Source organism: Lytechinus variegatus, chromosome 2 (genome assembly GCF_018143015.1).
Source record: "Lytechinus variegatus isolate NC3 chromosome 2, Lvar_3.0, whole genome shotgun sequence".
Lineage (NCBI taxonomy): Eukaryota > Metazoa > Echinodermata > Echinoidea > Temnopleuroida > Toxopneustidae > Lytechinus > Lytechinus variegatus.
In genome coordinates this window covers 14,632,660-14,747,722 of record NC_054741.1, presented here as the reverse complement: position 1 = coordinate 14,747,722, position 115,063 = coordinate 14,632,660, and the positions used below count along the sequence as shown (strand labels likewise).

At 36.4% G+C, this 115,063-nt stretch overlaps 2 protein-coding genes and 1 long non-coding RNA gene across 5 annotated transcripts; 2 read left to right on the top strand and 1 right to left on the bottom strand.

The window, feature by feature from the left end:
* Positions 1-12,213: 12,213 nt before the first annotated feature.
* LOC121407400 (apoptotic chromatin condensation inducer in the nucleus-like) lies at positions 12,214-48,247 on the top strand. Of its 2 annotated transcripts, none has more exons than XM_041598456.1 (14): positions 12,214-12,391; positions 19,444-19,503; positions 19,964-20,048; positions 23,396-24,590; positions 30,840-31,062; positions 34,701-34,779; positions 35,811-35,968; positions 37,736-37,933; positions 38,308-38,608; positions 40,859-41,091; positions 41,559-41,666; positions 43,373-43,646; positions 45,209-45,324; positions 46,099-48,247. In XM_041598456.1, the coding sequence occupies exons 1-14, from the start codon at positions 12,248-12,250 to the stop codon at positions 46,300-46,302; spliced, it is 3,378 nt and encodes a 1,125-aa protein (XP_041454390.1). In that variant the 5' UTR covers positions 12,214-12,247; the 3' UTR covers positions 46,303-48,247. The 2 variants fall into 2 exon arrangements, with proteins under 2 accessions (XP_041454390.1, XP_041454389.1); XM_041598455.1 differs by having other exon boundaries at positions 40,853-41,091.
* Positions 14,894-17,221, bottom strand: LOC121407401. Its single transcript, XR_005968915.1, has 3 exons — positions 17,182-17,221; positions 15,610-15,734; positions 14,894-15,121 (listed from the first exon to the last, which is right to left on the bottom strand). It is a non-coding gene; the product is annotated as an uncharacterized LOC121407401 (long non-coding RNA).
* A 4,077-nt stretch (positions 48,248-52,324) lies between the features above and the next one.
* LOC121407399 (sodium-dependent noradrenaline transporter-like) lies at positions 52,325-102,371 on the top strand. 2 transcript variants are annotated; one of them, XM_041598453.1, is made up of 14 exons: positions 52,325-53,389; positions 70,255-70,761; positions 75,684-75,815; positions 90,678-90,924; positions 91,653-91,791; positions 92,203-92,337; positions 93,159-93,262; positions 93,872-93,996; positions 94,509-94,621; positions 95,460-95,691; positions 97,747-97,847; positions 98,494-98,664; positions 100,014-100,088; positions 100,880-102,371. In XM_041598453.1, the coding sequence occupies exons 1-14, from the start codon at positions 53,284-53,286 to the stop codon at positions 100,901-100,903; spliced, it is 2,211 nt and encodes a 736-aa protein (XP_041454387.1). In that variant the 5' UTR covers positions 52,325-53,283; the 3' UTR covers positions 100,904-102,371. The 2 variants fall into 2 exon arrangements, with proteins under 2 accessions (XP_041454387.1, XP_041454388.1); XM_041598454.1 differs by lacking the exon at positions 52,325-53,389 and adding an exon at positions 60,022-60,274.
* Positions 102,372-115,063: the final 12,692 nt, after the last annotated feature.

The following is a 115,063-nucleotide window of genomic DNA, read 5'->3' as shown; positions in this document are numbered from 1 at the left end:
ATAGCAATCAAATTCAAATTACAACTGAAAGACATGAAGATGTGACAAATGACTTGCAACTAATTGCAAGTTTCTTGCATGTATTTCAGAGAAAATATGCAAAGACTCAGTAGATGAGAAATATCAAGGAGACAGTAAAGAGAGATTTGAATAGGTAGGCCTGCATATAAATGTATGATCTTATTTCACAGATTTTTATTTTCATACATATAGCTAGAGAGCTTATTTCCAAAGGGGACTAAAGTTACTTGTATTTGTATATTTACTCTATCAATGATAATAATAATTCTTGTTTACCCCAAGCTAGCCACTTCAGCTACACTAGCTACATCTTTAACTTAACTTTTTTTTTAAAATGATAACTCAGAACCCCTCCCCACAAGAATTCCTTGCTACGGCCCTGAAAACTGACATTTGAACAAGGGCGTAGGCTAGGCATGCTGGGGCGCACCATCCCGCTGAGGCAGAGGAGTTCCGACACTGGCAATCAAACAATTTGGTACCCCTTCTACTTTCAACAGATTTTTCTTAATTTCAGTTCCACTTCCCCTAGATGTGCACCCCCCATAATTGTTCCACCTCCCCAGGATGTGTACCTCCTCATGCTCAAACCAGCCTACGCCAATGTTGAAAGAATAGTAAATGTACGGTATATGTTTATATTATTCATAATGGTTACTTAGCCACCTTGGTCGTTGTAGTAATCAACCATGGGTCAAGCACAAAACATTTTCTGCAAATCCCAAGAAAATGGGATGACGATTGGAGAAGGAAGGAAAAGAAAGACAAACACAAGGAGAAAGGGTGGAAAGAAGAGGAGAAAATGAAAGATTTTAATTCGCCTTTCTCCTTTTCATTTCTTTTTTCATCGACGACACCAGTGCGGCGGTAGCACTGGCGTACCTAGGATTTTCCAAAAGAGGGGCAAATTTTTTTGCCCCCCTCTTCAACCAAAAATCACGGATTTTTTACCAGAAAAAAATTGACAATAAAAAAAAGGTCTTTTCATTGCATTTCATTTTTACATTACATATTATTAATTTGGCTTCTCAAGGGTGGGGGGCACATCCCCTGGATCAGTTGTGATTTGTCAGGGGGGCAGGGATACATCCCCTGCATGAGTTGTGACTCGTCCCATTAAGTATGCTAGTAGTTTGCTTGTCATTTTTTTTCCTGCGACCCCCCTATAATTTGTGGTTGATAACTTTTTTTTTTTTGCTTGTCAAAAAATTGTGTGGTGGTCCCCCCTTAAATTTTTGGCTTCCGCCAACAATGCCGACAACAATCGCACTTTACCGACAACAATCGCACGCATTTTTTTAAGGGATCACATTCATTATTTTAAATGCTGTTTAAAATGCCCCTTTTTCATGTAATATGATATAAATACCATGTGAGTAAACAAAATTGACACATCACAAATCCCCCACATTTTATGAACGTAAAGTCAATTATATAACATACATGTATATGGCTAGAAAAGATATCTTCTCCCCAAGGGCCATGGACGGAAATCTCTCCTTGAAGGTAGGGGGGGCGGGGGCACAATTGAGTTTTCAATTTTTATGTTCTACAGAATTACTAACTCAAACACACGCACACACACACACATATATATTTCGAAGAGGGGAGGTATTCCTAACTAAAGATGAAAGGCCTCAATAAATAATGCGAGCGCGAAGTGCGAGCCCAAATATGTTGATATTTCATAATTTGGGACCTGGAAATTGAACATTCTGAACTTTTTTTGTGTAATCATGAACTAGATTCGAACCTACATTAACCATTGATGCGAGCGCGAAGCGCGAGCTGAAAGTTTTTGATTTTCCAACCTATAAATACCAGACATTCTTTTTTATAGTACTTAAAAATGTGAACAGGATAGGAATCTAAACAATTAAAGGGATGGTCCGGGCTGAAAGTATTTATAGCTTAATAAATAGAGTAGACTTCACTGAGCAAAATGCCGAAAATTTCATCAAAATCGGATAACAAAAAACAAAGTTATTGAATTTTAAAGTTTAGCAATATTTTATGAAAACATTCGTCATGAATATTCATTACTTGGGCTGATGATGTCACATCCCCACTTGTTTATTTGTATTTAATTATATGAAATTAGGTTTATTCAAAAGTTTTCCTCCAAGAACTAGAAAAATTTGATTGACTACTGATTTAGTGCATTAGATATTTATTGCAGCAACTTATATAAGGGAGACATTATTTACATAAGTATGAAATAATTAAAAAATAATGATTTTATGTAATAACATAAGAAAACGCAAAGTGGGGATGGGACATCATCAGCCCACCTAATGAATATTCATGACGACTGTTTTCACAAAATATTGCTTCAATAACTTTATAATTTGTTATCCGATATTCCGATTTTTATGAAATTTTCGGCATTTTGCTCAGTAAATTCTACTCTGTGTATATATTAATAGAAATATTTTCAGCCTGGACCATCCCTTTAATGCGAGCGCGAAGCAGGAGGTGAAAGATTTTTTTTACAACCTAATTACTGGACATCCTTAGTACATTATGAACAGGATAGGAATCTAAACAATTTATTAATTCGAGCTCGAAGCGCGAGCTGAAAGTTTTGTATTTTCCAACCTAAAAACTGGACAATCGTAACACTTTTTCAAATCATGAAAAAAAAAAGATTCATAGGAATCTTACTAAACAATATTAGATTCGAGCGCGTGCTGAAGATATGTCATTTCCGGCCTAAAAATTGGTATCATTAGCATATTTTAAAATGAAGGACAGGGTAGCTATCTAAGAAGATTTTAAAGGAAACCAAAACCCAAGAAGAGAAACAATCTTATTGGAAAGAGTAAAATGAGAGGAACAATTTAAAAAAGTTTCATCAAAATCGGTTATGAAATAAGCAAGTTATGGACGATTAAAAAGTCTTGTTGTACTTACTATGTGGATCCTCAAATTGGCAAACGTGCTTGAAAATGGCTGATTTTGTGGACAACTCTCCATTTGTTTTGTACACATATTTTCAGATTTTCCCCTTTATTTTACATGTTTCACAATATCTCCTCCTGACCTTGACATATATGGTGTGGATTATATTTTCCCATGACATATGTTGTGCTCAGAAGGAGGCAACATGCAATTTGAAAGATAATGAGGAAAATCTGAAAATTTGTGTACAAAACAAATGGAGAGTTGTCCACAAAATCAGCCATTTTGAAGCACGTTTGCCAATTCGAGGATGCCCATAGAAAGTACAACAAGAGTTTCAAACTCCCATAACTTGCTTATTTCATAACCGATTTTGATGAAACTTTTTTTGAATTGTTCCTCTCATTTTACTCTTTCCAATAAGATTACTTCTCTTCTTAGGTTTTGGTTTCCTTTAATTGATGTAAGCGCAAAGCGTATCCTGATTTTTTTTTTATTTTTCGACCCAAAAGTCATCTTCTTTTCACCTTATAGCAATAAACAAGATATTATCTGACTCAACCATATAACTGATGCGAGTGCGAAATGTTTTTTTTTAATTCAGATATGAAACTAGATCTTTCAAGCACTTTTGAAATAAAGAACAAACATTTTATCTCAAACAATGCTAGCGCAAAGCGTGAGTTAATTTTTTTTTAAAAGATTTAAACCTACAAATTATGAAAAAGATAGATATCTTCCTAAATAAATGATTTGATTTTGTATATTTCGATCTAAAAAGTGAAAAGTTTTAAGCACGTTTTGAAGTAACGAGATGGCCCGGGGGCCACTTTCATTGACGAGTGGATACCATGCGCGACCAAGGGGTCTCGAAAAGCACCCAGACACGTATTTTCCATTTTCTGGAAATGCACCCCTTAATAAGTATTGGCATGTGAAAACCTACCCTTAAGAAGTATTGGAAACAAAACGACACTCTTGGCTAATATTCCCTGAAATGACCCCTAAACAAGGACAGGAATATTTTATTGTTATGCCACGGGTCCTTCGGTCGTCGGTTTTACCTTTACACATCATTTGGTTTAGTACGACCCCATCTTCCACACCTCGCGCAAATTGGACTCTAACACGTAGTGTTGGGGCAAAAAGGACATCCTTTATTATGAAACATCTTAATTTAATTTTATCATCGCCGCAAATTTGGCCCTAAACACGTAACTTTCCTAGCGAAATAGATACCCTTTTTTCATTATTTTTGTGTTTTGGACACCCTTATCACGTTACGTACGTAACGTGCCCTGTTTTGAAAAAGATATCATTTTTACGTGTCTTTTTGGTCGCGCATGGTATCCACTCTTCAACGTAAGTGTCCCCCCCCCGGGCGAGAAGAATGTGTATTAATGCAAAGCGCGAGCGATTTTTTATTTTTATACAATGACCTGAAAGTTTTCTTTTTCCAATTATTCTTCTTCGTCCTATCTTTCTTCTTATTTTTCTCCTCACCTTCCTATTTTGCCAAAATAGGAACAATGGGGGGGGGGCGCCGCTTCGCCCCCCTTGACTTCCCTATGATGACCTCTCCAACGGCAGGAATTTTGTGTAAAAATGGAATATAAAAGTCTCGTTAATAGAGTATTTAAAAACAAATTTTGGGGGATTAAACATAGTTAAAATTCACGGCGAAAGATTAGTCGTAACTCATGAAAACTATATTCTTCTTACTGAGTACGCGAACAATGAAAATATTCTTATATTCCAATTAAAGAAGGGAAATTGAATTGGTTTAACAAAGGTATGTTTTTATGGGGTATGGAACGTTCAGGTCTACCATCTGCACTCAATATTTACTTATAAGTATCCAGGGGCGATTTTCTTTTTCGTCATTTTGATTAGTTATGAAATTGACAATGAGCATCGATACCATCAATGTCATCACTCTTTGACTGGCATATAGGGCTTGATGCGAGTTCGAGAATAGTCAGACCGGTATGCATTTTCTTTTCCTATCCAAGTTCTTAACAAAAACTAACTGTTTTATATATATTTTGAAATTCGAGGATCCATGTGTATTATTTCGATTTTGAATTATGTATTTTTTCCATAATAAAAGACCATAGTAAAAGGGGGGACTTTTTATATTATGCCCCCCTTTCCAAAATGGTAGGGGGACACGTTCCCCCTGGGATTTCCGCACATGACAAGGGTGGAAATTTTTCCCCAAAGGTAGGGGGACCAGGAGCTGGAAAATTTGACGAGCAAAAAAAAAATGGTTATCACCACAAATGAAGAAGAAAAAAATTGAGAAAAAAGTAAGGTCACCTCGGTACAAAATACTTTGTTTAAAATGTTTTATTTCGAATTTGAAGGATGTATTTCTTTCCATCATAAAAGACAAAAAATAGCAGGGGGACATTTGATATTGTGTCCCCCTGGGATTTCTGCCCATGCTTCTCCCAAATAATCGGATACCAAATTTATGGGTTATTTTGATGATAGCTGGGAGGTATTCTTTGCGGTGATGTAAATTATGATTTGCGCCAAAGAAAGGCATGAATGCAATAAAATGAGCCACAGATGCCAATGATTTTAAAATTTTACATGAGTTAGTAAACATAATTTGCAAATCTCTTTACAATGAAATTAACTTGAGAATTGATGCCAAAAAGTACTTGACGAAAATTACTAAAAGTTTATTTTAATGCAACTCTACACGTGTCGACAGTTTTCTTGGTGTGCCCAGCCGTGCCCAGCCCAGCGATGGCATGCTAGCAGGCCCCCGAAGCTACCGCCATTTTGTTTAATCCATTAGAAGCTAAAATAAGCCCCCATTAATATTAATTTCGTACGATGCTCCCTCGTCAACTGTGGTTTTGTACGTGTATTAGACAATACGCACACCAGCGCAATGACAAAGGTCAACTTGGCAAATTTATTAATGTATTCATTTTGTTACGCGCTCGTGACGCGAATGATTCAGCGAATCAAGCAAGCGCAAATCTGAGACGATACGTTGCGCTTTATAAAGTATCGATATCACAAGCGATATCACTTAAAAACAAAACAATGTTTGTATTGCGTCTTATAGGCCTATGCTAATTCTAAAAGGGAAGATGAAAAGAGTAGATAAAGTCGCGATTAGGTAAAAAGGTGGAGGTGGGGGGGGGGGGAATCATGGTTATTACAATGATGGTATTCATTTTCACTGGTTGAGTATGAATACTGAAAAAAATAACTTTCACCACTAACAGAGTCATTTCTTGTTAATTTGGAGAAGTAAAAAAAAAATCTTCATGGATCCCCGTGCCTGCTTTCTTCTGGCGTCCGTTTTATAATGAATTACACAGCTATTTAAACATCGCTATTATTGTGATAACCGTGGGAACCTTGATTATGATTGGTATTCGTAGTTACCATACTTGTAACTCATGATGAAACGGGCCCCAGTTTATCATGCTCAATATGTTTCCTGTCCCCTTTATTCTCCAGCATTTCTTACTCTGTTTTTTTTTCCATTTAATCATTTTCCCACTCATGTTCTTTTGTGCCGCCCTTCTCCTACATATGAAGAGCTCACTTTTAAAAGGGGTTAGGTCCATTTTTAATCAAATTTGATTTTTATGTCTTAATTGATTTTTAGTAGCTCTATAAGATGATACCATAGAAAAAGAAAATTCACTTTTCAAAAGGGGTTAGGTCCATTCATAATTTTTCTGGAAAAAAATATCTTTAAAAAATATGAAGATAAGTAGATTTCTCTTATACCCAATTTTGAATTTCTAATGGTAGGGTATCATGAAAATTCATTTTCGCATAAGAATATTGCAATATGGGAGAATAAAAAAAAATAATTTTCTTGGAGTGGCCCTAGCCCCTTTTGCAACTTAACTTTTCATATATTTCCTTCTTATTTTCCCACTTGTTATCTGTCTCCTGGTTTCCAAAAATCTCGTCTTATTTCTCTTCCACCCCATTTGTTCCTACTTCCAACACCAGCTCTCTCACCACCCCCTCTAAATTATCTCTTCATAATTATGTGCCCCTCCATTTCTTTCTCATCTCTTTTCAACCCACTTCTCATCACTCTTTCCCTCTCTCTCTCGATCTCCGTCTCACTTTGAATTTTGCTAATTCCAAATCCCTTTCATTTTAGCTCGGTACAAATACTATATGAACACAAATGAAAGACATGAAGGAATTTTCTGGTTAGTGGTGAATTTTATTAATTATCCAGAAAAAAAATCACATTATCAGAGGATTAAGCTTTACCTTTTTCTTAAGCGTATGTTAATAGTTTGAACCAAAATAAATATGTTTTTGTATGCTGGGGGGAGGGGAACAATTCCCCCTACTTTTTGAAGCACTGAAAAGTGCCTTTTTATGCAAGAAAATGCCCCCTCACGAACGTGTACTGTGTCCCTTTCACCTGATGAGAACCTGTTTTAGGTAATACCAATTAGTGCTCTTCCTTATATGCAATTTTTCACCCAAAAATGCCCCACACGTGTTCTGTGCCCTTCCATCTGAGAGCCCGTTTCATGTAATACAAAGTGCCCCCTCGCCTTCTTGAAAGTGCCCTTTCTTGAATCACTGCCCCCTTTTACCCAAGAAGAGCGCTTCTAAAGAATTTGTTCTGTGCCCCTTTCACTTGAGAAGGATCTGTTTTATGGTCACCATAACGAGTGCCCTTTGAAACAAGAAAACAATATTTTCATTTCTATAATATACTTCTGAAGGAAATCCTGTGTGCAATAAGTTTAATAATTCATGTGAGTGGGGTATATAAGCAGGTTCGTACAGATGGAGGGGGGGGGGGCTTGAAGGACTCTTGCCCATAGGCGGTGGAAGCGGTGGGATAGGGGGACCTGTCCCCCCTAAATTTGAGGTGGGGGACAGTCCCCCCTCCTAAATTTTTTGTTCAGAATCTTTTTTTTTTTTGCTCGTCAATTTTTTTTCCTGCGTCCCCCCTAAATTCAGGTAGACCCCCCCTTAAAATTGTTGTGCCCCCCTAAAATTGTGGTTGACAACCTTTTTTTTTTGCTGGAAATTTTTGTGGTCCCTTCTAAGATTTAGGTGGATAAATTCAGGTGGACCACCCTAAATTTTTTGCCTTCCGCCGCCAATGCTCTTGCCCCCCCCCCAAAAAAAAAAAATCACGACCAAGGGGAAAAAAGAAAAAGGAAAGCAAAGGGTGAAATATATCATTTTGAATATTTTGTCGAAATCTATCACAAAATTGGATATTTGTTTTTAAAATGTCAAAATTTTGCTTGCTCGCAACTTTTTAAAAATTTCACATAAAACAGCATTTTCCCTGTGCCCCCCCCCCCCACTTTCAAGCAACTTCAATCCGCTGCTCCTATTTGTATGTTTATAGCTTCTCTTTTTGCAACCAATTTTAATGAAAATCAATAAGAAATTTCATACGTCATGAATTTGGGGTGTGATAATAATTTTTTTTTTAATTGGACTTGGAAAAAAAAAACCTTTTCCATCTTCATCACGTGGTTCCTAAGTCTTCAATGTTGAATAGTTGGATTTCTTGAATGAAAACATCTGTTACACCAGTCCTGCAGATTGAAAAAAATAAAGAAAATCAATTAAATTGTCATGATTTATAAAAAAATGTTTTAAGAAAAGTGAGACTATGCATAGGTATATATGTTTCTTCAACACATACCATAGGAAATCTTACTTCTAATTATAAAGTTGTACTTCTATAAAGCATATCACTTAAACATGTTCTCTGCAGTTTACATACCACTCTCCATTCTAACTACTGCACTCAACCCAGGTGAGATGAATGGGTACCCGGTAGGAAGAAATTCCTTGAATGCTTTGAGCGCCTAGGCAGCCCAGCTAAAGCTGGGGTAATAATAATAGCAGGGCCCGCTGGGAGAACAGTTTTCGGAACTGAAGCGGCTTCCCTGGGTAAATATACCTATATTATTATTATTATTATAACTACATGTACTCTTCGAAAAAATGACAGAAATTTCTTGTAAATATGAATATATAAATTAACATATGTAAATTATATGAATAGTCAGAATTAAAGTTGATATGTTTTGTTGCACAGAATATTTTGATCTGTAATTAAAAACGACATTAACTATAATCTAGAAACAAAATTGAAATGGGTTTTTCAAAGGCAGGTCTATTTTTGCCAAAAAAATGTGAACAACCTCCATTATCAAAAATAATCACTAACTAACTCACTCACTCATATAACTGCTGTAGTTTGTATTTCTCTCTGTGTTCCAGGCACTGTTCTATTAGGCCTACTTCACCAATTATTTATCATCATCAATCACCTCCATGGAAATTGTCAAATTGCATCATCCTATTAGACAAAATGTAAAACCCCCCCAAAAAAATAGTAAATCTACAAATATGAAATATGAATATCACACTAAAGCATGAATAAAATGAATTTTATAAAATATAACTCATGAAAAATGAATATTGCTTTGTTTATAAACAAATAGGAAATAAAAAGGCAATTTAATTACTAGTAGATCAAGGACATGTCCTAATTTTATAAATTTGCCCAAAGTACATCTTTTGACATTGGTTCTACTTTAGACTCGACAGCCTGTATATTTAAGAAGTGTATGTTCCGTACAGATCCTACCTCTTTGTGGCTCAGGTTATTTTTATTTAATGTAAACATGGTTAACATTCAATGCATGTAATGTATCTGTAATTTTGAATGGGTTAGTTTAACTTTTATACCTGGATGAGAATCTGCAAAATGATGCATGCACTTATGATCATCATCTTGAACCATATAGGTAGACCTCTATACCGTTTTTCTTGTCCTTCAAACTCAACCTGTTTTTCTTTTTCTTCAAACTCAACCTTTTTTTCTTTTTCTTCAAACTCAACCTGTTTGTGAAAGAAAAGAGAGTACAATAATAAGAAGTGATATTTTTCATGGCCGTTTGTATAGGGGAGGGATTTGGGTAAGAGCTGAAATGTGAAAACCTTCATCAAAAAAAGAATTGCATGACATCCTTCAATTTTATTTTAGAAAATGCACAAAACGGCCATAGGTAATATTGGTTACTTCTGGCCCTCGCTTTCTGAATTTTAGGTTTCTATAAATTTTTTCAAATGTCTGCCCCCCCCAAAAAAAAAAAAATCTGCATCTTTTTATTTCAGTTGACTTTAACATAATTTCATCTCATGCACTGGGTCTAGATCTATTTGTAAGAAAGTATAGATCTAGTCCAAGACTCAGAGCTGTGCAACAGCATTCGCGTATCTAAATTACTCGTAGGTCTAGATCTAGATAGTTAGTAACGATGGACTCTCGATCTATCTAGACCTAGAAAGTAAAGCTTTGGTTCTAAACTGAGATCTAGGCCTATATGGATAAGGATTTGATGTCTGACTTTTATTCCTGGCTAAAAGTTTAAACTTCATTGCCATTATTGACCAAGATTAGACCTAGGGCCTAGTCCTTGGTCCACTGACAGACATACTCGTACATGTAAATGGAGTCGTTTAGGCCTAGACCTAGATCTAGGCCTAAATTACAGACCTAGATCATAAGCCCTGGGCCTGAGAAAGTGTCGCGGGTTGGGAAAGTATAATTTAGATGACTAGATTTGAATTAGGTTGGCCTAGAATTAGAAAGCATCGATGAATAAAAGTAAAGTACCGTACAGTAGATCTAAGTCTAAAATAATAAGAAGCAACACTAGTTGCTGGTTTCTAACCAAGTTAGAAATTAGATCTAACGTTAGGCCTATCTAGATCTAGGTCCTAGATCTATCCTATTGATAATAAGACAAACATGCAGAGCAGCATATTATTTCTTATAGACCTCTACAGGAATAACCGTCGTTTCTGGGGATTTATTCAACAATTTCTGACATTAACTACCGCTGAACTGTACATGTATTCGTGAGTGAGCCAACACAGTTCAGCGGAACAACCAAAATAGAGACTGAAGCTTTTGGTCTAGTTATTTCTAAGACAGAGTCTAACTATAGACCCTATTTATAAATAACAATAAGTTAAAATGGGTGGGGGCTAACATTGGCGGCGGAAGGAAAAAAAAAATTTGGGGTGTATACCTGAAATTTTGGGATGGACACATGTAAAAAATTGGACAAGTGCTCCAAAAAATTTTGACAAGCAAAAAAAAAAAAAAAAAGGTAATCAACCTAAATTTTAGGGGGGGTTACAACACACGTTTCAACGGGGGTCCACGTGAATTTAGGGGGGACGCAAGGAAAAAAATTGACAAGCAAAAAAAAAAAAAAAGGGTAGCAAAAAAAAATTAGGGGGGGGGGACACGTCCCCCCCGCATACGGGGGCTAAATGCAGAAGCCTGAAGTTATGCAAAATAAATTTGATATCTGAAACTGAGTGAAAGTGAGGATTGACACAATGACAGGCAATATATCTTCATCCACACTCCACTTCACAGTTTATTCCTGACTGGGTTTCGATCTACTGAAGATAGATGCAGATCTCCCTCCATCTCCCTCTAGATCTAACGTTACAGTATACAAAAAGAAGCTTCATTCTTCTTGATTTAATCAATCATGGGTTGGTCCTTGTTAATTGGAAATGAACCAAACCGGTCCGAAATTCTCTCGATGACCAATCGGCTAGGAGCCCATACAAACTGTGGTTAACACAGCGGCATAACCGCAACACTGCAAGCAACATTACAGGCTGCACTGGGCGACGATGACAATCTAACTTCAATTTCAAAGACCAAATTCTGCTTTCCTTTACCAGAAGAATGATAGCAAACTCTCTAATTTGGTAGAGAAATAACCTGAGATCACAAAATATTGTGTGAAATTTGTAAATAGTCCACTGAATTCATGTGATTATATCAATTTATACGTACTCACCGGAGTGTTCGTAGGTCCATTTTTGTGTGGAAAGAAAAGTTTCAGATTCGGGTTCAGAATGAATAAATTAGATGACGTAATGAGGTCAAATGAATAATTACTTCTGTAACACGATACCACTAGTATCGATGACAAAGAATCGGGGAAATCGCGTATTAATGACGCTCTTAACCAATGAAAAGGGCGGAATATGAATATATTTACGCTCATGAATGTCAATGGGGGCTTATTTTTGTCTTCAAATGATCGCGGTAGGCGGAGCCTAATCTCATTTGTTTTGTGCTGAACGCGCGCGCAGCTTTCGGTCTAGTAATATATTATAAGGTCTTTGCATGCTAGGATAGGCCGCGCGCGCCCGGCCGTACGTACGCATAGAGATGTATATTATTGACATCTCTATGGCCGTACCGTACGTTGATCGCGCGCCTCCACTTTGCCGCTGTGTTTCCAAAATGGCCGATCAGAAGAGAGTTAGAACGCTCCCCGACGGCAGGTCGATTGAGCAACTTCGAGTTGTTGATCTGAAGCAAGAACTGAAGAAGTATGGCGTTTCGCAAATTGGTAGCAAGAGTCAGCTCGCGGAACGTCTTAAAGCGGTAAGAAAGTTTCGCAGAAAAGGGGCTTCTCACGATAAAAGTCGAGGGACATTGAAAATTACCTTCTCGCGTGGGCCATTTCCAGCGTCCCTCCCGGGCTCAGAACTCCGTGCCCATTGCCAGGGCGTCCAACTCGCGGATTTGTGCCTTGGCTTTTATACCGGGCCATGGCTGCAGCCGGCCGCAGCGGCGCTAATGCAGTTTCGCACCAGGGGGTGGAAACTCCGCTTCTGCATCCGGTCAGACATGGGGAAATTTTGGAAGGTCAAAAGTGCACACTGCTCCCATTTTTCGCGTACAAGGCTATGGACACCGCAACTTCATGGCACACCAGCGAAACAGAGGCGTGGTCATAAATTGGCCTGCGCGCACAGCGTAAAAATATGCAAATAAGCAAATTGTCACAAATTAGCATAATACGCGACGTGATTGAATATGAAATGTATAGAGCTGCGTCTTTGGTAAATTCATCTCATTGATCATTCCCCCCCTCAAGGTATTCAGTTGTTTATTCATCTTTTCTTGTTTACATATTTTTAATTCTTTCGCGATTATTACTACATCAATTAAGATATTTCCCTGGAAGACATTTTGGAAGCTTACAAGAGATCCATTAGTAGGATTGAACTTAGGGGTCTGCTTGCTCTATTCATCAGGTGTTCATCACTGCCCATTATTTTCATTACACATCATGAATAGCCACAAATATTTGTTTATTATTTTTTGGGGGTGGGGTACATACTTAAAATGATCTGAGCAAGAGAGCAATCAGGTCATTTTGTCTTTATTTAGATATTGAAATGAACAATCTGGTGCAAATCTTGTGAAGATTTTTTTTAAAGTCTGAGTTTGGAATGGGAGCCAAAGAGAGCCCAGTACCCCCCCCCATGTATTTGCTCTCATCAACGCTTAAAGATCACTTCCAAATAAAATAAAAATTTTGTACCTGCCCACCCCCTATATTTCTCTATCAATTCCACCCCCCTCTCTCTCTCTTCCACACACACACATTCCACATAGACATGCGAGCAAACAATTATTCTCATTTCATTTTTATTATTTGTATCCCACTTTTAAATCAAACTCATTCATGTCTTTAATTCGGCTGCACCTGAATGTCACAGTATGCCATGTTGCAATGGCTTTTATGGGCTACTTGCCACGCATGTTATTTTGATACTAAATACCTGTTGTACTAGTATTATACCCATGGATACCCGACATACAGAATCAATCAATCAGTAGCACCATCATATTCCAGTCATATAGAAGTGATCTTCAGTGCCATTTCATCACAACACAGTTTGGTAGCAATAACATCATCATCACATATCTTTCACGCAATATAAATTGGTGGATTAAGTAAATCACGAATATCAAGATTAGAAAGTAATATTTCAAATTAAAATGTTTATTAGTTAATAAATTTTTGAATACATGATAAAAATATTTTTTTCTCACCAAAGCATCAAATTACATCAGCAAAATGCCTATAATGAGTGCAACAGAAATTGCAAGGATATTACAAGAGAGGGGATGTATTTTTTTGGTAAAATCTAGAGAAAAAAATATGAAAAAAATAAGTATGTATATTCACTTACATAGTTATTGATAAGCCTTACATAGTCAATATAAGGGGGCATCAAGGATGCCATTAATAAAAAGATTATCAATATACCTCTCTCTCAAAGTCAGTTACTAAAATATCAAATTATTTTTTCAGCATTTGCTGACAAGAAATAGCATGCTAATCTAATCGGTGACACTTCATAAAAAAGGGGAGCACATTTCTCTAAAGAGTGCCTTCCCAAATCTGCACATTGGTAAATCAGTAACAAAGTTGCTTATTGTCTATTGTTGTGAAGTGCTGCTAGAGCTGTGTTCTATTTCCAACAAATTCTTTTATTTGCAGAGCTAATCTAGTTCATTATACGGGACATCGACAATACAGTGTTACAAAAACAAAGAGATTTTTAAAAAAAATAGTGCAACTTTTCACTTCCCCCAGAAAATTAATTCAACAGCTTAATGTCCAGCAATACATACAGGTTCTTGTTTCATAAGGACTTCAATTATGGTAAATTGGCCCCAAATGTAACTAGCAACTAGCATGGGAACCCCAATGTTGATCTGTTGCTTTAATGTTTCCATGGTAATTACCAGAATGGCAAAGCTAGAATAGTGGTTGGTCTTAATGAATTGGGGTCCAGGACTGAGAGTGATTTCTTCGCCCTCTGTTCTGTCACCTTGTTTTTATTATGCACATTTTTTCAATGAAAATCCATTATTTCTTATCACCTTTTATATGTCTGTAGGCATGTATGTTACATAGCCCAGACCTCAGTAAAGGCCCATTCTGCATTGTTTAGATTACCAGAATACAACCTATCCCTTTCAAACTACTAATATTATTCAAAGTGCTTTCACTACTATAAGTACTACATGTAGATGATTAGAACATTAATAAAGGGGGGGGGGGGATAAGTGTGCCCTTTCGAAAAATATTTTAATCTTGTGTGAAACCTATGGACCTAAATATCTATACTCCAAATAATCTTTTTTTGTTCAACAGATGTGTATTTTAAGCAACATTCAATATGTATCGACACATTTATTTAAATTCATTAAATTTTTAAATCTGTAATTGCAATGAAGCAACTGCTTGTTATGAACCTGGCCTTCATATTTCTTCTTGATCTGCCCTGGTGATACTCAAACAGCCTGTGAAACCTGCATAGTAAACAAAAAGAAAAGGGAACAAAATGAGCTGCTGATATGAATTATTCTTACTCATCTAGTCCAGTTTATTTAGAAGTTTTAAACTTTTTATGAGCCCTTACTCTTCCATGCAATATTATTTAAAAATGCACATGTAGTAACTTATGTTGGCAGATAAAAATCATAGATCACTATTATAGATCATTATTCATATAACTTTTTTTTTATTAAGTGTGAAAACCCATTCAAATATATATCGAAAGATTAATCTCAATATTTTGTCCTTTTTTATTTCTGTCTTCAGAGTAACTGAGTTTTAAAGTGATTTTATGTATGATTAATATAGCTAAGATACATGGACAATAAGTATGCATTGATGATAATGGAAATACTGGTGAATCTGAATCCAAAGAATATTGTCTCATCATGGAGCTTTACTTTATGGGATATAACATGATTCAGAAAATAGGTTTTTTATATTTTTATGAAAACAAGCATACCTGGCAAGCTTTTAGATCAGATATCCTGTTACTCATCAGATTGTACCTCTTGGTGATGTGCAAATGGTATTTGACTTTGTACTTCTGAATAGGCTGGGACTGCTAAGAACTGGATCCCATTGGATCTGCAATTCAATATACATACAAATGTTTACAGTTAAAAATTTCAAAAGTGATAAACAAAATTCCTCTCTAAAAACAATTTTTCAGAGTTTCCAGCTTTCACAATTCCCAACTAGAAAAAAAGCAGGTCTTGACCAAAAACTAAATGGTTCAAGCATTCGTGGCCTACTCTAGTGGGGTCTTTTGCCAATCTTCAATATATATACACACCAAGCCAGCTTTGACAGATGTAAGATAATTATCATTTGTGTGATAATATGGCTCTCGCTCATTCATCAGTGCGAGTCAATCATTAAATTTTTTGCACTCGTCAATAAAACATGTCTGATTTGAATCTCTACGTTAAGTGAGTTCCTCTTTAAGTTTAAGTTTGATTTTTATTTTAAAAAAGGGTTAGCTCACTTGCTGGCAGGTTTAAATGACCCTTTGCCTTTCACCACAAATAACATCAAGTGAGGACAATAAAGATAAATCAATCGGATCAGCGGCTCTCTCTGCTTAGCCTTATACTTAAACAATTCAAAATAGGGCACTATAAATTTTGTCAACCCTTCCAAAAAAACAATTGAGCAGTTTGAACCCTGACATAGAAATGTTGCCCCCCCCCCCGAAAAAAAAAAGAATCATTAAACTCCTTTGTTAGGCTAATCATATTTTAGTCCAACGGTCCAGCCAGGAACTAAAATGAAATTAAAGTTAACTTAAAAAATCTTTGTAGAAAAAAAAGTCAAACCAGACAGATCTAGATTTTTTTTTTAAATCTATATCTACGATAGACCTATCCTAGGGGCTTACTTTTATTTAAAAAAGAAAAACGTTAACATCTGTCTCAAATCATTCCACGAGTGACCATGGGCATGGCAAAATCTACCAATATCAACAGATTCATCATTCAGTTCATTTAGATTTAATTTCATTTCATTTTAAATGCAGATAATCATATTGAAATAGCGGTGTCGAAAAATCAGTACTCGGCCCATGGCCTATAACTTCAAATTTCAACTCGAGCTTGTTTGACACTTAATTTCCAAAACCTAATGACCTAGCCTACATCGGCAATTTCGCAGCCGGCTGGCACCGGCGATATCAAAGTCCGCATTCCGCTCTGGCTATATATTTGGCTGAATTTTGATGCAGCTTTGCCGTTAAACAAGTCCACATCTAACCCTGATATTTGACAATAAGAATTGAAATACAGATTTAATAAGGGCGGACATGAAGCATCCCAATTAACCAACTTAGTTCTATGAAAAACTTTATTATTTTCTGACAAAATATGTCAGTCAGATTTCAGACTTATTTGGGATCAGGACAGGAAAAAGAAATGGAAATATGGAAATTGTGGTTCGCGTTGTAAACTGCACATAAAGCCATGCATGCGACGCCGAACCCCAGCAAACACATTACAATTTCAACTAAGATCAAAGTAAGGAATTGAACTTAACTTACTTTTATTCCTATGGAATGTCATTAGATTGATATCAATGTTTCCTCCAAGATTTTCTGCTCCATTGAAGTTCACTCAGAAATCATGATTTCGAACACCAATTCTAAAAACAGATAATTAGACTTGCTATTGTATTTCAAAAAGTTGAATTTCGCAGAATCAAAAAGAACGACACTTCGCACAGATATCGTAGGGAATTGTGGGACGGAAAAAAATGTTTAATGCATGACGACATGAATAAAACATTAGCGTTTTATCCAATCATACAACTGCATTATGCGTATTTTGACGTCATTACTCATGAATTAAACATTGACCTTCCAAAATCAACCTTCAAATTGGACAAATGGCAGCCATGTTTGTTATGTACAAAACCTATGGAAAATCAAAAACGCGCGAAAAGAGTTGCCTCTCTAGCTCCCTTCGGGAGCTTACGTATACGTAAGATCGTATCTCTGTGTTTCGCACCGGCTGGCTTCTAGCAAATTTCCTCACCAGAAATTTGTTCACAAATGTTGTGGCAAGTCTCTCAGTCACATTTTGCGATTAATGAATAATACGCCCACTGATTTTCCAAATATTAAATTATTGGGAACGGCTGCAAGCCATTTATTTTTCGGCTCCATCTCCAACTTCCAAGTCCAATCTCCTCTTCTCGATGATAAATTCTCAGAGTAAACGTCGATTCGCTTGGATTTTAAAGTTAACAACACGAATTGCCTGTGTCAGGTCATCCGTACGTTCGCCGCAAGTTCACAATCACATGACATGATTTGGTCGCTAACTTTATGACTTGTTTTTATGTTGACCAGTCCATATCAAAATTACCGCAAGCAAAGCCAAGGCAGCGAAGTGATGTCCATCTTACTGAGAATTGGAAAAATAATGTTGAGATCAATGCCCAACATAAAATTGCATTAGCGCCGCCCCAGGCCCAGCAGCGCAGCAATAGCATTTTGCCAACTGTCTCTGCTTCCTCTGGCTCATGCGTAACCATAAGTAGAGACAGAGTTCAGTGACATGTTAGTTGCCCAAACTGGAGCCATATTGTCGGTGTCAAATACTGTCAATAGGAAATAGCATGAAAGTGGGTCTAAATTCCTAAAATTTAATTTAATAATCATGACATAATTTCTGAGGTGACTCACCCTGTCAAACTCAACTAAAAAATATGTTGAAACTAATACTAATTATGTCTCATTCAGGCTCAATTGTATATTTAAAAAATATTTTATCTCGGACATGTACATTGACCTTATCTTGAATATCATTAATTTCTTATGTGTGTGACTGTGCGTGCTCGCTGTGTACAAAGTCAATGCCAATTGGTTATTCTCAAAATCATCTGGCACTCGAATTGGTTCGAATTAATAAACGGCCATTAACAGCCATGGCCGTACATGTAGATGCCTCTTTGTCATGCCCCCCAAAAAAGTTATACAATTTTTTTATAAATCTTTTGAAAATATACACTGATTATCGATGTTACTAAAATTGAGTATGATTTCATTATCATAACAAAATATTTGCATCAATGATGAGTTTCAATCAATATTCAATAATACAAAATACTATCCATGTACATTATAGCAAACATGAAAATAACAACTTCATTTCCTAAATTATGATATCTTGTTGTGTGTCTGGGCATATTTGCTAATAGTCATTTCTACCAATATTTGTTGAATATATGTCTATCTTTTAATTGCAGATTTCAATGTTTTATCTCAACCAACAAAAATACTTCTTAAAATTTCATAAAAATGTGAATGATTCTGTGATTCTAGCCAGGCATTTGGAAAGTTAAAACAATGGAACATAGATTTCAAAATTCAAATGTCATATTTACATGTAGACATTTGGACAGCACTTAGTCAGACAAAGTGATGTGTTGTCTGGAAGTGATGCCATCATAGAGTATTGGTAGTTTGATATACTTTAGGTACATGTCCAGTAACAATATTTCAGTTTTAGGCATTTAAGCCAAGTTTTAAGTTCCAAGTTACATGTATGTTCATCATAATAAATCCATTACAACCTTTATTCTGATTTTTGTCACGTTTTTTTCTTACATGTACCTTGCCTATATTAAAAAAGTGCATGTAGTAAGTAGTAGTAGTTTTTGATATTATTTTGAAATGTATATATTGGATATTCAAATTGTATACTGTTGCCATGATCAGCCTTGCAGATAGTGATTTACATTACATTTAGATTATTATCCTATTCACTTTTTTTTTGCTCATTTATCATTTGTGTTTTAGCAAATTTACCTTGAGGAGTTGAAGCAAGCCCCTGTTCATGATGGATTCCCCAATCAGGATGTAAGTAAAATGTTGAAGCAAGGCTAGCAAATGATTCGTAATATGCTACATGTATAGTAGTCATGTAGATTCTAATTTTTTTACTGTATTTTTTTTGTCAAATTCATTGCACCTCATATTTTCTAATGTTGAAGAAACTCTCCCTTGTCTTGCAATTTTTTATTGCAGACCTTGTAGTTATTGAGGGTAGGAAATCATTTTTTCTGCAACAAGCAATCGTTTGGTAAATGCAAATGTATCATAATTCTGCCATACTGTATGTACTGTATGTTCTTTAAGTTGTTCTTAAATATTGTTTAAAAAGATTCTCTCCCCAAAGCATTTAATTTTAAGGGTGATTCGAGTTGTGTTTAAGGCAAAACTTGTGTATCCTGGTGTAGTACAGGTATTACCTACATGTATGCTAGGCCTAGTGTATGCTGTGATTAATTTTCTGTACCCGGTACTTTTTTTGTTCCAGATTGTTGAGGATGAGTCTGTTGCATCTAATTCATTCATTCAGCAGTATCTTAAGCAACAACAGGAGCAACTGAAGCAGAGACATGGTAAATACATCTAATAATACTTTAAGAGAGTCAAAAGGGGCCTAAGCTTTCGATCCTAGCAGAATCTTCTTCGGAGGCAAATTAATACTTTGAATGATTATCATCAATGAACGTAGAGGGAAGCAAAAAACTCAGCAATGTTGCTATTAGCAAGGTCCACTTCGCTCAGATTTTGTGACCATTTACTCAAAGAACACTTTTTTTTATGGAAGATTGTAGAGTTGATTTTTTTTCATTTGTAAAATTTTACTATTTTTTATGGATTATGAAACCTCCAAGAAAATATGTTAAATAATATTAAAGTATTTTGGTATTTGAAAATATGAAATTTAATCCTGCTTTATTGAAGATCTACAAAAAATTAGGACAATAATTAAGAGATAGTTTTATTTCTAAAATGTAGTATATTATTATGAAATTGTTTATCTATTTTTGTGTTTATTTGTTTGAATCTAGTATTGTCATAATCTGTTAATTTACTTCTATTTTGCTATTGATCCCTGAGTGTTTTGAGTCTGTTCATGGTTTCGTTGGCATTCCTACCAAATTGTGTGCGCACTTCAATTGTATGAGTGTATCAAGTAGACCTTCCTAATAGCAACACAGCTGTGTGTTGCTGCCCGTTATGTTCGTTGATTATCATGAAGAAATTTAATCTATTGCTTCCAAGTGGTGGGTAGCATGTATCTAGTAAAAGGGGGCAGCTATGTGTTTACCGTTATGAGACTAATGGGGTGTTGCAAGAAACTTGCGATCAATTGGAAGTCAATTTCTGGTTTCTAATTCAATCATATGTCTTGCAGTTAATTGCAAATTAGTGATTGATTGCTAATTTGCTCCTTGAAACAAGAAGTTGAATCTGCTTTGCTACAGCTATTGTTAATCTATCAGTTGTAAAATTGCAGCAGAATATTTGCAATTGATCTGAAAATTTTCTTGCAACACCCCCTTAGACATTCATATAAGGGTAATTAAGTATCACTGATCGTCTTGCACGAGTCTTTGTATTTTTATACAAATTAACCTAGATTAAGTGCATGACTCTTCTATTCTTATGTATGACAAAATTTTGGTGGCTTTGCAAGAATCTAATCCTGTCTGTCTCATTCAAGTCCCATACGTACATACATGTATATTCAAGTTAGTATTCTAGCATCAACTGAAGAAATCCATCTTTCATGGTCATATAATGATGATATGATCATTTCATTGGTTTCCTTCAACTGAATCAAAATAAACTAGATTTTAATTCGTCATGAGGACGAATTAGGTGGTCTGTCATGATTTTTCATTCAGTGTCAGCTAATGTATGGAATGAATCATTTAGATATGATTGATAATATTGATCGTAGACATCCTAAGAATAAATTTTGACCATTGCTAAATGTGATTATTAATGTGGTGATGACAATCGTCAGACATACATATTCAAACAGATATATACAAGATAGATGATTATATATATAGATGGATGGCGCGATGGATGGATCAAGTGATGGATTGAGAGATAACTGATAGGTGGTTATATTAATAAAACATAGATATATATTGTATAATACAATATACATGTGTAGATAGATAGAGACAGATAGATTGATATAGAAAGATAGACATATTCAAATAGATATATATAAGAGAAATAGATAGATAGATCTAGATAGATAGATAGATAGATAGAAAGAAATATAGATAGATTTATAACAGATAGCGGATGGACGGATATGATTAGATAGATATAATATGAAAAAAAGGTAATCATAATCTGTTTTATTTTGCAATATTTTAGCTATTATTTATTAGAATCGTTATAATTGATCTTGCGCGATAGTTAAAAAAAAAATATCATGTGCACCCGCGGACTCGAACCCCTGCCCGCATGAATGAATGAGATGCAAGTCTGACGCCTAACCGATTGTGCTAGAATATTTCCCATAGACTTTACATGTAAGCAAATTTGAGAATTACAATTCCAATTTTGCAAGCAAAATACGGGCATGATCCCGGCATCTGATCAAAAAATGGAGGGAATATATACAAAAGCTTAGAATCTCAGCTACAACATACTATAAGCTCAGGGAAAACTGACAAGAAAAAATGGAGATATGGCTCATGAAATAGAGGAATGTCGAATCTAGTTTTGAGAAAAAGTCATGTCCCATACAGATTACACGCAAAATGAGGAAAAATGACATGCCTTTATTATTTGCAATTTTTCAGGATGATCTGTTTGTTAAAATAAAAAATAAAGGCAATAAGTCATGAAGAGTAAGACCTATCTACATCATATCGAACATTTGGCAAAAATTGACCAATATTCACGGAGTTAGAGCCTAATTTGCATAATTATTATGACGTCATAACAAGGAAAATGGATATTTTGACTTGCGACGCCATTTCGATAACGTCATCATCAATTGAGGGACAATAGTGACATGAAATCAAATCTACAACTCATACTCTATCGATATATGAAAAAAAAAATTGGGGGTCAACGGACTATTTAAAGAGCTATAGTGAATTTTCAATAGGCATGTTTTTGCCCATATATGGCCAAGAGTGAGAGCTCGCGCGCACACGTGCTGCAAACTTTAACGGGTGTTAATTTCGTTATTATTGGTCGTAGAGAGCTAAATTGGTTATTAAATTGCTCAGAATTATATTATCAATGCAATGATGTAAAAAAAAATGGTGTTTTTGCACTGCGTTAAGGCATTACGCGCTGAAACGCGTGCGCATACGTGTGCGCGCGCAAATTTTTGAAATGCTTAGAATGACTTGAAACGTACTCTAATTTGGTCAAAAAGTGATTTTGAGCAATTTAAAATTTTGACGCGCGCGTCGCGACCTCCAGGTGACCTTTGATGACATGACCTGATGACCCTTGACCTGAAGTTGATGTGATGTTAATTTGATCGATTTTTGATAATTGATAATGGAGATATGATTGATAATGTGATTTTACAAAATGGCGCCTAGATGACGTCATCATGACCTGATGACCTTGAAAAGCTTATTCTGACGTGTCCATGACAGATCCTATAAATGACATGAAATTCAATGAAATTGACCAAGTCCATTTCAAGATATACTGGCGACAAAAAAATCCTTAAAAATAAATAAATAAATAAAAATAATAATAAGAAATTTACGAAATTAAGAGGTGATCTGTCAAAGACAGACCACCTAAATATGGACGATAGATTAGCATCTCTTTGATATAAAAATGTTACATGTGGATTTTCAAACAACTTTTACTGACTTCCCCCACCCACCAATAGTTGACAAAATAAAATGTGATTTTGTATTTTATAAACCAATCATGTTTCATATTTCTTTTTGCATCATAGAGAGAGAACGAATTGTGGAAGCACCGCCAGAAGCTGAAAAGAGTGAAGACATACCTGAAGGGCTAGCAAATCAGGTTGATGAGCTGAACCAGTCTTTGAGCCGTAGCCAGTCCGAAGAAGCTGACAAAGAACCAGATGAGACAAGGAATGGGGAAGGCGTAGTGGATGAAAGGGCTGAAACTGCCCAAGAGGAACACACCACCTCCAGCAGATCTTCCAGAAGATCAAGGAGACAGAGTGCAAAGCAGGAAGAAGAGGCGGAGGTAGAGCCAGACACCAGGAGCACTAGGAGGAGGACCAGCTCCAGAGTTAAAGAACAGGAGGAGCCAGAGGAGATGCAGACACCACCTCAGGAAGTAGAGCAGATGCAGACTATCAATGAAGTTGGGAAAAGATCTGAATCTGAGGCGATGCAAGATGAGGCAACAAAGGTTGTTGAACCATCTGCACCAGAAGAGGAGATGGATGTAGCCGAAGCTGCTCCAACTGAAGATGCTGGAAATGAAGCTACAACACAGAAAGTAGAAATTGAGGAAGCAACAGAGAGTAGGGCTCAGGTTGAACAGACAGATGATGCCCAAAGAGATGGGAGTGTCCCAGAGTCTGCACCATCTGAACAGACTGAAGAGAGAGAGGAACAATCCAAAGTCATAGAAGACCCAGTTCCTACAGAGCCAGAGAGAGTAGAGCAAACCAGATCAGCAGAAAAACCTTCTGGACAGGTTGCAGCAGATGATGCAAGTGAAGACAAAGTCACCATCCAAGAACAAGTTGCACCAGAAAAAGAGGCAAGTAATGTAGAAATTGGGGATGCTTCTGAGAGCAAGGAAGAACAGCTAAGAGAAATTAAGCAGGTCTCCACTCAAAAGAGAGTGAAGCTCAACAGGTCTACTAACCTCAGTCGTGGTTTGGGATCCAAGACAGTAGATGAAGAGACGAGACCTGAGAAAGTTCAGGTCGTTGAACCAGAGGTATCTGAAAAAGGAGATGTTCAGACGAACCTGGATGAAGATAAAGATACCAGCTCAGCTCAGGAAGTGGTTGAGAAGTCTCCCAGAAAGCGGATAACGCCTCCCGATGATGAAGATGATCAGGGTCAACCTGATACCACCTCAAAACGTAGGAAGACAGAATCAGATGGTGAGGATACAGACAAGGGACCAGAAGAAAGTTCTCAACCAGTTACCAGTTCAAGGTAAAGTTATATCCTTTATTCATAGAAATTTAGGAATTTATTTGTGTGTTTTTCCTTTAAAAAATGACTTAAGAGGCTGGTCGATGGTCATAATATGATCACTTTACGCCAAAAAAACAAAGGTTGCTTTGAAATCAAGGGTTTATGCAGATATCTTGAATTATTCACCCTTAATTTGCATGCATGTAAAGAAAGGATTCAATGATGCATGGCTTTTGTCAAAGGGTGCTAGATTCTCACTTTTTGCAATTGTTTGAGTACATTGAGCATGTAGATTAATTTAGATAAATGATAAAAGTCTTATCACTCTCATGTACATGCTCAACTATATAGCAACAAGCATGAACTTTTACAAACTACATGTACATTTTGCACATGTAGATCAGACCCTGTCATTTCCCTCAGTGGAGCTACCTAATGCACATTTACTGAAATTTGCAATAATTGTGGTCTAACAGAAAAAATAATCTTAGGACAGCCTATGTGATTTCAGGTCACTACTTTATTTCCCTGCTAAGAGAACTTTAAGAAAAAGAAAAAAGTTGGATTACTAAGCTTTATGAATAAGATTTCTGAGGAGTAGCTGTTGAGAGTTTCCATTCTCAACCTCATATAATCATGTTTGAGACTAGTCCAAAGTCATCAAGGTTTTTTTCACTGGTGCCAGGTATTAATTTCAAATAAAGAAATGCATAAGAAAATTCATTGTCATCAAAGATTTTGAAAATTTACCAGTTAAAACCCTATATGTAACTTTCCTTATATAACTTGATATTGAATTTGTAATAGACCAAGTGGGTTTATGGAACTACAAGTTTATTTCCCACGATTTTCTTGAATTTATTAGCTGGTAACATTATGGTATTGTTGCATTACATTGTAATACCATGCTTTCGATCTGTGATGGGGAGCACTCAGTACGGGGAAGTCAGCAGACCGTTGCCGTACTCGAGCTTTGTTCCCATGCTGTTCTATAGCCTTTTTGTTTGCGCTATCGACAAGGGTGCATGCCCCATATATTGTTCACATGCAATTGTTCTTCGTTTATATCAAAGCGTACACTATTTTGCTCGTTGATCATCTCAAATTCGGCAGTACAGAGAGATTTTAGGAGGTTGTGCATGCACAGATCAATTTTCGGCTTAAGTTACCGTCCTAGATTTCTCCTATCACATAGCGAAAGCATGTTGATTATTGTGTACAAGTACAGTATGTACTATGTAGGTGCAGCCATATTTGTAATTAAACTGCTGGAGCTTCAGTGCCATCTTATTTAGGAAACCAATGTTTTGTATGTAGGCCACAATGGAATATTTTTTGTCTTGCCTGAATAAAGTTCGGCAGAGACCTTTTCTAAGTTGTTCTGGTAGTTTGTTACAAAAATGTTGAAATTTTGTTCAACTTGCTCTCATGTCTTTATTTCTGCATCAATTATGCTCACTCTTGGTACATTTGATCCTTGGGCATTACCACATATACATGTGTCCATGAGGATGAGTTTACTGAGGCATGGTTTATAATTTATTTTATACAAACATTATAATACAAAAAGAAGCATAAGTTCAAAAGTATAATCACTTATCACAAATTCATAATTTCATTAAAAAATAATACATTTGAACACAATGGAGAAGTGTTTCTGTAATACAAGCTCAGTTAAAAAAATTTGGATCATATGAAATCATAGAAGAATAACAAAAAATATGTGTGTAAATGGAGAAGAAGGGAAGGAGGGGAGAAGCGAATGAAGGTAAAGAAGAAGAGAGGAGAAAAATTAAAAAGGGAAAAGGAATACAATAAAGAAAAAGGAGAGATGGACAAACATGAAACTGATTCATATTCTTAATGACAGTGTTATTCTCTAATGATGAATTATATTGGTTACAGAATGTGAACTACATTATATTGCAATATTCCCCCCTTCCCAATCCAAACAAGGTACAATATTGTAAACCTATTAATTATCCCTCGCCTATAGAAACAAGTACCGCCAACACAAAAAGGCATATGTTGGACAGTGTATGTATGTATTGATATCGCTTGGAAAAAATACTTGACATTTTATGGAATTCTGTGCCTATTTTGTTCATTTCTCAGCACTTAACACATTTTTTAGAGAGCCAATTAACACATTTTTTAAAAATTTATAAATACAAATACTTGGTAGGTCATTTTATTGGATTCTGATCAAACTCATTTTGAGATTGTTACCACAACTGGTATTTATGTTTAAAGTAAATATGTACATGTATGTGTAAGGGGTACTCCTGGTAAAGAATGATTTGATTTTAAGTTTTGAACAGATGAAGTAAAATCCAAGGGTATTGTAAACCTAAATAATTGAAATCTCATCAAAATTGACAAGAAATATGACATTTAATTTTTGAAAATTATTTTAGTGAAATGGTCGGAATGCACGTCTTCATGAATGATATGCAAATGAGCAAACTTGCAGTATGATATCATTTCCCCACTTTATATACTTACAATGTATATATTTTATTGTATGAAATTTTATTTCTTTGAATTTTATCCTCCAATAATAAAAAAAAATGGATTCCCTTATGATTTGATGTGTAAAATAATCACTGATGCAACTTATTTTATTACAAGGAGTCATATACATGTACATGTCGTCAGCGCTCATCCAAACCGTTGTATCAGTCAATTTTGGTCAAAAACTCAGTTTTGAGATTATTTGCAGAAAAAGAAATGTACACATCCTATTCTATTCATAACTGAATTTCTACATGTAGGCAACAATTTATTTTAGTTTCTGAGATATGAGAGGATTTTCACGGTGATGCCATACAAATTTTTAATAAAATGCGCAAATCCCATAGGAAACGTGTACTGTAGCAGAGCGATTCAATGTTTTTATTGGTCAGCCAAACTCATATCGTCCATCTGCACTGCATTGACTTTGCACATGAAAAGCTATACTACGTTTTGACTGACCGCGCATTGAAATCGCGGTCAGGATTGTTGTATTTCCAATGGCATTTTTGTATAGGGGAAATCTAAACCGCTCAAACCGAAATTTCTTCTGCAATATTTTCTCTGATCCTTGGTTTTTTGTGTAAAAATAAGGATATCATTGTCAATCTATTGTCTTGGTCTTTCCATCCATGCATTTTTCTAGCAATGAATATGTCGTAAGGCAGGAGAACTATGTAATAATTATAGTAAACTTTGAAGTTGATTTTCTCTGAAATGGGTTTGCACCGTCGTATTTGGATACGATGGTTTTTATGACCGCCAACGATGTATCATACAGACATATTTTAAATAATCATTATTTCATGTCTATGTACACGTAATAACACCATAAGAAAAGGCAAAGTGGTGGCATGACATCATCATCATTAGGCATTTAGGACTGTTTTCACAAAATATTGGGAATTGAAATCCAGTATTATCATATTTTGATGAAACTTATTGCATTTTGCTTGGTGAACATTACTTGAGGATGTATTTATACAGATAATTATTTTCAGCCTATATTCCTTTAAGGCTACCCAACCAGTAGGGGCTGCACCGGCCTAATCACTAGTGGCAGGCCATAGATATTTATTCGAGCCAACCCATTGCTATTTTTTTTATTTTGATATGGCTGATTGACAAAGTGTATGCATATGATTGTCCATCTAACACTGATTCTATTTTTGGTATTTACTGAACTTCCTTTTCCCAAATTGGGAAGAAATATCACCAATTTTGGACTATATTTTGACTGGCGGAAGATTAGGCCTATTTTGCTGTTTGAGGTGATGAATCTGCTCCCCCCCCCCCCCCCGACGATGTCTTCAAACACGCCGATTTATTTTTAAAATAAGCCGGTCGAGGGACCCTTTTCTGGTCAGATATGGATTGCCAGATATATATCCTATCCACTGGTAGTAAACATTCGACCCCTGAATTTCATCCTTATTTTTAATAAATTTTTGAAAGTGCCAATTTAACACACGAGTCTATGGGGAATGAATTAGGCCTGTGATACCTAGGCCAATAGAGAGAAAGAAATACCCCAGGGTTCAAGGGGTACATTCAAGAAGCGGGTGCAGCCACCCCCCTCTGCCCTCCCTCCCATTGAAAGGAAAAATACCAGACAAAAAGAGAGAGGGGGAGTAGGGGATTGTTGGACTGTTGAAAAGAGAAGTCTGGGTGTTATGTATTCGTATTACCGATAAACTTTTTTTTATTAAAAGAGAAAATAATTGTCTTGTCTCTCTGTATGCTGTGCCAGCCCATCCCACCAACTCCCCCAACCCCCTCCCAACCAAAAGATAATGAAATGAAATAATTAAATTGAAAGTGAAAAATAAAACTAATACAAAAAAATGAAAAGAGATACTTTTTAAATGAAAATAATTAGAGAAGACAAAATACAAGATTCATGTAGAAAGAAAGTACAATAATACTAAAGTTATCTTGTGAAAAAGATAAAAATGAGAAATTTAGATTATAAAAAATTAATACATGCCAGGCATCGTAATGTACAATATTTGAAAATGAGCATATTTCATTTCAACTTTGCATGTGGTTGAATACAATTGCAATCAGACAATATGAACATAACACAAATTCATGTACTTTGGTCCTGCAGTCTCTTTGAATGTACCTGGGTATTATAATCATGAAGTCCATTATGCTCAATGTCTGTGTGTATGGATTCTTTTGTGTGTGTGCACCCTCTATGCACATTCACACACATGCACATGCATGGCATTTCAGCACAGCATTCCACTCCACACTGTCCTGTATGCATGCAATGAATACAGCACATGTGAAAACCAAGGTCTATTTCTGCCCTCTGCAATTTGTATTGTCCATTTGGTTTCCACATGGCTGTCTGCTGTGCTTACACTTAGGAGATTGCGTTTAATGTATGAACTACTAGTAAGGGACCTACCATTTTGGATTGTCCTCAGTTATTTTGCCAGGATATTTGTAGAAAGCAGGAAGGATGAGTCTATCCTTTTTATACTAGGAAATGTAAGCATTTGGATTTTGGAGGAACAGATCTGTGGCGTATAAGAGTGATATGATCGGAGAAGATTCTCATGACTGCGAGCTGCGTAGGCCATCAATTTACTTTCCTTTTTTAATATTTGCACGTCATTTTCTCTTTTCCTTCCCTGTATGTGTTCAGTTTTTGAAGTTTAAGAGTCTTTTGAAAAAATGTTTTTGTTGATTTAATATGTTTAATAATTTCTGAATCATGTGAATTATTTGAACTTTTTATTAGAGAACAAAAATATGAAGACAGGTGATGTACTATTAGATTCATCCTGTACATTGTATCTTGTGTACTGTACTAGGAGCATTATCATGATAAAGCTTTTAAAGGACAAGTCCACCCCAACAAAAAGGTTGATGAAGAGAAAAATCCAACAAGCACATTGAAATTTCATCAAAATCAACTTGTTTAGGGGCCAAATTGTGTAAATAAATCCTGCGAAAAACTTGTTTAGGGGGTTATTTTTCACTTAGAGAATATACTTGTTTAAAGGGTGTTTGGAAATAATTTGGTCACGCATGTGTACAGCAATACATTTGACTGCCCCCCCCCCTGGGTGTTTTCTTCCTAGTAAATGCAAATCGAATGCCAGTTACATGTTTATAATAAATTTATTAGAATGAATCAAGTTAAAGGCATATTTTGACTTTACATCTAAGGAAAATATGTTACATTAGAGAAGCTGTATTTTGCATTGCCACACTTTTGCGTTCAAGTCGTGTTCGGACAACAGTGCAAGTTGTTCAGGCTGGTGCACCTCTAAAATGAAGAAATACATTTAAAAATTCAGTGTTGCTAAAATATCTTTTGCATAGCCTGATAGCAGGTTATATTTCCCCAACAGCCTAACTGCTATAAAGTGACATTTTCATCCAAGTGAAATTATTCCCTTGTATGGCTTCATATGCCTGATGCACTCAAGTAACACAATGGACTTTACACATGATGCTGCCATCTTATTGGCTGCATTAGTATCTTCATACACAAATCTGAATTAGCCACATTAACTGTAAGACAAAATATGCATGTTAACCTTTCAAGCAGTCATCAAATTTATTTATTCTTGTAGTTCAATTCAGTGAGAAACTCCTTTATGTACCGTACATAAATTTTTTATTTATCCTCTCAGGCATGTGTGCAGTTGTTTAAAGGATATGATGAAGAATTTGGAGTTTCACTGGTTTTGAATCCATTTCTTTTGCTTTTCCATTATCTGTATTTGCGAGTAGGGAAGACGGAGTGACTGCCTCTGAAGGGAAACCGGTTGCCATGACGATGGGTACTGACGAGGGAAAGGATGATGCTGCCTCCGCCGAGACTCCAGAGACGAACGAGACAGAGGATGGAGAGATCAAAGAGGAAGGAGAGGTGAAGGAAGAGGAAGAACAAATGGAAACAGAGCAAGGAGTAGAAAGTAACAAGGAGAAAGAGATTGAACCATCTCCTCAAAAGGTAAAAAAAAAGAAAGTTGGTTGATTATTAAAAACGAAGCTGTCATGATCATATCTAAATAGACCAAAGTTTTGATAAAACATTGATTTTACTCCAGGGGCCTATTTCATAAAGACTTAAAACCATGATAACTTTGCTATTATAACGACTACCATGGTTTCAGGGCTCAGCAGCCAATCATAATCAAAGATGTTTATTGTGTGGTTACAATAATGGGAAAGTTACCATAGTTACTTGTATCCCTTTATGAAATGGGCCCATGAAGCATGATTTTGTTTATTTAGCTTGGAATTCAAATAACAACAAGAACAGAAATGCATAAACCACTGAATTTGAATGAAAATAAGGGATATTTTATTTGGCATATACTTTTTTGCACAAATATGTGCAGTGAACTCAAATTAATTTTGTGCATAAAAATGAGGAACATAGTTTTAATGCTTTCCAATTCGTCGTATCCATTTTAGAAACGACAGAGAAAGAAACATTTTAAAAATGATTAGCAATGTTCATTTTGTGTAAATATGTATGTATACCTAACTATCATCTAGCCCCGCAAGCTTAGCATCTGGCCTGTGACCTGTACAACCCGGTTAGCCCTTGGGAGAAAAGTGCCCTGACCTACATGTATGTCAAGATATATGCCAAATCCTGTGTGTTCAAGAATCCGAAGGAGTAGTGTTGTTTGTGAAAAATATAGAAGAAGGAAGCATGCTACAACTGAAGCAGAATGGTAAATTAATAAAGTCACCTTGGTCTGAGCGATGTCATGACCGAACATTGCAGTTTAGATCTCCCAGTCCAACCATTTATGCAGATGATTGTCTTCCTTAGAAGGCATCGCATCTTGGTTAAACCATCTTTGCAGAATATATCAAGCAGAAAAGCTTAGATTTACTGTCATTTCAGACTCATGACATCATGAATCAATGTAGTTTTTATCAAACTCATCGTTACTATGATCTACAGGCATCTTGAGAACACTTTGCGCTATGCTCTAAGAATCTGCTACCTACATGTAAAGACTTTCAAATCTCAGTGGACGAGACTTGGCTAATCAAAGGACCATCAACTATGGTGAAGTGAAATGTCAAAAAAAGATCTGAATTATTGTTTGACTGGAGAGAAAAGTGACCAGCGTACAAATCTGCTCCTGCGATGTGATCCGATTCTCAACCCGTCAAAAACTCTATTTTAGACAAGTCTTTGAAGAATGATACGATTGAAGACTCTGCCATCTGCCAAGGAACTCTTCTTAATAACTCATCTACCTGACCTGTTTCTATGGTATATGTGTAGTTCTGTCACTGCTACATGCATTCATCATCAGCAATTCTAATAGGCAGTGTTCACATCTAATTCCCTTCTCAAAAAAGATAACATTTTGGTTCTGTGACATAACAGGAACAATGTACAATTCATCATCAGTCATCAGAAGTCTTGCCAAAAGCACCATCAGCTTGTGGCATACTGGTTGTCATCGCACATCAAATGTCAACGTAACTCCACGTACATTGAGTTGGCAAGCACCAGGATAAACACGTATGGATCCTTTATCAAGACTAACGTCTTCTATCCCCAATAATGTTTCCATCAGACATTTTACTTTGTTTATACATGGTGACCATCTAAATGACCATCATTCTGTGGAAGATGCAGAATGTACAATGGAACATCAGAAGAACTCTTGCCAAAAGCACCATCAGCTTTTGGCATTTCAGCTGTCATCGATTACCACACCTCCAACTTCAAATGAAATCTTCATATCATTTCTTAACATAACGTTAGGAGAGCTCATATGGACCCTTCTTAAGAACTTTATTATTATTACTGGAATATGAATCGTCTGCAGTGTCTTCTACGATACATGTCTGTAATCATCATCCTTTAGGACTGAAGGATTAAATATACTTTCAAAAGCGACTCCAGGGTACAGTTCTGTTAAAAAAACTATTTGGACAGTGTCACCGACTCATCGCTGTTTCTCCAACAATTCATCCTAGTTATAAGGCCACCTTTTGGTTTTAGCTTATGAAAGGATTAGTTCCAAAGCAATATGCATTCCCCACGCTTTATTGTGATTTGTCACTCTTCAGAACTTTATTTTTGCCTTTTCACCATGGACTGTTGCTTCCCATGAGATTTTCCTTTGCATCGTGCCACATCATCAACATCCTTGTCCAGAGAATCGTCCAATCGATCGAAACTCTTATGCTGCGAGAAATTACTGAGACAAAGCGAACTGTGTTAAGCTGCTTTCGTAAACGCACTCATGCAGTCTTGATTAAAACATCCAGGGTTCCCCTTCAATGTGTTCTGTACTCCCTCCTCACATGAAGTTGCAAATAGTATTAGGCTCCAACACAGGTCGTGGCAGGTCTTGGAACAGCATACCAAACTTTGTTTTTGCAGAGCCCTGGGGGACAGAGCGAGAGAGAAAGTGGTGGCTGGGGTAATACTGATGGAGGCCGGGCCTAGAGTCTGCTGCCAGCATTATTCTGGATCATGTTTCTTGTTTCATGTTCATTGTTCCTGTTCTTTTTATGTATCTTTCTTTCTAATTATTCCTATTTTGCTCAAAAAGAAAGAGAAATTTGCATTTAATATACACAAAATTGTTGTGCTTACAGGGAGGGTGCGAAAATTTTTTACCCCCCCAAAAAAAAAAATAATAAAGGCCAAAAAAACAACAACTTGACTATTAAAGTACTAACTGCAAATTTTGAATGAGCGCAATTAAAAAAAAAGAATATCCTGAAAATCTTGCCAATCTTTAGGAAAATTAGACTTAAAAAGTTTTGTTTGTTCACATTTACTCCTCTTCCAGCAAAAACAGCTAGACGTGAATGAATTGGAATATAAATCAAGAAATGGGGCTGAAATATATGGGATAATGCAACGTACACTAACTCCCCAGAACCTTTTCTCAAGTTTACTTTTTTTTCAATCTTTTCTAATCAGAAGGTTTGTCCAATTTATCTTGGATGAGTATTTCATTCCATATCACTGAAAATTATTGGAAATGAGGCTTTAATTGTTTAAACAATAGATGTATATGAATGCACTGTAGGCATTTTAGAGAACAAACAAGTCTCCCCGATTGTCAAAGAGGCTCCCAGAAAACTTGGAAGAAAGCTTAATTTATTTGATTACCATGCAAGAAAAAGATTTCATCAACTCCTTCGTTACATACCTGTGAATATTATTGATAGCAGATGTACTGATTTCTCTTGAATCTTTTCTTCACTTTTGTTTAAATAGTACTCGAGGGATCTGCGTTGCAAATTCTGGTAATCAGTTTGAGAACCGATAGCCTCATATTTTGGGTGTTGTGGAGAATTAAATGAAATAATCATGCAAAATAAAAATTGGGGAAAAAATTACTGGACAAGCTTCCCAGCACAGGTAATGATTACACAGAACCATGTAATGAACCATCATTATTAGTTCAAAAGAAAAAGCAGAGATGAATATGGGACAAGCCTTCATTTTAATTTCTAACTCCTTTCTTTACTCTCCCTTCTTGTGCCTTGCAAGAGTTAACTTGGCATTATGGATAAATCTTCAGACTATCATTGAGCAATTAGTCTAATCTGTATATTTTGCTGTTTTGTATTTGTTTTTGCTTCTGAATCAAGGTTGAACAGAGATCCCGTTCCAGGTCGTTCAGTAACGTGTCTTCAGCTCCCGTCAAAACTAAGAGACTTTCCTTTTCGTGTAAGACAAAATTTATTTATCTACATGTATTGTCAATATAAACTGAGAACCGAAATCTGAGACAATGTTGGAGAGATTACAGAAGACCACATTACTATAACAAATCCACCTTGTACAGTGCGAGATAGTGGTTCAAACTACAACTAATTGTATCATTTTATATTCTACATGTATTTGCATACACAACCATAGGTCATGTGGAAACCCTACAGTACATCTTGTTAGTACATGTAGATATCTTTCCAGTCAATTTCATGATTGTCAGAAAGATAAAATACCCCCTTTATTATCACGCCACTACATTGTTGCAATGGGGGAGGGGAGGGGGAGCATTGACACTTACCGTGCTGATGTGACTACGCTATTTGAACCGACCATTCTCTGAAAAAGAATTTATCAGTGAAAATATATATTTTTTAAATTGGATAATAAGAACTACTGGGAAGCAGCAAATATAATCTAGCTTTAGCAGAGCAGCTGTCACACATTTCTGCATTCCTGCTAGGCTCACATTTTCCTCACCTGTATCGAGGGCAGCGTAATGTGGATGAATTCCTTCCTGAAGGAATGAGATCCAGCTTTCTAAATATATTTATTTCATGCTTCGATAAGATTTGATTAAAAAGTTACAGTTTTATGAAGTATCCATTTTGCCCCCTCATACAACCAATAGCAATCAAATTGGAATTGGAGAAGTACCGGTAACAGTGAAAGTGGCAACTCATTTCTGCAGTATATCGTATTTTTCATGCATTAAATATAATGAAATATGAAAATTTTGGTATCATTTAAAAGAGTGAAATCTTACATTTTCTTCAAATATTGTGCGCAACATACAACTTTGGAAGGTACTAGATGTATAGAAGAACTCCCAATGTTTGAAAAATAAACATTTGGTAGGATTTGGTAGAATCTTAAATAAAAAGACCCCTGCTACTATAAGAAGGAAAGTGTATTCTTGGGGATGATTCATTGGAGATTGTATATCTTGCATTGACCAACCACTATATTTTGCAAACTGAACCCCACAGCCAAGGACAAAGCCAAGGAGACCACAGGAGAGGAAGACAAACCAGAAGGCGCAGTCAACGCTCCTCAGGTTAAGAAGAGACGCTGGGGATCAACCAAGAAGACCACTGCAGATGTAGCCAAGAAGACCAATGTCAATATCAGTACACAGCTTCTCAAGGTACAGTATGCTATTTCATTGTCTAGATAATTATGCAAGTCAAGGCTCCACATTAACTTTTTGTGGTGGTGGCCCGTTCGGGCCACCAAAACCTTCAAATAATTTTTTTTGGTGGCCCATTAGTAAAGTTTGGTGGCCCGAAAAATATAAAGAAAAACATTAATTAAAAATGAATAAAACAAACTGAAATATTCTGCAGTCACTACCACGTACCACTCTTCTTTGTACATCTTGTATGTAAATTGTGCTTGCTGTTATTTTGTGGTAATATATAAATTGTTCTATCATTGTGAATATGAAATGATTGTAAATTGAAAAAAAAGAAAATGTAAGAAAAATGAATAAGACAAAATTATCAGAAAAAATGGGGAAAATTATTATTATTCATTAGAAACATGTTCTTTAATCAGGCATATTCAATGGGAAGGGGTATAAATGGTTTAATCACTGTAAAAAAAATGACAGAAAAAAAAAGAAAACGGCAATGTATCTGGAAAAAACAGTGAGAAAATTCCTTCCCTATTTTTGACAAAATGATGGAAAAAATTCACATTTCATATCAATAAAATGCCTTCCCAAGTATTTACTTCCTTAAGAGTGGTTTAAGAAGTCATTTATAAACAAGAAAGAAAGAAGCTGTCTATTCAAGACAGCTTCGAAAATAAACCAAATATCAACATACATACAAATGCACATGTGGGACTGTGATGTACTCACCTATGTGTTTTTTTGTGTATTAATGCATTTGGAAATCGGTCTTTTTGAGTCAAAACAGAGGTCATAATTCCTCCTTTTAATGCTTGCGAATTATCAGGTTTCAGTAATATGGACTGTAGAAGGGCATGTCATTGGTGTAAAATGTGACTTTGACGTAGATTTTCAAAGTTCTGGGGAAGATTTCTTAGCAGTAACATTTCGCATCGCAGCTCCCTGAGTCTGAATAGTCTGCTAGCGCACAGCCAGCTGCAGTGGTTTCACGCATGCAAAGCTCAGCCAGACAGCCGGCTGAATAATAGTTACTGTATGCTAGCGGTAGGCCTACATACTGTCATGACTGTGCAATCTTTGTGTGTGTATTTGTGTGTAGATTGACAAAAAAGGCGCATGACGAATTGACTTGCAAATTGAACTGTAGAAAGTTGATAAATGTATGCAAAATCGGGAGAAAAATTGGGCTACTTTGAAAATTATTGGTTGCCCGATTCGGGCCACCAAAACTTAACATTTTTTCAATAATGGTTGCCCGAGATGAATTTTTGGTGGCCCCGGGCCACCGCTAATGTCGAGCCTTGCATTATGGTAATAAGGATTATGTAGTTCATGAAGCTCTCATATCCGCTCTGTAGAGTGCTCAATGTGCTTTGCAATTATTCCCCTTGCTATAATCCACATACAATGTTGATTTAAATTAGGGCTCTATAATTTTATATATAAATGCCCTCTTTTACCTTGCTCAAATGGATAAATTCTCAACCATTTAACCAAGTAATATTTCACATAGGATGATGGTATGAATACCTGTGGCTAGAATGCACAGAAGAGGTTTTAAAAAATATAGTGGGGGGGTGGGTAACTTGAGTCTCTTCTCGTTTTTGACTTTTCTGAAACAAGTACGAATTCCCCATGTGCACATACCAGAAAAACAAGTTCTCTTGATGCAGTTATATCAAACTGTTCTAATACGTATCAATAAGTATCATATTTGATTTTTTTTTATTAAAAAAGAGGGAATCTTTGTAACTAGAGATCTATTTATTTCTAACATAGGATATCATTCCGGAGATCAAGGTTCCAGCTTCTGAGTTGGAACTGGACCTAGAACCAGAGGAAGGAGAAGAATCCATGGAGGTCGGTGAGGTAGGAGAGACTAAGAAAGATGAAGAGAAAGCAGAACCCATGGAAGATGAAGAGGCCTCTCAAGAACCACCCAGGAGGAAGTTTATAAGGCAAACCATCACTGCACCAGTAAGTATTCCATGATTGTCATTAGTGGTGTGTTGATGGTGGTGATAAAAAGGTCATGCTGCTTCTGCTGTCGCTCATGATCAAAAGTAATGAAAGGTAATTTATTTGGAAAAAAAATAGATTGTTGATGATGATGTCGACAATGACGATAGTGATAATAATGATGACGGTTTATAGCAACAGTGATGGTGATGATGTTGATGAAATTTGTGCTTCTGCTGTTGTTGATGATTAGAATACTGAATATATTTATTTGAAACATATAGATTTTTAATTCTATTGATCATTCGGATATTGCTTTCTTTCTTTTCTGAAGTCCTCAGACTCCTCACTATGGTTTATGATAGCAAGTAACTTATGTTAAATTTCTATAGGGTGCTCAACAAGAGGAAGAGAGCGACATCGACTACGAGGAGGATGAGGAGGATGACGTGGTAACAAGGAAGGTTCAACAAAGAGATGAGGATGAAGAGGGAGAAGAGAAAGAAGAGAAAGGAAGCGGAGATGAGGAGAGTGATAGTAGCAGTGAGGAGGAGGACGATGACAAGGAAGGGTCGGAAGATGATGGAGAGAAGGAAGGAGAGGATGGTGATAAAGAAGAGAGGAAGAAGAAAAAGAAGAAAATTGAAACACCCAAGGATGAAGGAAAGGAAAATAAACAACCAGAAGTTAAAGGTAATTATTCAGGGAACCCTTTTTTGTCAGATTTGAAAATTAATAGACTGCACTTGTATGCAAGGGACATCACTGATATTTTCCATATTCTTATTTTATGTAGAACGTATTACACAAGTTAATTTAATTCTAACACAAAACATTGATTTACGTTTTTACAAATTTTTAAAAATAAAAATAAACAAAAAGTTATTGGAAAAATGAAAATAATTATTCTGCAGTGAAATTCTTTTTATGATGATATTTAAGAGATTGTTTTGAGGACATTATGGCCAAGACTTGCTCTTCAAAATGCCCTCATAGTAGACTTGTTAAGAGGTTAAACGCTGCATTTTTGAGTGCTAGAACATTATTAAAAACTGCAGAACAATAATAATAATAATAATAACATTAATAATAATATCAATAAAGATTAATATGAAATATAGATATAAAAGTTGCTTTATTATACCAAAAACGCAATTTGCCTTGCCGGTGGCTTTTAAACACGATATTTTTTTATTTAGTGTCGAAATACAGAGAGGGGATGGAGTAAATTCGGAGGGCTCCCGTGGACGTAGGCTTAAATAAACAAAAAAAAACTATCTTCAGGAAACATGTTAACTGATGTCTCATACATCTGTCTTTTCCAAGTCGATAATACAAGTCAAACTGGTTTTGTAAAGTAGTGGGAATGCCGCGGGGGAATGCAGTTTTGCCACTTCGGGGTCTCCAAAAGATATATATTTTAACAAAGTTAATATATGGATTGAGGTGGGGTACATTCGTCATGATTCATGTGCCAGAGCTTCATTTAAGCAGTAACCTGCAAAGCAATGTCTCCTGTAAATTTTCCAAGAGAAACAAATTAGAAACAAATAAAACAAACTTAATAGTGTTTTACCGATACCGAAATGCATTTTGCCCGTATGTATCATAGATTACGGTGTGGCAGACACACCAACAAAAGCGATACGAGAAGCCGATGGAAGCTATTGTGTTGAGATTGTGTTATCTCAAATGACATACCATTGATCGCTTTATTGTCCGATTCGTGAGTGTGACTGTGACATAGAGGTTGTTTTGGTCTCGTTTTAGCGCAATATCACGTCATACATTTTGACATATTTGCCCTCTTTCTAAGCAAATTAAGGCACTAATACTGTCATGAAGCATATCGATGTTTTCGCTGATATATTCTCTTTCATGTAGAATGTTGACATTTTGTATTAATTGCTGTTATTTATAAAACAGTTCAGGATTCTTGAAAAAATACTCTGTTTTAAATTATAATTTGCATAATTTATGTAAATTAGGTAATAATAAACAAGGATATCCCAATTATTTTATGACAATTTTCTTCCCTGTCTTACCCTAAGTCTTTATTTCCAATTTTAGGGCAGTTCTGGTGAAATATATATTCTGAATTACTTGTTTATACCATATCGACACAATATGCAAATTATTTGCTTATTTGCATAGATACAGCGTGTCTCTTTGGATGAATCTTTTTCTTTTGACTCAAGGAACATTTGTGCCAAGTGGGACACTAAAAAATGCAGCGTTCACCCCTTTTTTTGCAGTTAACAAGTCTACTATCATAATTCCCTCAAATTCGATATAATGAATAGCAAGTTACAGCTGAAAATTTCATGCTAACGATTTGGGTGCAGTCCCAAATATGTTCGTGCACAGCATTTGACCTTCGGAAGATTTGTGTCAATTCATTTCCATTATGGCAATTCCATTGCTTTTCAGAAATCACCAGTTCTTAGTTGCATTATAAACAGCCTTTCTCAAATATATTTATTTTATTATTCCTCCATTATCATATGGAAAACCTGGACTAAATTTTATCTTTAAAGATAAATTCCAGTATTGGTAACGATCTCAAAATGACTTTTTACAGAATCTAATATAATGACCACCCAAGTGTCTGTTTGTATGAATAAAAAATATGTGCCAAAGGATTCTGGAAGAAATTGTGTAATTGCTGAGAAATGAGCAAAATAAGCGCGTATTCGGTCACTTCCGTCAGGTCTTTATTCCAGCAATAATAATACTGTCCCACGTGTGCCTATCTGTGTTGGTGATCTTCAGTGTGAACATTTTTCAGCGTAGATTTCAAGATTTCACAAAGTTCAGTTTATGTAACTTTACCAGATCTAGATCCTCGATGATATACTGACAATTAAGCCTGGTTTTACAGACTTTCTCATGAAATCAGTGTTTACTGCAACTACTGGCATTTCTCTTTAATAAAAATCACAGCGAAAAAGGTTATCCAGATCAAGAGAGCCGTGCGTACGATGATCGACGAACCAATCCGGAATTCAGAACGCGACCCCAGCCCCTCGAAACGAGAGCTGAGTAACATCATCCATGTCAACAACCTGACGCGACCTTTCACCTTACCTCAACTCAAGGAGCTGCTTGGCCGATATGGGACGCTGTCTGCAGATGGCTTCTGGATTAACAATATCAAATCACACTGCTTTGTAACTGTAAGTTCGTTTGGGCCTTTTTCATGTTGGGAATTTAACAATTTCCAATCCCCCCACGCCACGTTCGAGATCATTGAAATAAGGCCTGCGTCATGCGAGTTATGAGCATATATCCACATTTCATATTAAATGATCAGCTTGCATGGCTTATGTTTTTATATGCAAGTTCCCCATTTATTTCTCTTTCTCTCTGTTTATCTCTTTTTCTTTCCCTTTCATGTTTTGCTTATTCTGCAAGCAGATTTTTTATTTTTGTATTATACAGTTATTTTATTCATTATTATGTTATGCAATCATATTGTACACTGACTCTAATGAACATTTTGATATTGACCCTTTCACTTACTTTCAGTCACCACTGTTCAATTTTTGAATACCAATAATTCAATCAATTACAATAATCATGTGATAAAGACAACTCCCAATGAGATGTATTCTTATTATTGCCATTTATTCTTTTATTCTAGTATGAGAGCTCCGATGAAGCCACGGCTTGCCGCAGAGCCCTTCATGGTACCACATGGCCTAGCAGTAACCCAAAGAAATTACGTGTAGATTTCTCAGATATTAACGAGGTAAGACATTGTCAATCACCATTACCTGCATACCCTGTCTTACAAAGAGTTATGCAATCAAAATGTTTTTGAAATATGATGTACATGATGTATACTCATGCAGTGCTGCCAAGTAATAAAATTTTATTTTATTTAGTAGGATTTTTGAAACTTGTAAGAATTGTGTTTTTTGAGATTGTTTTTCAGAATTTTAAGCTTGAAAATGGAATAAAAGAAATAAAGAAAATCATTTTTTTCACAAAGTTGGCAGCTCTGTTCATGCATGCACCAATGCAACGCTCCACACTCGCTTTTATTCTTGGTGGCCCGAATGGTCCACCAAAATTATCACTTTCACATTCTTGGTGGCCCTAAAACAATAGAAAACATTACAAGCTATCAAAACTTTGGTAGCCCAACTGGACCACCAAGTGTGGGCTTTTGCAGAATTTTGGTGGCCCTACTCTCATTTTTGGTTGCCCCGGGCCACTGCTAATATTGAGCCCTGACCAGTGTCTTGCCGATTCAATGAACTCTTTGTTTTCAATGGAAATTTGCAATTTTACAGTATGAAGAAATTTGACATTGATGGATTTCTATTATTGAGGTTGATCGGATTAATCAAAACTCTTTGTAAGGTAGGACCCAGAGCTCTATCATACAAAGAATTCAGTTGTTACATCTTTAACCAACATAAAGGGGGGAAAATAAAGAAAGGAGAATTTAAAGTAATGCAAATTGTATCAAAGAAAATTGATATAAAATTAATTCAGATAGAAATGTGTCAGTTACTAAAGGAAACATGAATATCTATTTTTTAAGTTAGTGGGTGTACAATAACATTCTGAACAGCTGATCATTCTGAAGGATAATGGATGACCTTAAATTTTAGATATGAATCAGAGACAATACAACCATGGATGGATTGTGCAACTGTTGACTTGTTCATCATTCTAAATGAAAAATTAAATGTGACTTATTGGTGAATGCTGAACACGCATTGTACATGCTAGATTGTTTGCCATCTGCTTATCACTCAGTCTTTTATTTATTCTGTGCACATCAACTTGGAAATGCCAGCACTCTTGAGCTCTTGAGCAGTGATTGTGATGTACATTAGGACAATTTCACATTTATTTGTATTGGAATTGGAGTTAAACTAGTTTTTGGAGTAGCTCCCTGGCAGACAAGAATTTTTCTCTCAGAATTATTTTTGCAACGTGAAATTACATGACTGTTTTCCAGGAAGATGAAGGTTTTTCCTTAAAATCACTTTCAGCTGCAAGCTTGTAAAAAGACTTGAAATTGTTGAATAAGTAATGTCAAAGTTGGTACATGGATGTAGATTACAGTTTGGATTATTGTGGAGGTTTCGTGGTACAGTGGATATTCCTCTGGACTGTAGGTCATAGGTGCATCGTTCAAATCTTGTTGTGGCTCTAATGTTCAATGCTCTGTATTTGCCTCAGTCCGTTCTGGTGAAGGAAATGGGTACCCAATTTTATAGAATGAAGCTGAAACAAATGCCAAAGTACTCTGTTGGGAACTATGCCTGAATCAGGATAAAACTTGTGGAGTGTAATACCTGACTTTTTATCATTGTAAATTTTTCTTTGTAATTTTCTAAACCTTAATCTTATTTGATAATGATGAACTTTTTTTCCAACTTTAACTAACTGCATTTGTTTCATATTTGGTCAATGCACCTCCACAATTTTTATTGGCAGCTAAATAGACACATGGGTGTGGTTGTCAAGAAGGAGCCAGTCAAGGCAGAGCCTGCCAGGGAACCGGAACGGAGCACCGCAGCCCGCAGGGAGCGTATCCTCCACCAGGACAGGGAGAGGGACCTGGAGCAGGAGAGACGGACAAAGGAGCGTGAGAGGGAGAGGGAGCGCGCCCGTAAGGAGAGGGAATGGGACCGGGGCAAGGAAAGGAGCCAGTCTCCTCCTGAGAGGAGAAGACGTACCAGGTCACAGGAGAGGAGAGACAGACATGAAGGTATCATGTGATCATATTAACTTTTTTTGGGGGGAGGGGAGGGAATCCAGTGTGAAAAGCCCAGGTAAAATAGGTGTCAGTTTATCAATCGTTTTTAACCCTATCTAGGCCGGGGGGGGCCTCGGAGGCCCCCCTCAACGAATCACGTGATATTTTCGTCGTGCGAAATTTTTTGACCGCGCCGCTCGCTGACTTTTTACTTTCAAGTCTTGCGCAACTTTTGAGACCAATTTTGCATCACCCGGGTACGTGGTTCCGAAATTACGCAACATTATGTAAGTGCATGTCAGACCGAAAATTGCTCAAAAACGTGATTTCATGTACAAAGTCAATGCAAATTGTGTATTCAACCAAAATTCATAAATGTATGATTATTTTTAGTTTTTATAGTGTAAATGTATTCATTTTATGCTTTTTATGATCACAGAAGAGTCCCCAACAAATTTCATAAAAAAAAAACAATGAAAAACAAAAGGTCAAAAAAACAAAGAAATACATAAGAAATTGCAAAAAACAATATAATACATAAGAAAATGATTTGATATCACAATTTTTTTCATGTACACTTGCTAAGAACACCACAAAGAGTTTCTATACCAAAAATTAGTACATTTGGAGCTTTTTTTAGGGAGTTAAAGGGAAAAGTATGATTTCGCATACTAATTACGCATAAATTAGCATAATCACTTAATAGCGATTCGCATGAAATAAATTACTATACAATCTTGTAGATTATGCTCCAGGCAACCAGCGTGCCAATTTTCGGCGTGGTCTTACTGGGAGTCCCCCCCCCCCGGCCTCCCAAAATACCCCGGCCTAGATAGGGTTAAATTGAAAAAGGAATCCTTGACTTGTTGACAGTCAAGATTTTACTATTATCTAGGTCTTTGTCATATTTTTTTCACAGACGCATTGGCCAAATTTGATTCTCATAGGTTCATTTTTGTGTGAAAAAAAAGTTTGTGATTGTATTATGATGATTAGCAGCACCATTAATTTGTGTCTAAGGAATGGTTAATGTTTGTTGGCATTGTTCATGGCTGAACTCCACTTATGAGAAGACAAAATAAGCAGAAAGAATGTGAAATAGAAGTCTTTATATACCTACTTCTGAAAATTTATGATATGAATGGACAGACCAAAATCCCTTATGTGATATTCCCTTCTTTGTTAGTAATCCTCTGATTCAGTATATTATTGCACCGTACAAAAGAGCCTTTCATCAACATTTTATGTCTTGACAAGTTGTCAGATCTGACAGTTTTACTTGAATTTGATTCTCTGATGAGAGTCAGATAAAACAGTCTTTGTCGGATAACACATCTGACTTAATTTTTCAGTGCTCTTAAGAAGTGCGATACCACAGCCATTTACCCCCATCTAGCCAGTTTCAAGTAGCCCAAGTGTCACCGAGAGCAATGTTTGATAACAAAATACAGGCCCCCAGCTCTGGCTATGTTTCTTTTTGTTATATTTTTAATCAATTGGCTTTGAACACATCTGCCATGAATGTTGTAAACCCCTGTCACTAAATTATCAATTTGCACATTCTTATCCAACAGAAGTGAAGAAAGAAGAGAAAGAAGTCGATGAACCTCCTGCCAAATTGTTGGATGATTTATTCCGAAAGACCAAAGCTACCCCATGTATATACTGGTTACCTCTGACAGAAGAACAGGTATGTAGTTCCTTCTTAATGCCCCCCCCCCCCCCGATGTAGAATTACAACAAAGCCTGGTTTTCAGACTTGCTGTCTTCATGCAGTTTAGTCATTTCTAATTTCAGTTTAATAAAGAGTCAAACTGGACATAAATCTTCAGTCAATTTCTCTTTAACTTTTCAAACAGCACACTCACACAAAAATCAGTGTTCATAGCTTAGATGATTTTTGTTGTTGCTATTTTTAAAAAGTGATTTTGCCCAATTAAACATTTTTGAAATGAAATGAAATTGTGCATTAGTATTTGTAGTCATTTTCAGTTCACCTCCAAAGTTCACAGGCAGGTGAGTGTCTTAGTAGAATTTCCTGGAATCTCAGAAATTTGATATGGAAGAGGAAAATCATGCTTTTTACAATCTTGCCTGAAAAAAAAAGCTTTGACATGCAATCATTCAATTATTACAGAAAAGGTTAATTTATGGAAACTTGATTTTATTCAAAGTGCCATACTGGAGTACGATTTACAGGCCTTAGAGTCTTATAACATCAGGGCCATGTCACTTTTACATAGGGTACCTTTTTATATTACAGCACAAATGGAATTTAAAAAAAAGCACCAAAAAATCTCCAAAGCTAGTCAAAGGGACCATCGTTGCCATAGCCTTGGTGGCCTTGGATAAACTAAAGCCCCGATTTGAAATATTCGTTGAATCAAAATCTGTCCGTCTGTAATTTCCACAATGAAAATTTCATAAATAAAATGTGTATTTTGAACTCGTTTCCTGTTGGCAGGCTTTAGAGCGTGAGAAAACAAAGGCCAAGCTGGCTGTGCAGAGAGAAGCACGCAGGATGACACAGGACGACCGATTGAAGGATGTAAGAGATAAAAGCCGGGACGATCGGATGAGACGAGATAGAGAGCGCCCCCGGCCCAGGGAAAGATCATTGAGTAGGGGGAGGAGAAGCAGGAGTCGTAGCCGTGGGAGGAGACGATAGATATAACTTGTTGTTCATGTAGTATGGTTGAAATTTGGTAAACAAGCTCCTTGTGCCATAATTCTTGTTTGGATTGCTCCAACAAACCTCAGCAAAATTATCACACTTTTAAATAATGTTGAGAAGTGCTCCACTCACGCTAATACATATGGTAAGCTTCAAGCATACAAAATTGTCAATTTACAGTACATAGACAAACAGCATTCACAACTTGTATGATGCACAGAAATTTCAACTTATGGCATTCCATAAAAAATAACCTTTTTATGCACCCAAATCCCAGTTTCCCCCATTCTTACTTCCTAAACTGCTCAATTTATGATAATTTGAGCACATTACATAATTTCATTAGAACTGTAAATAAGAGACACATAATTTAAGGAAGATCTCACATATGGGGGATCAGACTTACATATTATGGATTGCCCTTGTGCAGACTATAAGTTACGTTTCAGTTATAACTCGTAGTTTTCTGTATGAGAAGGAAATCTTAACCATTCTACAAGTTTTGCATTGTCGCAAAAAAGACTTTTCATAGGGTAGTAATAAAAAAAAATCAGATTTGAGGTTATCAATCTGATTAATTCTTCAAGGAAATCATGTTTTAATGAAGCAAAAATGAGTACATGCCATTTGATACACAATATTAAGGCATGCTCAAATTTTACAACTTGTACTTATTAATTTTGTCTTGTCTTCATTCTTGTGTTTGCCCTTGAAATGAGAGTTATAAAATTTGGAGCATGTCTTTATTCTGCTCCTTTTTAAAAATAGGTATATTACTATATTTCCAGTAATGTATGAATTATCTCGATACAGAGAAATTATATGTAGAGATTAAGAATGAAATAAGACATACAGTATCTCATAAGCAGTACAACCGTTCTCAGAATCCTGGGGACTGTTTCATAAAGCTGTTTGTAAGTTAAGGTTGACTTTAAGAATGACTAATAATCCTTGTGGTATGTGATATTTACCATTAAATGTTAATTGGTGATTAGAGCATAAGAAAGGTTCACCAGTCGTAGTCGCTGTTAACTTATGGACAGTTTTATGAAACACCCACAAGGCTGTGTAATATAAGGCTAAGTGATTGAACTAGGGGTTGATTTCTTTGATTGTTACTTGTTTTTTATCAATCATAAAAATCAGTCATACAACCATCGCTAAGCTTTCTGTTTCAGGGTCCTGAAGTGTTTCACATGCAATTGTGATGATAATGGGATGTTCTTATGTGGCATTCATTCTGTTGTGCTGTAAAAAATTAGGAGAAAAGTTAAACTGTCAGCTAGAAATGTCTTGATGTTTGAGATATACATGTTATATATGTCTCTGCCAAGTATTATGTATGGTGCTGGTTACCTATTTTTACATAAGAGCGGTATCTTCTCTCTCATGCCCTTCATATGAATGGTATCCCCCTCTCATGCCCTTTAAAATTTTGTGATTGTAGTCCTACACACCGAAATGGAGACTGAAATCACATAGCGATTTCTTCATAGGGAATGGTTTGTTTTTCTTTTTGCCTAGTTGCATATTTTTGGTTTGTTTTCTGAATTCGTCCTAGAAGTCGTCTTTCACTCTGTTACTAATAGTAATGGGGTGTTGCAAGAAACTTGCGATCAATTGCAAGTCTATTTTTGGTCCCTAAATCAATCATATGTCTTGCAGTTAATTGCAAATTTGTGATTGATTGCTCATCTGCTCTTGAAATAAGAAGTATAATCTGATTTGCTATAACTAACATTGACCTAATCAGTTGTGAAATTGCAACAGAGTATTTGCAATTGATCGCAAATATGTTCTTGCAACACCCCCTAAGGGGGAGAACACATGAAAATATTTTCTTTTCATTGTAATTGGAAATCCATTGTATTTCCTGTATTGAAGTACACCATTTCCACCAGCTGTCTGAATGTAATAATACAAACAGCCTTGGGGGCAATTTATAGTAATGTTTAGAAATGTCAGGGTAATACATGTTTAAAGGTTTCAAAAGTCACCATGAGTCAGTATCAAAGCTACTATTATAGTAACTTTGCTATGCAATGGTGACTTGCATGGAGTCTTCTTATTTTGATTGGTTGTTGAGCATTGTTACCATGGTAGTTACTGTAAGAAGGCAAAGTTACTATTAACGTTACTGTAATAGTGTTTCCCCCTTTCCATCCCCGCTCTATTTAGGGTTAAATACCATGGTATTAATGTGTTTGTAAGATGAATTCTGCTTTGTCAAGAGTTAATGAAATTGGTTAATGAATGACTATCTGGTTACCAGCAGTTGATCTAGGTATCTGATCTAGTGATGTATCCCATTCAATGTGTGCCATTTTGCAGCTTTTGAATTATTTTTTTCTTCAAAATTTAATCCTCTGTTCATGGATCAAATTTGTTTTGTCATTGCATTATTGATTTGTGGACAGTCCGTCTAGAAGTTGTATTATTTGAATTTATTTAATGTTAACCTTTCGAAATTTGATTTTTTGAAATGAAGAACCAACATTACAAATGCTAACATTTCAAATTGTTTGAAAACAAAATTTTCGGCATTACTCCTCTGTGTTTTAAGATCGCATGCTCGATCTGTTATGAAAATCATGAGTCAGAAAAAATTGGAACCTCTTTATTTACTATTTCAAATTGTGTTCATTCATGTGAATTACATTGGTACAGGCATTTTTAGCTCTCTTATTGGAATATGAATTCATCACAATCTTCTGCCTGATTTTCAGTACCTAGCTTTTTGGGTAAAAGTTATGTCCAGATCTCTGTAAATCTTGAATCTACTGAATGTTAACCAAAATCTTTCACCAGGTTTTCATGAAATATCAATACAGTGAGAAAAAAAGGCAGCCTCTGGTATACATGTAGATAAAATATTGTATTATAAGAGCCATATATGTACTTTGTAAGGGAAAATCAGATGGTATATTTCCTTTTTTTTTCTTTACGTTAATTATTTAAAGCTATTCCTGCTACAGCTTAAGAAGAATTGTGTTTGGCTCTGATGTTTGTTTCATACTTTTCTATGTATGGATTTGTTTGTATATATTGTCGCATTTTTGTTTTGTTATCTTCTACCTTCATTTTTCTTTTTCAACCTGTATTTGTAAAGCGCATGAAAAATAAAAAGCAGTGGATAGAATTGAAGAGATTGAAGGGATTTTGTGTAAGATTAAATTAAAAATCACTGATTCATCTGCCAGATAACATACTTGCAATCCTTTCGATTGGAAAGGAATGGCCATTGCCTTTTAACCCATGTGGTCAGTTCAAACTATCTGCAAAAGATCTTATGTATATGACATCATCTCACAACGCCCTTTTTCAGAGGATGTATGAATACGCATATACAGAATATATGAATAACGACATACCCCTTAAAAATTTTCTTTCCGCCATTATTTCTGTGTGTTATAATCTGCTGCATTGAACCACCCACATGGTCTGCCATGAGTGTTCAAATGTGAATAAGAAATACTCCCTTCCTTCCTTTGGGCCCCATATTAGCTCTTAAAATGTATAGAGATCGAAGGTTGCTCCCTTTGTACTTTTTAATACCCTACCGACTTGTAACTTAACAATTTTTTTTTAGATTGTTCTTTGGGCCTGATGTTGCCATCATAAAATGATGAAAAGTATAATAAACCAAATTAAATTTGCAGGACAATGCAATGTTCAGCATCATGTCAACAGCAAATGTTGACTTGGTGTCGGTGTAAATTTGAAGAAGTGAATTATATTGTCATTCCACATTTTAGAGTGTAGATACATGTATAGAATTAGGATTAATCATAAACACCAGTAATATAGATAATTTGAAGACATCACCCTTTTGAGTTTTTTTTTCAGTGGCCAAAGAACTTTAATTCTCCCAAAGTATGAATATTCATACTTGAGCTGTAGTGAGGCATTATGGGTAGTTTTGCATCATTATGTCATAGTGTGAGTTTCTATTTTCATTGAATTGTGTAAGATACATGCGAAAATAAAACTGATTTGATACTTTAATACTTTGAAACTTGTTTTGTGTTGTCCATGTTGCATTTTAAAGGCCAAATTTATCCAACAATTTTATTTGAAGAAATATCAAATACTTCAAGTTTTATAGATTTGATGACATGGAGGGTCCCTACCAAATCATGATATAATAATAATAAATATAATAATAAATGATGGTGATGATGATGACGACGATGATGATGACAATGATGATGACGATGATGATGATGATGACGATGATGACGATGATGATGATGACGATGATGATTTTGATGGTAGGCCAAATGATAGTAGATGAGTTGGCAATTGGACGAATTGGGAACATAAACCCATCAATATTCCATGTTTGTATTTTTGGGGAAATCATGAAGATTACATGACTTCATTACAAGAATACATTTTGCCATAGGCTGCCGGGATAGGCTGCTTGTTCGTGAGGTGGGGGATCGTTGAGTTCCCGACTGACAGATTTTTCAATAACAGCATCAATAAATGTATCATAAATGTGATGCAAAGCATCGGCAATTTTAACAGATCACCTCTAAGAACATTCTATTGTCATATTCAAAAGAATATATTTTGATATGGGCCGAGGCCTAAGGCGGAAAGCATTGATCCCTAACCCGAGACTTACATTTCATTTCAACACGCACATTGAAATCTTAATTTTTGGTGCTGATAATACTTTTTAACCGGGTTTTTAACCAAACTTGGTTCCGTTCAGGTATGACACTGGGGCATTTTAATAGGAAAGAGGGAGAGGCATTTTTACGACATATATGACTAGATCAGAGGAGAAGTATTTTTCCTCCTCAAGTTATTGATAAGTTTATTATAGAGATACAAGACCGAGACACCACTTTTCTCATTCTCTTTCTTACTTGCTTGAAGCTTGCTTGCTTTTCCTTCCCATCCCCCCACTCTCCCCTCCCCCACTTCATCAATAATAATAGACTGATCACCCCTCCCCCTTTGGCTGCATCCCGAATTCCGTTCACGAAAGGCAATTTTGAAATCAGCATCCCTTGTAGTATAATTGTCATTAATTATTTATAAGAGCTATATCATTGCCTTAGATAAAAACAGACTAATATTGATTTAATTTCGCAATCTCCTTAAATGTGTCTCCAAAACATTGTTGAAGTTGGAACAAGCTTGCTAACCGCATACATGCTATTTTTATTATATTAGGCGATATGATTTTCTGATCAATGGATTCCATATATTAGACCATTTATTGGAGCCCAGAGCCAGTTCTCCACCGGATAGGGGATGGGGTGTTTTTGGGAGGGTCGGGGGGGGGGGGGGTAGGGTCCAGGGCTGAGTTTGTTGTTGAGATTGAATTTATTTGAGTGAAGAGGCCGGAGCGATGAGATTTTTTTTAAATGTGCTGATGGCTTCAATTCCTTTAGGTTTTATTAATGATTTATTTTTGTTTATTTGGAAACAAAAATTTAATGTTTTTATTTTACACTGGAAAAAACATCAATATGTTGAATTTATTGTAGAATTTGATTCTTAATGCATATTATCCTCATCAATGTTATTCATAATTATGTATTGGAAGATGTCTGACATTGTGAAATATTGTAACATTCAAGAAAAAAATGGTGTTAAATTTATGAAGACTTAAACTTCTATTTGTTATATATATTTTATTTTGTACATGAATTGAAGTTGTGAATAAAAACTACTAAATACAAACATATTTGACCCTCCCTAAATTTTCTAAAAATGGTTGAATGAATCATAATAATAGATGCACATGCAGGCTTTTAAAGTAGGGTACCCGTTAATGCACTTAAATGATAATCCAAAAGATATCTATTATTCGAACTAGAATCATACGTGAACTTTATAAATATCATCATTGAACTATACGATTCTTTTCTTTATAGTTTCGTTGGCTGTCCTGTTCAAACCTCATGGTTTTGACGCTACAGCATGTATTATGTTTTGGTGATTTGGCAAATCAAATCATTCAATCAATATACACATTCGTGTGAAATCACCATTGTGACGTCAATATTTCAGGAGCTCGCTTGGGTCTGTCAGGGTGTATTTTTTATTGTCACCCTTTCAAACAGCGTTTTGCATTTGTTCGATTTTCAATTCAACAACTCGATTAAATACAAATCTTTATCATGGCAAATGAATGCATGACACCGGAGCATGTTCCGTGGTACCATAGGATCGTGAAAATTTGAACTTTGAATTTGGTGCATTGTTGTATAGATTCTCAACAGAGGACAGCACGGCCAATCTCTCCTTGTGCTCATAAACTTTAGTTCCTTTTAAGGGTAATTTCTTGTTTGATTAAAACATTCCTCGCCCCTCGGAATCAAATCAAATTGGTTTGCAATTGCGTTGTGTACACTGGAAAATACAGCCTGATTTCGGGAACAACTGACTTGAGGATGGTGTCTATATGAGCAGTGTACCCAGCTGAACTCTGAGGGAAACCTTCCCGATTGTTATCCCTGCTTCTGGCCCGGCTCCGAGGCCTGTAAGAGGAGAATTTGAGGAGAATATTGGTCGGATAGAAGCGGGAATCGACGGAGATGTCGAACAGGGCTGAATTCGGAGATCAAACGTAAACAGTATAGGATTGTGTGTCAGTCGAAATGTGAGCATGACAAAAGGACAAAAAGAGAGAAGGTATTATTTTACTCAAAGATATGTACAGCGGTGTCTCGAAGCTTTATACATGGCAAGGGAAAAGAAAAGTAGGGCGATGGATGCATGTTTTTGACTTAGAGCAACGACGAAAGCGATGCTGCTGCGGAAGTCTCCAACTTGACGAAAAGTCTCAAGTGAAATCTGTAGAAGGAACCCTTTTTGATTAACCCCAAAACCATTCGAGGATCATAACTCTGGTCATAACTGTTGCATGAACCTTGTTATGTTCATCATGGAATCATCAAAGAAGAGAGATTTTAAATGTCTTTAATGTCTTAGGAAAGAATAAGGATTATTAACATGGAAGGCGAAGAGGATGTTAGCGGGATTCGATTCTTGGTCAGGAGGAACCTCAAGGCTGCGAACGAACAAGGAGTGTTCTTACTCGCCGTCAGGAATGGCAAAGGTGAGACATATTCCCTTCTCTTTTCTTTCAATCCAAGTCCGGGATCCAACTTCTAACTATTTCTCAGCTCTTTTGCATTTTTTCTTTCATTTAAAGTTTGAAAACGCCTAAAAATAGTTTCCATTCGAACATGAATGAAGTCGTAGGTAACTCACGGACAGCTCGCTTGGTGAAACACCATCCAGGGAGGTGTTTTCACAAATCCCCTCGTAGGTTACGAATGACTTTACAATCAACTGGAACATGTACTTTGTTCTTTTCTTCATCAATATCATTCTTAGCTTGCATCAACAGAAGAAAGTAGGACATAAAAACTCTCGTTAAGTGTGCTTGCAAATTCTATTTATTATTTGTCTGACTTCGGCGACAATGCAAATTTTAGACAAGAGTTTTACAACTAGCTTTTTTTCTTGTGTAGATTCTAGAGCAGTTGCGTAACTACGGGGGAGGGGGGCATGGAGGGCAGGTGCCCCCCATCGGCTCGCAATGAAGGGGAAAGGAGAAACAGAGGGAGAAAGGAAGAAAAACGTAGTGGGAAAGAAGAAATTATTGTTCATTATTATGTTATATTGTAATTATGTTATGATGTTGTATTACATAAACATTTTTTCATAACATTATGAAACATATTTGCTCAGGGCCCATTTTCCCGGTGCTCGCATTTGCTGTTTAACGAGATATGTAATCCTGTTGTACTAAAACCTCCCGTTTTCAAGTCAATATACACCAGATATATTTCCTCGCACTTCGTCGAGTTACAGTTTATGTTGAAAAATATGTTTCTTATACTTAAATATGCTTCTTATACTTATGCTCCTTATACTTTAAGTGATTGCCCCACATTCATAAAACATATAAATACATCCTGTCCGTGCTTACTTTCGCATTAGCGTATATCTGCTCTTCATGAATTCTTCAAATCAGTCCTTAAAATGTCCCCTTTTCTAATCTGATTTTCAGCTCGCACTTTGCGCTCGCATCATCTGGTTAGTGAAATACTTATGGTCTTAGTGAATTCCTAAAAGCAAGTCTCTTCAGACCTCTTCAGGTCTGAATTTTCTAAATTTTCAGCTCGCGCTTCGCGCTCGAAATATTTGATTAGTGAGATGCGTATACTAATCATGTTTACAAAGACTACAAGTGCTTCATGTGTTTAGATGTAATTGTAACAAAATCAGCAAGCGCTTGGCACTCGCATTAGATGACTATGGTTAGATATTATATACTCTTAATGGATTCCCAAAATATAGTCCTAAATGTCCCTGTATGGGGTCATATTATGCACAAATTTCAGCTCGCGATTCGCGCACGCATTGTTTGTTTAGCGAGACATAATTACAAAAATTTGCTTATAATGTTGCTTTTTAGGTCTGAATATCAAAGATTTTCAGCTTGTGCTTTCGCGCTCGCATTATTTGATCAGTGAGATACATATCCGTTTAGTGGCAGTGTCCTTAAAATGTCTCTATTAGGTATACCTGGCAACTGAGCGCGCTTCGTGCGCTCACTAAGTGACACAATTTTGTTGCTGGTTACTGGTGCCCCCCATGCCGTTACCCACAATACGCCACTGTTCTAGAGGTCTAAGATTTATATTAACTTCACAGTCATAAATATGATTAACTTCATAATCATATATGGTTATGACTAACACCAGGAAGGGGGTGTGGGTAGTGGGAGGTGATTTTAGAGTGGTGTATCTTTTCTCAATTTGAATAATACTGGTTTCATAGGGTTACAACCGGACCAAGGCCTCCCTTTTCGATACTCTTATCTATCATTTCATTCTTTCCCCACTCCTTTTTTTTTACTAACTTGAAAAAAAATGTAAGTGCAGTCGCCCCCTGCATGCTTTTTGTGGTACTGCACGTGATAGTTTTATACAGGTATATAAGTCGATAGACCTATTGTTGACATGAATGCTTGTTGAGATTCCATGCTTGTTGTAAAATCTGAACTTTTGGAATATGCCCAAAATAAAAATGTTTGTTATGTCACTTTTTAATAGCAAGAGCAAAAAGCATTTATTTTGGACAAAAGGCCTACTTCAGGTAGAGGTGTTCTTTTTAAAATTAAATATTTGCTAACTCTATTTTATGGAAGTACTAAACCACAGAGCTTTTGACATGTTCATAACCATGGGCGTCGATCCATGTTTCCGATGGGGGGGGGGGCGAAAGTGAAAAAAAAATCAACTTTTTCCGCACGCTTTGCAAGCAAAGCGCACTGAAAAATTGACAATTTTATATGTCTTACTATAGTTACTTTTTGTTAAGTTAAATGGTTTTAAAGTTCTATCCAATGCTTTTTACAATATTTGTTTACATCGCATAATTATGAATGTTTCAAGTTGTCAAAATTATTAGAGGGGGCAAATATATTGGTTTTCCACCAGTATATTCATGGGGGAGCTCGCCCCCTGCCCACAGGATCGACTCATCTCATGTTAGTAACGATTGTGCGTATTTGATCATTTGAATATCTAAACGTAACTTGAACATCTGAACAAGTGTTAAGTACACACTTTATAACACAAAATTAAGTAAGTAATATTTATAATTATATTTGAATAGGTCGGATGAATACTCTTTCATTTTTATTTCATGCTGTTTGTTCGATTCGATATTACTTTATTGGTATCACAATAAAGCAGTGCTGCAATAAAGATATAAAGATTATCAAAGAGCTCATTTGCAAAAGGGGTTAGATCCATTTTTCATCAAATTTGATTTTGTTGTCCCAATGTATAGATATTTCGTAGCTCTATGAGATGATACAAAAAAGTTATTGCGAAAATCACGCACAAAAAGTAGAATAAATTCCACGTGCGCTCAAAAAATTAAAATAAAATGATAGCGCCATATCACATAAAAGAAAAGAATAGTTTGACACAAAACACAAACATTTACTTTTTATAATAATGAAAGAGATGTGTCCTCAAAAGACTCTTGAATTTCCCTACCTGATAGGCCTGTCCAGGATTATTATTAAATAGCTTGTTCCACTCATGCTCCACTTAACTCAGCAGCAGCTTGATGAAACGATCGTGTACTATTTCATAACTCAAATAAATAATCAAGCGTTAGATGTGATGGAGGTGAATGTTGAAAATGACATGAAAAAAATATACCTGAAAAGAAGCAGGGTTATAAATAAGGGATTATTTCAATGCAAACATTGATTTAAAAAAAGAAAGAACAGGGGAGAGTAAGTAGAGCAACCATGGACAGAGGAGGAGGGGTCGGGTGGGGGTCCGAATCAGATACGACGGTTACTTATGAATAGTGACCAGAAAGTGTTGGGTATATACTTAATCACGATTCTCAATCACTTCGAGTCATCTGCTAAAGTTGATATCTGATTTTGAAATATTGTTGTTGTTGTTGTCGATGATGACAGGTTTAATTTTACGCGATATGCCATATCTAGCCCCTCAATATTTTGGGCTCATACGCCACTGCCCAAAGGACACAATTGACCCCCAACTAACTATCTTTCAAACCAGACAAGCCCGACAAGGAATACTTTTAGAAAAAGGCTCTCATCCCCTAAAATCAGACGAGCAAAAAAGAAAGATTCCCCTGAAAAAATCCTACTTGCAAAAGATGCTAGGTTTGGGACACATTTCGAGGAGGCACGTGCCTTAAGCAATATTAATCCATACGCCACTGCCCAAAGGACACAATTGACCCCCAACTAACTATCTTTCAAACCAGACAAGCCCGACAAGGAATACTTTTAGAAAAAGGCTCTCATCCCCTAAAATCAGACGAGCAAAAAAGAAAGATTCCCCTGAAAAAATCCTACTTGCAAAAGATGCTAGGTTTGGGACACATTTCGAGGAGGCACGTGCCTTAAGCAATATTAATCCATTAAACTTGTTCGACAGCTGCTGCATGGCAGGAATACCGATGTTCGAACTGTGATCAGTGTTGTCAAAATCACTCTTGAGAATAGCGCCATCACTCGTCAGCCGTCATTTTCACAATTGTCCAACATGATCACTTTGAAATATAGGGGGTGGGGTACAGTGCCCCACTCCCCACTCACGAACGTTTACTTGGCCCCTTTCATCGGAAGAGGACCAGTTTTAGGTGTTACCAAGTGCCCTTTCTCGTACAAGTGCAATATCTCGTATAATTGCCCCATTTTACACACGAAAAGTGCCCTTCACGAACATGTCCTGTGCCCCCTTTCACCTGAGAAGGACCCGTTTTATGCCGTTGGCAAGTGCACCTTTGCCTTCTTATAGGTGCCCTTTCTCGTATCATTGCCCATTTTTACCTAACAAATGTGCCCCCACGAACGTGTTATGTACCCTTTTCACCTGAGAAAGACCTGTTTGCCTTCTCATAGGTGCCTGTTCTTCATATCAGATATTGTCCTGAAAAACCCACTCTTTTCGTGCCTGATGAGCGCCCGGTTCCTTTATTTAGCACCGTACTACTCCCTTCTGCAAGTCCATAAGCAATGACTTGTAAAAATAATCCTACGTGCCTAAAGTTTCGTGAGTCCTAAGATCATGGCCATACGCAGCGGGGGGGGGGGGAGGGGCAGTTGCCCCCCCCCCCCTCCGGAAATTTTGAAAACTCAAAATTTTCACTACATATTTTTACAAAATTCACCAAGTATGCACAAAATCCACCACTTTCACGTAACAAAATGCAAAAGCGCCTCAAAGATAAGCTCGGTCGCTTTGCTTTCTCGCTTTCAATTTTTTTCAAAAAAGTTTACTCGTGCTGCCCCCAGTGAAAAATTTCTGCATATGAACCTGTTTTTAAAAGAAAAGGTGCCCATTATCCCCGTGCCCCCACTTTAAACTTCGCTCCGCCGCCCCTGGGTGTGTGGGGGGGGGGGAGTAGCCACGCGACTGCATACAGCAACAATGGTAACTGGAAATGTATCCGAAATCGGCAATTCGCCTAACGGGATCTTTTGTCATGTTTGTGATTTTCAAGATTTTATAGAAACCAAATATCTTAAATGTTTTGATGAGTATTGGTTGTAAAGTTTATGTTCTATCCCGGGACCATGCATGCTATGCCCCCGTCTTTTTACTAATTGTCACGGATTTGACAGGTAGATAACAGTAATTGACAAGTATGGGCTATACGGTATGTAAATATTGAATCATTTTATACTGTGACTGATAGCTAGTAATTGTCATCTTGTCACGGTCGTAACTTCCGACCTTATCTTCATTTTACTCTACCATTCTCGGTAATTCATCAACGGAATAGAATTTGAATTCGTAATTGTGATTCGCGTTCGTGATTCTAGTTTGGTTTCACACCTGCTAAAAAAAATCGTCATTAGCCTTTTTTTCACTGGAATTGTCATTCAATTTACGATTTTTTTACCGTGTGAAAGGGCGGCATATCCCCTTCCCACTTTTTTTTTACCTGTCCAAAGGCTAATTTGCAATCTTGGTATAGGCTTTATTAAAATAGTGTCGGAATTAACCATGACGAAGCAATAATCTTCAATTTGTTATCATTATTCACATGATAATATTTGTTGAACTGGAGCGGAGTATTCCTGAACTATCAACGAACTTTAACATTTATGGCCCCCAAATAAACATAAATTATATGCACAAAACTGCGATTCTACAATTAGCTACCCAGTGAAACGATTTTGGCTACCACCTCCCATGAGAATTTATGACACTTTTCAATATCATGTATTTCCAAAGAGACATCGGCGTAAATTAAGTAATTTTTAAATTAGTGAAATAAGATGAAAAGGCTTTTTTTTGTTTAACACGACATTTTTTGACTGATACATCGTTACATGCATGGACGGTGACGCAGGATCGGAGGTAGTGGAAGATCACCCTACAACATTTAAGAAATTAATAAAATGAAATAAAATAGGAGGAAATTAAGAAGAAGAAAAGGGAGATGAATAAGAATTGTCATAAAGATAGGTTTGGGTGGTATAGTCCTCAATAACCTATTCTCATGAAATATGTCACTTTTAGGTCGTCATTGTGAAAATAAAAGCTATATAATCAATGTCTGATCCTGTCGTATTCATAAAATTGTTAATTATTACTCAATTAATTATAGACTTGAAACCTCGTAAAACTTTTGTCAACCAAACTTGGGGACTTCTCCATCTCCAGGTTATTGTTTGTGACGACATTTGAGAGATTACGTGGCCTTACCCTTGGTAAATGTATTTTTTGCCCCTATATATATATATATATATATATATATATATATATATATATATATATATATATATCAAAAGGATGTCCCCGCCCCTGTATGTCCCACTGCCCCATGCATGCACTGAAAATATATTAATCACAGTGTGACGATGCTAGCGTACAACCAGATAAATCATAAACTAAACAATGTTTCGAATTCATTTTATATTAAAAAAGAAAAACCCGCAACATTATTCCTCAGTGAATGGATACATGGAATTTCCGAATCGATAAAATCAAATAATGAAATTAAAAAGTCATTACCATAACATAATCATTCAAGTGTTGTCACCGCATTTGGACTTGAATAGTGTATTTTGGACCGTGTCAAGAACAAAAAACAAGAATGATAGACACTTCGAACTTCGGATCACGCTCTGTTAGAGACAAGACAAAGATTTTAAGAAGAAGGGAAAAAATCAGAAGTACTTGATCGTTGAGCATATATTTGTTCATAACTGAGTGTGCAATTCAAATCTGTTTTGATTTGATAAAGCATTGCTGTACAGTCATTCTAACCTTGGTTATGATTTGATGAACATGGTGGCTTCAAATTTCTCTCGCGGCGGGAATTTTTATAAGGCATAGGCCTGCTATTTTCAGTAAACAATTTTTACTGTTTCATCTTTGTTCATCGTTCCACTCATTATCGAAATCATCATGGGTTCGAGGTAAGGTTGAATGTGGTATTTACATCGCAAGAAAGGTAGAGAGATAGAGAGAGAAGATAAATTAGAGTGTTACGTATTCTATCAAAGGGATTACTAAGATAGTACTATTGTTTGTTTGATTTCTAATTTGCATAGTATTACTGCGTATACAAAATAGTATTTTCTTAGTGTTTTCCTTCGACCATTCGTTGAGAAATTTAAGACTATATCACTGTCTTTCATTAAAACTAAGCACTTTCTTTTCTTATTGTAGTATTATAATGCAAGCTTCGAATAGTAAACTTGATTCGTATGAGGGACGCCCGAATAGGCCTTGAAAATCTATTACAATAATTGATATACAAACGTTTCATACTCTCAAAATAACTCAGTCAAATGGATTAGACCAGTAGTCAGCTGGGTGCAACTGATATGTCTAGTCACACTTCTGAATTATATTCTAGTCAGAAATAAATCTGTTCTAGTAAAATACGACTACAAAATAGTCAAATATGACTAGAATAACATTTGTACCTAGCTGACCCTATTAACTAGTCATTTTTTTTTGTTTTGACTGATTTGTTTTTAGAGTGCAGTTAAAAACTGCTTTGCAAGAAGGGGTAGAACGGAAAGAACAATGGAATGGTCAGGGCAGCATAACTTTTCATAGTTTAGGGTAAGATGTTCACTCTATGCAGATCATTTATTTTTATGATGTCTTTTTCTTGAAACTATAACTATTATAATTTCTGATATAACATAGTCAACGACATTTGCCTTCATATGCACTTAACTATTCAAATCCTACAATATCATTGTAAAGGGCGTTAAAACTCATGATGTGGGTTGGATTTAGAATAAATCCAGATCGACTATCGTTTTTATTTCAAGTGAATTCCATTAGAATCCATTCTACTCCATGCAATATAAAGCAAAATGTGACCGAAGGAGGGGGGGGGGGGTAATTGTTGACTAGTGCAGAATTTCAAGCAGACAATTTTATGATTCAAATGAAATCAGAAAAACTCAAACTAGCATAAAACTGAATAATTCATCAAAATGTAAATTAGAAAGTTATGACGTATAAATTTTCGCCTAATTTCACATTATGCACATCCTTGTCGGTATGCTATAATGAGGAGATTTGACATCACCAACTCACTATTTTTTTGTATATTATCATACTCTTTGTAATATGAATTATCTTATCTTTTTCATGTGAAAAAAAGTTTTGATATTTCTTTTAAAACGAAGTAGCTAATGTTGCAACGTATATTGTAATTCACGAAGTGACTTTTTAAATATAAAAATATTAAATATTTCTCATCAACTCTCTCATTTTGCTTATCAATGTGGTGTGCATATAACACTGTTTTGTGAAAAATAAGCGAAAGTTAACTTTTTCTATAATTTTACATCCAATTTTGATAAACTTTTAAGCTTTATGCTTCTTTCGTTTTCTCGTTTAGTCCAATTAACTGTTAATGGGGTAGATTTACCCTTCGTTTGAGGGATATAATGAGGTAAAAAAAGAAGGTGTAGATAGAGGTCGTGTCGAGAAGCCAGGAAGAAAGCTGCGATCGAGGATGAAGTATGGCGCGAAAATATCAAAGGCTGGGGGAAATGTAAACATGGAAATGTAAATGGAAGATTAATCAAACATTCATTTACCTTCTTCAAACAAAACACTACATGAAAATTTATGGCGAAGTTTTTATCGCGAAAAGGTTATTTTGAAATAATATCGCGTAAAAGACAGTTATCACGAAATTTGGAAGACGGTCGTTGCAAGAGATATTCTAGACTTAATTGTTCTATCATATATATATTATTTTGGTAGGGGCAATTTTGTTTCGTTAAGCTATCCTCATAGGGCACACTGCTAGCGTCTTGGGATTACATGAGTCAATATAATGGTAAATAGGACTATAGATAGCACAAGAATCACTAACTAAACAAAGACTTTGCACCCATCTACATCTCTGTGGATGGCGTTGTAGAAGAATGGGGGGGGGGGCTAGACAGGGCGTATTGATGGGGGTTGGGGGTGGGGGTATGTGGAAGTAATATTCTTGTTTGAATGACTAGTCAAACTCATGAATTTGGAAGTGAGTAAATTTTTTTCGAAAGATTTTCACAATTTCTTTATGTGGGGGAGGTTAATAGGATAAGAAAGACAGCGTGGGGAGGGGTAGGGGGGAGGAGGAACTCCCCCCGATAGCATGTTAGTAAACAATAGGCCTATTTCAAAAGTGAGCAAACAGTCTTAGTTTACAGTCATGGGAAACATAATTGGAACTCTTCAAGTGTTCAACTCTGGGGAGCACATTACTCTTAGACCATGCATGCTGGCAGTTTTGGGATGAGAGACGTCCACCCACATATCATGCATATAGACATGTTTCAACCTCACCAAAATGAAACCCGAATGGGATGACACGTCAGCGCAACTTGTTTTGATGTTTTGTTTATAGGATGAATAATTCATCAACTCATCAATTAATTTTGTCTTATTTATTTAGTAATCTATTTATCTTTGTTTATCTTATTTACTTATTCATACATCTCTTTTTCAAAGTGTTTCGGGGTAACAAGATCAGTATTTTCGTTTGGATAGGTTTTAAGTGGTGCTCCATTTTTGCCGTCTCTAAAAAAGTATAACCAGGGGGGCGTTTCATGAAAGGACTTGTAGGGTATTTTATCCGATAGTTACCATAAGAAGTGAGCATCCCAGCCAATCAAATTCGTGGAAAGTTGTCAGATCTGACAACGATGTGAAAACTGTCGATGAAATGCGCTCCAGGTGTCCATGGATCATTATCTGCAAAATTTAAACGCAATGAAAGAAAGAAATAATCTTACACAAGTATGAATTTCGCTTGAAAGACAAACATCATTATCAAACTCAAAAGAAGTCATCGTCTTCGTTTTTCATCATCGCAACTGCTTTTTTTTATAATTCTATTATTCAATGGTAGTCTTTCATTAATTCTTTTTCATCCACTCTGCTCAATCAGTGTGATTATTTAGCATTATATGTTTGGGATTGTCATAATTATTCTTAAAGATCAAGTCCACCTCAGAAAAATGTTGATTTGAATCAATAGAGAAAAATCAGACAAGCACAATGCTGAAAATTTCATCAAAATCGGATGTAAAATAAAAAAAAAAGTTATGACATTTCAAAGTTTCGCTTATTTTTAACAAAATAGTTATATGAACGAGCCAGTTACATCCAAATGAGAGAGTCGATGATGTCACTCACTCACTATTTCTTTTGTTTTTATTGTTTGAATTATACATTATTTTAATTTTTACAAATTTGATGATTAAGACCTCCTTGCCTGAAGCACAAAATGTTAAAATAATGGAATTCCGCGTGTTCAGGGAGGAATGAAACTTCATTTCACATGACAATGAAGAGAAAATCAAAATATTTCATATTTCATATAATAAAATACAAAAGAAATAGTGGTTAGTGATGTCATCTGTTCCCTCATTTGCATACCGACTGAGATGTGCATATAACTGTTTTGTGAAATGAAGCGAAACTTTAAAATATCATAACTTTCTTAATTTTACATCCGATTTTAATGAAATTTTCAGTGTTATGCTTGTTGAATTTTTCTCTTTTTATTCAAATCAAGTTTTTGTTGGGGTGGATTTGTCCTTTAATTGATTCAATAAAAATCCATCTTCCGCAGCATGATGTATATTTCTATTATTTGGGTCAAAATTGATTTGTTATATTTGTGTTAGCACATTAATATTGCTATGCAGAAGAAAAATTAATGAACAAAATCAAATAAAATCAAAATGAGAACAAGTCAATGCAAAAGGGTATAAAATGAGCAACGATTAACATGATTACGCTAATTACGTCATGATCATCTATACCATATCGCTCGAACTCTCTTCAAGGTGACCCATTCGCTCGCATAAAAGTAGCTTGCGACACCATATATAATGCGGACTTTTAAAAACTTTATATTTGCCCCCCCCCCATTTAGTAGGGGAAGGCGGGGTAAGTTGAGCATAGGGACAAGTTGAGCCACCACCCCCAGGCTAATAATGAATGAGTCAGACATTGTGGTGGTGTCATGTATTGATGACCATTGCATAACCCTTAACCCAACCACTTTATTTCCAACTTTGAACAAAAAGTACTTTTTTAGAGGGAAAAATTCAAATTTCAACCAAAAAAGTAAAAAAGGTTGTGAAATAGATAAGTGCTATTTACCCACACACGTCTTTGAATATATTATAAAAATAAGAACAATATTGTTAGTCCAGGCATGGATTCTCATTCTTGTCATAGTTTTTTACATGATGAATGCATAAGAAATGTGTGGATGTGAAAATATGGCAATAAGTTCGGACTGGGGTAATTTAAGCCAAATCAACATGGGGCAAGTTGAGCCATGTTAATTCTTATGGTGATGTATAATAACAAAAAATTAAAAAACATAAAAAGCCATTGATATGCAGGCAGAAAGGAGCAAATTCACATGACAGTTCTTTTACTTTAAGAAGATGTTAGTATTTATAGAGAATTAGCAAGTGAAAATACTTTAAATGATATTTGACATCCTGGTTCTTCCCGCATACATTTTGTACATAGTTTTTGTGGCTCAACTTACCCCAGACGGTGGCACAACTTACCCCATATATGGGGCAAGTTGAGCCATTTGACATCGTTTTTTTAAGGTCACGATGACTTTCGGTGTGGGGGTAGAAAGTTATATGTAAGTGAAAAACATTTGCCTAGAATCAAATTGAAAGGCAAGGTACTTATTTCTACAATATTACTAGTCATATTAATTCTAACATGCAAAATGCGAAAAGTGTCACAACTTACCTCGCCTTCCCCTACTCTATAATTGTGCATCAAGAGTTTTGCAAATGTTTGATTTCATGTACTCCAGATGAAAATGACGTCAATGGTCGCTTAAATCCTCATGTTTATTTACTTTGTACCACTCTCCATGTCGCCGGCCAATAGGCCTATTCAATGACTTTCTTGGAAAGGATCTGCTTATTTTTTCTTCTATATTTAGTACCCAAGGTCTTCATGGTCGAAATTAGCACTAAAGGGAAAGGTGTGCAGTTTTTCATGGGACCTCAAAATAGTGAATGACAAAATAATTAATTTGTTCGAAGGCGCCCTTTTATATCATAATGAATGAATATATGCCCTTTTATTATGACAAGTCATGATGCACTCCAAGTCCTGCCAGGCAAATATTTACAAGCCACCCACTACCGTTTTTTTTTCTTCATTCCGGCAATGGACAAATTTGGTGTAATTCTTTACTCGAACAGCGTTGAGGGCGCTTGTCTGATTGACGATACAGTGCTGTATTGTATTTTTACACGCGGTACTGTCACGGTGACGAAAAAAAATCAGGTAATTTAGAGTCCAAGCCATATTCTAACTTAATGAAATTAAAAACTTATCAACTCTCATACAAGCCTTAACTTCCAAACCACCAAGATTCGCGTGAAAAAATCGCGATGGGTTATGTAGATTATAAACAATCGTCAATTAAATATTGGTACTACTAGAGAGGTCAATGATTAAATAAACTAAATGATTTATTTTGTAGAATATTTACAGTCGGCGGTATTATGTCGAAAGTTCATCTCTGTCGGTATGATTAGCAATAGCTTGATGGTGATGCTCGAAATTCCAGAGATTTGAACTAAATCCAGATTGCCTGTGAATAGTTACATGCCGAATTTTGGATTGAGATGCGAATCCTAAGTTTTTACGTTAAAATTTTAAATGATTTAGATCCAAATCCAGAGTTCAGCGGTCACTACCCAAGCACCAATCTGGACACCGTCTTACGAAGAGTTCCGATAGATTTAAATCTAACTCATGCTGCGATTGATCTAAATTTGTGCATAGTAAAGAGATATAATCTCATATTTTTAGATCTATCGCAATTTAAATTTGGTTTGAATCTATCTTAACTCAATGTAATATAAATTGAAATTAAAAATATGAATTGGGAGGGAATTCACATTGGTATAAAGATATCTTATTCTAATGTAGGGTAGGAACAGTTGGATAAGACTATTAATAATATGCATGATCTTTGTTTATAGTAGGAATAAAAATAAACCCACTCACCTCAAGAAAAAAAACAAAAACAAATATAAAAAAATGAACAGACACAGGAAGAAAAACTAGCTAAAAAACGGGACACTTTTGTGCACCATCTCAGAAAATGGGAAATTTTCACCAGTAGTGGTGGCGAAGTAGGCACGGTTATTGTGGATTGAAATGATAGTACAGGAGGCTATGTACTTCCGAGGGTGTGTGCGTGTGGGGGGGGGGGGCTGTGCGGTGTTGGGGTGGTGTGTGTGTGTCCGATTGTGTTTTGTTTGTGCTGTGCTCTATAGATGACGGGGGTAGGGGGTGTTTTGAAGACAGATTAAACTTATCTCAGACCTTCAGTTAAATTATGTTGCATGTTCAATATGTTTAAACAATTATCAATGATGTATTTCTTTTTATATGAAAAATGAAAATGTTTTGCTATGGTACTATATATGCTCTTTTATTTTGGAGAGAAATAAAATGTTACTTAAGAAAGAGATGGGGCCCTCGATTTACGTTTAATCCATGAACTCGAGAGTATAATGCGACGTCCGGGTAATATAACGTCCAACGATTAGAAACTTTTCCCAGGGACACTCATTCAGAGGTGATAATCGTTTGGGTGAGGGACCTTTCTCACCGCTTTGCAGAACGCTTTCAAGAACAAAGATAATGTATAGTGAAATGCCCTTCATTACAAAGTGCAATCAAGAAGTCTTTGTCGAAAATTGCTGAATAAAAAAAGTGTTTCGTCCTGGACTCTGGACAAACGACATATTTGTAATTTTTCGTCAGCTCCGAAACTTAGAACAATCTGCTGTTCCGGTTCACAAATTTTCGACAAAGACCCCCAGTTGTTTTATAGTCATATGACGGGTATTTTCTATACATTTACTGTTTGCTTGAATCCGCTTTGGGTAGCGGTGCGAAAAATCCCTATTGCACCTTAAAAGAAAATAAATAAGAGCGGTCCGCAGTCGACATATCTTCATGTGAAAATTCTGGCAAACAAAACACTGTTCGAGGTGGGTCCTGTCGACAGTCATGGTGCTGTTCGCCATTCACAACGCCCACAGTCGACACTTGTGTAAAAACTGGCGAGCAAGAGGTAGCCTGTGTCTTAAATGACAACTTTTCATATTTATTTGCATTTTTAACCGATCTGTTGCGTCCTTTTTCAGCGATGAGAACCCCTTGATTATTCCGTTTAAAAAAAGGCTTGTGTGTCGTATGGAGTGAGAAACATTTTGGGGGTAATTAAGGATTTCTTCATAAAATCGATCACTGTCTGTGCCCCTCCCTGATTGATGCCGTTTAGAGAAGTTGATATCGAAGGCGACTCTAGCACAAGGGAAATCGATAAGAAACTAAATTCTAAGTAAATACAAAGTGTAAGGTCCAAACTATTACAGGAAAGGAAAAAATGGCAGATAAGGCTCTTTAGCAGTGTCTAGAATGTACTTTGCATTTATTTTGTGTGTTTTTTAACTCTTAAAATACTTAGTAGAGGATAGGACCATTAAGAAAAAGAACTGCCTCCGATGTACATTAATAATAATATGCAACATTTACATAGCGCTTAATACAAATGTTTCTAAGCGCTGCATACTATTACCCCGGCTTAAGCACGGCTACCCTGATCGGGCGCATCAAGCATTCAAGGAATTCCTTCCTACCGGGTACCCATTTACTACACCTGGTTCGAGAGTGGCAAATGGAGATAAACGCCAGAAGGACGCTAGTGCTGCGGTGGGATTTGAACCCCGGACCTTGTGGTTCAAAGTCCGAAGACTTATCCACTGAGACACAACACCTCTACATTACGTTATCAAGGAAGTCTTAAAACACGTTATAGTCCCATACATAATATAATACAGCAAAGAAGAAACATTTGAATAATCTTCTCAACTGAAGTACAGATTTACTGGGGTAATATAAAACTTTACGACCAATAGCTTTCTCTTTGGTGTCCTCTTATTCTTTTTCTCCCTGTTTTAATTCCATTTACCTCCATTTTTCACGAGTTGAAAATCATAGGGACCGTCAGCTCCCCTGCCCCCATAAGCGCCGCCCTCGCTGGCTTGATTTCAAGAGACCCCTACCCCGTTCTCCAAATAATACACTTGCATAGGAAGCGGGGGGGGGGGGGGCTGTCCCCCTAAATTTGAGGTAGGGGGACGACCCCCCTAATTTTTTTTGTTGAGAATCCTTTTTTGCTTGTCAAAAAATGTTGGTGGTGTCCTGTGTCCATCCCAAAATATTTCAGGTGGACCCCCCCTAAATCTTTTGCCTTCCGCTGCCAATGTACACTTGCCAACTGAAATGATAAGGTAATGACAGAAAAGGAAATATATTCCTTGCAAAGAAATATACATTCTTGTGCGTATATGCATCTGCTTCATGCGTAATACAGTAGCTACACGAACTTCACCATAAATCAGGACAGACAGGTATATTACAAATAAAGTACAATGCCATCTTAGACATGCGAAGGTATTTTACGTTTGGTTTACATGTTGTAAAGAACTAAATTCTTCACACTAGCATTGATAATGTGTTATAAACCTTAATCGATAGGGCATATGCTATTTGCCTTTTCGCGGGGTTTTGTTTGCACCATACACTTTATCTAATTGGGATCAAGTAGAAAATGTGACAATCGAGCCGAGAGACCTCCATAAATGAATTCCATTTTGAATGAGTAAGTAAGGTTCAATTCTTACAAAATGCAAGAAAACCTTGCAAATTGTTATCCTGGTATTACATTAAGCGAGTGATCGTGCCTATGGACATTTAGGAACCAGTGGCAGATCTAGGGGGGGGGGGGGGGGTAGGTGTTTAACCCTCCCACCCCATGGGCTTCCTAACCAAAAATATGGTGAGGGGATCAAACTATATATAAAGGCCCTTCCCTGTTGACAAGGATCGCGCCAACAGAATAGGGGCGGATCTACGGGAAGGCGGATGGGGGGGGGATGTTATTAGGACGCAGCAAGGAGCAGATCATTGTCTATTGAGTCAAACCCGCTGGGAAAATCTTCATCTTAGCAAAAACCTAGATCCTCCCTTAGGAACGTATCAATTATTATCAATACTCCCTCTCGGTCGAAATACCATTTTCTCGTATTTTCTAAAGAATGTAAATTGTCCGTATGATATTTTGAACGCTGTTGATAAAACTTTCCAAGGTTTTTCTAAACTATTATGTTTTTGTATTATGTCGTTTGTTCACTAATTTCTGTTTTTATATTCATGTCATATAATGTGCAGTATATAAGAAGTAAAATATATACATGTATATATAAAACGGAATCCTTCGCTTTGATGATAATCGTGTAAAGGGCAATGTCTTTGGTCATTTGATCACGTTACATTTAATCTAAATTGCTTTATCTCTCTCTTTATTTTAAGCAGTGATACCAGATTAAGAAACATGTCTACAAATCACTGTCCGGCAAATAACAACCCGAGGATAAATGCAAAAATAAATGTTTGCAGGAATACTTTGCTGGAAAGAATAACAATGGGAACATACAGTTGCGGACAGACCCTAACCCCACTACTAACGTCAAGACTCCGCGTCCTCACAGTACAGTGCCCATGCCACACTAAATACAGAAACCAGACCGCACATACGATATGACATGACCCCCAAATGATTAAAAATCGATTGGTTTTCGTCAGGTACACCGGTGTGACATAGTTGCAAGAAACGCGCACGCAAAACTCAACGAGCCGACCGGGTGGGTATCTTCTTTCCAAACAAAGTTTCTTCCAGGCGTTCATTCCGGTGACGAACTTTAACCGACTTCAGACCCATGCTTCCGACTTTGCGAGATACTTAATCCTGTGGATGGTTGGTTGAAACTCATTTCGTGTTCGATTTTTATTCCAGGTTTAGTCGTGCAGGTTCGCCAGCCGAACACCATCAACATGGAGACCAAACCCATCGCCAATGGCGTCGCTCCCTCCGAGGACGTCACTGACCACGGCAACTCGAATTCCCATCCCGACATCGTCGAAGTCGGCATCGACAACCCGACGGTCGATCTCGGCGACGAGGTGCCCATCTCGGTTCACATCATCCGCCCCGAAGAAGCCGGCATCGCCCCGGTAGTCAACCACGACAGCATGCCTAATAACAATTTCATGAAGGATGGCTATGCCAATGACCCCTCCGCCACCGAACTCCTCAACGACACCAAAGTGGTGGAGATGGAGATGGAGGATCGGACAAGACTGCCAGTTAAAGAGGAATATGAAACGAACAATGATAAGGAGGACGACGAGGAGAGAGAAACGTGGGGAAGGAAAATTGATTTTCTTTTATCTGTCATCGGTTTTTCAGTCGATTTAGCGAATGTCTGGAGGTTTCCATATTTAGTATACAGGAACGGGGGAGGTAAGTTTTCTTCTTTTAGTTATTTATAAGATTTACGTTTTCCTCCCTTATTATCCCTCCTCTGAAGTTATAGGTGACTCAAAAGTTAATCGCATTTGTTAATAATGACCAGCCGAATATTAGATTTTTTTATAAGAATATACTTTTAAATCTCAATACATTTAAATTGAAATCTCCTCGCTTTATATTTAAGTCCAGACGATTTAATTCTGAATCTAATATTTACTATTCAAGGCCAATCTTGATTCATTTTAGATTCTTTGAATTTAGAGTGTACCCCCAACACCAAAGCGTTTTGTAATGTCATTGGAGCTTTAGAATTGACCAATATAAAAAAAAATCAAATCAATACGAAGTTATTCTACCGAAGAAAAACACATCAATACATAAGTTCTTTCAAGCACCAAGAAATTCCTTCAAGTGTGATTTTATTTATCCACCATTCTGTTTATGGTTACTCTTCGTAATTCCGAAGGTTCTTAATTCCGAAACACGTAAATTGCCATTATTGCCTATACATCGATGTTCGTTAATCCGAAAACGTAAAAGGGTTCGTTAATCCAAACATTTGTGGCGTTATTCCGAAGGTTCGTTAATCCGAAAACGAAATAAGGTTCGTTGTTCTGAAGGTTCGTTAGTCCGAAAACGAAATAAGGTTCGTTGTTCTGAAGGTTAGTTAGTTCGAAAACGAAATAAGGTTCGTTAATCATTACGTTTTCGGACTAATGAACCTTCGGAATTACAAACCTCATTTCGTTTTCGGATTAACGAACCTTCGGAATTACGAACCTCACTTTGTTTGCGGACTAACGAACCTTCGGAATTACGAACCTCATTTCGTTTTCGGACTAACGAACCTTCGGAATGATAAAGCTTCGGAATTACGAATGTATGCGTCTGTTTATCGTATTATATTCCAAAAGTGTAATGCCTCGTTTCATTTTAGTATTGTAAATAATAATTTTTTTTGTTGATTTCTACTTGTCTAAAGAAAAAAAACACACACACCAAATAACGTATTAGTCCACGACTAGTCCCCTTTCTACTTCTTCCTGGGATTTTCTAATGGGTTCAAATGTTATCTTAACTGGATCTGAACATATGCCTTTTACGTAATTAAAATGTCAATAACCCGATATAAAAAAGGCCGAGAAGATTATGCATTCCACCTTCATGGCTAGACTATTCATTTTCTTTGCTATTTCCATTTGGAATTACGGGGATCGGGCTTCAAATCCTAAGCAAAGCATTAATGTCCTAGCTTTGGTACTAAATTTGCCACTTTCAACCTCGTGCGCCCAATTACTTTGGTGACTCGTGGTAATACGGCAACCATGGTAACTGTCTAATTGCTGCATAAAGTGTTTCAAATTGACATTAGGGATTTTCCGCGCCGTGACGCCGAACAAATTCAAGAACACAGTTAACGTATTGAAAAGTCAAATCAGAGCTCGGAGGTCTTTGTCGAAAATGGGTGAACCGGGAACAGCAGTTTCGTCCTAACAAGTTTCGGAGCTGACGAAGAGTTGTGTATGTCGTTCAGAGTCCAGGTGGGTGTTTCATAAAGCTGCTCGTAAAATTACGCACAACTTTACGAACGACTGGAACATGTGCTTATGTCTTAAATGAATGACATATAGGGATGTATCATTTAGCACAAGAAAGGATCACCAGTCGTGCGTAAAGTCATTCGTATCGTACGAACAGCTTAATGAAACACCCACCAGGACTTGATTCACTAATTTTCGACAAAGACTTCTTAGTTGGTTGCTCTTCAGTTTGTCATGAAGGAAATCTTCACGATACATTTTCTATGTTCTTGAAAGCGTTCTGCGTAGCAGTGCGAAAGCTCATATAATAAACATGAATTACAAAATATGCCGAGGAAGTAAAGGAGTTGTAAAGCCGCATATAGAGGGGTGTTAAGAATATACCAAATCACGGCTCGATGATGCTCTCTAGTGATCATCGTTCAAACCAAGATTGACCTATATTCTGAGCGTTTTCATAAATAAAATACATTATCTTTGCTGTTTTCATTCAAAATTCGGGAATTTACATTGCAAGTTTCCAAGAACACAGAATACAACAATAGAATTCAATGGAACAAAACTCGATCCCCTTCCACGAGGCAAAACAACTTACCGATCATGCGCGCGGGAAAATTGCATATTGTCATGTTATGCGCATGCTCGACTTGATAATATTTTCGACGTAGTATTTAACGTCTCTCGTGAACATTTCCGTCCGCACTCTCAGAAATTTTGTAACCAAGGTTATAACATAATGAGCCTACCAACTGTCGACTGACAAAATAACATCCTTCATTCTACATGTTAATTTTCTATTTAAAAACATTTAGTAGGTTGATAATATAAACCAACCCTAAAGTGATTGGTTAACATTGGTTTGACTTTTAAAAAATCTGAGCTAGAAGGTCACACTTGTCACCTGTGTCTGTGATATGTTAAAAAAATGAAGCCCAGAAAAAATTGCATTCGAAAATAATTATTAAGTGCTTCAAAAATTGAAATATAAAGTGATCGGAAACACCATCTTAATTTCAATCCATACACTTATGTGTACTATTTAGGCGTCTATAAGACACCTATTTACAAAATCGGGGTTTGCCTTGTAGTTTTAGCTTTTCATTCTCAACAATGGTTGTTTTCAGGGTTTATTACTTCTAATACATGCACTTGTACACATGTTTCATCTTGGTTTGAGAATTTTTTAAATCGGCTGCTCACAAAGTTAAACAATACCTTTAATATATTTTCCTAAGAGTGTATAACTTTTCCCAAGAGTGTATGTGACATAAAGACTATAGGAGGGGAGGGGTAATTGCGGTTAGACTTTATTTGCAGATCATACTGGGGAATATGAAATGTACAATGAAGAGAAATGAATTACTCTACAAATCCCACTGTGACTTTTATTACTTTTATATTTGATTTTGAAATTCAACGCATTCCAACTTCGGGGTCTGTAATAGAAACAATTACTCCTTTAAAGTTTCCTTCTCAGAAAAACTACCAACAATTTTTGGCACATTATGGTCACACATTTCCAATATAAGCAGGTCTTTCCCGCGACCAGAACGGCGACGAATACTGATTTAAGTATACAACAATCGTTACTTGGAAATGGTACCGCATTTTATAGGAAAAGGCCATGTGTTGTAATAACATTATGCAGTATAGACAAAGAGGAAAAACAACCATTCTGAGTCAGCTTTAGAATTCATTTACTGTTCATATGATCATATTACCTTCCTGTTGCTTTTTGAATGTATTGTTTTCAATTGTAAAAGTGGTTAAGCCGAAAACCACAGACTGAAAACACAACTTCATACCCAAAGAGATGAACTTTAAACTCTTACGGTTTTCTTTTTTTCTTTACCTGTGTCACTATTCGACAAACATGACAGAAACTTCATCTCAGATTATATTTGAAATGAAACGTAGCCTGCTTGAACTAAAGAGAGAGTGGAAAGAGTTCTTTAAACTATAACCCCTTCCCCTTCTTTAGACAAGAAATATGCCACAGTCTGTCAGAGGACATAGACTTTTATTCCATACAGCATGTGCTTCACAATTTGGCCTACTTATCATCTCTAGTCTAAATTTGCTGGACTCCTTCTAATTCTTTATCTTGTTTTATCGGAGCACATATCGACATTCCAATATACATGAATAACAATGAAGATAAAAGTTAGAACAGAACTCAAGAACTTATATTTTGCTTTAAGAAAGATGTCAACAGAGTAAAAGGTTTATCCATAGTCTGCGAAATACTCTTAGAAAGTGTTTGTCAAACTGTTGTATACGAAACTTTCCCTCTACAATGCAGGCTTTTAAGAATGACAAGATCATAACAAATAATGCAAGATGAGGATTCAGTTTATCTAGGACTTCAAATTTGTTGATAAAGACCTGGTCTAAAGTATTCGAAATCCTTTGTAAAATTTTATTGACATTTGAATGCTAAAAAGTGGGAGGATTTGGTTTGATCGACTGGCTCTCGAAATTAGTTCACTCACATCAATTGCATACCCCGCGTAAATACTGAAAAGAAAATCGTAATGGTATAAAGTGTAATTCATTTGGAGGCGATATACTTAATAAACTATATCGTTTAGAGAATATTAATAAAATGATAACAAATCACAACGATGGTTATCGTAATGATAATAATGATGGTGGTGATGGTGATAATGATGATGATGATTATAATGATAATACACTGTAAAAACTGTGGTGTTAAAACTGACACCAATTGGTGTTAATAGAGGACCACACCCTGAGGTGTTAAATAACACCGTAGAGATTGAACATAACACCAAAGAGTGTAAATGTAACAACCACATGTGTTGTAATAACACCTATAGGTGTAAAACTAACACCACCAATTTAACACCGATGTAAAATAACTGGTGTGGTCCTCTATGTACACCGGTTAATACCACAGTTTTTGCTGTGTAGTATTAGTGATAAAATAATAATAATAATATTCATAATGACAATTACACTACTTCTAATAATAATGATAATACTGCTTACATTGAAAGTAATAATAATGATGATTATAATGATTTAATAATGAGAAATAAATCATTACACTTTGATTGTGTTGTTGATAACGATTGCAGTGGAAATGATCTTGGTGGTGATATAATATTGATCTATGATGATGATTATTATTATTATTATCATTATTTATATTATTAATTAGTATTAGTAGTATCATTATTATTATTGTCATTGTTAATATCATTATGATTATGGTGATATTTTAGTTGTAACACTTTCAGTTTTTTATCTGTCATCGTTATCATCGTAATTAGCATTACTCTATATTCATCGTCAATATTTCATACAATCTAACTTCTCAACTCTTCCATCTTTGACACACTCTCCCAGGAGCGTTCCTCATACCATACGTATTGTTTCTGCTGATCGGTGGAATGCCCATGCTGTACATGGAGCTGGCACTCGGACAGTATAACAGAGGGGGAGCTATTAGTGTTTGGAAGATCTGTCCAATTTTTCAAGGTAAGTCTGTGTTCAGCACTTAGATGACATTAACTTCTTATTATTTACTTTATGCTGTTGTTTGTCAGTGTATTAATTAATCAACTGTTCATATCACTGATTTAAAGATAGGGCGCGCATTTACCTTGAACCAATTTACTTATGCCAGCCTGACACTTGCACGATTTTGTGTCACGCAAATTTAGCGACCGGGTCGTGAACTATTCTCAAACTGTTCGTGAACTCGTCGGGACGATGCGTGCCAGTGCGTGGCAGTGCGCGCCATGCCACGACTGTCACGAATAGTTCACGAACAGCTCACGTCGTGTTCACGAATAGTTCAGCACGACACCGTCCGAATTGCGCAAACTCGTCGTGCCAATGCGGGAAGTGCGTAAACTATGCGCAAACTATGCGTGAACTCGTCGTGCCAGTTCGTGTCAATGTGGACACTGACGGGCACGCATTCGTGAACTTTTCGTGAACTCGTCGTGAACTATGCGTGAACAAGTCGTAAACAGTGCGGGAGCCTCCCAGTTCGTGCCCCAAAATGGCACGACTTGCCACGACAAAATCGTGGCCAAAAGTCGTGCAAGTGTCAGCCTGGCTTTGGTTGGGGAGTCGTGGTCTAGAGGATCTGACTTTCATATCTCAATCTGTGGGACGTTTGTTCGATTCCCAACCACGGCATGTTTGTCTTCAGAAATATACCCACATTGTGCTGCATTCAACCCAGGTGAGGTGAATGGATACGCGGTATAGGAAGAAATTCCTCCAAATGCCAGAGCACGGCTTTATCCGGGATAATTATAGCAGTGTATCCTAGCTCTGGCAAAAAGCGATTTAAAAACCCAGTTATTATTTGTGTATCCGTTAGGCCTACTTCAAACCTATTAAAAAACAAAGGTGAAAAGTATTTGTTTGAACATGAATATCAAGATATGCTGTTACAAAAGCGACTTGTGTCATTTTAGAGGCAATATAAGCAAAGGCTCTATACAAAGAAGACCGAACAATTTCATTTATGAAAAAAATAAACATTCGAAGAACATGAAGAATGGTAATATTTGAGTTAGTAGCGTCATTAATCATATTAATCAAATTAAAAATGAACAATGGAGCCAGCTCGTTATGAATATTTTCAGATAATCTTTGAAACGATATTCAAATTTGCGTGGCCCTCCTTGCGAATAAAGAAGAAGAAGAAAAAAGAACTGCGCATTAAAAGCATTGTCTTGTAAGAATAAAGGAGGTAAAAAAAGATGAAGGTTTTGAAAATGCAGATTCCTTTTGCTAAAAAATGCAAAAAACGTGAGACTTTTCTCAAAGACTACAGGGTTAGTGATGATTCTATTAATTTCAACACTTGAGTCAAAGGCATTTTTTAAGAGTAACGATAAGATTTAAAATACATTCCTTTTCATTATCATTCTACTTCATTATTATAAAACGCAGTCATGAACGAATTGCAAAGTTAAGACCTCAAGAAGTCATGTTATCCCTTAAAGAGGGATCGATGTTTACATTTATGATTGATTTCTCAAAACAAAATATTTCTTGCTCGCGCAATGAATGATTGATTATGACAATTGAACAGAAACCTCACACACGACCACCCGAAACAAGTCAGCACAGACATGACTGACGGCGCTCGATCGTAATTCTGATATTATTTGGCATATCAAGACTATAGAAAAATGGAACGTTTTTTGGCAGATCTCCACGTCGTATACAAAGAATCACAACGTTTCTTTGTTTTGTTTCAAGTAAATTGTCATTATGTTTGGTTGAAATATCGGGAAATTGTAAGCAAGCATATCGCAAATTAGCAAGGCTTCATAAATCTACGCCCGTCCGAGTACATCCAAAGGTTTCGTTGTCAAATTGTCCCAGTTACACCAAGCAGCAAATCAATGCAGGTTTCATACCATCAATGTAATATGAAATATTATATGTAAAATTGTTCAAAAAAGCACCTGCATGGGATTTTAATGTCAATAAAGATTTAGACGACAATAAAAAGGGTTTGATGATGTTGATGTTATTGTTGAAATGGGTGGTGATGATCGTTGTTATGATGGCGGTGATGATTGTAATCATGAAATGGGGATGATGATGATAATGATGATAATTTTGATAGTTTTCTAGTTCTTGATGATGATGATGATGATGATGACGATGATAATGATGATAATTTTCTACTTCTTGATGATGATGATGATGATGATAATGATGATAATGATGATGATGATGATGAAGAAGATGATGATGATGATGATGATGAAGAAGAAGATGATGATGATGATGGCGGTGATGGTGATAATGATGATGGTGGTGATGGTGATAATAATGATGATGATGGTAGTGGTGATGGTGATAATGATGATGACGATAATGATGACGATAATTGTAATGATACTGTTCTTGTTCTTGATGATAATGATGGTGATGGTGGTGGTTATGATGGATATACCAGTGGTGATTGTTATGATTACTGAGATGATGGTGGTGGTCGTAGTGTTGGTGGTGATGGTGGTGGTGAGGATGATGATGGTGGAGGTGACGATGGCACGCATAATGGCAATCATGTTGTTGCAGGTGATGGCGATTATAGTCGGGAGTTTAGGTTGTTGTCATGGTAATTATTATCCTTGAGATCCCCTATCTCCATCTCGTTCTCCTCCTTCCCATCATCAACCTAATAATCCCGCCTTAATTCATTTTCCCTATACTGCCTGGCCCCCATACAACTTCCAAATTTATTAACAAACTCCCTTAACATGCAACACGTGTGTTTGCAAACGAATAACAAGAATTCGTTTCCTTGGAAACGAACTCGACCATACGACATTTACTCTGTTTACAGTCTTGACCCGTTTTTCTTGAATTCTTGCATTACTGACCGAATATCAGTGACGGATTGTATCACACTGTTCCAATGACTAGTTTTACATTTGTGCCCGGTCGTTCGGCATTAAGTATAAATCAACCCAGCACGAGAGAAAAAAAAGAATAAAAGCCCAGATTTTAACTCAGAATAAGTGTGGGCGATAATATGAAAACCATCTGTTGACGATATAGCATCCACTGATTCACGTATACACTGTACTTGGTCAAGATTGTACTTACCCTGTTTCCTAAAGGGGTATACCAAGGATTTGGTACACCATGTGATGCATTTTTGTTAAACTTGCAATTCAAACTTTTATCAGTTTTCAAAATTTCAGAGCTGACAGCAGCAACCTCTTTTATATTTTAATGATTAATGTATTAAATTCAAATATGTTTTCAAGGACATTTTTCTTAAGATGTATGGTTAAATAAGCGAAAATTGTTTACGAAAGATGAATCCCACCCCCAACACTCTACTCCCTTCGTGGAGGAGCCGTGGTGTAGTGATTCTGACTCTCGCCTTGTAAACAGAGGGTCGTGTGTTCAAATCCCACCACGGTCTGGCGTCCTTTGGCAAGGCCTTAATCCACACTTTTCCACTCTCGACCCGGGTGCTAAATGGGTACCCGGTATAGGATGTGAAAGTCATTGTTACTTGTCCAGTACTGTGCGCCTCACCGGCGACTGACTGGAATACTCCCCAGGGAGTGGAGGATGTGCGCACGTTGTGTGCGGGAATGACTGATTGAATCCGATGACCGGGGCATCTGTAAAGCGCTTAGACACGTTGTTCCGATGTATTGAGCGCTATATAAAAGCGGATTATTATTATTATTATTATTATCAACAACAAAAATCGTCGATATTTACTTTTAAACGAAGGTGACCAGTTTAATAATTATTTTCTCCCTTCAAATAGACCGAAATATTAATGAATCTGTCCTGCATTCGTTTATAATTATTTTGTTTGACTTCATATCACACGTAAGATTTTAGATGATCTCATCTTCTTTTTGATTTCTGTTGTTGGTGGTAACTCTTGACGTTGATGATGATGATGATGATGATGACGACGACGACGACCATTCTTTTTTTTTGTTATTGGTTGTTATCATCTGAGTTAAGACAAAATTGTTATGTGCGCATTTCATTTTAAAGATGGTTTGAAGAATACTGAATATAGGTCAACAGTAAGCCTTGTAGACGTATACTTCTCTTATTTCTCTTCCTTCGCGTGCTTCCATATCGAGTAAACTGACACGCTTGTAGTAATAACTTTTGTTTATAAGTACACCTGAAGTGCATTCACCTCATGTTTGATTTACTATGTATTTTCTCGCAACGTATTATTTTGTCACATAACGCGAAATTAGAGAGCATGTTGGTGTCGAGGTCTGAAGCGATCGTAAAACATTACCTACCGAATGACACTGTATCAAATCTGTAAGAGGATAGGCATACTTTATATCTGTTGGAAGATAACTAGGATTCGAGAGAGAAAAGCAAGGGGGTGGGACTAGAATTTCAAATGTTTAACCCAATTTGTATAAAATAAAGAGCATCAGCAAGAAACCAACAATTTTCTTTTGCGATATAGTGGATAAAAATAACAAAGCGTTCACCTTGCATTTTCGTTGGGAGCGAACAGGGGTCATACTCCCCTACGCCCGAGCACGTTAGTGGATTATAATCTGAAAAGAGGAATATTAAATTGTTCATTCAATACAATTACATCAAGTATTTTTTTCTTCCTGCAGGTCGTTCAATGATTTATGCTAAACCGACTTAACCATTACCAATCTACACCAGGGTAGGTAGAGGCAAATTTGGATTAGAGTCTTGCGAAAACTTGGGGCTACACAGCGTGTGAAATTCCTTCCCAAGACATTATATATCGCAATGACAATCACGGGCGTAGAGATGAGGGGTTTGGTGTCGTGCGCCCCCCCCCCTGATTCTCGACCTAGGAAAAACTTAGAGAAAAGGAAAAAATAGGAAAACGAAAGTTTGAGGTATTATATTATTTTCCCAATGTTATGTCAAAATCTGTAGATTTTTGTATTAAAAAGTGTATTTTTGTTTTGTTCGCTCGCATCTTTGCAGAACCTTTGCCCTATATCCGCCGTGCAAGGCACACTCTTTTATTGGCCCATTTACACCATTGATGAAAATATTAAACATATGCCTATAAACGACAAAACAGGTTAGTGACAACTTACATGTGTAAGTTGTAACTTGGTCTTTCATCCTACGTGTATGGTCTAATTTCGGTTCGTCTGCTTTCTATTCGTCCATTAACCATTTGGTCCAATTGCCAGCAAATTTATCGTTTTGTTTATTTTCCAGTTAGGCCTTATCCATCTATACTATCCGCTTAATTTACTACCACTGAGCCCCTGGTTGTACACAGAAATTTGTTCGGGGGAGGGCAAGTTTTCTATGAAATTAGAAATCGAGGGAGCAAAGTGACCGAGCTTGTCACGTGGGAGATTTTGCATTGCATATTTGAAAGCAAAATTGGAGGATTTAGTTCACACTTTTGGTGAATTTTGTTTAAATTTTTTGTAAAATGAATTATGTAAGTTTCAAAACTTCTGGTGGCAACTTCTCCCCGCCCCACCCACCTGCTAACGGTCATGATTGAGCTTGTACTATTAGATGAATTTAATATGAAATAAAATTTAATGTAGAAGAAATAAAAGTGAACACCCTCAGGGCATTATACTTAATGACAATTGCGGTAGGACCAGTTTAATAGTAGACCAAGTGGGTTTAGCCATGATGGCGTTAGAGGATTTGAGAATTAGACCGTCAGCAAGTAGCCCAAATGGATATAAATCATTTCATTTACTTGTCTTGTGTGTAATTTAATCAAAATCAAACAGACTGGTCGTCTTGTGAACAGTCAGAATGGATTCGAAATTTCTGACATAAAACACCAAATGAGATCTGAATATTTGAACCTCAACGGCGATGTTTCTAATATTGTAACTGTTTCGAGAAATTAAGTGTTTAAATGCGAGTGTAGCAATTGGAAACCCCGTTGGTCGTAATACTATTTTTAGAGAAACATATATATGAAAAAATAAATGTGACGACAAATTTAGGATTAAGGATCCCGATATGAGCACGCGATGACTTCTGGCAGTGGGCCTGTTAGCATGGAAGGCGTGCGCTATGAATTAGAATTTATATATTTAGTATTTTGAATTCAGATCTTGAATTCATAGAACTGTTACACTTTCATGCTCTTAAGTAGTTTGAATTCAGATCCTGAATTCATAGAACTGTTACACTTTCATGCTCTTAAAGATCAAAGTCTGCCAAGGCAACACATAAATTTGCATCAAAAGTGAAAATCAAGCAGGTAGGCGACAGTTTCATCAAAATCAGATGTTAAAACAAGAAATTATGATTTTAATTTCACAAAAAAAAATTATGCACAGCATGGGCAAATTGGAGGAGAGTTGGTAACATCTCACATCCGCTATTAGATTTTTGTATTACATGAAATATGACATAGATTATTTTTAGATTTGATGTTAAAGGAAGCTTTCGGTTTTATCAGAATGGTTTTGCAATAATGAAAATTTTATATTTTCTTAGAACAGTAAAACTATACTGTTTATAGGAGGGAAAACATGCTTTATCATAAAAAATGACAAATGATGAGTGCGTCACCAATGCCTCCTTCATAATCGTGATTGTGAAAATAATCAAAATGTTAACAATCACAAACTTTCGTGACTGTCTCTCGATTTGGTTTGATTTTACGCTATCATTTAAAGTCAACTTGTGATTGGGGTTGATTTGAACTTTAAATTCAAGTATCTGGATACTAATGCAGGTAAACGTTTGAACTGCTCTGATTTCTTGCCACGCTCATCAATGATCTGTCGGAAAATGTTATTTTTTCCTGAATTGCGTGACAAACCGTCCCGTAGAGGGGGTGCTCATTCGAGTTAAAAATAATTTTGGAGGACCTAGTAGTACACACAGTCTATTTATAACATTCTTGTATTTAATTCTAAACTACCGAGGGAACTGTGGACGTGTAAAAATGTAAGGCTGGCTCACCAATTCCGTTTAGTGAACGTCTTTACTTCAATGAATAATCAAACTATTATTCTACTTGTACAAAAATACTTTTGAAAATATTTTTATGAATAAAAAAAAGCTTTTTTCACGTTTATGTATTAGTACAGCTTTTCCAAGCGAATGGCGATTATGGCTATCGACATAGCTTTCCGCTTGAGTGATTACCACTTACTTTCAAAATATTCGTGAATAGTGACTTGCGTAAAACTTGGAAATAGATATCATGAAGAGTGCAAGGACGTTAGCAATAAGAAAACATATAGGATATTTTGTCCTTTCTATTTTTTCCTTCGCCAAAACATTCCTTCGAGTGCCACTCATCCCCCCCCCCTCCGTCCGCGAATGTGCTCTACATGTCGCAGTGCTAGCTTGATTACCCGTGATTTCTGCGAGATTAACAAAAATGGACGGTGCTCACTCAAACATGAGATTCTGTCAAATATACTTTATAGATGAGGCCAAAGGCTGAGAATTATGAATAGAAAATATCCATATCTTGTATATTCTTCCATTTTAGGGACCTTTTCAAAGTTTGAACTTTTTTATATTCATGTTTTTATTATAAAATCATCAAGAATCACAATATTTACAGGAAGTTGGCAGGATAACAAAAAAGACCCAAATCGGTACTTAGTCCTTAAAAAAGAAACATCATAAAGGCATCAGCGATGCAGGGCCGTCGTAGAATATACTGGCATTGTCGTAAAATCGGCGCAGGGGCATCGTAACTATGTACGAGCGTCGTACGATATGACATCTATCCCATTGGTGCCCAACACATGAAATCGTTCGAAGTCCGTAAATAATGTAAAAATTAAAATCGTAGCCCGTATTTACCTGCGATCCCCCCCTAAAATCGAAAACTAATCCATCTTGCGATGGTCGGAGCAAACGTAGGTAAACGAGGCATTGAGCTTCTTTTATATATATATTTCTTTAGCACATTCAAACGTTATACGTCGATATTTCAAAGACGTAGTGATTATAATTATGTAGGCCTATATTATTTTCTCCTCGGACATATAGCCATATTTTATTTGAATATAATGATTTCTTTGGCCCAAACGTATTCGAAACATATTGCACAAATATAAAACGCCCATGTTCACATCGGTTTGTTTTTATTTGTCACTTTCACATTTGACAAATCACAGACGCCCCTCCAACAATGTAAATATTACTCTTTCAAATCGGAAGTAATATATAATTCTACTACTTATACTTGTGAAAAGCGCAATCTAAATATTTTCAGGAACTCGTATAGTTCATTGCTATTTTACCTTATTCCTATTTTTAGAATCCCATTCGGAAATCTCAAATTTCTTAGTCCAACAGATAAGTGACATCTGTAAATCAACGATACCACAAAACACAAACAAACGATGAATCATTCGTTAGGATAAATACAAGCACAACCATAACATGGACACGGGTTAAAATAAGGTCCACGGGATATAAATATTCTGAAAGTTCAATTCAAGTTGGCTTGTACTCGTAAATGTTTCGAAATACGCTATTTCCGTCATCACGTAGGTTTGTATAATAATTATGGCCACACCTTATTTGGCGTGGGGCCTATTTGAAGAGAGATATATGGGGATATAAATCTGCTTAACCCCCTTCCCCCCTCAAAATCAAAATATCTGTAGTGAAAAGTTAATAGAAAATATAAAAATACAATAAAGGGAAAGGGAAAGAAGGAAATCTACGGGGGGGGGGGGAGAAATATTAATATGGTATGCACGGGGGTGAGACTATCCACCCCATCCCCAATTTTCAAAATTTACTTTTTATTTTCAAATTTGCACACAAGTTAATCCAGTGTGGTTCCCTTTACGGTTGAAAACTACCCAGAGTTGGATATATTTTTTAACCGATCGTTGTGTGGACAGTTGTTGCCTAAAATTTTAATCAATAGTATACCATTTTTAAATGATTTTTTAAACCACTTTCTTTTAAACTTTTCTCCATATTTTTGTACGGACACAGTGAAATAAAATGTTCAATTCCTAAAGATCAATATTTGGAAATCGCACCATGAATTCTGGACATATTCCCTTCTTTTCTTCTACTTTTTTAAAAGAATGATAAATGAATGGTACCAATATGATGAACGGTAAATAAAATGTGGACGTGAGAGATAGATCGTATACACAACAATCTCGTCATTCTGATTCCCGCATTGGTCCTCTTTGATTTGAAACAATATCAATCACTCATAATTGTGTCCTGTATAACCTGTCACAAAGATGACAAAAACTCCCAAACAAAACTAAAACTTAGAAAAGGGGGATGTTGAACTGTAGAGAAAATGAAGCACGCTAATATACTATCCTTTTGTTTTCTAGTATGTTTTACAGAGCGAAGACTGTCTTAAGTTGTTTTTTCAATGACATGCCCACATTTTTAACAATTACACGACCACGTCCCGGGATCATCATTAGAATTCCCTCGCCAAGAAATGGAATTATTGTCCAAAAAATAACGCGCACTTGCTTCCATTATTCATTATTAGGAAAGAGAAACTCAAAATGCTGTAAACTGCGCCCCGGGAAAGAACCCCGCTTCGTCATTGTTCCTACCAATAAACCTGGCGATTCTTCATTGTTTTCCTCGACGTGCATTACGTGTTCTTGTATATAGTCCCAAGTCTACGATAAATCTAATAGACCAGTTTATTCTGTATTCCTTGGTGGGCCATTTTCAGTTATTGAATTATCACAGAAATATTGTGAAAAAAGACATATTACTGATACATCTGCGGGTTCCTCTAATTATCGATCCTTTATTGCCACGCCACCGTTAATAGGGGGTGGTGCGTTGGGAAGTACTGTAGGAAGTCTGAAAAAGTGCAAAACGTTTCCCTCGTTCAAGGTCAAAACGCATTAACAAGTTAAACTCGTAACTGCTTTCGACCCTTGAAATGTCCCCGGTATATACACTGTAATCTGCAAGGGCGTAGGCTGGTTTGGGCATGGGGATGCACATTTTGAAGAAGTGGAACTGAAGAAAATTAGAAGACAGATACTACATCAATTCAATTCAATCATGAGGAACCTATCCCTGAACGATATTGGACGTTAAGTGTTTGAAGTTTGATCTACTAGCCAGGTGGGTGTTTCATAATGCTGTTCGTAAGTTAAAAGCGACTTTAAGAACGACTGGTGATCCTTTCTTGTGGTAAATTGTATGTTCATTGGCAGTGGTTAAGCGCGTAAGAAAGGTTAAAAGTCCCTCTTAACTTACGAACAGCTTTATGAAACGACCCCCTGGATTTTTGGCTATTATGATGGAACTCCTATGGCTCTACGGAGTGGGGGGGGGTTGCATTTGCTCCCACCCCTCCCCCAATCTGCGCCCGTGATCTTGGCTTTCCTCATGAGAAACCGGAATTGGGGGAAGGTTAACTGTTCAAAAGAGAGGGGTTCCAGTTCGGAGCGATCGAGCTCAAGCAAAGTTAAAAGCCTGCACACTGGGGGATCGACGTGGTATGCAAATGCCCATGTACGCCTTCAACGCCGACTTCACTCCGTCGTTGTTAACATGTGATATGATTAGTTGTAAATTGGAAAACATTATTCGAATGTACCTGATAGACATTCCATTGCCAACATTCCCTGGGGTAGGTATCCCCCGTAGACATTGGGACGAATGTTAAAGCACTTCTTCGCTTCGTTTCGGATAAATCGTTCGAATTTGCAATTTTCTCTTGTAGAGAAGAGAGATAGATAGAGAGTGGGTGAGAAAGGGGGTTAGGGAGAGAGAGAAGAATAGAGGAAGAAGGGTGAGGGGCTATGTAAAGTATGAGGATGTAGGGGAAGGGCAGTGAGGAAACCGGACGAAATATACAAAGAATAGCTTAAACTTCACTGGTGTGCTTAGGGGCACTTTCATAGGCACTTTTTGTAATACGCCAATATTTTTTTGACTTAGTAAAACCTGTATAATCAGAATTTTAAAAAAAATGGGGAAGGGCAAGGACACTACAGGGGGATAGGACACTGAAAGCAGGCAAAGACAGGGGTGTGGAGAGAAACCAGAACCTAACAAAAGATTGAAAGAAAGAAAAAAAAGATACATGAAGAGTGTCAGAGAAAGAAAATATAAGAATGAGAGACAACAAGTTAGAGAAGTGAACAGAGAGGGTGAGATCAATAGCACCTATAACTGAAGTCAGTTTCCGTACTGACACTTTTAAAGTCAAATTTCACATTTCAAGGTAACACCTGTAAACAGAACACCTCGTGGTTATAAAGTTATTTTATCCTGTTCATTAGAGTTTTGTCATGTACAGAAAGATATGATTAAATTCACATTACGTATCGGTCACTACTAATTTGTATCCATCCATCTTTCTTCATTTTGGAGCAATGTTGTGAAAAGTATCGAATTATTGGCAGAAAAAATGTTGAACTATACGATATCGTAACCGTTTGCAGGGGTTCGCAGAGGAATGAAAAAAAAAACAATCCCTCGTTGTACATTGGGAAACACACATGTGAATTAATCTAGTGAGGTGTAAGTTTACTACTAAAGATATTATATCCGAGAAGAAAAAGGAAAAGCTGGGTAGCTGACCGGTGTATTGCGACCAAAAATTCGATCAGATCAGTACAGTGAACTCGACCAGCAGAACCCGACACTAACCGAATAAAGCATGTCTATTGCCATTCGCCTACTGTTCATTCAATGCGTTCTGACACTAATCGGATCGCCTTTCACGTCTTTTTTTTCACATCGTCAGGAAAAAAAATGTGCTCCAAACGAATGTTATTTCATGACTTGATGTAGAACCCTACACATGCAGAAACGAAATTGATGGTTTTGAAATGCATATTTTTGTTTTGGCTTGCAACCATAGTTATAGGCATACAGGATGACTTTTTCAGGGCCGGGGCGCAGCAAAATAAGAGTAAGATCGATTACATAATTTCAGTTTCTTCTATCGGTGATTTTGTTCGACCCGACCACCTCCTAAGTATATTTGGATCCACTTTTCTTTTTTTTTTCATTTTCGGCAACTATATTCTAGTAATCATTATGGGCGACCTCTCCCTGTGACACCGCCCGTCTTTATTAATATTGCGTTATTGCTGTGACAGTTGCATTTCTCCAACTTTCATTTAATTTTAGAAGCAGCGTTTTTATTATTACGTCTTTGTGACTTTTGCTGTGGGATGTCTTTAATGTAATGATATGTTTTAATAGAAATTAGATGACTCTAATACGTTTGACTTGCTAAATGATTTTGAACCCTACCGAGAAGTCAAACCTTGAACTCTTAGTCCGAGAATCGATTAACCACTGTACCCTAATGGGATGAATTTTTAAGTGAGGACAGAGATATAGTCCCGACATAGCACCTGACTCAGTCCTCTTTTTGTTCGTTGCTTTGACTTTTGGCCTCAAACCATACATGCCTTTTCCTATCTGAGATGCATCTCTTAACGTTTGTAAAGAAGTGAGTTTTTATTAAGGTTATGGTACAATATTTGAGATATTTTAAATAGGTTCATTTCATTAAACATGTAACAAGTCAAAAATGTTTTTTTTAAACCAAAATTACGCATACATTAATTGATTGAGGCAGAACAAAACGCAGCATCAACAAAGAAAAATCATGTAATGAGACTATAATTATGGCAAATCGAATTAAGGGATTTTACTCGGATAAAACCGATATGAAATTGATATTCAAGACCAACCCCATTTAGATATTACTTCTTCCAAATGCTTTATACATGTAGAGGTTAAACATTTGGATTTCCAATAGCAAACGAGGACTACCGACAGTTCAAACATAATGGAAATAACAATAGCCATTCAGCTTCCTTTGATAGTACCCTACGTCGAGAGTATGTTATGATAGAATATTTGTGATTTATCATACCACCCGTGAAAACATTTTGAAGGCATGCTATAAATCAAAACAATAAAACTACGAAACGGAAGCGAACGAGGGATGGAAAGTCTGTTTGCTTTTTTCGATTGCCCTTAATACAATCTTAAACTTAATTTTAGCTCAGAGGAATCTCAATTTGGCAATTGTACATGTCAAAGCATTTTATCGATACCACTAAAAGTCTAACGTTGCAGTATCTTTGGTGCAAAGATCGTTTCTTGTAGTGAAGGTTTGAATTTTCATCGAAAGATTACATAGATTCCATTTTATGAAAATGCTATAAACAGTTAAGATTTACATAATCAATATCTCAATTTGTAATATTCAGGGGGAGTATTATGAATAGTTGAAATATAGTTCAATTTTGTAAGTGATATCTGTAGCCAGGGACGGATCCGATTATATCAAAATGGGTAATTTGAGAGTGACTTTGGGCCAAATAGGGATACCGGTTTAGTTCCAATTCGTCTAATGCAAATTCGTCCAATTGCCAACTCGTCTTCTTTCATTTGGTCTATCATCAGTTTTTCCACTATCCACATGGTCTAATTGCAAATTCGTCCACTCACTATTTCAACTAATAACCAGTTGGTCCAATAGCCATTTAGTCCATATACCATTTGGTCTAATTGGACTATGTGTTAATTGTGCAAAATGAATGAAAATGAAATTGATATAAAACCAACTGGTTATGAAACAAAATGGTCATAGACGAAATGGTGATTAGCCGAAGTGATGATTGGACCAAATGGTTGTTAGACGGAATGTTGATAGACGGAATGGAATTAGACTAAATGAAAGTAAACCATGTGTTGAGTGGACGAGTTGGCAGTAGATGAATTGGCAATTTACCCATACTAAACAGGAATGGAATGCCCCCCCCCAAAAAAAAAGGGTAGACAAGTATACCAAAGACTCACTGCGAGTTTGCAGTCGTTTGTTATTTGAAGAATAAATCCATTCGAGTTCCGATGTGGAAGGTGATAATTATAAATATATTATTTCGCACATTCGCTTCTCTGTTTCAGTGATTAAATACTGTAATGAAGAACTGAAAGAGGAGAGATAAGTGACAGAAATTTCCAAAGATAGAGGAAATTCAATCTTAGAAATTAAAAGATGCATGCACACAATATTTAGTCAGCAAAAATCGCCATTCCTGTAACAGGGATCACTTTGTAGGACACCACGTCTCCTTAACCAAAAAATAAGAAAAGTATCCCCGTGAAATCATCCATAATCAACGTTTTAAATGGGAACTTAAGAGGACATCAAATTTCATCACGCCCCTCTATCGAACAGCTGATGATGTAGCTGTCACCAAAGCGGCCCTTTTCTTACCCATTACCCCTCATGGGGGACACAGGGTTACCCCTTCTATGCCCTCCCTCCTCGTGCGATCTTAAGGGACGTAATAATGTCATTTCTTTCATTGAATCTGTCTTCGCTTTTGTAATGAGAATTGGCGCTCGTAAAATTAGCCTAGCTATCAGGAATCAATTGTAGGACAAATTTGATAATAAATCTTATTGGTAGGGAGGCTGCCAATGTTCTAGTTTCCATTTTCCATTCTCTACCTTTCTCTATATATGGATATTAGTATACACATTTTTATTCTTTGTCTCCAAATTTCGTCTTTATTTCTTTCCAATTTCTTCCTTAGAGATTAATAAAAACGAAATCTTCTGCAAGCGGTCTTATTCAAATTTGAGAAAATCATCAATAATTTGCGTTAAGGTATTTGCAATAAAAAACATTAAAATTATTCAGAGAGAATAATGATAATAATTTTAATGAACAATGACAGATCTGTCTAAAGTCTGTCCAATATTCAGTTAAGATTTTACCCACTATATATTTAAATCTGCAACAATATTTGTACGCAACAAAATCACATGTTCCCTTAACTTGATATTAGGAAACAATTACTGTGCTTTTTCTTCGGAATATTAACCGATTCCCATATAATTTTATAATGTCTCTGTTGGCAGGAGTTGGTTGGGCAGTTCTGGTCATCGCATGGTACGTCGGCTTCTCGTACAACGTGGTGATTGCATGGTCCTTCTACTACCTCTTCGCTAGCTTCACCGGTGAGCTTCCGTGGACATACTGTAACAAAGACTGGAACACGCCCTATTGTTTCGACGATTCCATGAATGCATCGTATGTGGAGATTGACGGCGCCACGGTGTGGCTGAATGCCTCCACCGGTACCACACCAGCCAAGGAATACTTTGAGTAAGTCTACGGTTGATATTGGATGGATCAAGAGCTTTGATTTGATTTATTGTTCTCTTCTGCATACATTCATATAATTAGTATAAAATATTTTTCATAACGTAACAAACATAAAATTATTTACTGTTGGCATGAATCGAACTAAAAAATATAATTTAAGACACACAATAAAAATGATCCACTACTAGTATTACAATATTTACAATTAGCAGGAGAAGGATTGTCATCATATAAGCAGATTGCTTGAAAAATAAATGACAACCGCAGAATCAAATTCATTGAATGGATGAAATACATTGATACAGCAGAATGGGTATGTTTTCATATGAAAAACATACTGAAGATTGGAATGGTAAAGTTGAGGATGATGGTGACAATGGTAAAGATGAAAGCTATGGAGATGATGATGGCATTGAATACCAGAATATTCACAAGAACGGGGATGTTCCCGAGAACGTTAAATGTTACTATATATTTCAGTCGAGCACCATCGTGTATGTAACGTATAAAATCATGAAATGTTCTCTCGTGTGTCGCACCCCGGGGAGGGGGAGGGGGTTAAGCAGTTTAAGCAGCAGATATTGTTTTTTGTGGGGGGGGGGGTGCTCCCGTCCCATTGCCCCCACCTCTCCTGTTACATAGTCTAATGATGGGATTAATTATATTTAAAAAAAATTGTATAGGAATTGACATCTACATCGATATATCTACTTTTGTTTTTCTCCTAGTCTGGAGATGCTCCGTAGGGATAGGAGTAGTGGTTTATTTGATCTAGCTGGTATGTCATGGCCACTGCCTCTCTGTCTCATTCTCGTCTTCATTACCTTGTATTTCTCCATATGGAAAGGAGTTAAGACTTCTGGAAAGGTATGAAACCATTTTACGGATGATCAAAACACTTCATTTTTTTTACCAACTACAAAATTTAGTTAAAACTTTTGCAGGAATTCAATGAAAATGAGAGAAAAGTATTGCAATAATTGCTTTTTTTTCTTAAATCACGGCTCATGAAATCAATAAATATTTTTGAAAAAAATAATTGATTATGAAAAAATATTTATTCGATTTCAAATATTAATTTGATAAGCCTCACAGCGATTGATGGACCTAAAATATATCAAATGTTTACCATTACGATCAAGATATTTTAAGTCTACGCACATTCCATCGTAATGGATTTATTACACAGCTACCCCACCCCTGAAACGTTCCTCCAAGTGAAAGCGATAACGACAATGCCCCGTTTCTTTGCCACTCCCCCTTTTGTTACCATGACAGGTTGTATGGGTGACGGCTACGCTCCCGTACTTTGTTCTCACTATTCTGCTCATCCGTGGTGTCACCCTCCCCGGGTCTGGGGATGGCATCAGATATTATCTCTACCCAGATTTTAATCTCCTCGCCCAACCCACGGTAAGTGATATAACTTTTTGGGGACGTTGATTTATTTGATAAAAAGTAGTTGATCAACCTTTATTCTCCAAATTGGCAATACAATTATTTTCTTTCAATAATGTATTCCCTTTAACGTTTATGTATAAAAAATAGATCGATGACATAGATAACATGTGTATCAAGAAGATTGAAATGTGGCAATTATTTTGTTGAATACACAATTGATTGCTTTTACGTTGATATCGTGTTGCCAATTGAATGATGTATTAGGGATTTATGCGGTTTTGTGCATTGAGTGAAACCTCCCAGCAGGGAAATGACATGATATGTTTACAATACTTGTAAAAACATTTTCCTCTTGTTCTATTTGAAAGATTGTTCTGGTTTTAAAAATTATCAGGCCAAACTACAACGCGTTCTTTCTTTGATGCAATGAAAATGTGATAATAAAGGCAATTATGGAAATACATTATTTTGATACAGACCTGCATTTTTTTTTTTTGGGGGGGGATTGTTCTAATAAATAATAAAACATGATCGTCAATACGAGATCACTAAAGTTTCAACATAAAGTTGACTGTCTTCTGCCATCATCGGTCAAACACCGACAGTCTGTCAAGCACGATGCAAGTTTATATTAGGTCCATGGTAAAGCAATAATTCTAGCGAAACGTGTAGATAATTTTTGGCGGCTTGAATTAATTCATTTCATTTCGAGAGTGAAACAAAAAATCACAAAATATGGCGAAGGCGCTCTCCTTTTATTGATGCAAACGTGCTGTCCTGACAATCGCTTTCCGAAAAGTACTGATCAAAATTTATCTTCTCCTTTATCTCAGGTGTGGATCGATGCTGCGGTGCAGATCTTTTATTCAATTGGAGCTGGTTTCGGCGTACATATTGCCTTTGCCAGCTACAACAAATTCCATGGTAATGTTTATAGGTGAGTTAAGAATACCTTGGGGGCATTGGGCATAATATCAGCTAGATTATTCAAGAAACAAAATGTACGTAATGAATTACGTACACTTTCAATTCATGACGCTTTGTAAACAGATTTTCTTGTAAATATTTAAAAGCACAATCTGTAATAAATACACGAAAGAAAACTTTTATTTCACTTTACTTTCTTATATGACCATGTATAGGCAATTTGACACTTAAATAAGAAATTCATTAGTTAATTCAAATAGGAAATAGTACATAACATGGACACTTAAAACCGTTATCCTTTGGAATGAGATTTTCTTGGAAATATTAAAAAACGCATTCTATGATAAAAAAGTAAAGAATAAGAATACATATATGTTATGTACCATTTCAGTTTTATTTAAACATATCTGTAACTACTTTACTGTCACTCTATAGGCAAAACGAACATATTGAATGAGAAATTTGATAAATCGCAAACTCCCCAATAATCATGATAATCCACTGGTATGGACATTTGATTAAATCGCCTCAGTCCACCCGGTATTCACACAAAACCTATTTAAATGGATAACGAATCCTTGGCTGTGACAAATCTAATTCATTTTTTTGTTTTTGACAGAGATGCTATTTTTACGAGTTCTATCAACTGCTTCACGAGTTTCTTTTCCGGATTTGCTGTCTTTTCGATTCTCGGTTATCTGTCTTTCAAAACCGGTAAAGACATATCAGAAGTAGCAACGGAAGGTAAGCACTCCTTTGAGTGTGATGGAGTGACACAAGACGTTGTCTTTCCTCTTTTCTTCCATTTTTGTGTGTGTTTGTTTGTTTCTTCCTCTTCTCTTTTCCTTCTCTGCTTTCCCTTTTCCTCCTTCTCCTTTATGCTTTTGTCATTTTCTTGTTGTAATTATTCTTCTTTCTACAGTTCTATACATGTATATTATTATTTTCCAAAAAAGAAGTTCATTTTATCCTGCTCTCCCTTCTTCTTCGCCGCCTTTTTCCCATTCTCCTTCTTATCCTTCTTCTTCTTCTCCCCTCCTCTTGTTTTCTTTTTCCTTTTTTGTTATGTTCTTCATTTAAATGGGGGAAATTGAATATTGAATTTGTTTCAATTATCTTTAAAAATGATGGATTTATATAATTATTTGAAATCAAAGGAGGAGTATTAAAGTACGATTATTGGACATTTTACTAATTATTTTTAGTGATTTTGTCTATAGTTGTTTATAATTCATCTCTAATGTCATTTTTACAAGGTCCTGGACTGGTGTTTACAGTTTACCCAGAAGCCATTGCGACGATACCCGGTGCGCCATTTTGGTCCATTATCTTTTATATCATGCTAATCACACTTGGGCTTGATAGTTCCGTAAGTAGAATCCCATATATTCCATGATTTAATCCTGTTCATTACATGTTATTTTATTCATCTATCTATTATTCATTTATTTTTTCATATATTTATTTATTATAATGATTAAATTCATCAAGAACAGAATAAACATGCGTTTTATGATTGGAAAGATGATAGAAAAAATTGATAAACCGGGGAAGAAGGAGAAAGAGATAAGATAGACAATTTAGAATGAGAAAATTCGGAGAGAGGGAGGTAGAGGGGGGGGGGTGGAGGGAAGTAACGGCAACTAACTAAAAAAGATAACATAAACAAAAATTAATCATTATTAACATGATCAAACTTTCAGTACATTACACAAAAATGAACCATCACACTACTTTTCATAAAACTATCGAAATGTATTCACATCTAAGCAAGACAGCAATAATGTGATCAAATTCAAAGTCATACTAAAAAATCAAAATCAATATGTTTGTAAGCACATCAGGAACAGGAATGAGTCTCACAGAGATTCATATTGAATGAATATAAAGCTATGACGAATCTTCATAATACTTGAAGAAAAGGAAAAAAATCATCTTCATCTTTATCATCATCTTCATATTTGATATGATATATGTTTTTGGTATTCTTGCGTATTCACATCATTCGTTTCATACATGTTTTACCATGAATCATGCATCTTCTAATTATTAAAGCATTCATAATTTGCACGTAATAATAAACAGACCACTTTAAACAAAATACATGCCCTTCCTCATCTTCCGAACAATATAATTATGAACTTAGTAAAGAATTCCAGATAAACGCAAATCATTCTCAAATAATTTCTTTTCATCACAATCTATAGTTCGGTGGGACGGAAGCCATCATCACCGGTTTGATAGACCAGTTCCCAAAATTCTTCAAGAACAGAAGAGAGTACCTGGTCCTCGCCGTTGTCGTATCGTTCTTCTTCTTCACTCTCTTCAATGTCACGTACGGTGGCATATACATCTTTCATTTGGAGAACGAGTACGCAGCGTCGACATCGCTTCTCTTCGTGGTCGCAATACAGGTTTTTGCTGTAGCCTGGATTTATGGTAGGTAGGCCATTTATCTTCTCTGCGTCAAAATTTAGGCCAACAGATTTAGTGACCCATCGGGGGGAGAATGACTGAAGATCCAGAAGATTTTATAGGAGATCAGATCTTTGTAATAATATAGGTTTTCCCGTCCAATTTCATCAGAGTTGCATTTAAATTAATGACAGGACGTTTAAATTCGAAATATTTTGTCAATCCTCTGCACACATGGTTCATTTTCATTTATTCAGCATTCAATTCGGTTCTATATCATTCCTTTGAATTTTGTAGAAATTCAATTTAGAGAGAAATTCGTTCAAATTAATGGCTCAAATTTGTCATTTAATTTCGCGACGACGAACTGATCGTTTAATTCCGCCTAAAATGCCATTTTCGATTTCATTTATCGGAACACATATTTGCACTTTAAACGTCCAAATTAAGATAACATGTTTCTGTCTTCAATTTGTATTACGTTATACAATATTTTTTTCCAAACTTTACTTTCTTTCTATTTTTTCTGATCTTTTCAGTTAAAATTATTTTATCCCATTATGTTTGATAAAGACGCAATTTAAGTAACACTTATAGGATATGGTTGTAAGCGGTATTTGATGAGTGGATACAGGGGCGGATTCAGGATTTCCAAAAGGGAGGGGCACAATTTGACGAGCAAAAAAAGAAGTTTTTTAACCAAAGACTAAGGGTATTTCGTCAACGAAAAAAACAAAAACAAACAATTGTGCCTCTTAAGGGGGGGGGCACGAGCCGGCTGTGCCCCCCCCTGGATCCGCCAGTGAGTCGGTGGGTGACCTATGCCAATGGTAGGTATTTTTCTTCATCATACCGTTTTTGCGTTTTGGGGAAGGGATGAGAAACATGGTTTTGGTTACAGTCCATAGTTATGAAGGTGGAACAAAAACGAGTTGTTGTTCCGATGATGGTTTGTCAGATGGGTTGATACATTTCAGTAAAATTGTAAACCTCCAATTCAGAAGTAAAACCCATTTCCATAATTATTCAAAAGAAGTATAAAAAACAACTACGAAAAACACTGTCCATATCCTATGAGTGATTGCATATTAATGAATTTGAAAACCTAAACGTTCGCAAGGAGGGTAACGGTGCGAATTTGAAAACACTTCTTCAGCTATTTTAATTTGATCGTTCTTTATTCCTGTTTAAATGGGATAACCGTGAAATCGCGTACCAATAGAATTAAATTGAATTAAGTATTTGGCTATTTAAATGTTGATCTCATAGTCATTCAAATCAGTTGCAAATTGAATTATTACATCATTAAATCGGTTGAAATTTTGACGAAATTGGGCGGGAAAACCTATAATAATAATAATAGGCATTTATATAGCGTCCCCGAAGGATTTCGTCCCAGAAAAAAAATTGACAAGCAAAGAAAAAGAAAGAAAAAAGAGGTCTTCAACCACAAATAAAGGATTTCGTACCAGAAAAAAATCTGACAAGCAAAAAAAAAGGGTCTTCAAGTTCAAAGGAGCGGGCCACTTGTGGCTCGTCAGGGATCAGTTGTGACTCGTCGGGGGGGGGGGCAGTCATTTTTGTCGTGACTATAGTCTGAAATATTATAGGGACTGTTTACAAACTTTACATTATTTGTCTAGTTTAAATTTGCTACGATCATCATACGAGGGATTAACTTTCGATTTTATTGGTCATCATGTGGCTACGGGCTATGATTTTAGGTTTACATTATTTACGATAACCGTATGATTTCATGTGTTTAAGAAAGCGGCCGTACGGAGATTGTATATCGTGTGATACGATTCCCCAAAGACTTGTTAAAGGGCTACGAAATTGTGCCTTTGAAAAATTATATAAGTCCGCACTAAACGTGATAGAGCTTACGGCAATCGTGAATCAATATGAAAACCCGTATTGTTTTATGCCACCCTCTTACAATCTGCATACGGAAACATTACCATCGTTGTAGACCGGATGCAAACGTGGCATTGGTCACGACGACGACGTTAATCAAAATGCGATATAAAGTTAATTTATTGTTTTACCATTATCTTGCATATTTCATTCCTCTTCTAGGGGTTCGGCGGTTCTCTCAGGATATCCAAGAAATGATCGGGTCTTTACCCAGCATCGTCTGGAGGATCTGCTGGAAATTCGTCTCACCAACCTTTGTATTCGTGAGTACACATTGTTAAAAGTGGGGGTGTTGAACCAACACCAGTTGACAGGGTTGATGTCCCTAGAGGACCATACCTCGAAGGTATTAAAGTTACATCATAGAGATTTAATTTAACACCGTGAATGTAAAAGTAACTACCAAAGTTGTTGCCATAATATCCATAGACGGATATAGATACCAACAATTTAACAAAAGAATAAAATGACTTGTGCGGTCATTATGTTCACCTATCATCGTAATATAATACTCTGTAGATCTATCACACATTTCAGAAAAAAAAATCTTTTTTCATGTAGACATGTACCCTTGTTTTGTCCTCGTATGGAAAGACCCCTGTTGTACAGAATCTTACTTTGGTAAATGCCGTGAATAATTATGTTTCTTTTATGAACACATGTTCCCAACTTTTGTTAATACAAGGGACATTCATAATTCTGTTCGTACGATAACAAACTTGATCCATTTTGATAAAACTTGTTACAATAACAAATTTGCAATTACAGTTTTAAGTTACTGAATCATTCGTTTTGACTGGCTGGAAACCAACTTGTTATTGATTTGTCATTATAAGAACTGTTAATGAATCTGGACCGACATCTAAGATTACTAACTTCAAATGTTTTTTTCCCTTCTCCTCCTACCAGGTGATGTTTATAGTAAGCATGGTGTTATCGGAGCCTCTAACTTACGAAGAATATGTTTACCCTGATTGGGGTAATGTATTAGCATGGTTATTCGCAGCATCATCGATGGTGATAGTCCCCCTTGGTGTCATCTGGCAGCTGATAGTGGCCCCAGGATCGGGATTAAAAGAGGTAAGATCTACAGACTCACTTCGAATCTTTGAGTAATCGTATCGGACGTGACTGTTATCACGTAACCCGATCTTTTTAGAAGTGTTGTGGATTAGTGGATAAGTCTCTGGACTTTAAACCACAAGGTCCTGGGTTCAAATCCCACCAAAGCACTCGCGTCCTTTGGCAAGGAGCTTATCTACATTTGCCACTCTCCACCCAGGTGTAGGAAATGGGTACCCGGTAGGAAGGAATTCCTTGAATGCTCGAACGTCCGGTCAGGGTAGCCGTGCTAAAGCCGGGGTAATATTATGCAGCGCTTGAAACATTATTTTGTATTAAGCGCTATATAAATGTTGCATTTTACAATTATTATTTATCTTTAAGCAGCTAGTGCTTCTCAACTGTTGAACACGAGGTCCATTTCACATTTAAGAACTTACTTTCTAAGCTTCGTTGAAACAGAAAGTTAAAAATATCCCACTTATTTTGGAAAGTCAGGTCGACGGTATATCACGGAAAGAGGCCTATACACCATCTACGGTCGGGTTCATTCTTGCTCGTGTACATACACATATAAGGCCTGGTCACACCGTCCGAGCGTTGTTGGAGCAGTCGTGGAGCGGAGAGAAAAAACTCATCACCGCTCCCTACTGTTCACCATTTTCGATTTCGATTTTTTTTTTTGGTTTTAGATTTTTGTTTTCGAGTTTTTCCCCAATTTCGTGAGCGAAATTCGACCCTCTCTCTCTACCGCTCCACGACCGCTCCAACAACGCTCGGGCGGTGTGACCAGGCCTTAAGTTTGGACATGTTCGTGTTTATTCGAATAATTTAACTAGCATGGTACTAATCAACATTATCAAAATAGACTGACATGGTATATTGGTAGCTTCATTTTTTAATCAATTTACAGGTTGGCTAAAGCATTTCTGAGAGTGTAGTTAGGCCTGTAATACTCCTTATAAACATCGACAGCAATGTTCGCTGTTCGCGACTAAGCACCGACGCCAGGCGCCAATGTCCTATTCCATATCATTATCATTGAGATAATGGCGCCAGTATTGACAAACATGATATTGATCGAAGATAAGTCGTGATGTAAGCGTAATATCTAAGATTGGTGAATATCAGCGCTGATAATCCCGTCTAAAAATATAAAAGGAGATATTTTACTTCTTCGCATGTTTCGTTGTAGACGTCGGCGAGAGCATTCGTCGACGTCTTTTAACATTTTATGCCGCTTCCATACACACACATTGTTAAAAGAGAATGACAAAACATGAGACAGATACCATTGGAAAGATTACAGTGATTAAAAATGTATAAATTTATTTTTTAAAAGCATGTTTTTGCTTGTCTTTTCTCAGAAATTCGCCTACGCTATCACACCACGTGCAGAACATGACCTGATAAGAGAGAAGGGAGAAATTACTAGATTTAAGGTAAACATCGTTCTACGCCTTTTGAAATGCATTAATATGTAAAATTATGCTGCAGTCATATTATTGAAACAGACTCCAAACCGACCGATCGTTTGTCACTGGAAATAACACAATAACTGTGATCGATATGTAGTTATTATTCCCAGTGTGACTGTAACAGTGTTCAAACACATTGGCCCGTATTCTGATAGCAGGTTTAACTTAAACTCAGGTTTAAAGTTGTGGTTTAAGTATGGGAAGCCAAAAGTATCAATTTTTTTTTTATTAAGTTGAACGTTCGTATGTTTACTGTGCTCTTTTCTGATTCTTGGAGGGTGGAGACAATAATCTTCCTAGAAAATTATGAATGATTTGAGAGCCAAATGAGCTGAAATATGATATCTCTACCGTTAGTGATTTATGTAACAATTGGCTATCCATACTTAAACCACAACTTTAAACCTGAGTGTAAGTTAAACCTTACTTCAGAATAGGGGCCACTATGTTTATAAGGCAAAAGACAATCAGTTTTGACTTTTTCGAACGTACCAAGTGTCAGTAATTATATACCAATGCCGCAATAAAATTGTGAGTATGATTATTTTTTTGTGTTAATCCAATGGACTATCTCCAGAAGTTGCTCTGAAGTTTACCTTCGTTTCAAACTACAGAGAATAATTGTGATAATATAGAGAAAAGATTCTTAAAGTATAAGGTATCAATTCCTTTTCAATTTTTTCTTGCCCTATTATTGTGCATCGAAATGCTTATATTTCTATATTTCTGTCCTGCATTTCTATTCTCAATTCTAGGCTAAACATTGGCTGTCTCTATAGGGTGGAAAGTGATGAACAATTCGCCTTTTTCCGTCAGAAACATTCGGTCCATACCGTTTTGAGCGAGTCGACACGTATCATAAACATCTCGGCGAAAAATTCGTCAAGCGAGTCTGCAACAAAGCTATCTGGTCCTGTTCTGCGGCTATATAACTTCGGATGGATATATCTTCCATGAGAATCGTCGAGTTTCTCAGGATTGAAAACATCAATTACTGCCTCACAATTATGTTTACTGTTAAGTTCACAGAAGCTACCAAAATATTACTTCAATATTTTAAGAAAAGCATATGAACCTTATCGCAAATTTGTATAGCTAAATTTAAGGTAAACGTCCTCTTTTATTTTTAGGCGAAGATCTCTAGATGCATTCGAAACTAGCTTATTCAAATGTGTGTAAGCTTTGATGTGCATACATTTTCAAAAGAAGTTTGCATGAAAAAGAAATGAACAATCACTAGTTTAAAGCTAGATTAGGAAAGAGAGATATAATGAGTGTTTGATATATGTATAATATACATGCATATGCATCTTGTGTTAAAACTAAAATGATTATATCTTGTGGACACTTTCGCCGGATTAGGCTATACGAGTATTAGCTTTCGAATTAATATAAGAGTGCATTCTTGGATAGCCTTTGCAAATTATTTTTACGATGCATAAATTCATGGATAGACGGTAGATATTTGAAACTTTCGGTCAGAATTTTTGAATTCTTCTCTCGATATACAAACATAGCATAGAGTAATCGCAATATGTAGTCTTAATGCGTTTAGAAAACCGTTAATTCACGTGCATCTGTGAAGTGTTCGTAATTTATATATTTTTAATTTTATAATTGTGATGACTTCTTTTTTAATAGTAAACGCAAGAGCAAAAGACAGTGAGGAGGGGGGCAAAAGAAGGGGGAGAGAGAGGTGATAGGAGAAAGGAAGAAAGAGAGAAGGGGAAAAGAGGGTAAGAGCGGGGGGGGGGGGGGGTAACCGAGAAAGAGGAAAGACAGATAAAAATATTTGTGAGCGATTTGCTGCATTTATGTTTTCCACCACAAAATACTTGTTTGTTGATAGATGTACATTTTATTCAAAGTTGATAATTAGAAATCCATGGTTCTATGAAGCTTGCACTATACGGTACGTCTGATGGTATTCTTTTGCAATTGAATTTCATATTTATATATTCTTATTTTGATATCATACTGCATTTTGGGACATTTTAACAATTCCCTATCACGGGATGACTAGCACAAACTAGCAAAGTACTTTTGGACTGTTATATCGGTATGAAACGTGCTATCAATCACCAGTGGAGATCTGTACGTCATTCGCGCGCTATCATCACTTACAATAGCATTGGATCGATCATGTCTGATCATGACTGTGTGGAGGTGCCATGGCCGAGTGGTCTAAGGCGCCTGGCTATCAAGAGTCCGGGGTTCGATTCCGCGGCACCTATGCCTGTGAGCAAGGCATTTAATATGGCAATTAATTTTATACTGCTTTCAAATAAATGGAAATGCTATAGGCATTATTGGTAACTTGGTGTTCACTTGGTTAAAAAAGGGAAAAAATCAATAATATACACTCCAGACGTTGTCGATAATCAATCATCATGTGAATAAAGACGTAAGATCTAACAGCGCTTGTGATTGGTAGCATCATTCATCGTCACTGGGGAAAGATAATTTCTAAAGCCCGCCGCATACTTCACGATCTGACTACGACGATGTTTTTTTAATGAAAAAGTACTAGGAAAGAAAATCATTTTATTTGAACTTCAGCATGATGCTAGGATTACTGAAATCAGAATTCTGCTTTTGCTACAGCCCTTGTGGTCGGAGCAAAGTACAAATTGGCTTCGAGTCGCAGTCGATGATGACTTTATTCCTAGGCCCTATATAGTTGGAATGTTCATATCAAGTTATCACAATATTATTTGAAAATTCGGATTTTAGACATGACGGATCGTGTATTGTGCACCGGGTTTTATTTGATGATTTTTCTATGAAATGATGTTGTATCTGACATTCCATAATGGATATCTAAATTAGCTGTCACATCCAGACGTTTTGCCAGGGTATGTCAATGTTCTGAGTGTATGACCAGCCGTTTTTCTCCACATTTTTAGAAATCGAGCATTCAATTCTTGATATAAAAAAATTGCGTTTTTGTTAACAACGCCTGATATCAAGACTTAATTACATGACTAATTACAAGAACTATTTTTGTCAACAAAGATAATAATCTATATCAAGAAATTTAACTATTGAAACGGCCTGCCATACGTATATACGTCGACATACGCTGACTAAAACGTTCAGGGGCCACTTCATAAAGCTGTTCGTAAGTTAAAAGCGATTTTAAGAACGACTGGTAATCCTTTCTTTTGGTAAATGTTAATTTGTGATTATTTTGCGCTTAAGAAAGGTTCACCAGTCGTTCTTGAAGTCACTCTTAACTTACAAACAGCTTTGTGAAACACCAACCTGGTATGGTAGCACCTTAATATTATGTATTCAAACTGCCATGTTTGTTTATGGTATTCATGTTAGATGTATTCCATGAAACTGTTCGTATTGCTGTACCAAAACTTCAACGGAAAGTGACAAATGTGAGCCTTATTCCCCCTGACATGTTTTATACATATATACTGAATTAATCTTGATGTAATAAAAACTAACAAACATATGGAGGTACAGTGGATCAGTGGTTTAGGGCTCCTGATTAGACACATTCGGTCCGCCCCGGCCACGGCGTATAGGTCATTGAGCAAGGCATATAAATCCTAGATTGAAATTAACGGAAATTTGATAGGTATTATTGTGAGAATATAAAAAAAATGTAGACCCACTCATTATATTATGAAAGACATTGATAGATTGTTTTAGTTAATGATCGATTTCTATCACATATCTAGATGAAGTCCCTCAAAGTGGATTGATCAAAGTTCAAAACAACTGGCCTGTTGCAGGAAGATTGATAAAAACCAACAAATTATAAGCATAAATCAAAGAATACGCGATTCTGACTGTATCTCTTTCTTCGACGGGTAGGATTTACATTAAGCTGTTCGTATCTCGATCACACATTACTGGTATGACTGGTATATTACTAACGAACAGCTGTACAAAACAACACCGGGGAAACAACCACCACAAAACACAGCGATTGATCGTAGGGGTAATTATCAAGATTAATTGAATTGAGTATTGTCTATGATCAATCGCAAACATCAGTTCAACGATCAAATGTCAGTTTTATGCTACGGGACCCACGTCACAAAACCTTCGGCTTGTGATACTACAGTTCTTTTGTAAAATCGTTCCTTCATGAAACACTCTAAGTATTAATCCGCAAAAAAAGGTTGGCCTATAAATCTATTGCAAACCTTAATATTCACATCACATACATTTTCAGGTTGTATTAAGTAGTATTGAATACATTTAACTTGACAGGCAAATGATAATGAAAAATTGAACATCATTAAAGGCCCCAGGGGCGGCGATCCTCGGGGGGGGGGGCTTTTTGAAGCACTGAAAAGGTGTCCTTTTTTAACGCAAGAAAAATGCTCCCTCACGAATGTGTAGTGTGCCCCTTTCACCTGAGGAGGACCCGTTTTAGGTGTTACCAAGTGCCCATTCTTGTGCCAATTCTTTTTTTTAGCAAAAATGCTCCCTCTCGAACGTGTTCTGTGCCACTTTCATCTGAGAAGGACCCGATTTATGTGTTATAAAGTGCCATTTCTCAAATCTTTGCCAAATTTTTACCGAAAAATTACGTGTGAGCAAGTGCCCCCTTGCCTTCTTGTAAATGCCCTTTCTCGAATCAGTGCCCCTTTTTACCCACAAAAGGTGCCCCCACCAAAGTTCTGTGCCCCTTTCACTCGAGAAGGACCCGTTTTATGTGTGAGCAAGTGCCCCCTGCCGCCTTGTAAGTCCCCTATCTCGTATCAGCCTCCTCTTTTACCCAAGAAAAGTGTCCCACACGAACGTGTTCTGTGCCCCTATTACCTGAGAGGGACCCATTTTACGTGTCAACGAGTGCCCCTTTGAAACAAGAAAACAATATTCTTATTTTTATAAGAATATTGAATAAGAATATATGATACTACAAAACTGTAAGAATAATCCTACGTGCCTTAAGCTTTATAGTCATGAGGGTGGGGTAGATAAACAGAGGTAAACAGATGGGGAGCTCTTGGCCCCTCCCTCACATTTTTATGACCAACAAACAAAAAGAGAAAATAAAAGAGAGAAGGGTGAAATATGATATAATTTTCTGAATATTAGTTGTCAAAATCTATCACGAATTGGATTTTCGTTATGAAAATGTCAAAAATTTTGCTCGCTTCGCTCGCTCGCAGCTTATACGTGTTACGACATTATTATCTAGTTCCCTCAAAATTTTTGCCCCATTATTCCACGGTAGATAAGCCATTTTTTCTTTGATTTAAGATAGTGCCCTTTTCAAAGAAAAAAAGTGTCCTTTTTTCCCTGTGCCACCCCCCACTTGAAACTTCTCTCCGCCGCCCCTGAAAGGCCCTGTCATATAATATTCTTGAAGATAACGTCTCACACCATCTACATGATCTAAAATTAATTAACTCAAGATTCGCGTTTGATCTACCTGGCAAAATATGCTGTTGTGCGCAAACGCATAAAATACGTTTATAATAATATTATTATGCAATCGTGTTTTTTTTAGACGGTACTATACCGTACGACGAAAGTATGTGACAGTTTAGAAAAAACAACAACATTATAACCAAATGCTTAACTTGATTAAAAGAGTGTTTTATTATAATGTATTTTGTACAAATTTTATACCTTTTTTCAAGAATGTGAATACTAATTATTTCTTGTACTGCATTTTCTAAATAAAAATAAAAATCATTTTTTACAAAAAGCATTAATTGACCTAAATGTGTGTTCTATTTCACCTTGGATTATATTTGACTCATTAAAACACACAACAGTAAACAGGCAGAAATCTTGTTTACTATGCCCGTTGCCCTTGGTAACCACCTTAGTTTGTTGTTTGCACCCGCAGACCTCAATTTCGACCAATCAGAGGAACGGATTATTCCACATTCTTAAAGAGAGGTTTATAAACCTCTCTATCGTACTTTGTTATTTTACCTCCTGAATAGTGAGTGAAAATTTTGATATTTCGATCTGAAAAAATGACAGTTTAATGGACGTTTTTTGATAAAGAACAAGATATATATCAAGAAAAGATGGTTGCAAATCGAAGCAGGAGTTCTTTTGAAGCTTAGAAATGAAAACGGGACATTAATATTCGCCAATTTAATCATGAAAAGTATGGGTTTTTGCTACGAAAATGATGCGAGCGCGAAGTGCGAGCTGAAAATTTTTATATTCCAATCTGAAAAGCGGATATTTTGAGCACGATTTTAAATAAAGAACGAGTTGTGTATCTCCATCTCGCTTGCCGAACATTGCAGTCTTCTTTTTTTTAATGCATATCCGGAATTATTGGGGGCAAAATGATGTCTGCCCCCCCCAAATAAAAAATTCGTTGGTGGGGCGATCGTAGCCATTTGGTCCAATAACCACTTGGTCTACTCTCATTTCGTTAATGTTCCATTTGGTCTTACTTCAGTTGGTTCGCTATCACTTTGTCTTAACCCATTTCGGCTAACAATCATTTGGCATTGTTGCCATGGGTCAAATCACCAATCGGTCCAATCACCGATTCTAGGGCAATTACCTCCCGAACAATCCCCTTCTGAACTACTACCCCCGGACAATTATCCCCCGAGGACAAATACCCCCTGAGGACAATTATCCCCCCCCGAAGACAATAAAACCCCTGACAATTACCCCCTGAGGACATACCCCCGGACAATTATCCCCTGAGGACAATTCTCCCCCTGGACAACTACCCCCCGTACAATTACCCCTGAGGACAGGCAATGCGAGCGCGAAGCGTGACCAAATATTTTATATACTGTAGTGACATAAAAACAAAAGCTTTCCCCTCACCTTATTTTATTTACTAACTACCTGGTAATTGTTCCAGGTAGTAATTGTCCTCGGGGGTAATTATCCTGGGGGTAATTGTCCTCAGGGAGTAATTGTCCTCAGGGGTAATTGTCAGGGGGGTAATCGTTCTCGGGGGTTATTGTCCGGGGGTAATTTTCCGGCGGTAATTGTCCGGGGGTAATTGTTCTCGTGGGTAAATGTCCTCAGGGGGTAATTGTCCTCGGGGGTACTTGTCCGGGGGGTAGTAGTTCAGAAGGTGATTGTTCGGGAGGTAATTGCCCTAGAACCGGTGACTGGACCCATGGCAACGATACCAAATGATTGTTAGCCGAAATGGGTCTAGACAAAGTGATAGAGAACCAACTGATGCTAGACCAAATGGAACATTGACGAAATGAGAGTAGACCAAGTGGTTATTAGACCAAATGGCTACTGGATCAAAAGGTAATAGACGTAATGATATTGGACAAAGTGGATATTGGACCAACTGAAAATAATTGCAATTAGACTAAATGATAATAAACAAAACGTCTATTAGACCAACTGGCTATTAGACGAGATGGTAATTAGACGAAATGGTTATTGGACTATGTTGATAGTTGACTAACTAATGGTAGACGAAATGGTAATAAACCGATAAACATCCTGATTTCCATATCACTTAATTCTCTTTCTCGTGTCTCAAAATACTTAGTGAAAGCATATTTTATTTCTTATCTGTAGCTCGAGTCCTGAAGAAAATACCGCTACGACATTATGCGTTGCGACATGTGACATTACGCGTTAGAAAAACTACGACATTATGCGTTGACTGCGACATTATGCGTCGGACGCTCTTGGCATAATGTCGCAATCTGCGACATTATGCGTTGCTGCGACATTATGCGTTGGTGCGACATTATCGGTTGTAACATGTCGGAATTAGACTTTACTCACGAGCCTAATTTTTTTTTATCTCATAACATAGGGGGGGGGGGGATGGGGGTCCCTCTCCGTTAAGAAAAACAAAACCCGAAGTGACTGGTGTGTAATAAAGGCGATAAAATAATTTAGAAAACCCTGGGTCACCCTCCTGTGTTAACAAAGACTGGAGACTACTGAACAGGAAGGGGAGGGGGGGGGGGGAGAGAACTACATGAACACACTGAACTAATTAAGTTAAACACTGAACTGAAAAAAAACTTGTCTGATGAGACTGATGACTTCATTGTATGTTGATATCTAATATAGATATTAATGTACATCTTCGATGGATATTTTAGACTCTTTCAATTTTTAACAAAAACAAGAAGTTGAACATGCAGTCAACAACAAAAAAAAAAAACTAGATCTATGTATCCTCTATGTTTTCTGATTTTAATATATTCTCTGCGAGATGGCTGCTGGCCTGTAGACAAGCTACCTATTTGGTGACTTTAATACACTTGTGAGGATATAGTCTACAGTTTAGTTTTTCTATTTGTTTTACAGGTTAAAAACCTTATCAAATGCCTTTTCTATTAATTTTAAACCAATGCACAAGTAGTATGCTTGGAGAAAAGGCAATGTCATTACTGGTAACTACAGAATTTGGTTTCTGATCTGTGGATAAAAATAACCATGATAATTGAAATTCTCTTGGTGACTGTTATCAAGAATTTTTCATACTACATTTTATTTCTTTTACCTATTTCCTGTTCTAAAGAGGATTTTTTAGATAAATTATTAGAGGGGTGCTTTTTTTAGAAAAAAGAAAACCTTGGCAATTTGAATTTTTTAAATCCCCAATTTTGGTATGAATAATAAAATTATAAGGCCTACAATTTTCTTACCTATCAAAACCTATCTTCATAAGAAGTATTCATATATTGCGTGTGTAAATCATTTTTTTAACAGAAAAAAAAAGAATTTGAAGCCTAAATGAAACACTTGTACTCTCCTTGCAACGTTGCACTCTATGTGATAAAAAGTGCAAAAATTGACCTTGTCATTATTGTTTGCACCCAGAAATGTCCGTTTGCACAATAAAAAGGGGCAACATTTTAACTTTTAAGATGCATAATGGTATTACTTAAACATTAAAAATGTTCAAATCTATTAACCTTTATTACATGGTTCAAATCTGCTTTACCCATGAAGGTGCACAAATGAGCACAATTGCTTGCATTAGTTCTTCTTATTATACCAACCCCTAAGGTTCAAATTTGAACCTTAGTGTGTTCATCAAACCAATTCAAGATTGAATGACTATACCTTTATTTGCCCTTGATTTGTATTCACATTGTGCTCATGGATAGAATTCATTTTTACACAGTTCTGAAAATAGCCAGGAAAACTGTCCCAACACCCCTGTCAAATGTATTTGACAAAGCCTGTAATGATGATTATTTTTTTAAGAAGGGACTTCAGTTGTTTATATAAAATGTAGATATGAATTCATCCTCATCTAGCTGCTACTATGAAAAATTTGGTATTCAATTTTCTAACAGGTGAACTACACAAACGGTGAGAAGAGGTAGAAATAAAGAGGGGGATGCAACTGGAAGGAGATGGAAGTCCAGACACTCTGCCACTGTGAGCCATTGAACAAGAAATCTCTTCTAGCATGAAAGTGAGTTTTTATATAAAGTTGTGTTTATTGAACATTCTACTTGTAACTACAAGTATACTGTAGTAATATTTAGTCTAATTTATTGTAAATGTGATGTACTGTTGTATATTATTAATTTTCAAATATGAATCTCTTTTACGATTCATCCACATTTAGTAATAATTTCATCTTAAATTTACTGACAAAATGGATGATATCAATCTCATGAGTTTTTTTTAGAAAGTCAAGTTTCAATTGACAACTGAGCCCGCTTAATATTTCAATTAATGACAATATGGAATGCATTCTCAAAAATATCTAAGAGCAAAAAAACAATGTAACACGTCAAAATGAAAACAAAATCTAGGAAGACTATTGGATCCATTCTATTGTAACAATTATTTTCCACTTAACTTTTGCAAGAGATTCAGATTCAGTTGATTTATATTTTTTTATTAGAATCTCAACGAAGAGACTATCAATGAGAGCTTACAGGCATAAACACAATACAAGTGCATTTATTATTTCGAAACTCAAAATAAACTTCAAAATATCATCAAATTGCAAAGGGCATTCTTATAAAAAAAATAATCGTAAGATTACTAAGTCACTTATTGCGGAAAGACGCCGTTTATGTCTTGATTTTAATCACGACATAAATTTATGTCATTCAAATGGATTTATGACATGATTTTATGTCGTGATTTAAGACATAAGGCTTTATGTAACGATTTATGTCAATATTTGTGCTTGTGTCATGATTTATGCTGTATGGCATAAATCGTGACATAAATCATTACATAAATATATATATCTTTTATGCATCAGGGCCCAGATGAAAGAGGAGATTCTAAGCTTTAAATTGGTAGGTCCCTTGTCTATTTTATTTATGATCAAGTTATGATAAATCATCGCTAAATCTCGGTTTCGTTTTTTCTGGGACGCACTGTGTGTATATATATATATATATATATATCTTAAAGTTTCACGTATTGGCTTCTCTAATAGTAACAAAATATGCTGAAGATAAATGGTAATGCTTTCAAAGCCAATATAGTTTTTATTTCCTCGAATTTTCGACGGACCTCCGTCTTCTTCAGGAGTATATACAATATATACATTGTATATAAAATTCGAGGAAATAAAAACTATATTGGCTTTGAAAGCATTACCATTTATCTTCAGCATATTTTGTTATATACATGTATATATATATATTTATATGAAATGGGGTAAAATTGCTGAAATACCTTGTACCTTGTACCTTGTACCTTGCATGCAGAATAATTGACTTTTTAAATGCAAACATCTAATTTGTGAATGACTTCAGTGACCTTATGATACTTGTCACCTCTTGTATCGGGTGCGTCGGTTAGTATATACTCACCGTGTGCAAAGTTGATGGGAGTGAAAAGATGTCACCGGCACTTACGAATTAAACGGCGGTAAATGGATTGGGGAGCTACACCAAAACAATGTCTGAATGGGCCTATATATAATATCCAGCGCCAGTCTTATTAAAGCAAAGAAAGAGAATTTACCAGACGGAGTAAGGGTTTGAGATGTGTTTATTTACAACACGGCTAAGAGGCCGGATACCGGTTATCCGCGCAGCTTACATATAGCGACAGTACAAAACGAAGTATCAATAACAAATCATGGCGCACGGATCCAGCGTTGTCTTTTACTGTGTTTACACTTAATCGGCATTTGAATCGGCTCGCGGTTCTGAACCGCGAGCTGATGCAGCATCGGCTTTTTCATAGCGTGTAAAAGCGAGTAATTTGCATCGGCTCGCGGTTCAGAACCGGAAATTTGCACCGCCAAAGTAGTAGGTTCTGAACCGCGAGCCGATGCAGAATCGGCTTTTTTTACTACGTGTAAACAGAAAGCCGATTCTGCATCGGCAATTTGTGCGCATTTCATTTAGTTTACCATTGTGACGTAATTGTAAGCGCACTGATCCAGCGTTGTCTTTAGTTATGACGTATATTGTTGGCGTGCGTATCTTTCGCATCGGCTCGCGGTTCTGAACTGCGAGCTGTAACAACGTGTAAACGCAAACCAAAAGCCGATTCTGCATCGGCTTTTGGTTCTGAACCAAATGCCGATTAAGGCACGGTATTTATTATGACGTGCGCGTATCATTTCAGGTTTTGGCCACGCGAGTCGATTCTGCACCGCGAGCTGTATCAGCGTGTAAACGCGGTGCAAGATAAACCAACTGCAATTGACAGTTTTCGACGCCTTCTGCGCGCCAAATTATAACACACATACCGTGTTTACACTTGATCGGCTTTTGGTTCAGAACCAAAAGCCGATGCAGAATCGCCTTTTGGTTTGCGTTTACACGTTGTTACAGCTCGTGGTTCAGAACCGCGAGCCGATGTAAAAACCTGAAATGATACGCACACCAACAATATACATCATTATAAAGACAACTCTGGATCAGTGCGCTTACAATTACGTCACCATGGTAAAGTAAATTAAATGTGCACAAATTGCCGATGCAGAATCGGCTTTCTGTTTACACGTAGTAAAAAAGCCGATTCTGCATCGGCAATTTGTGCGCATTAAATTTACTTTACCATGGTGACGTAATTGTACAAAAAAGCGATTCTGCATCGGCTTTTTTACTACGTGTAAACAGAAAGCCGATTCTGCATCGGCAATTGGCGCGCATTTCATTTACTTTACCATTGTGACGTACTTCAAAGCGCACGGATCCAGCGTTGTCCTTATTGTGACGTATTTCATTTCATTTCAAATAAACATTTACTTTCCTCCATTTTACAAGTTTCTTCATTTTTGTTAACAATAATTCGCATGAAATCATTTTCCATAAAGAATATAGATTATACAACTTATGTGTACAGAGGAAGGCGTAGGTCCCTAGAAGCACATGCCTGTGGCCGGCGGGATACGCCTGTGGACATATTTATATACAATACACAAAAAAACAATACAAAGGTAAGAAGGGGTAGGAAAAGAGAAGAGAAGAAGGAAACAAAACGAGAGAGGGAGACGTGAGCAGGAAGGCGGGAATGAGTTACCGGTATATTGTTAGTGCTCGTATCATTTCAGGTTTTTGCCACGCGAGCCGATTCTGCACCGCGAGCTATAACAGCGTGTAAACGCGGTGCAAGATAAACCCAAAAGCCGATTCTGCATCGGCTCGCGGTTCTGAACCAAAAGCCGATCACATGTAAACACGGAGTCGAGAAAAAGGCATTTTTTAAATATTTGCCCTCAATATTTTCATGGAGGGAGTGGAGGCGATCGCCACTCCAGTGAGACCAATGAGACAAGTAACAAACTCCAGTAATCAAGACCAGTTTCAAACTCCAGTTAAAAATTAAGTGGAGACCAGTATTCAAAGACCAATTTGATTTCTAACTGGTCCAGTATATCTTAACTGGACCAATGTGACCAGTAAGAGCAGTAAACTGATGCTCAAATTTCCAGAGTTACCAGTTGAAATTCTACTGGTCGTACTGGTCCAGTTGAACTGGTTCTTCCTTCTGGGTAACTAGTTCTGATTTAATCATGTTCATGGGAATTATAACAAGTGCTTGCATAAAGCAAAGAACTCAAAAGCACTTCTAGCTCCAATTTCTTTGTCCTTAAATAAAAGAATTGGCCTAGGTCAACATTTTTCCCCATTTTCCCTAAATAAAAATGGGCAGTTACGTACAGATCGGGGGGGGGGGAATGGGGGCTGGAGTCCCCAGCATTTTTCACATCCAAGAAAAAAAAGAGAAATGGAAAGACAGAAGGGCGAATTATTATTTTCAGAATTATGTCAATAATAAGAAGAATAAAAATGATAATAATAACAGTAATAATAATAAGGTATAAAATTAGGCCTACCATTATTCTTACAGGGTATAAATTTTAATTACCATGATTTGAGTATGGAAAATTTAAGAAGAAAAGTTAAAAGTTATGGTGCGAAGCAAACCTTGACTAGGGCATTTTATGCAACCATTCATCTTATTTTTTTGCTGTAGTTTGGTATAAGGAATTTGTTCCGGTGGTCTTTTTTTGGTTGTTTTAATAGAGACCTTTTTTTTCTCCCTTTTTGTTGCTGTCCTTTGGTGCCGAATCATCATCTTAAAAGGAGTATATACAATAATTATGAAAATTTGTTCCAACGGCCCAACATATTTTTTCTTTTTTTAGGCCGAAAATATGTGTCAGTTGGTTTGGACTGACGCGTTTTGCAACGATGTTTTTTCTTCCCTCCTTTAGTCTATTTTTTTCGGGGGGGGGGGTAGCCGGCCTCCGCTGGATCCGCGCCTGCATACAAGAGTGTATATAATATAGCCCCACCCCGAGTGCCGCTTATAGCTTAAACTTTGCGTAAAAAGTTATAAAAACATAATTGCTTTTAAATTTTAATACTTGCGCTTTACGTTTTGCGGACGTCTTCATGCATCGCAAAACGTAAAATGCATTATTTTTCTTACGTTTTGCTTTACGTTTTGCAAGCCCTTGTTTTACAAAATGCGTCTATTTCCGTTTTTTTAACGACATGCGTACTTTTTTTAAATACCTTTTTCTTTGATTATACGATTTGCGTTGTTTTTACGGAATGTGGCCCTACAGACCGTCATGACAAAATGGGTACCATTTTAAAGCATAGATAGTCAGCTTTATCATGTTCTAAAAAAAAACATTTGGGCTCAAACAAAATAAAGTGTAAAAATAACAACTTTTGTCAGGTGAAAATAATCATTTTGTAGCATATTTTAGCTCAACAGTTTCACCTACATTGCAAAATCTGTAAATAATTTTCAATATAATATGACCTGAAAGAATCATCCTTCTTCTTTACAATGATACAAAAATCATGAAATTCGATGCTTATTTAGAGCAGCAGTGTACGGAGCCTTTAAAGTGCCATCGACTTGACGACTTGGCGAGATACTTTATCTTGCCATGTCGACATAATAACCTTCTTATGTCGACATGGCGAGATACGTTATCTCGCCAAGTCGTCTAGTAAAAGTTATATGTCAACATGGCGAGATATTTTATCTTGCCAAGTCGACTTACAAAACATGACGAGATATGAAGTGTCCGAGGCCCGACTAGAGTCCAAATTTAATATCTCGCCAAGTTGATATATAACTTTTTTAAAGTCAACTTGTCAAGTTCAAATATCTCGCCATGTTGACATACAACTTTTTACAAGTCGACTTGGCGAGATAACGTATCTCGCCATGTCGACATAATAAGATTATTATGTCGACATGCCAAGATAAAGTATCTCGTCAAGTCGTCAATTCGATCGCACTTTAAAGGCTCCGTTGCAATGACATAATTAAAATAGGTGTTTTGGTTCGCATCAAGCTCGTTAAATATGCAAAACCTCTCTAGTCATGAATATCACTTGGATGAAAGAAGCCACTTTTTGAGGGTCTGCCTACTGACTGTACAATATAAACCCATAGAGATGTATACTAATTATATCTCTATGTATAAACCACAGTGCGTGGAGTGCCGTGGAGAACTGGGCCTAGCAAACACAGGGTCTAAAATTAGAAATTAGTCACTAGGAGTGGCGCCATGATACTTGATAAGA

Bases quoted from the DNA above. Each gene is read 5' to 3' on its own strand.
- LOC121407400 (XM_041598455.1), top strand. From the start codon at position 12,248: ATGGCCGATCAGAAGAGAGTTAGAACGCTCCCCGACGGCAGGTCGATT. The intron at 19,504-19,963 runs GTAAGTAAAATG...TTTTTGTTCCAG, and splicing joins ATGGATTCCCCAATCAGGAT to ATTGTTGAGGATGAGTCTGT. The intron at 38,609-40,852 runs GTAATTATTCAG...CTTTAATAAAAA, and splicing joins TAAACAACCAGAAGTTAAAG to TCACAGCGAAAAAGGTTATC.
- LOC121407399 (XM_041598453.1), top strand. From the start codon at position 53,284: ATGGAAGGCGAAGAGGATGTTAGCGGGATTCGATTCTTGGTCAGGAGG. The intron at 90,925-91,652 runs GTAAGTCTACGG...TTTTTCTCCTAG, and splicing joins CCAGCCAAGGAATACTTTGA to TCTGGAGATGCTCCGTAGGG. The intron at 98,665-100,013 runs GTAAGATCTACA...GTCTTTTCTCAG, and splicing joins CAGGATCGGGATTAAAAGAG to AAATTCGCCTACGCTATCAC.